This window comes from Schistocerca piceifrons, chromosome 2 (genome assembly GCF_021461385.2).
Source record: "Schistocerca piceifrons isolate TAMUIC-IGC-003096 chromosome 2, iqSchPice1.1, whole genome shotgun sequence".
NCBI lineage: Eukaryota > Metazoa > Arthropoda > Insecta > Orthoptera > Acrididae > Schistocerca > Schistocerca piceifrons.
In genome coordinates, this window is record NC_060139.1 from 782,110,750 (window position 1) to 782,254,928 (window position 144,179).

The window sequence follows — 144,179 nt, forward strand, 5'->3', positions numbered from 1 at the left end:
GTAAATGATTCATCAAGAGATGCGAAAATCTTGCATGGGAGGGTTAAAATGTCTTGGTGTTCGATGAAAATCCTAAGTTCATCGTTCTTGTTACGTGTGGTTGATGCATAAGGTTTACGCTAGAAGAATTCCTGGTGTATAATGCACTCATCACATTCCATTGGGTTAGTTTTATCGACAGACGTCATTGTGCAGCTTAATACCTACTGATTTAAGAAACTCGTAGTTTATATGTGTTATCCCATGCTGTTCTATTGTGAAGTACTGCAGTGTGCATTGTGCACTTCGGTTTTATATCTTACGCCCATCCACTCTTCGTTGACAATACGGGGACACTGCAATCCCTGACTGGTTGAAGCTCGCCACCGACGCTTCTGTTCCAGCAAGTTAAAGATCGTCGCGTTTGCCTCTAACAGCTCCTGGCTGGTTGAAGGACGCCGCCGCTTCTGCGTCTCTGCGTGTTCAAGGTTACTGCTGGTTCTGCTTTAGATGTAGCTGTACAATGATTTCCTCGTCACAACAATCCAGAATACGTAGCTACAGCTAGCCCAACGGCTGAACTGTTACTGGGAGGTAAACAGCGTCGATAGGAGTCTCAACGATCTTATGCCCCGTTCCTACTAAGGGAAGAATTTATAAATTGTATGAATCAATCTGTTGTTGAGATAAGAGTTTGTTACAGTGTTACACTCAACACGGATTTTACTGACAGGAGATATATTCACTGACTGGTTGGATTTGTAGAATTTATTGGAATCCTTCAAAACCTGTCCTTTTGTGAAGCCCAGTAGCTGTGTTACTGAACCTTTCTGATTAAAGTCAATTGTTGCACTCATTGTCATTGTTTCAGATTTAAATGTATTGATGTTTGCACATAGCGCACCTTTCCCATACAGTTCTAAAGCTTCGTTTAAATCATCAATATCTTATGCACCAGGCTCTATTTCACAATTTCTTTTTCCCCATTTACTTTCAGATGAAGTTTATTGTTACCCTCTATGAGATTTGGAATGCTGTTGTAAGTCTCCAGTCCAATCAGCGCTATAATCCATTCCCCATTGCTTAAATAAATCGGTAGATTCTTAATGCATCTCCTTATAAATTTGCTTCTTCATAAGTGGGTATTAAAGTCTTGGTAGCGATGAATATTGTAGAACACACATCATCTGCCGGTGAAGTATCGTTGGAACTCTTCTGGCGGCTGCAAGCCTCCAAATGATTCGAGATAGTAGACATTATTTGTATTTTTCTTAACATACACCACCCAGAGGATTCCTGGTCACCCATCAATACCTAAATTCGCAATTCCACACTCTTCACATTTCCACATATCTTCGGTAATGTATACTGCACACTATGGAATCTTGGAATGCTGAAATTTTTCTAACATATTTGAGCAGATCTGTATTTGTAAGGGGTCTGTCTGGTAGGCTACATAATGTTTTTTTTTAATTTTATTTATGAAGAGGCCCAGCCCTTTCTTGTATGGCTTCAGGTATAGTATTTTTCCAATGTCTGTTGCTTCCATCATGCAATTATGTCTTCTTGCTTCCTCTACCTGCTTCTGGGAGTTCTGTGCATTCTTGACTGTTTTGGCAATAGCTGCAGTACCACCATCCTGTGAGCCCGTGGCTGAGACAATTGTGAGGTCTGGAATCAGCAAGGGGAGAATTCCACCTGATGTCTTGGGTATCAGCAGAACCCTGGGTGCGTTAACTTGTCCTTTACGCTTCAAAGCACTTTTAATTGCATATACCGCTGTCACCATGCAGTTTTTTTTAAACAGCCCTTCTTCTTCTTCATCATTGTCTTCTTCTTCATCTTTTTCTTCTTCTTCACTGCACGACGTCCAGCTTCCATAACTTGCTTGTGATTCACACTCAGACCCAACTTAATTTTACCATGGATGGTTTTATCAACTATAAAAGCTGCAATGCACTATCCTATACCAATATCCTTCCTTGCACGTATTGCCTTGGCTTTATCAGCTATAATTCGATATGCAGCACAACATCCTGGGAGACCTTTATGTTTTGCATATCCAGTGTCACGTTCCAAACACACCTCTTCAAACAGGTTAATCCCCTACAACCACAAGCCAAACGTTTTTGAAGCTTTGTTCTAGGTCTGCACTAATGTGCTATTTGACAGGAAGTTTGTCGAGAATACCATTACCTCCTATAATGTGTCTTCTATCACACATATTATACTACTGTGCTTGTTGTGCTCTATGCATACCATTATGCAGAAAATCGTCAGCGTCAATCCAGCTGTTTTGTATTGCAGGAAAACCAAGCCATTTAACTAGTGCTCTATTCCCTAGATCCACCACACCAGTGTGATGCAACATGTCTCCATAGGGCATCCCATACATGCCCCACTGGATTTAAATCAGGAGAGTGAGCATGCCATGTCATGCATACAATATCTTCTGTTTCCAAGAAAACATCAACCACCTATGCTCTATGAGATCGAGCATTGCCGTCCATCAGTACAAAGTCTGGTCCACGGCACCGCGCAACGATGGTACATGAGGTGCCAGGGTCTCCTCACGATACCTGACAGCAATTGAACCTTGCCAATTCATCCATACAATTTCAAAAGAGAATTTTAAGTGGTCAATATAATTCTTGCCCACACCATTAGGGATCCTCCCTGATATCGGTCTCTTTCCACAAGGTTTGGGTGCCAAAATCGTATTCCACGTTTCTTCTAGATAAGATTCCGCCGAGAATCACTCTCCAGACTGAATCGGGTCTCATCTGTGAAAAGAACATTGGCCCACTATTCGACTGCCCAGGTGGCATGTTGATGACTCCACTCTAGACGTTCCCTTCCGTGAAGACGAGTCAGAGGTACACATACAGCAGATCTCTGAGAATAAAGACGACTCCGTTGAAGCCTTCTATACATCGTTTGCCTTGTACAACACGTCCAGTGGATGCAGCGAGGTTAGATGCCTGCTGCCATGCAATACTAAAGCAGTACCTTCGTGCACTTACAGTCAAATAACTGTCCTCTCTTTCTGATGTCACACCTGTTCGGACTGGTACCCGGCAAACACTACTCCGTTTGATAGGTGCCCTGACGTCACCGTTGGCGTGTTTGTCTATTGACTGGGATGCTATCTTGGCACGATTTGTGCGGACATCTGTTGGCAGTTTGTATGATTATATCGTGAGTTAGACACAAAACGGGAAAATAGCTGTTTGTTGCTATAATTTTGGACACCAGTGTATATTATTTACATTTCAGCAATGATACGTAGACCGAATTACATCAACAAGAAAAACCCAGCAATGATACACAGACTGCATTGCATCAACAATAAAAACCATTATTCAGTTTTTACAGTATTTCCCGAGTAACTTTCTTGTTTGCACTAATTCTGCATGTATTTCTCTCAAACTGGCAGGTGTTCCTTTAACTTCTTCTCTGGGCACCATATTGATACACTGTTCTAAATCGTCTGAACGCACACAGTGATAGTTTTCACAATATCATTATACAAAGCTTGGATGTACAGCAGCCTACAGTTCAGTCTTTCCAACACAATGGATAGTACCATTTGGAGTCCGAATAATTTTGTAATGGTGGAGTGCTGCAGATAAATTGATCGACCTCCAGATCTCAGCGTGAGTGTCACGCCATCATACAATGATGTTGTAGTTAGTGCCAGGTCAGCACAGTAAATGTTCGGAGATGGAGAATACTCAGGTGTCATTTTTTATTGACTGATTTAGGCCTCTGTACAACACAGTTCATCCCATTCCAACTCCATAAACCACACTTTAAAATTTCTCAATGCATTTTCTTTCTCTAACATAACATGCCAGTCACTGTCCACTGTTACTTCTACATCAATATTGCAGTAACACTGGAATGTTGTGGGATGGAGCGTTTGTCAGACACCAGTAATGACGCGCACCGTGTGGTGTTGGGCCCCCAGTACAGCTTTTCTGGGAGTTCGGGATTAGCTGGGTGTCTTAATCACACAAATCAACGAGCAGGATGGATAATAGCAGCACGTTGTCCTGCTCCAATACGCTGATCAGGTGTGCTACAGGATACCACAAAGCTGCTGCCATTGCTGGCCAGAACACGACAGAGGTCGCTGCAAGTCCCGACAAGACTAGGATAGCTGTGCTGGCCCAGACATGTTGGATGTTGCTGCCAGTCTGGACATGCCATAGGCTGCTCCTGAACAAAGAAGAAGAAACAACTAGCATCCACAGACAATGACATCGAGTAGAACAAAGAAAGGGATCTTGACAAAGAAGAGGACAATCCACTGTGTGCAGTAATAGTAGCAAAGACATGTAATGAGCATTTATTTGTACCCTTCTTCTTCGTTGCAGAGGCAGATGAGGACCTCAATTGCTGTTGACGCTTCATGGTTCTTCCAATGACTGAATGCAACTAAGAGTACGTCCATCATATGTCCCCCAGCGTCACAATCTCGTTACCTGATATAATGTTACCACATTCCTATTGGCTCCAGCCAATATTCAAATGGGGGAGGGGCTGAACGATGTGTTCCTATTGGTTCTGAGGGAAAATGTGGGAGAGAAAAAGAAACCATTTCAAGCGGCCTCTGTGGATTTTTGAGAACTAGCTCAGTCGAGGTCCATAAACCAAGATAAACACCTCTGGTTATCCTGTCTGTGGTAGTGGAATAGGACGAAGCTATCTCCTGCACTGGGGGTCAGCCCTGTGTACAGCCCTGCATGTGAGAGAATACGTGAGGCAGCTGGTGCGGCTGCCCTGCAGTCGGTGCAAAGAGGCTATCAGAAGATTTTTAACATTGTAATTACATGTGGTGAGTTATGTTGACGGCGATTTCGTAATGGTATTCCTTGCGCAATAGGAAAAAGGCATGATGTAAGGAACTTTTATTATTATTATTATTATTATTAAACATCAGATTGAGAAGGGAAAGCAACATATACTTGCGTGGCTCCCTTTTTCGTTTAGAAAATGCCGCGTACTATTGTGGAACAGTGAGACTTGGTGCGAGCAATGTGCGATTTGAGAAGTAAAGTTTGCTAAGACATTCCCGGATGTCACTCGCACTGAAAAAGTACCTAAGGGCCAGTTTAAAACTGAGTTTGAAGAATATTACAAGGGGGGAATATAAGTCGTATGTTAACGTCGGTCTCGAGTGTTCTGTCCAAACAATGACACGTCGGATACGGTTGGCTCTGTGAAAAAACTTGGCACTTAAGGTTGTCCAACTGCCAAAGCAAACACAAATTTAGAGTAATTGATACTATAATCACGAACTTGGATTTAACATACATATAGCATGTTAACACTTACGTCAATAACAATGACAGAGCCTGAGTGGTTTTAGAAGTTTAGATATCACGTAGAAATGTCGATTCATTAAACACTCTGCGTTTTTCACACATACTAGCCCACATGCAAAAAAATGACAGTATATCTCTGTAAGTTTTAACAAATTACAAATCTTATAATGACTCCTATGTAATGGTGCACTCATATTATACAGGAGATAAAAAGAGAGTGTTATCGTCCGGCAATGGACGATGTATGATTTTTTTAATATTCAAGTGTCTTCAGAGTCTGTCTTTAATATCGATGTTTTTACATGTAGGCTGAATTAATCTATAGTTTCTTAGGCACGTTTGTAGCGCTGGATTCATTTCTCCTTGTAAATCGTCAAAATACACCATTACAATGCGTAGTTAAATATTATACATTGGCAAATAAATGGCTCTTAGCCTCTTTCGTTATTCAAATCAGTGTTTTATGTGACGAGATGTGGCGGTGTGAAAATACAAAATCTCAAAGAGAGATCTATTTACGCATTTAATGACTTCTTTTCGATGTATTTTACAACACCTGCATCTTTCAAAACTGAAAAAAAAACAACAGAGAATTATGTGCTTTTCCCTCCAAATAAAGAGATTCAACCCCTAAAAACTGAATTTGGTAAATAAAAGTGTACCCTCTGCTACGTGACTGACATTGATTTGAATTTAGTATCTTGAAATCCTTCCTCTCCAACACAAACTGAGTCTTTTTCCCATAAATTTCCAGTTGGTTGAAAGGAAGGTGAGTAGGGGAGGGGGTTGGGGATTGCCCTGTGGGGAACGGGTTAGTTATTTTATCGATTTAATTAATTAGTCAATTAATTTGATTTGAAAAGTGTGCTTGTATTGTCAAGGGGGAGGGGGTGGGGTTGGGGATTTCCCAGAGGCGTGGGGGAGGTGGAGGGTGAGGTGTGGGGGATTTCTTAGAAGGATAGATTACCCCTAGAGAGTTATAAATCAACGTCAGGGGGTCACAATCAATTAAGAGAACAACAGGTGAAGGGGCAGGGGGTGGGTTGGGGGGATGGTCCATCATCTTGAATAAATTTGGTAACAATGCAGAGTGGGGAAGAACCCACTTTGCCCTACTATTGCTATGGGCACGCACACCTCTAGCTCGCCTTCCACTCACTCCGCAGCATCGATGTCCACGGGTCGACTGGTGCTATCAAAGGACTGTTTGTAAAATGGAATGGCACGCCGTGGTATTCAGTATGAAAGCTGATTTTGCCTGCATGCAAATGATGGTCGCTTGTGCGTATGACACAGACTTGGTGAGCGCTGTCTCGTAGGGTGCATTCATTCGACACACTGACCTCACCCCAGGCCTTGTGGTCTGGGGTGCGATAAGCTACAATTCTGGATCACCTTTGGTGTTTCTGGAGGGGTCGCTAACCAGCGCTCAGTAAATGCAGAATATTGTTAGACCTGTCCTTTGCCGTTTTTGCAACAGGAAGGTGATGTGTTGTTCCAACAGGATCATGCTCGCCCACGCACTGCCCCTGAAACTCAACTTCTTGCACAAGACGTGCGACAACTTCTCTGGCCAACAAGATCTTCAGACTTGTTTTTCAATCGAACATGTGTGGTATATGATGGGACGAGAAGTGGTCCGTGCGACTCGCCAACCAACAACTTTAACAGAACTACATGAACAGGCTGAGCAGGCATGGCATAACGTACCCCTGGACAATATTCGCCGACTGTACGATCGACTGGATGCCGAAGTCAGCGTCTACATTGTCGCTCATGGAGAATACACTACTTACTAATAGGGGTGTTTCATCATGGATCGAAACCTGGTACCTCAGAACCGCTTGTGCTATTGGACTGCAAAGGCAATCATTTCATGTAGTCCTTATGCACTGTTGCAACAATAAATCTTTAGTGAATTGGAAATCTCTAAAAGGGTGAAGTAATTTTTTTCTGGCAGTATATTTAAAAATGTATTGAACTTGTGACAGGCTTCGATAGTAGTTGTACTTAATTTGGTTTCACTTACTGATTATTGGCGTGTAATAGAGTAATAATGTAACAGACTATTAATCACATCATTGACAAATTTTCTGGATCGCAACATTTTTAAATTTCATAGAATATTTGTTCCTGGGTACATGAACATGTTGTTCCTTGGAACATTTTCCAGAATAATTTTTTTCAGTTTCAAGTAAAAACTGCAGTACAAGGAACGTGAATGCTATTATTTAAAAATGGAATAATGCACTTCTATTACAAGGCTTGAAAGAGGCGAAATTTTGAAAAGTATTTCAAGGTAAACATACAGCACTCTCCACTACATGTAAATCACCACTCCAGCTGCTGTCAGGAATATCTTCAAACATTTACGACTGGTTGTGTTCATCAAATGTCATCAGATCTGATAACTGAACGTAAACACTTCTATTTTTCAGATCAGGAATCACTTTTCTGCTCACTTTGTAAGACAGCTGACAACAACTGAGAAGTACACCAGTGACGGAGACACTGAGGACCAAACGTTTAATGCGTATCCTGTTCAAAAAATGAAGAAAAACCGTGAATATTCACAAAAACTTTCTTGCAGCGACACACGTTATAATTAGGATAATACTTAATCACATGCCTTATTTGCATGTAATCGCTTGAATAAGTAGCAGAAGGGCGCAAATTTTCTGGAGCGCAGGGGTAGCATACAGTATACGCGATCCTGAGTGGCCTTCTAAAGTCGGTTTTGTTTGGCTGCTCTTTGCTGTTCTTTGTAAGAAGCAGCTATTCGATGAAACACCTACAACTTCTCTAGGTCGCAGAACTAGGCATCTTCATATTTTGTCATACCCATAGCAGCATTCTAACACTAGAAATTTTTATATGCGCCTCGCACAACAATATGTAGGTTTCCGCGGTAACACATTCTCAAGTCTCCTCTGAACTTCGTAAGTGGCAACTCTCTTATTGTCTGAAATTTTGGAAGAGTGCCAAGCTAACTGCGAATGGAGGAGGTAAGCCCCGTTTCCAATTTCCTTCGGGCTTAGAGTGCAGCGCAACACGGTACGTTTTCAGGAGATTTCGATGTCGTTAACAAAGCCGGCAAGTGCCAGTAAAGATTTTATATTTCTCCTCGGGCTTTCAGTATCTGTAGAAAGAGCTCATAGGAATCACCATTAAGCAGATTTATCAACCGTATTTCTGGTAACTTTGAGTCAGAATTGATATGACAGTTCTCGTGGAAACGTAACTCCACATTACACACTTTTCTAGCAATATCAACAAGTGAGAGATACGTGTGCCGCTTATTTTAGCGATACCAAGAGAGCGTCATTTCATGATTTGGTGTAAGCAGTGTGTGTTTGCTACATTTTTACGATTACAGAAATGATTTGGTGTAAGCAGGATGTGTTTGCTAAGTGTTTACGATTACTTTAATTTTCGATATTGACAGCTATAAATGGATGAATTATTCTTTAGAATATCACTGTAGTTTCCGAGTGAATAGCTGTAGGATCTTTGATACAGCCGTTCACATTTGACGGATGTTACAAAGCCAGCTGATTTACGTTTGAGACCTTTCCTGAAAATATCAGCTGATAAAGAACACCTACTGTATTTCAGACCAAGGCACGGCTAGTTTTGCGCTTACGAAAGATTCGTTATTAGAGAAAACATGCTCGAAAAAATGTTGCGGCCGCTGGTCTATTTGGCGATACCAAGCAACAGTAAGCTTTGACTTTTGTAATCGGTACGTTTCCAGAAACTGAGAATTTTGTCAGACTATGAAAATACTACAATGTAAAGCTTACTTTAGACAGCAGTTATAGCATGTATGATTGTGCTCATAGGATGTCACGTGTTTTCGGTACAGAAAATACAGTCAGAGAAAAATTTTATATTTTTGTTCTGAACGAAGTATACCTTGGACACTGCCGGTTCAGCCACCGCCATCTTCTGACGGCTGCGCCGGCGCCGTTCTGCCCATGTGGGCAATTGCTGACGGTACGCCACATTTTAACGTCCTGTCCGAATTTTAATACACTACGCATTGATCTTGGTTTGCCATGTACTCTGGATGAAATTTTAGCGGATGACCCAGGAGCAGCTGCTCGCGTTCTTCGTTTTATCCACTTGACAAACCTGTCTAAGGACATTTGATTATGCTGTTTTCTTTTAATCCCTTGCCTGTTAATGTGCCTTTTATAGTGTTGTCCTTTTTAGTTGCTGTTTTAACATTGTGCCTCGCAGTGCATTCATAATTTAGTCTGGGCGCTAATGGCCACTGTAGTTGTGCGCCCTAGAACCCCAAACCAAAAAAAAAAAACTGATAAAGATCTAAATTATCCAATTATTGATAGAAAAAGTATCACTTTTGAACATATTACAAATTTATTCAATCTGTGTGTGTGACTCGATAAACGCTAGGTTGATTCTCCATTTCGGGTAACATCCTATTTTATTCCTCTTAAGTTACTATGTATCCGTCGGTAACAATACAACTTCTAAATTCTGGATCCGAAGTAAGCATTTAGAGAGTATTAACTTGACTTTTGATAAAATACCGTGTATAGAAAGCGTATGAGGTAATATCTAGTGACTTCGGATGCGCAGTTCGTCTTGCTCCTTCCTCTGCAGATCATACATTTAGATGTAGTTTCGTTGAGATGGTAGCACTGGCGTTCTTGGTTTAAATGAACAGACGTGAAAGAAAACAAAGTGATCTGAGTGTAAATGACGTGCTTTCAAGTTTCCTTCCCAGCTGACGATTCCATTTTGCGGATAATACAGGAAAAGAGTCCCTGATTTCAAAATTAAATATCTCGAAAACTTAGATCGGCAGACGAGTGCAACAAAAGGCATGTTTATTAAGGCTGTAAGAATTTTTTACAGAAGTTTGGAAGTAGCTCGAGAAGCTGTCAACAGATGGCGCTGTAAGCTATGCAGCTCGTACGACGTCAGCGTGCATATTAAAATCGTCTTCTGAAGTCTTTGCGAACACATCACAGTTTTTTCGAAATGTCCGCCACTCACAGTATGGAGGTGGCGCAAAAGAAACAATGATATTTACCATCTCCTGTAGTGTCTCAATGGAAATGGATTCAGATGCCACACAACCGCCGATTCAAGCTAGACCAGCAAGGTGGGATGGTTCCGGTAGACATTGTGTTTCAATCTGCCCCACAAAACGTAGTTACATGGAATCAGATCGGGCGAATATGGCGACTACGGTAGTAAATTTGCAATAATCCGACGCAGTGTCTCTATCCTCCAAGTATTTATCAAGAAATCGAAACACTTTTTCGGTGTGATGTCGTCTGGTCCAAACTTGCATGAACCACTCGGTACCAGGTCGATCCTCCAACTACAGCTATGTGGTGGCAAATTGTTCCAAAATTGCAACGTAACATTCACTGGTGATAGTTTCTCGCATGAAAAGAGGGGCAATAACGCCTCTGCTGTATACCAGAGTCCAAGCAGTAACTCTGGGAGAATACAGTGCTTTCGCTTCACACAAATGGCGATTTTTAGACCAAAAAATCTCCACTTTTGTTCATTCACAACTCCAGTCAGGTGGAAGTTTGCTTCATCTGTGAACCAGTAACAGCCAACATCATGTCCTTAATTATAAATCATTGTGAGAATCTGGTTTATAAAGTAAACTCTCGGTCGCACAGCTCGTAATGTAATGCGTCAAAGCAGTCACTGCTGCAATACGAATTTCCTTGGATTTTGCTAAATAATTCCAGAAACTATGGCGACATTTTTAAGAGTAACTATAGGTTGCCTGGGGCCCACATTCCCCGCTAGATCATCAGCCACTATATCCTGTGCGTTGGAATTTGGTGATGAGCTTACGAAGGGTTTTCGCATCAGGTCCTTTTGCAACATCATATCGTGTTTGAAATCTGCGCGTTGTTGCCGTAGGACTGTGGTGTAACTTGTGGCATTCCAGTACTAGAAAAACGCGTTTTTCGATAGAGCACATGATTTCAACCTCTTCCTTCGGCACGCTAACCTTCTTTCCCGTTTCAGCTGTGGAATTGATCGCTCTCCCGTACCGTCCGTTTATAAGGGGTTGCGGACACAATGTTTCGAAGAACAGGTACAGCAGGGTTCCATTTCTTATGTCTGAATGTGAAGGTTATGGACTGTGAAATGATGACATCGTAAATGTGCGAGCGTTTGTTAATGGGGAGCAGTTGTTATTATACTCACTACCGGTACGTATTGCGATTACGTCGTCATCTGTTTGCAGCTTTTCGAACTACTACAGAACTTCTGTGTAACTTCAGTACAAAATTCTTTTAGCAGTCACGATAAGTGTACCTTTTGTTGCACTCGTCTGTCAATTTTAGTTTTCGAGACATTAATTTCGAAATCAGGGACTCCTTCGCTGGACACCCTGTATTTCGATAACTGATGAGACGTCTTCTTTCAGGTACTTCTCATTTATGTGTGCTCGCTGCCTGGATTCCAGAGTACTACTGGAAGACAGTAATACGACAGGTCAATCGTCGAAATTATTTCCGGATAAAATGATAGTAACTGAGAGGGAAATGTGTTGACATTCTTCAGAAACGACTAATGAGAAGAAATGATGTTACGTACAGCAGACTTCAGCCTATTTTTGTAGGAGTTAAACTATGCTGCTGAAGGCTTTGTTCGGGAACTCTTTGATTTAGGTGATGAAAATTGGCGCCATTCCTACCTCATCACTTCGTTTGTGGTTGGTGGACGTGGACCCAGATTTAGCCCTCCCCCATCCCCAGTGACGATTTTGCAAGGAAGACATCACCTTGTTATTGAACATGGAACTGGAGCAGTGGTTACCAGTCTGGGAGTAATTAACAATTGAGGGGTAAAATGTAATTTTTTTGGGGGATAAAAACAAAAGGGCTCAATTAGGTTTCGGTCATGAACGTAAATAATTTTTGAAAGATAATTACTATTATTATTATTTCGTAAGACTGTAATACTGATGACATAAGATACCAAAAATTACATTAAAAATGCTAGTATTAACGCGTGACACAGTGTGGTGGATGTTAAAGCTTGTGAAACGAATGTATGAACAAAATACTCCTCACATAGTCCGTCCACTATACACGTACTTAGTATTTTGTACCATGCATCTGTGACGGTTAAATTGGGACATGTATACGTGTAGCTCCTGAAGAAAGGCAGCAGCCTTTTCAGCAGTTGCAATGGCAACAGTCTGGACTATTGACTGATCTGACCTTGAAACATCGACCAAACCGTCCTTGCTGTGCTGGTACTGCGAACAGGCTGAAACCAAGAGGAAACTACAGCCGTAATTTTTCACGAGGGCACGCAGTTTAAATTATGATGGGGTCCTCTTTAGTAAAAGATTCCGGAGGTAAAACTATCTTCCATTAGGATCTTCGGGCGGGGACTACTCAGAAGGACGTCATTGCTGGTGAATTAAATAAAAATTTAGTTTCTACAGGGAATCATATAACTTTCTTGGCAAATGCCTTTCCGAGATTAATGTCTGAAATACTCCTCTGTGATACAGAAAAGAGGGAGACTGAGTCAATAATTAAATCACTAAAGGCTAAAGACTCTCATGGTTATAGTGGAGTGCCTAGCAGAATATTAAAGTACTGTGCTGCATTTGTTAGCCCTGTATTGAGCCATATTTATAATTTTTTCCTTTAGGAATGGTCAGTTTCCTGAACATTTAAAATACTCAGTAGTAAAGTCGCTTTATAAAAAGGGAGAAAGGGATAATGTAGATAATTTTAGACCTGTTTCTATGCCATCAATGTCTGCTAAAGTTATTGAAAAGGCTGTGTATGTACGGATAATTGATCATTTTATATCACACGATTTGCTGTCAAATGTACAGTTCGGCTTTAGAAGTCTTTTAACAACTGAAAATGCTCTTTTATCTGTGAGGTACTGGATGGGTTAAACAAAAGGTTTCGAACGCTAGGCAAATTTTTTGACGTAACTAAGGCATTTGATTGTGTTGCTCTCAAAATATAGCTCCAAACGTTGCACCATTATGAAATACGGAGAGTAGCTCACAATTGGTTCACCTCTTACTTTAGCAACAGACAGCAAAAGATCATTATACACAATGTCGAGAGCCGGCCGGAGTGGCCGTGAGGTTCTAGGCGCTACAGTCTGGAGCCGAGCGACCGCTACGGTTGCAGGTTCGAATCCTGCTTCGGTCATGGATGTGTGTGATGTCCTTAGGTTAGTTAGGTTTAATTAGTTCTAAGTTCTAGGCGACTGATGATCTCAGAAGTTAAGTCGCATAGTGCTCAGAGCCATTTGAACCACAATGTCGAGAATGGCTGTGATGTGGGGTCTGAGTGGGGTACGGTCGAGTGGAAGGTGCCCCAGGGATTAGTGTTGGGACCACTCCTGTTCCTTATTTATATAAATGATATGCCCTCTAGTATTATGGGTAACTCTAAAATATTTGTTTGCTGATGACACCAGCTCGGTAATAAAGGATGGTGTATGCAACATTGGCTTGGTTTCAAATAGTGCAGTTCATGGCCTAAGTTCATGACTTGTAGAAAATAAACTAACGCTAAATCACAGTAAGACTCAGTTTTTACAGTTTCTAACACACAATTCAGCAAAACTTGACGTTTTAATTTCACAGAATGAGCATATGATCAGTGAAACTGAACAGTTCAAATTTCTAGGTGTTCAGATAGATGCTATGCTATAATGGAAAGCCCACGTTCAGGATCTTGTTCAAAGACTTAATGCTGCCATTGTTATTATTCGAACGGTATCTGATGTGAGTGATCGTTCGACACAAAAATTAGTCTACTTTGCTTATTTTTATTCGCTTATGTCGTATAGTATTATATTTTGGGGTAACTCTTCCGATTCTAAAAGAATATTTTTGGCTCAGAAACGGGCGGTTCGGGCAACAAGTGGTGTAAGTTCACGAACCTCTTGTCGACCGCTGTTCACGAGTCTGGGTATTTTGACATTGACCTCTCAATATATATTTTCCTTACAGTCATTTCTTGTTAACAATATTAGCTTATTTCCAAGAATAAACAGCTTTCACTCAGTTAGTACTCGGCAGAATTCAAACCTGCATTTGGATCGGACTTCCTTAACTCTTGTGCAGAAAGATGTGCATTATACTGCTGCATCCATTTTCAATAAGCTACCATTCGAATTCAAAAAGCTTAGTAGTAATTCACGCGCTTTCAAATCGAAACTGAAGAGTTTCCTTGTGGGTCACTCCTTCTATTATGTCGAGGAATTCCTTGAGTGATTAAACTGGTTCTTGTTGTATTGCTGATTGCGTTTACTTAAACTTATGGACTGACTTTTCTCGGGTTCATAAACATTTATTCTTATCTTTTATTACTTTTATGTTGTAAGTTCATGTACTAACACGTTCCATGACCTTGGAGATTTGCTCCTCAAGTTGGTCCGACGGAATTTGACGTGTAAATAAATAAATCAATCAGGAGAAACAAAACTGGAGTTCTACGGATCGGAGCGTGGAATGCCATATCCCTTAATCAGGCAGGTATTTTAGGAAATTTAAAACGGAAAATGAATAGGTTAAAGTTAGATATAGTGGGAATTAGTGAAGTTCAGTGGGAGGAGGAACAAGACTTCTGGTCATGTGAGTACAGGTTTATAAATAGAAAGTCAAATAACGGTAATGTAAGGGTAGGTTTAATAATGAATAAAAGAAATGGGAAAGCAGATAAGCTACTATAAACGGAATAGTGAACGCATTACTGTAGCCAAGATAGACACGAAGCTCACACCCACCACTGCAGTACAAGTTTATATGCCAACTAGCTCCTCAGATGTTGAAGAGATTGACGAGATGTATGATAAGATAACAGAAATTAGTCAGATACTTAAGAGAGACGAAAATTTAATAGTCAAGTGAAACTAAAATTCGACACTAGTAAAAGGAAGAGAAGGGAAAATAGTAAGTGAATATAGACTGGGACAAAATGAATGAAAGAGGAACTGCCTGGTAGAATTTTGCACAGAGCATAATTTAAACATTGTTAACAGTTTGTTTAAAAATAATGAAAGAAGGTTGTATACGTGAAAGAGACCTGGAGACACCGAAAGGGTTCAGATAGAGTACATAATGGCAAGAAAAATATTTCGGAACCAGATTTTAAATTGTGAGGTATTACCAGGGACAGATGTGGACTCTGACAACAATTTATTGGTTATAAACTGTAGATTAAAATTGATGAAATTGCAAAAAGGAATTTAAGGACATGGGACCTGGATAAAATGAAAGAACCAGAAGTTCTAGAGAGTTTCAGAGGAAGCATTAGGGAACTATTAGCAAGAACAAGGGAAAGGAATACAGTAGAAGAAGAATGGGTGGCTTTGAGAGATGAAATAGTGAAGGCAGCAGAGGATCAAGTAGGTAAAGAAGACCGAGGGCTCGTAGAAATCTTTGGGTAAACGAAGAGATATTGAATTTAATTGATGGAAGGAGAAAATATAAAACTGCAGTAAATGAAGCAGACGAAAGGGAATACAAACGTCTAAAAAAGAGATTGACAGGAGGTGTAAAATGGTTAAGCAGCAATAGCTAGACGACAAATGTAAGGATTTTAAAGCATATATTACTAGGGGAAAGATAGATCTCGCCCACTGGAAAATTAAAAAGACCTTTGGAGAAAAGAGAACCACCTGCATGAATATTAAGAGGTTAGATGGAAAACGAGCCCTCAGCGAACAAGGGAAAGCGGAAAGGTGGAAGTAGTATGTAGAGATTCTATTCAGGAGAGATGTACTTGAGGACAGTATTACGGAAATAGAGGGGGACGTAGATGAAGATGAGATGGGAGATATGATAAGCCCACTGCGTGAAGAATTTGACAGAGCACCGAAAGACCTAAGTGGAAACAACGCTCCGGGGGTAGACAACATTCCGTCAGAAATACTGCTAGCCTTGGGAGAGCCAACCATGAAGAAACTTTTCTATCTGGTGAGCAAGACGTATGAGACAGGCGAAATGCCCTCATACTTCAAGAAGAATATAATACTACCAATTCCAAAGAAATCAGATGGTAACAGGTGTGAAAATTACCGAACTATCAGTTTAATAAATCGCAGCTGCAAAAAACTAACACGAACTGTTTACAGAAGAATGGAAAAAGTGGTGGAAGCCGACCTCAGAGAAGATCAGTTTGGATTCCGGAGCAATGTAGGAACACGCGAGGCAGTGCTGAACCTACGACTTCCCATAGAAGATAGGTTAAGGAAAACCTACGTTTATAGCATTTATACACTTAGAGAAATGTTTGACAATGTTGATTGGAATACTCTCTTTCAAATTTTAAAGGTGGCAGGGGTAAAATACAGGGACCGAAAGGCTATTTACAATTTGTACAGAAACTAGATGGCAGTTTTAAGGGTCGAGGAGCATGAAAGGAAAGAAGTGGTCGACAAGGGAGTGAGACATGGTTGTAGCCTATCCCCAATGTTATTGAATCTGTACTGAACAAGCACTAAAGGAAACAAAAGAAAAACTTTGGAATAAGAATTAAAGTCCAGCGAGAAGAAATAAAAAAATTGAGGTTTTCCGATGACATTGTAACTCTGTCAGAGACAGCGAAGGCTTGGAAGAGCAGCTGAACGGAATCGACAGTATCTTGAAAGGAGGATATAAGATGAACATCGATAAAAGCAAAAAGAGGATATTGGACTGTAGTCGAATTAAATCAGGTGATGCTGAAGGAATTAGATTTGGTTGGTTGGTTCTGAGCACTATGGGACTTAACAACTGTGGTCATCAGTCCCCTAGAACTTAGAACTACTTAAACCTAACTAACCTAAGGACATCACACACATCCATGCCCGAGGCAGAATTCGAACCTGCGACCGTAGCAGTCGCGCGGTTCCGGACTCCGCGCCGAGAACCGCTAGACCACCGCGGCCGGCATTGGATTTGGAAATGAGACACTTAATGTAGCAGATGAGATTTTCTATTTGGGTAGCAAAATAACATTATGGTCGAAGTAGAAAGTATATAAAATTTAAACCGGCAATGGAAAGAAAAGCGTTTCGGAAGAAGAGAAATTTTTTAACATCGAGTATAGATTTAAGTGTCAGGAAGTCTTTTCTGAAAGTATTTGTATGGAGTGTAGCCATGTATGGAAGTGAAACATAGATGATAAATAGTTTAGACAAGAAGAGAATAGAAGCTTTTGACATGTGGTGCTACAGAAGAATGCTGAAGATTAGATGGGTAGATCACGTAACTAATGAGCAGGTAACGAATAGAATAGGGGAGAAAAGAAATTTGTGGCATAACCTGACTAGAGGAAGATATCGGTTGGTAGGTCACATTCTTAGACATCCAGGGATGACCAATTTAGTACCAGAGGGAAGTGTAGGGGGGGGGGGGGGTAAAAATCGAAGAGGAAGAGAAGGAGATGAATACAGTAAGCAGATTCAGAAGGATGTAAGTTGCAGTAGTTACTCAGAGATGAACAGGCTTTCACAGGATAGAGTAGCATGAAGGGTTGCATCAAACCAGTCTTCGGACTGAAGATCATAACAAAAACAACATCACACAGGGTAGATTGGGGAGAGGTTTGGAGGATCAAAACGTTAGTTAGAATTGGGAGTTTAGATTCGATACTAAATTGGTGTTCTCTGAGGAGTCTTTTCTCTGTACAGGTCAGTTGGTGTTATGCTACCAATACTAAATGTGTGAATTTTGAATTTTTTATGAGTGCACACCCCGGGCACAGGGGTAAGATGGCAGTTATATTTGAAGCATACTCCAGCGCTAGTTTTGTGAATTTATGACACAATGTAGCTAAATACGTAATTCGGAAAGCAAATTTTAATAGATTAAAAAGACTAAATATGATTGCTCACACATTACATCACAGCTTTTTGGTGCAGTTATTGCACACGCTTTCTTCTACTGTACACGTGTCATGCTATCACATTTTGCGCATGACGCGCTGAATCCTGTCTACATCTGGTAGTTCATGACAAACTGAGCACAATAATCACCGTCACTTTATGATCTGCCTAATTTGTTAATCCTAGACTGGCTTTCAGTAGATTTCTTGCTTTTAGACCTAATTCGCTGTGACCTAGCTCTTTCCTCTTCAATTCGACTGTGTGCTGTGAGAACTTTAGTTTTTTTTTCTTTCTGCGCTGAGATGATAAAGATCCAAGATAGGCACATGAGCAATATCTTCAAAGGATGATTCTCGCGTCGTGTCTTCTTGGTCTCTGCTTCAACAAGAGGATGAACACAATGCGTGGAATGTGGAGGTAAATAAATCAAGATCACATCATAATCCAGGTATGGCCATCATGAACCAGAACCACTCATCGTTGTTGTTTCCTGGAAGAAAAGTAATCTACCATCCTCCTCATAATATATGAATGTTGACGTACCCTGGTTTCTCGTTCAAAAATACAATTGAGCAATTTGGAAGTCCATCCTCCCATTCAGGCTTCTTTCTTTTATCTGTAAAAATACACGCTGGACGAATAAAGTTGCCTTCAGCCCTGCAACAAGTGATAACAGCTATGATTTTTCCTTTTCCTCCAAAAAGTTAATTGACTAAATGTAAGAGAACCTGTTTCTGCTATAACATTATCTAGCCCAGGATTTATCTGAAAGCCAGTTTAGTACATATTGTACAAGCGCCCAGGCTTATCCAGCTGTTAATATATTCAGAACTGCAATTGCTTCCCAATTCATTGTCTCAGCCCTGTCAACAGAGAGATCTTGTGGCTTTCTCGTAGCTAGATGTGGGTAACATTTCAGAAAGAACTGTAACCATTTCCAATTAGTCATTTGATTTCCTTTAGAAAATCAAACGTGAATTCTATTTCTTTCCACAAACTGGAATACCAACCTGTGCAGAGTTTCTCTCGTTCGTGGAAATTCATACATCTGCAACTTCTTTATGTAGTTGACCAATAGTGTGTCGTTCTCTTCACCAGGGCTACCTAGAAACTACAACAATAATAATAACGTGGTAGTTATTCGACACTGAGAAACGTTTGCAGAAATTTGAAATGTGCAGTTCGAGCAACACGGTTAACCTCGAATAACTTTGCCTTTGAATGCTTAATTTTTAATTTAGTAAAATATTACAGTTAAAGACTATACTCATTTTGTTCCCTAATCAAGGTGAACATTATAATTAATATAATACAGCTTACTTTATGGGTCCATAGCATGCTTCTTTCATTGGTCTTCACCAAACATCGTTTCACAGTTCGGTATGGTCGTCATATCCTTCGGAAACTAAAACAATTCATTCCACCAGTCTTTATACGCTCCACAGCCATTCGTCGGGATTCTTCAGACCACTGACTCCCCATTTGATGTCCTTAGATACGTTCGAAGCATTTTATATGAAAAAAACGTCTATGTAAGGGAGGAATAAAATTGCCCATCTTACCCCAACAAAACAGTGGCGTCTCTCCCGAGGGTCGGGGTGAGATGCCACTTTTAGTGACTAACACAGTATGTGCTCAGCATGTTTCATATTTGCGTCTTCTACTTTATTCATGCGCTCGGAAGCACGTGAAGATATTTGTGCACCATTAAGAAGCTGTCCGCCTTAGCTCTTACGTTTATTTGTTGGTTGAAAAGCGGAAAAACGATAAACACAACCACATACGCAGCTGCCTTCCAGCCACACAGTTAGCTAGCGCAGTGCATGACGGTTCAAAAATGGTTCAAATGGCTCTGAGAACTATGGGACTTAACATCTGAGGTCATCAGTCCCCTAGAACTAAGAACTACTTAAACCTAACTAACCTACTCATTACTTGACGATTGCATCAACTTAGGAGCATCTATGCAGTTCAGAGTGGTGCTTCTGCATATCTCAGCACGGTACATAAATTTCCTGACTATAAATGTAAACGATTCCGAGAGAAAAGCGATCAATGTGACGATCTGAGATTACGTCATTGCGAAGACAAATGACGAAAACGCCATGTATTCTTGGGTTTTTACTACATATTAACACTTTTCGCATTTTCGCGTGTAATGTGGGTACCAGATTTCGGTTCATGCAAAATCTCAATGTCTTAGGTCAAATTGAAGTCCCCAAAACCGGCCAATAATTGATTTTTTGATAACAAAATCATGACTCGTACCACTTATTACTTGTCGATTGCATACATATCCATGCCTGAGGCAGGATTCGAACCTGCGCCCGTAGCGGTCGCGCGGTTCCAGACTGAAGCGCCTAGAAACGCTCGGCCTCACTGGCCGGCCTGCATGACGGTGTCGCATAACGTCACCACCTGTCGGAAATGTTAGGCATCTCGCCCCGCTAGGCATCTCCCTCTAAGCCACTCTGCACTTAAATATCTATGGAAATGTCTTCTCGAAGTTGTAGGTAATGCCCGCAATAGACCATAAATTGCTTCTGATTCACTTCACAACAGTAAACATACTAATTAGCAGCACAACACAACAGTAAGTATGCAATAGTTACTACACTGCTGTAGGGCCAACATTTTCAGTAACTATGCAGTGGTTACTACATTGCTGTAGGGCCAACGCTTTATTATTATTGCTTCTTTCCTTTCTCAGACTTTATGTCTGGTTAAAAATGGAAAGTGACGCGGACCTTGATCGAGCATGATTTCCTTTTAACCATACGGTATATGTTACATAGCATTTAGGAACTTTCGGGTAATTGAACATGTATCAATAATTACAGATTTCTGTAGTTGTATATATATATGTTTGGATTTAGCTGTATTGCGTTGATGTACTGGTGGATATTGTGTGGTATGACTCCTGTAGTTGATAGTATAATTGGTATAATGTCAACTTTATCCTGATGCCACAGGTCCTTGACTTCTTCAGCCAGTTGGATGTATTTTTCAATTTTTTCTCCTGTTTTATTTTGTATATTTGTTGTATTGGGTATGGATATTTCGATTAGTTGTGTTAATTTCTTCTTTTTATTGGTGAGTATGATGTCAGGTTTGTTATGTGATGTTGTTTTATCTGTTATAATGGTTCTGTTCCAGTGTAATTTGTATTCATCATTCTCCAGTACATTTTGTGGTGCATACTTGTATGTGGGAACCTGTTGTTGTATTTGTTAATGTTGTATGGCAAGTTGTTGATGTATTATTTTTGCTACATTGTCATGTCTTCTGGTGTATTCCATATTTGCTAGTATTGTACATCCGCTTCTGATGTGATCTACTGTTTCTATTTGTTGTTTGTAAAGTCTGCATTTACCTGATGTGGTATTGGGATCATTAATAATATACTTGCTGTAATATCTGGTGTTTATTGTTTGATCCTGTACTGCAATCATGAATCCTTCCATCTCACTGTATATATTGCCTTTTCTTAGCCATGTGTTGGATGCGTCTTGATCGATGTGTGGCTGTGTTACATGATACGGGTGCTTGCCATGTAGTGCTTTTTATTTCCATTTTATTTTCTTCATATCTGATCTAAAGGGTTAGAAGTGGTTATGAAATTGCAATGGTGTAGCCGATGTATTTATATGAGTGATTGCTTTGTGTATTTTGCTAGTTTATGCTCGTTCTATAAGGAATTTTCTTAAATTGTCTACCTGTCCATAATGTAGGTTTTTTATGTCGATAAATCCCCTTCCTCCTTCCTTTCTGCTTAATGTGAATCTTTCTGTTGCTGAATGTATATGATGTATTCTATATTTGTGGCATTGTGATCGTGTAAGTGTATTGAGTGCTTCTAGGTCTGTGTTACACCATTTCACTACTCCAATTGAGTAGGTCAATATTGGTATAGCGTAAGTATTTATAACTTTTGTCTTGTTTCTTGCTGTCAATTCTGTTTTTAATATTTTTGTTAGTCTTTGTCTATATTTTTCTATTAGTTCTTCTTTAATATTTGTATTATCTATTCCTATTTTTTGTCTGTATCCTAGATATTTATAGGCATCTGTTTTTTCCATCGCTTCTATGCAGTCGCTGTGGTTATCCAATATGTAACATTCTTGTTTAATGTGTTTTCCCTTGACTATGCTGTTCCAAAAGCCATATTTATATCATTTCTGAATATTTCTGGTATCTTTAGTAATTGGTTGAGTTGTTGATTTGTTGCTACCGGTAGTTTTAGATCATCCATGTATAGCAAATGTGTGATTTTGTGTTGGTATGTTCCAGTAATATTATATCCATAATTTGTATTATTTAGCATGTTGGATAGTGGGTTCAGAGCAAGGCAGAACCAGAAAGGACTTAATGAGTCTCCTTGGTATATTCCACACTTAATCTGTATTGGCTGTGATGTGATATTATTTGAATTTGTTTGGATATTAAGTGTGGTATTCCAATTTTTCATTGCTGTGTTTAGGAAATGTATCAATTTAGGATCTACTCTGTATATTTCCAATATTTGTATTAACCATGAGTGGGGTACACTATCAAAAGCTTTTTGGTAATCAATGTATGCGTAGTGTAGCGACCTTTGTTTAGTTTTAGCTTGGTATGTCACCTCTGCATCTATTATCAGTTGCAGTTTACATCCTCGTGCTCGTTTGCAACGATCTTTTTGTTCTTCATTTATAATTTTGTTCTGTATTGTATGTGTCATTGATTTCTGTGTATTGACTGAAGTTAATATTTTGTATATTGTTGGTAGGCATGTTATGGGGTGATATTTTGCTGGGTTTGCTGTGTCTGCTTGATCTTTAGGTTTCAGATAAGTTATTCCTTGTGTAAGTGTATCAGGGACTGTGTATGGGTCTGCAATGTAACTGTTAAATAATTTAGTTAGATGTGAATGTGTTGAGGTGAACTTCTTTAGCCAGAAATTTGCTATTTTCTCTTTTCCAGGGGCTTTCCAACTGCACATAGAATTAATTGCTTGGGTGACTTCATGTTGCAAAATTATCGCTTCAGGCATTTGTGGTATCATCTTGTATGTGTCTGTTTCTGCTTGTATCCACCATGCATGTCTGTTATGTTGTACTGGGTTTGACCATATGTTGCTCCAGAAGTGTCTGTTATGTTTGGTGGATCGTCTATTATAATGTGTGTGTTATCTATTGTCTGGTAAAATTTTTTTTGGTTTGTGTTGAATATTTGGTTTTGTTTCCTTCTATTTTCACTTTCTTTGTATCTTCTAAGTCGTTTGGCCAATGCTTGTAATTACTGCTTCTTTTCATCTAATTGTTCTATCGCTTCTTGTTGCGAGATTTTACCTAACCTTTTTCGTTTTTTGTCTTATATTTCACTTCTTATAAATTGTGTTAGCTGTCCGATGTCTTTTCTCAGTTTTTCTATTCTGATCTGTAGCCTGTGTTGCCATGCTGGTTTTGTGGGTTTCTTCCATGTGCTGGTTGGTTCTGATCTCTGCCTAGTGTGTACATTTAGTGTAGTGAGTGCTCCTATACAAACCAGTAGTTGTAACTCTTCCATAGTTGTATTTTCATTTATTTTGTTGTGTATGATTGTGTTGATAGTTGTTATTGTTGTTTTGACTTGTGGGTTATTTGGTGGTCTATGCAAGAATGGTCTAATGTCTGTATTTGTGTCCTTGCATTCCATATATGTCAGCAGAAATTTTTCTTGTATATCTAACATGTGTGTCACTTCATGTTCTATTTGTGCTTGTTCTGGTGGCTGTCTTAAGATTTCGTTTTCCTCTGATTGTTTAATTGATGCGTGTTGTTCTTTGTTTGTTTGCTCTGGGATGTTTGAATCCATTGCTGTATTTTCTTCATCTTCTGATTGCACATTATTTTGTTCCAGTATTTGTTGTACTTGTTGTTTGATGTTTTCTAATTCTGACTGGGGCATCCTGTTATTTTTTATTATTACACGGATCTGATCAGCTAGTCGTTGTTCTGTTAAAAATTTTAATTCTGGATATCTGGTAATAAATGTTGTGTATACTTTTGATCTGTATCCAGTTGTGTTGGTTCCTAAGTTTGTTGCTTGGTAATAACAGAACATGAGGTGTCAGTTAACTTCATCTGACCGTCTCATCCTCTGTCTTTGTTTTCCTTCTAAAGTGGTCGCAGGAAGCATTTGGATTTAAATCATTTTCTGTGTGGCTAGTAGTGTCATTACCATTGTGGACGGGCATAGGGTTCAAGCGTCGTCCCCAACCATGACAGCACTTGTCCGAGGCATCATTAGTTCTGTCCTGAACCAACTAATCACACTAAAAGGTGGGTTAGCCCTATTAGTGGTTTGTTCTTTTCGTCGCCTTTTACGACTGGCAGAACATACAGGAGGCCTATTCTTTTCCCAGGCCTCCACGGGGTCTGTTATTTGCTATTATTATTATTATTACTTAATCGTGTCAGAAGTACCAGGGCACAGTCTGTGATGATTTAAAAATATACATATTTGTATACATGAGTAAGTCAAAGACATTTAAACGTAATAAAATGAATACATAGGGAAAAATGAGTAAGAAACCAATATTTATATAATACACATGCCAGTAAGAAATCAATTTTTACATAATAAGCACAGCCCTAAGAAATCAATTTCTACATAATAAACACATTTACTCTAGTTGTGTCCAGTATTTGGCAACATTGACTACGTTGCTATAAGCCAAGGCCAGTTCCAGTCCTGTACCAGAATATTGGCAGAGACGACACTTCAGGAGATGGCTTGCAGTTGTTCATCTCCACACTCACAGAATGTGTCTCTGCCTTGTGCGATGCCCCATTTCTTCAAGTGGTCCTTCGTTCTTGCAACGCTGGAGCGCAGTCTGTTCAAGGATTTCCATGTGCACCATCCTTCTTGGTGACCAGGTGGCAGAGTTTCTTCAATTACGTCTCGCTCTGGAAGTACAGGATGTCTTTTTTTTCCACAGTTCACCCCTGGCTATATGTTGATCTCTGTCAGTTGGAACAGAAGAATGTAGAAAGTTCTTTCTTGAGTTCAGTCGAGGTGATGGTGGCTGATGTTCATGCAAGAGGTGGGCCAGATTATTGCAGACCTTTTGCCTCTAGTTACTAGCAGCTGTCTCGTGTCTAATATAGGGTAGGGCTATGCCTGCAAGTGTATACAGCTTCTGTATTGGCGTTGGCTTCAGATAGCTTGTGATCAGCCTGCAGGTTTCATTCAGGGCGGTGTCCACTTTTTTTGCATGTGCAGAATTGTACCACACTGGAGCGGCATATTTGCAAGCGGAGTAGCATAATGCCAGGGCAGTTGTTCTTACTGTCTAGGGGTGGGCACCCCATCCAGAACCAGTCACCTAGCGCAGTAGGCAATTTCGCGATGAAACCTTGGCTTTAAGGTTGGTGCAGTGTGCCTTGAAGGTCAGGGAGCGTCAGGGTAACGTCAAGGTAAACGGGAGCACTGCAGTGTTCCAACTCCTTTCCATTCCAGTTCACATGCAGGTGTCGAGAAGCTTCTCTGTTCTTCAGATGAAAAGCACATGTTTTAGTTTCTGACGGGTTTGGCTTGAGATGATTTTCCTCATAATATTCTGAGAGAATCTTCAGAGCAGCAGTGAGATTTTCTTCTACTGTCTCAAAATTCTTACCCTGAGTTGCCAATGCCAGATCGTCTGCATATAGGTTCAAATGGCTCTAAGCACTATGGGACTTAACATCTGAGATCACCAGTCCCCTAGACTTAGAACTACTTAAACCTAACTAACCTAAGGACGTCACACACATCCATGCCAGAGTCAGGTTTCGAACCTGTGACCGCAGCAGCAGCGCGGTTCCGGACTGAAGCGCCTATAACCGCTCGGCCACAGCGGCTGGCCTGCATATAGGAAGCTTCTTGTGTGGAGAGGGAGTGGTTGGTCATTGGTGTAGATACTAAACAGCTTTGGTGCTAAGACGCTGCGTTGCGGAAGCCCAGTCTTTTATATTCTCCATCTGCTCCGCCTGCCTTGAAATTCTACGAAGAAACGCCAATTCTGCAACAGGGTGGAAACGATTTGCGCAAGCCTGAAGTCCATGGTAAGGTCGTAAATCTTCCTTAGGATGATTTGATGTTGTACAGTGTCATAGGCTGAAGAGAGATCGACAAAGGCCACTCCAGTGATATTTTCGAGCTAATATCTCAGAAACGTTTGGGAACCACGGAACTGGAGTGTATCATGAACATTTTAGTGTGCTGAGCCATGACCAGTATTTACTGCAGCAATAGTGTAATCCAGCGCCGGCAGTTTCCATCGCGATGGCTTCAACAGCTGTAAACTTTGGGGACAGAATATAATATGATGATTTGGACGAGGAGGAATTACCATGTCACACCATTTGCAAACTTCTGAGTACATTTGTTGACATTCCGCTACAAGCTAAATTTATCTTCATTGCGCAATGAATCCCCATAGCTTCCAAATCTTTCCTACATTTCCTACATTGAAATCAAGTAACAGAACACTGTTCGCTATTGGTGTAAGTTGCTACCTTCTGTTCCAGTGTCAGTGTTTATGGAAATATGCAATACTACTAGTTGGTGAACATCCGGTAATTTTAAAAACAAGTTTATCAATTTGCAGGCTTCATGTTCATAGTGCATCTGTGTGTCGACGCAACTTTATTTTGTTGCCCATCTAAATGGCAAAGAATTTTGCTAATAGATATTCATTCAGTTTATAATCATCGATGTCTGCTATTCATCAGTAGATTATTTTTGTTGGTTTGCCATTGCTTAAAACGAGGCTTTGAGAATTTAAGAATTGAAATGCTTGCTGTGAACGGGTTGTAGGTCTGTTTAGGTATAATCTAAGTTGTGACTCCCTAAACTTGAGCTTGGGCCCTTGATTAGCGTATTCGTATCGTTGCAAGGTCGCCTGCGTAGCAGCAGTTCCTCGTCTGCCAAACGACTAAAAAGTCGTAACCACCACACCCAAGAGGGGCCACGTTTATCAATAGCGCAAGGAAACCAGACTAGTGCCCCAGTGTGGATCACCCCTGAGTTGGCTAATTTGGTATAAAATTAATTTAATTCCTTCAAACCCACAACAAAATAAATGAAATCGTAGGGAATAAGAATGTGTCTCGTTGAAAAATTAATAACAAGGACTGACAGTATCACAAAGAGATTTATTAACTAATATCAAGGTCAAGAGAGAAAAAACATATAAACAGAAACTTCAACGTGTAACAATTAACGCGAACTCAGGATGGTTGGCAATAGACTTGGTGAACATAACTGGAATTTACGTGTAAGTGAGACTGGCTACTGTGAGTGGAAGGATGCCAATCTAGGCAAGCACACACTGCTGTATCGTTCCACTGATTAATCTCTCGCATCAAAATATAATTAAGAGTCCAATGGACACTGGGAATGACTACTCCAAGTACAAGGCTGCTACGAAAAAAGATGGCCGTGAAAACGATTGATAGGCTTCTGAATTTGCCAAATCTACGCAACTTTACCGATATAGCCGGTGAAAGACGAGATGTTGTTGTCTGTGTGCGGGCACTGCCGAAGCTTCGTACTGCGGGATATGACCCCATGTCCGCCGGTGATTGTCTCATGTCTGTGAAAATATAAAGTGTCACACAGGTGTTAGGACGTCTTTACAACTAACAGCTCTCTCTATGGAAACGGAAGAGCTCTATCGAATGTACTCCGTGGCGGTCGAGAAGCAAGTCCCTGCCTCTCCCATTGCTCAAAACCTTCCAAAAAACAGCCATTCCCCCAACGTTCTTGAATAAACCTACGAGGGGCGTTTGAAAAGTCCGTGCAAAGTTCGAGAGATGACTCCACCAGCGCGTATCGATGTCATGTTTAGTTATTAGCATCTTTGGAAAGAACGCACACCAAGTTTCAGTCATATTGGTCTATTTCTTTGTGTTTGGCATTCGTGTGAATCAAGGACGTCGAGTGATCGTCAAAAAATGGACGAAAAAGAATTTCGTGTGGTGATTAAACATTACTTTATGAAAGGCAAAACGCCTCAGGAGACTAAAGATAAGCTTGATAAACATTACGGTGACTTTGCACCTTCTATTAGAACAGTTTATAAGTTGTTTCAAAACTTTCGGAGTGGCCATATGAGCACAAGTGATGCTGAGCGTTCTGGACGCCCTGTGGAGGTTACGACTACAGAAATCATTGATAAAATCCATGATATTGTGATGGATGACAGAAGAGTTAAGGTGCGTGAGATTGCTAGTGCTGTGGGCATCTCGAATGAATGGGTACATAACACTTTGAACACTGCCCTCTTTACACCCTGCACTTGGCTTTGAGCTGGCATATTTAATGGATGTTTGAAATTAGATTGCAAAGAACAGAAAAATGATATGAATATGGTTCTTGCATAATTTAAAAGGACAAAGTAAGAGCTTTACATAAATGTGAGTTTATTTTACAATATAAAATACAAATGAGTGTTATAATTAAAAAAAGAATACACAAAAATATCGTGGATAAAAAAGTTTTACATGATCTCTCTCTTGAGTAATGCCATTATTACTGTATCTAAATTTAAAACAAAATATCACTGGACTGTCTAACTGCAGGTACCTGTAAACTAGAGTATTTTAATAGTTCAGATGTAGTTAGCCTTTGTGTGAAAATCCTAGAAACACTGTGGGACGCAAAGGCCAACGCTACAGTCCTTGCACCACCGTTTACTTTCCTTCCTGATGCGCTTACCCGTCTCTTTCTTCCCCCTGTCTGAACATACTTTGCAATTCCTAGTAGTATTCACCTTATTTGCAGTGGGTGGGACCTCCTCTGGAAAGTGCCTTGCAAATGTCCTCTCAATTTGTGAGGACGAAGCGGCTTGTTGCTGAAAAATATTTCCGCCCTTCTCAGCCAATTTCTTCCCCTCTGTGAATATAGTCTACTAGGGATACATTCTTCCTAGTGTTCTCTTTATATCAAATAAAACTGTTGACAGTTGACACGATAAACAAGTGGAAAAATCAGCTTTTACCACCACTTCAAAGTTTTTCGGGCAAACGGTTAATAGCTGGAGAACTGATCCGCTCTGTCGACCCTTGCTTTATACTTATTGTAATCAATGATAAAGGCTGGCTTTACAATTTCTGCTATTCCACCTTTGGCCCTCAGTTGAATACTAGTGCTGGTAGACTTATGCTTTATGGAAAGACAAAAAACATCTCCTTTTGACTGCAAGAGATGGTGTTTCCTTTGAAAAACTATCTTTTTCTTTTAATTTTAGTGTTCAGAATATTCGTCGCAAACCTGTCCTGTTTTTCATTACAGTTCCCACTCCAATAGCTTTATTTTCCCACAACATGTCCAAAAGAGATGGACTAGTGTAGTACCTATCCATATAAATCCAATGTCCTTCGCCAAAGTACTGTGAACAGTACCTTTTACAATGCCCTGGATACTATTGTCAACACTGCCTGCAGAACCTGTATATACATCACAGTTTAGCATATAACCAGTTGATGAATCGCAGAGAACAACCAATTTTATCCCATATTTATTGAATTTGCTTTTCATGTATACTCTGAAGCCTATTCTACCACGAAAGGGACACATTGCCTCACCTGTTGCCAGATTCATGCCTGGATGAAAACTGCTTTTGCTTTTATTCGCAAAGAAATCGAAAAACGGCCTCACTTTGTGAAGTGGGTCATGCTTTTCTTTGCCTCTGCTAATGAACGTAGCATTGTCATTCAAATGTAACATCGACAATGTAGGGCAAAATCGATCGTGACTCAACAATTTACTCGCAAATCCTGTCTGCGGAAATGGGTCTGTTGACCAATAATCACTGATTTTCGGCAATTTGACCACGCACATACGCAAAATAATACTGAGAGACCAGTAAATCTCTTGCAATTTTACTGCAGACCACTTATGTCCAACAGAGTTTATTTTCGGGCTACCTTTGCGTTTCATTGTCGTGATAACGTTAACAGCGTACAGATTCGTTTCACTTTTGATGAGCCGACTACTTCCTGGAAATCTGGCAGTGCTGGCTGATCGTCTGGTTCCGACCAATCTTGCTCTTTGTGCGCAGTCAGTGACACACAACCAGGTACCACAGATGGTGATTGATCGTCTGTACCATTGTCTGCATAGAAAAAAAAAAAAATGCCAAGATTGGTACTAAAAGCAAGTGAAGTAATGAACATTACTCACAATACAAAACGCGGTAACGAACTCTTCACTTTATGAACAATTGAGACATATACATACCTGAATCGTCACTTGTACTTTCGTCTGGAGAGTACGAATCCTCTGTCAGAATCGTCAATTTAAGATCCTGCATCTTCATAAAGAATATGTAAGATCTCTGCCTCTGTCAACTCGCTGCGCGATATTTTCACGATCGTAAACACCTGTAAATGAACTGCAGGTAACTTCGTCTTTCCAGTGCTCCCAGCCGCTCCCAGGATGAGATAGCCGATAAGTGCTTGCCTCTTGCGGAAGAAGAATAAAATACCTCCACATTAGTTGACGAAACTGCTTTGGAGACGCACTAAACGCGCTTACGGAGCCAAATAAAGGCTCGCCCGTACGGTATACGGGCACCGTCGCCAATGTTAGGGCGGCCGCGCCCGTATTACGTATGGGCACCGTGCTGTAAGTGATAATATTTTGCATAAACAAAAAAATGTTCAAATGTATGTGAAATCTTATGGGGCTTAACTGCTAAGGTCATCAGTCCCTAAGCTTACACACAATTTTACCTAAATTATCCTAAGGACAAACACACATACCCATGCCCGAGGGAGGACTCGAACCTCCGCCGGGACCAGCCGTACAGTCCATGACTGGAGCGCCTCAGACCGCTCGGCTAATCCCGCGTGGCATTGCATAAACATTTGGACATGAGAAAGCTATCCGCAAGATGGATTCCGCGATTGCTCACGCTTGATCAAAAACGGAATCGTGTGAAGTGTTGCAAGGATGGTTTGCAGCTGTTCAGGAATAATCCGCAAGACTTTAAGCATCGTTCCGTCACTGTGGATGACTCATGGATATATTACAATACACCTGAGACCAAACAACAATCTAAACAATGGGTTACCGAGGGCCAGAAAGGTTATGGTGACTGTCTTTTGGGATTAGCAAGGGATAAACGTCATCGACTATCTGGAAAAGGGTAAAACTATTACAGGTGCATATTATTCATCGTTATTGGACCGTTTGAAAACCGAGCTGCAAGAAAAACGCCGGCCATTGGACCGCAAAAAGGTCCTTTTCCAACACGAGAATGCACCAGCACACACCTCAGCAGTTGTGGTCGCAAAATTAATGGAAAAAGGATTTCAACTCGTTTCACATGCCCCCTATTCTCCAGCCTTGGCTCCCTTGGACTACTGGTGGGACAAAGATTTTATTCAAACGAGGAGGTGATTGCAGCAACTAATAGCTATTTTTCAGACCTGGACAATTCCTATTATTCTGAAGAGATCAACAAATTAGAACAGCGTTGGACGAAGAGTATAAGTCTAAAAGGATACTATGTCGAAAAACAAAAAAGGCTTACCCCAAACACGTAAGTAGTTTTTATTTTTGAACGGACTTTTCAAACGCCCCTCGTATCATGAACCAGCAGTGGTTACTGCGCAAGGAGACCCAATCTTCCTCAACCTATCACTGCAGTGCAGTACACGTTCTGTCCTCCGAAAAAACAGCACACTGTACCTGGAGGTCCTGCAGCCAAAGCCCCGGCGCATTTCAGAAGATGACAGAAGCCTCCTATAGAAAACAAGCTCCATCTAGTCCATAAAACGATTTAGTGGGCGCCGTTTCGGCGAGGAGCGGCGCCATCTAAGAAACGTGACATCTGGAGAAACTCGTCATCCCATCTCACGAGGTACGCCTGTTCTTGTAATAAACACATTAGCCGGGCGCCTGCCTGACGCCACTGTACCTGGACCCGCGCAAGGGATAAGCAGACCAGGCTCCCAAATCACATCCACTCGCTAATAAAGCGGTTAAGCCGGCGCCAGGATGCCCGGCGCTGTCAGTTTCTAAAGAAGTGTCATTTCGCATTCAGACACAGTGTTCCCACCCTCTTGTTTGGCCGCTAGCGGAACAAGGCCGACCACCAGAATGGCAGCCCATAAACCACTGCCCTCCAGGGCCCACGGCCAGTTCGGTGACTACAAAGGAACCCGCGAACTCGCTTGCTGCTGGGGGAAAGTTCTAAAGCTCCCCCTAAATCCATGGTCACCTCCAGCGTCCAAAAATCTGTCTCTATAGCCGAGTTTAAATCTACTATTGCTACTCAAATAATAAAGGTACTGTGAAATCAATCAGTGGTTTACCCTAACGCTAATAGTCCATCAGATTAATATCAATCAGGGAAAATTTAGATGCACCAAAGCCGAATAAAACTATATGATAATCACCGAAACAAAATGAAAGGGGAAGTGCACCTCCAGCGTCCAAAAATCTGTCTCTATAGCCGAGTTTAAATCTACTATTACTACTCAAATCATAAAGGTACTGTGAAATCAATCAGTGGTTTACCCTAACGCTAATAGTCCATCAGATTAATATCAATCAGGGAAAATTTAGATGCACCAAAGCCGAATAAAACTATATGATAATCACCGAAACAAAATGAAAGGGGAAGTGCCTGCTGGGTATTACCATGGCAGTGGCCTGCCCCGGAAGGCACCGCCGTCTTTCATCGTCAGCAAACTTTGTACAAAGTGTTTAAAAGATTTATCGGATTTCAGAAGACTATATCTTCTACATGAATGAAGACATAAACTTGGGGGACAATTTTAACTTAGCTATCCATCAAAATAATTACATTGACGCCAATTGTAAGTTGACATCAGTGGTTGTCTCTATTGGTCTGCCTGCTCACTCGCTTTTTCATTGCCCAATGGACGTCAAGTCAATATAACAATAACATTGCAACAAATGGCGTTTGCATTCTCCATTTCAGCAGGTGCAATTTAGTTACAACTGTGCGGTGATATTTTAGTCGAGAGTACTGCACTGCACGTCCTACAGTCCAAATCATTCGATGATGGCGCCAGATATTTCAAGACACTTGTTGTTTATGTACGAGGAAGTCCACAGGTCAGCCCCATGTGCTCGTACAAGATGTAGAGAACACTGAACAGAGTCTTGCATGTAGTTCGCAGAAGTCAACTCCTTGTTGCAGCCGAGAACCATCCATTCCTCACTTGTGTGCATAATTTGTTACATGCTCCATAGCTCATGAACGATTCTTTTATTGAAATGATGTTGAACGAGTCACTTTACAGGATATGTATAAATGTTTAACGTTAACATTTATGAACACATTATTAGTAGTGGAGCAAAATTTCTACAAGCCCATTTTGTTAGTGTGGGTTGCCTACATCAGGGGCAGGTATGCAGGGGCAGGTATGCAGGAGCAAACCTGTTGTTCTCCTTTGATTGACAGATTCTTAATCTTTTGTTCTGCTAAAAGGATCCTTTCTTTTGATTGACAGGCACTTACCCTGTTGTTCCCCCACCCCCTCCCACTCTCCTCCCCCCTCAGGAAAAGCTCTCCCTCACTGCTACAGATACACTTTCAGGTCTGAGTTACTGGAATAGCCCCTGTCACTACTATAAGTTTGTTGATTACTTAATTAACCTCTCCCCTTCTGGTAAACCCCCTCCCCTCCCACCCTCTCCTTCTCCCCCAGAAAATGGCGAGAAAAAGACTCCATTGATCGGTCATTTGGAGGGAAATCGATTCTTGCATATGGAACATTATTATAGGGGATTCAACGCTTTTCAGGTCTGAGTTATTGGAATACACCCTGTCACTACTATCAGTTGATTGACTACTTAATTAAATTGATCAATTAAATAGCCACTACCCACCCAGTAAACCCCTCCCTCCCCCTCTCCTCCCCAGAAAATGGCGGAAAAAAGATTCAGTTGATCGGGCATTTGGAAGGAAATCGATTGCTGTGTATGGAGTATTGTTTTAGGCGATTCAAGGCAGTGTATGGAATATATGGAAAGGGTATATTGTTTATTTATAAAAAAATCTGTTTGTGGCTTTTGGATTTCTCTTGCTCATCATTCTCTGCTGTTTGGAAACATGTAGGTCTTGTAAGAAGTAATTACATGGGGCAAACATGTTGCATAAATTAATGTTCAGCACTGTACTCTGGGTGTCTTAACCTAATGTTCGGCCCTTTGTCAGCATGTAACCTATTGTCCTGTTAACTGGTCTTCCGTGTCATCCATATTTCCTTAAACTATTTCACCACCTTTGATACCAAATTAAGTAATTAGTTATATCCTCCCACCATTTTCTGGTACACTTTTAGAATTTCACTGCTTTTGAACGTCATTTCTAGCGCATTCTTCTCTCACCCACCCCCTTAAACTATTGTAATGCGTTTTACATAAGAATTATTCTGATTAGCTTAATGTTCTGCACTTAACCTGCTGTTCTGCTCCATGTCACCCACTCAACACAGCCTCCCCTTAACTATTATACCGCTAACACCACGTTGTTATAAAAAATTTATGCAAATTTTATACAAATTAATTAAATCGATATTCTTCACATGTATGGGGTAGTTCTTTAATTTGTAGCATCCTATTGGGTCTTAGAGTATTGTTTGTCTGTATGCGCAGCCCCATACCAGTTAGGTCTGATTCAAGTGATTGAGAAGATCCAAAGAAGAATTACAAGATTCGTGACTGGTACATTTAGCCATTGCGAGAGTGTTACAAATGTCATTGAAAGAGTGGAATTGGGACACACTTGCAGATAGACGATATGCTAGATGGAAGGGGCTGCTCACTAAATTCCAAAATCCTATCTTCACCAAAGATGTGGAGCAAATATTATTACCACCAACTTTCATACCGCACAATGATACCATACAAAAATAAGGGAAATTAGAGCTTGTACTGAGGTGTTCAGACAGTCGTTTTCCCGTCACGTGATCTGCGAGTGAAAGAGAGGGGGGGGGGGGGGGGAAATATGACTTTGGCACGAGTAGTGCCCTCTACCACACACCGCTTAGTGGTGGTGGGTGGTGGTTAGTGTTTAACGTCCCGTCGACAACGAGGTCATTAGAGACGGAGCGCAAGCTCGGGTTAGGGAAGGATTGGGAAGGAAATCGGCCGTGCCCTTTCAAAGGAACCATCTCGGCACCAGCTTAGTGGCTAGCGGAGTATATATGTAGATGTAGATGTAGATGGAATGTAGTTTTAAACAAAAGATCGCTAGTAAAATACACATCCTGCACCCAACACCCGACACGAGCGCCAGACTTGGGGCATCGGCAGTCCCCGCGAAGCTACAACGCAACCGTTTGGGTCCCACAAGGATGAGGCATCTCTTTCATAATTGACACCTGAGAAATAACTGTCGAAATATGTATTCACCTATGTACCATTGCTGGCGCGATGATGCATAAGGTCCAGCATGGAGAGAGAGATGTTGGAATACTTCCAAGAATACCACAGGGTACATCGTTCCTTGCGATCCTCCTGGAACTTGCAAGTTTGTCTAGCATGCACGTGTACCCAGTGCAGCTAATGCTTCACAGCAAAATGTTCTTCCTGATGTCAATATACGTCTCAGAAACGTTAAACGTTCACACCGCTAAAAAGCCTGCGCAGTCATGCGAAAACACCTTTAATCATAAAAGTGTTCTTGTTGTTTGGAAAGAGATCACTGCCTAAGCACAGTCTGGGGGAAATCAGAACAATTATGCAAACAGAATTCGAAGCACTGTCATACAGAAGAGAAAAATGTCCTAATGACATAGTGCTAGATGAGTGACAGAATCCCTGCCAGAAATGGATGGTCTGCTTCAACTTATCTTTGAACACTTGCTTTCTAAGAACTTTCCATACATACCTTAGCTCCATTCTTGTTCAAATCAGTTTGTAGACATTCCTACATCCCGGCAACGATTGTAAATAGAGCATTATGATCGTATTTTGTACAGATCACCATATTGCACGGACAATTAATCCCTGCAAATTGCCCCTACATATCGTCAAATTCAGAAAGACTCTTACTCCCACTGAGGACAGGAGATCGAAAATTAGAGCGCAAAACCGATCTCCAACCATGTCGATGTAGTAAACATACAATTCGTATCCTGTGCCATACAAAATCATTCGTACATATACTGCAAAGACAGACAGCACCGTATATACTCCTCGCAGCACTGGATATTTCCCTGCGAAGTTCAGTGGTCAACCACTCCCTACGTTTGACCAGAGCACCCTCAGCAGACCAAGGTCACTCTCAGAACTCTACTACAAATTCAGACTCGCTCCCCCTAGGCACAAACACGTTACTGTTTCTGGTCTGGACCTGTTCGCTTGCTTGCTTTTCTACATCCATCTGCAGACTCTGGGATTGCAAGAACACATGTATTTTCGCATTGTTTGCCATGATATTATACCATTTTCGCGGTACTTCTCGATATCAATCACACAGCAGTAACGTACTGATCACTCACACAACATAATTCGGAAGATATTGACTTGAAATTAATTCTCTGCAAACCCAAAACTTTAGCGCTTATCCCGTCTACGAAGACCTTTATGTGAAAAAACTCGACTGACATTTCCACTCACAAATACTTTCAACTGCTAGTTGCACACACCACAACTTCTCAACTAAATAAAGGCGGGAATTGTGCAGAAGCAGTCAACCAAACAATTTACATGGGACGGAGTAACAGTCCAGTGCAACTCTCGTCCCTATTCAATCTTCTCATATTTCCATGCGATCACGAAAGCTGCTCTACACATGCTAAGTATTAGTTCGCTATTCTGGTATCTAGAGGACGACAAAGTTAACTCAGTTACATTCTTGCATTCCAACAGGCCCTTGCATTTGGACGGATCCTGCTGTTAACAGGAAACGTAAATCATTCCCGCACAGGTCACCGGCGCTGCAGGCCAAGCACACATAGACAGAATGATCCTATGAAATCGTTCACATATATATTTTATCCATGTACTTACAACTAAATGTTACCATTTCGGTCTCACCTGAATGACACTCAACAATGAGTGAAGTATCATAAATACACCATGATCACAGTTTTGGCCCTGGCAATAGAAATATTGGTACCCATTCTTATGACTTGCCATAATCTTCTCTTGCTATCGCATTACTCCACGTCAAATCCATACCTTCTTTATGACTGGATATAGTCATTTCCTTTGCACATATTGGAACACAAACACATACTTTATAAGCCTGATGCTCAAATGCAAACCTATCATGCACTCCCTACTACTGAGTGTAATACTTGGTCAATAACTAATCGCTGGCGTTACGAATTAATACTGAAAGAAAATCAACCATGGGTGGACATGTCTCATAATTTTTTCTGGCGAGTGCTACCACCATATCTTACAAAGAGAGGTTTAATCGTCTTACAGACTGCCAGATGTTAAAAAATCCGATCCCAACAACTACTTTATGTTACTTTCAGAACCATTCTTGGTTCTACAGGTGCATACAAGTATCCATGTTAAAAGCTGTACCTGCTCTACAGATCGAGGTATGACATTACCTCTGAATGAGGTGGCTTTTTGTCCAGACAGATACCGTGATGGCGATTGCTGTATAGTATCAGACTGACAATGCGCTTACACGTCGCCGATGGTGCAACGCCATAATAAAATTACCCAGTTTAGAAACTGATTCAGCTAAGGAACGTGGTATGAAACCAATATTTACGAATCCCTCACGCCACCGCAGATAGATATTTCTACAGTATTTGTAACAAATTCTGTCTCGATACCATGCCAGAGGTTTGGTGATATGTCCACTGGGTTATAGGCCATAGTTGATTGAGAAAGAGCACAAGCAGTAGATGGTGTGCTGATTGAGGTCGTAAGAAATGTAGACTAACTTTTCATATCTCTAATGCAACTATTTTTGCTGCTTTCCTCATTAATTATGCAAAAGACGAGAATGGAGACTATCTATCGATGCTTGGTAGAATAAGGTGTTTTTGCAAAGCAGCGGGTAGCTGGGTGACTGGAATAGTAGTAGAAATTAGGTAGTTGAAAGTGTAGCGACCCCCTATTCATACCTATGTGAAATGCGGGGAAATTGAGGAGGTACCTGCGTGTTTTCTGCTTGGCACATAACAATTTGTACATGGGGGTAAGTATGCGACAGCAAGAGGAATCTGGGAAGCCGTCGACATGAAAGCAATCTAAAGCAGGGAAACAGTCATTTTTTCTTCCGTTGAGGCATGTGAAATTCGAAAAGTGTACCAGAAAATGGTGGGAGGACATAACTAATTACTTAATTTCGTATCAAAGGCGGTGGAATAGTTTAAGGAAATGGGGGTGACATGGAAAACCAGTTAACAGGACAATAGGTTAGGTGCCAACAAAGGGCCAAACATTAAGACACCCAGAGTACAGCGCTGAACATTAGGTTATGCAACATGTTTGCCCCATGTAATTACTTCTTACAAGACCTACATGTTTCCAAACAGCAGAGAATGATGAGCAAGAGAAATCCAGCCTCCACAAACTGATTTCCCCTAAAACAATATTCCATATCTGCCCCTGATGTAGGCAACCCACACTAACAAAATGGGCTCGTATGAACTTTGCTCCACTACTATTATTTTACAGCTCTGTTCATGCAACTACACTTAAAAACTGGTTTCTCGTTTCACAGGTACCAATTTTTAAACAGAAATTCGTTAATGGAATAGGAATTGTTGAGGAGAAATGATTTTAGTTTAGATTTAAAACTTTCTTCAATTTCTGTGAGACATTTTGTGTCTTGGGAAAATGAAAAAAAAATTTTGTTGCTGCATATTGAACTCCATTCTGAGCCACTGACACGTTTAACAATGGGTAATAAAGGCCATTTTTTCCTCTTGTTTTGTAGGTGTGGCCATCACTATTCTTCTCGAACTGTGATGGGCTGTTAACTCCTTGAAGAGGCACCTAAACGACGAAGTGGGTGAACATCACATACTATTTTTATTGATCGCTTTTGTGCAATCAATACAATCATTCTGAGTGATGAGATACCGCAGAAAATTATTCCATAAGACATTATAAGCAGAATATGTCAGCAGTTGTACAAAGAGCAAAAGATGAACTTAACTGCTCGAGAAGCTCAGTAATATGCATCTTCCACTTCAAATTTTCGTCAGTATGTACACCAAAAAATCTGGAGCATTCTACCCTATTTACTGGTTCCTCTCCATGTGCTACATCCGCTGGTAGTGTGACTCTATTTGTTGTACAGAAATGAAAATTAAGAGAGAGTCAATTTTCAGGGAATCACTTAATAATTCTTTGAAAAATGTCATTAACGGTCTCTTCTGCTGCTTTCTCCCTAATTCGATGTATTAAAACGCTAGCATCATTTGCGAAAAGTACCAATTCTGCTTCTTGAATGTTAAGTGGAATGTCATTCACATATGTTAGGAATAGGAGTAGGCCCAAATTGAACCCTGTGGGACCCTCTTTGTGATTTCTACCCTGTCAGTAAAACTTTTTACCTCTCGATCATCGTTTTAATTATGCAGCACAACTTTTTGCGTTCTGTTTGTTAAGTATAATTCAGATTAGTTGTATGTAAAACCAACAATTTCACAAAAACTTAACTTTTTCTAAGAGTGTAACATGATCTACATAATCAAACACCTTGGAAATATCAGAGGAAATAGCAACTGGCGATATTTTATTGTATAAAGTTTGCAATATCTGGTTCATGAATATGCAAATAGTATTCTCAGTTGAGCAACTCTTTTGGAATCTGAACTATGATACGACGAATGTTTTCTGCTTGAATGTGAGCCTGCTTTTGAGTACGTTAGTGTTTCAAATATTTTGGAAAAAGATGTCAGTAAGGAAACTGGGCGATAATTATTTAATTCTTTCTTATAAGGTGGTTTACAAATTGCATATTGTAATGTCTGAAAAAATTACCTATGTCACTGATGCATTACATATATCTCTAAGGACTTCACTTATTAAGTTAGAGCAACTTTCAGAATTCTCTTATGAATACGTGTTTTGTGGCTACATTTGTGTTTGAAACCACACAGATTCAATTGGTATAGCCCTTTCAAGATAATGATAAAATCACATAGAGTTCGATGAGTTCATTCTGGGCTTGGAGATGAATGATTACAAGTTCCTTTGACGTTTAGTGGTCAGTGGTGGGGCTACGTTCTGAAGTGCAGTGCCACAGTCGAGCACGAGACCCTGTCTCCTCAGATCTCAGATTCATGAGATTTGCGTACTTTCTTTTTTTTTTTTCCCCCAGGAAAGATAGTTACAAGAATTATGTACCTTGATGGAGTTCTGGTTTTTGCACAATTGATATAACACGCATAAAATAACAGTTTCAAGAGGACAGAGCGTCATTGCACTGCCAGTTGCGTGTAACTTTTTCTCAACAATGAGCTACGTCAACTATGTATCGTTCGTAAGGGTCGTACGGCTCTTACATTGCACCATTGGTCTCCTAGGTCGCCTGATCTCACAATGTGTGATTTTTTTGTTGGTATGGGTTTGTGAAAGAATACGTCTGTGTGCTTCCTCTTAAAACAAGACTGGGTGAACGACGGCGCCACATAGAAACAGTAGTAAATGCGGTATTGTAAAACAGAGCCAGTAGAAGAAATGGTTGAACCGAAATAAAACTTCCAGAAAAGTTCTGTGGTACCGTATCGGGAGACAAACGGGAATTACATTAAAAGATTGGTTTGTCTAGTCTGTTAGTGAATCAATGTAACACAGAAATTATGAATTTCAAAGTTGGCGACACTGTCAGTTGATTTTTCGTTCCCTATATGACAGATATCGAATGTGGTGCTGAAACTGATTGCTTTGATTTTTATTTGTAAATACCAATCTAAATTGTGTCTTTTAAGGTAGGTACATGATAATGACGTTTTCAATCCTATTTCATAAACCAAAGGTTTAGCTTTAAAATGTACTTTAATCTGACTTGTGTTTCAGCTCACTTAAAACATAGAGCTATGTTCTCGTAATTTGTGACGTGAATAGGAACGGTAATCGTCAGTGTTTCCTCACAAAAAGACTAAGAATTTATGGAAGTGAAGAACCACTTGCCACTGTTTTCAACCCAAGATAGTAAGCTGTGACTAAAGTACATAGAAAAAGTAAGCAGTCATTTAGATAGTGTGCATGTGAAATTTGTCGTTTAGAATGGCTAGGGTAAGTTGATGTTTTCTAGAAAAACAAGGCCGATTAAACACGTTCATTTTAAGAGACAAGAGTCATCACTTAGTAAAGGAGATGTAGTTCAAAAGATCTTAGTTACTTCTGGGAGTAGACATATAGAATCCAAGGCATTATGTTTGAACCTGATGTCAGTGCATGAACGATTTGAGCAAATCAGCTAACCAGTTGTAGATATAAAAGAAAACTAACAAGCTCGTGTCAGGCAACACGATATACCGGTATGTCACCGTCAGCTGGGCTAAGCGCAAAAGCCTTCACATTAAATGCACATGGAATTAAAAGGCAACAAAACAGCTCGTACGTGGCTGTTGCCCTGCAGCAACTGCTGGCTGGCACCAGCCACATAAGGGACGTTTCACTGCGTTTTAATTCAATATATACTTAATTTCAAGACTTAATCTTAGCCCAGCTACAATAAGTATGTTTTTAATTGGTTTTATTCGGTTTTACTGATGGTCACATATTCCATGTTATTTGACATGAGCTTCTTTGCTCTAAAATTTGTCATCGTCATATGTTACTTTACCTGTCCATGTATTTCTAAAGCAGACAATGATCAAGGTTTGTCAATAAACCTTCTCACCTGCAACTGGTTGGCTGATTTTCTTAGATCATTTATTAACCTTCGCCACTGCAGCTATGTTTAAAATTTTGACGTCAGTGACTTAATATATTAACAAACAAACTAGATTCATTGGTTTAATGTTACACTAAAGTAATAAGAAATGTAGCAATTTTAATTTGGTAAACGGAATAAAAAATCTACGTTTCCTGCAATATTTTTGATTTTTGTACTCAATAAAACTTTTTTGAACCAGGTATATTTTGTTACTAATTCTCCTAGATCAACGGTTCGAAAATTGGGAGTGGAGGGAGTAATTACGTCTGACTGGTAAAATGTAATTTTTTGAGTGCAAACAAAAGAGTTCAGTTGTGTTTTGGTAATGAAACTAAATTATTTTGCTGGATGTGTCTGCCTATGAGGGCTCAGGATGGTCAAGCAGAGAGGCAGGGTGAGGACCCATGTCATGCCCAAGGTGTCAATGAGACAGCTTTAAATTAACATCCATTTTTTGCTTAGAGTTTTACCGTGATTCAGTCTCCTCCTAGTGCAGCCTGATAGCAACTGTGCTGCATAGGCGTAACACGAATGTGGTGAGTGATGTGTCAGTGCCCATTATGGAACCTGTGGTCTTAGCACCCAGTGTTGTCTGTGCTCACTTCTGTGGCCTTGTGCAGGGTGGAGCTTAGCCTGACTGCAGACGTCTGCCAAAGCCTCAACACTCTCATTGAGTGTAATTGCTCTTACACTTGCCCACAGAAATCTGCGTACCCCTGATGACGATTGTCGTGTTTGTGAAAAGGTGGAATTCCCAATAGTGACACAGAGGACAGTTTGAGCGACAGTCCCAGCATATTTCCAGTAAGGCGATACACCTATCGCCAAGGAGTAGCGATATTAAGTGCTCTGCTCCCAAGTCAAACAGTCTGCAGTTGGACAGATTAGTTCTTCATCCGTGGGAGATTTTCCCAGCCTTCATCTTCAGTTAGCCATTGCTGTGATCAGCAGGAATGGCAGCTCACGGAGTTGAAGTCCCATCCCCCCTCCCTCCCCCTCCTCCACATTCGAAAGGCTGCTGACTCGTAGCAGTAGGCTCCAAACTGACAGCGGCTGGCAGCACTTCGTTGTATGTCACCAGCTCATCCTGCAACTAATGGAACTGGCCTTCCATCAGTATCAGTGATGCAGATGGGATGATCAGACTCTGAGCACTGAGTGGGAAGAAGGAGAGGGATATATAGTGGTTGAAGATGTGATTTCCCCATATGAGACACCAAATTCACTCTAATTTTTCGAACCTGTCAGTGTTCTTTGCTAGACTGATGTTTAATTTCATGGTTTCAGAGAGTCCTTTTACGAAAGGTTTACAGCCTGAAAGGCGTTCTTACGTAATATTTATGTGTAGTTACTTCATACTGCCCCGTTAACAGAATATCGTTACACCTCCTTTGCAATGATGTCATGGAGATGAATCAGGTGGCTCTGATGCTCTCACTCGCTTAATCTGTGGCACTGTGCTGCCTGCTTGTTTGTGTTTGGCGCCTCTGAGTGTTTAACCACATTACACAACCACTGCATACTTGCCAGGCGCGGACTGGGCATTGTTCCGGACAACTCAAAAAATTTATTCTTCACTCTAATACTGTTTTGCTGTTCACATATTTAAAAAAAAAACCTTACTATTGTCACTATTTCGTAAATCTCATATATTGATTACATACATTACCAATAACTAGCTACGGTCGCAGGTTCGAATCCTGCCTCGGGCATGGATGTGTGTGATGTCCTTAGGTTTAAGTAGTTCTAAGTTCTATGGGACTAATGACCACAGATGTTGAGTCCCATAGTGCTCGGAGCCATTTGAACCAATAACTAAATATATTTATAATTCTAGTATTAACACCTAGTACAATGTGGCGGAGTTTACAGATAGCGTAATGAATGTACAAACATCATCTTTCTCACATAGTTCAGCCACTACACACATACTTTGTACAATGCACCTCGTAAAATTGAAACGTATACATCACATATGCTTAAATATCTCGTGAAAATGTATTTTCTGAGTTGTAGGTAATTCCAGCAACAGGCCATAAATTGGTTCATTACTCACTTTGCAACAATAAAGGAACAAATGAGAGCAAAACAGAACAGTAAGTATTTAATGGCTACTAAACTGCTGTAGGGGCTAAGCTATGTTATTATTATTATTATTATCATTTTTAGTAGTAACAGTAGTAGTAGTGGTAGTAGTAGTAGTGGTAGCAGCAGTGATAGTGGTCAGGCCCAAAGTGTAGGCAATCTAAAGTCTTCCAACTTCTGCCAATTCAGATTAAACGGGTGTGCAAGGTGTGGGTGAAGCAAGTGTCGTTAGGGAGAGATGTGGTACAGAGGAGGCATGATCTGTAACAATCCTCAATGTGGATACTTTTTTTCCTGGGAAGCGTTTGTAGGTAGCACTAGCGATGCGCTGAGAATCCTTCAACATTTTACAAAAAAATATGTTGTTAGAAATAAGCAGTATCAATTGACCCACTGACCAATTAGTTCGTGGTTTAATAAAAATACCTACAAAATCTAAATATCATTTAGCTTTTGTCATTTGAGAAATGAAAGTGTTCAAAGAAACTTCTTTTTCGTTCTGTGGTTTAATTAGGCACTAATATTGATATTAGAGTATGTTCGGGGGACGGGGGTTCGAGCTAATATCTGATTGCTCTCGGAAGTGTTGGGAACCAGAGATCCAAAACAGATTTTGACACGTCCTTATTCACCCCAAAGACCAATGAATGGACAAAATAACAAGATTAACGCTGCTGTGTCTGTATTTTTTTATCTTATTAAAGCATGAGCTAGGTCCCAAATCTAATTATAAGTTTAAAGTTAAGCGCAAGACCTATAATCCCATGTTATTTTGACTCTCATGTTTCTTTTTAAAATTGTCAATTTTTTCTTTTCAAGTAGCAGACTGTTCTATTCACCCCATTTTACGGTAACTCCAGACGAGCTTGTAGAAGTAAGAGACGACTTTGACTATTGTCTGAATCTCTGCTGTCCGTTCGGGAGACGACTTATTTAACTTCCGTGAAAATACTAAATGATACGCAAAAGTAAAGCGACTCCTACTCCCCAGTGGACGATTGAGCTTCTCTACTCCTCTGCTTTTCGGACTTGTGATTTGATGACAAAGCATATCTAAAGCAAAAAATTAATCTTAAGTAACGCGACACGTATTGCAAGTAAACTGGCGGACCTCTGACAGGGAGGAAGTCTTACCCTTCAGCCTGACACGGCAATTGTACTTTCCCTTCCGTAGCGATGTTGGACTGCAGCTTTCCTTCCTTTCCTTACTCCAAAAGACACTCGACACAGCTGCACGCTGCCATTTAATGAACAAAATACGAGTTTATCGAGTATTGGACAAGATTAGTGAATGGATTTTCGACTTAAGAGGAGGTAGAGCTCAAACCTTTATTCTGAACGGGGCGAAATGTAATGGTAATTTAGAGAGTTCGGTAGGGGTGCTATAGCATATATAGGTGTAGCATATATATAGTTTACGATATACGTAAATGATCTTGTGGGTAGGTTTGGAAGCTCCATGAGGCTGTTCTTTTTAGGAAAAATGCAATATCAGAAGACTATAGAGAAATACAAGAAGAGCTGTATAGGATCTATCATTGGTGCATGGGCTGACAGTTGATCCTGAACGTAAATAATTGTAACTTATTGCGCACATATAGGCGAAAAGGTTCCTCACTGTTCGATTACGTTATTGATTATTGAGAAGCGTAGACTAAATGTAGTTTAAATTCAAAGAAATACTGTCGACGGCAAATGAGATGTGTATCAAATAAACTAATACCAGATGGTCTGACCCCCCTAAGGTACACAAAACAGGTCAAAATTCTATTGCAGACGCAACGAAAAACATGCCAAATTTCAAAGAACGCAAAAAAACCCAAGATAGGCAAAGGTTTACAATTAGTACCCTCACTGCGCGATAACAATGGCGATGTTACGCATAATAGAGATATTAAAACAGAGTTTTAAACACAGTTTTTCGAAATTCCTTCACCAAAAAAGGTGAAATAAATATTCTTGAATTCGAATCAAGAACAACTGCCAGCACGAGTAACTTAGAAGCAGATATCCTCTGTGCAGCAAAGCAGTTTGTACCCAGTAAAGTCAGGGCCTCCGGTCCAGACTATATACCAGTCAGGTTCCTTTCAGAGAATGCTGATACAATAGCTCCATACTTGGCAATCATACACGAGTGCCGGCTCGTCGAAAGATCCGTACCCAAAGACTGGAAAGATGTTCAAGTCACACCAATACCGAAGAAAGGAAGTAGGAGTAATCCGCTGAATTGCAGACCATTATCGCTAACGTCGATATGGATTTTTGAACATATACTGTGTACGAATACTACAGGTTACCCCGAAAAGAACGATTTACTGGTAAAAAGCCGACACGGATTCAGAAAATATCTTTCTTGTGAAACACAAGTAGCTCTTTATTGTCACGAAGTAATGAGTGCTATCGACAGGGCATGTCAAATTGATTCTACATCTTAGATTTCCAGAAGGCTTTTGATACCGTGCCTCACAAGCGACTTCTAATCAAATTGCGTGCCTATGGAGTGTAGTCTCAGTTGTAAGGCTGGATTCGTGATTTCCCGTCAGAAATATCACAGATCGTACTAACTGACCGAAAGTCATCGAGTAAAACAGAAGTAGTATCTGGAGTTCCGTGAGAATGTGTTAAACGCCGCCGGCCGTTGTGGCCGAGCGTTTCTAGGCACTTCAGTCCGGAGCCGCGCTGCTGCTACGGTCGCAGGTTCGAATCCTGCCTCGGGTATGGATGTGTGTGATGTTTTTAGGTTAGTTAGGTTTAAGTAGTTCTAAGCCTATGGGACTGATGACCTCAGATGTTAAGTCCCACAGTGCTCAGAGCCATTTGGACCATTTTTTGTTATACGCCCTCTGCTGTTCCCGATCTATATAAACGGTTTAGGAGACAATCTGAGCAGCCCTCTTAGACTGTCTGCAGATGATGTCATTTACCGCCTTATAAACTCATCAGATGATAAAAAGAAATTGCAAAACGATTTATACAAAATATCTGTATGGTGCGAAAAGCGGCAGTTGACGCTAAATAATGAAAAGTGTGAAGTAATCCACATGAGTGCTAAAAGGAATCCGTTACATTTCGGTTACTGGATCAAACACACAAATCTAAGGGCTGTAAATTCAACTAAATACTTGGAGATTACAGTTACGAGTAACTTGAACTAGAAACATCACGCAGATAATGTTGTGAGGGAAGTAAACCACAGACTGCGATTTACTGGCGGAACACTTAGAAAATTCAACAACAGGTCTACTAAGAGACTGTTCACATTACGCTTGTCCAACCTTTTCTGGAGTACTGCTGTACGGTGTGATATCCGCATAAGATAGAAGTGACGGAGGACATCGAAAAAGTGCAAAGAAGGGCAGCTCGTTTACTCTTATCGTGAAATAGGGGGGAGGAGGGTGCCGCGGACAGGATATGTGAATCGGGGTGGCAATCATTAAGGTTGGCTGGTGATTTTTTTGGGGGGGGGGGAGGGGAGGGGAGGTGGACCAAACAGCGAGGTTATCGGTCCCAGTGGATTAGGAAGTCGGCTGTTCACTTTCAGAGGAACCATTCCGACATTTGCCTGAAGGATTTAGGGAAATTCCTGAAAAGCTAAATCAGGAAGACAGTACATGGGTTAGAATGCGAGTCCAATAGGCTAATAACTGCGCCACCTTGCTCGGTAATCGTTAAGGCAAAGGCGATTTTCGTTGCGGCAGGATCTTCTCATGAAATTTCAGTCATGTACTTTGCCCTCAGAATGTTAAAATGTTTCGTTGGTGCCCACCTACATAGGGAGGAATGATTATCACAATAAACTAAGCGAAATTAGAGCTCGCATGGAAAGATTTAAGTGTTCGTTTTTTCCGCACGCTGTTGGAGTGTGGAGCGGTAGAGAAATAGCTTGAAGGTGGTCCGATGAAACTTTTCTCTGGCCCCTAATTGTGAATTGCAGAGTAATCTTGTAGATGCAAGTGTAGACGAAGATGAACCGTAAAATACGTACGAGTAAGTCTGGAGAAGCCCGAAGTGCCCCAAGATTGTATGTGCAAGCAGCTAAAAGATATACCCTTGTAAAATGAGATGGTTCATTCCAAAATAAAAATTTTATAGTCCTATGCAAGGCTATTAGGAAACACTATCTTCATTATATAGAAGATATAGTCTCTGAAATACGGTGATTCTTTTCCTGTTGTTTTCAGTCGGCCCTTCAGAGTCACTGAAAGGTCCTTTATGTAGGCCAAGAACTATAGCAGATACAATATCAACCACTGTGGGACTTTCGTTACTCCATTCTGAGTTCGTCTCCGCAGTTAAGTCAATATACACTGCGGTGACAAAAGTGAATGGGGTAGGATACGCACACACACAGATGGCGACAGTATCGCGTACACGACGTATAAAAGGGCAGTGCATTGACGGAGCCGTCATTTGCACTCAGGTGATTTGTGTGAAAAGGTTTCCGGCTGTATTATGGACGCTCGACAGGAACTAAGACTTTGAACGCAGAATAGTATTTGGAGCTAGACACATGGGACATTCTCTTTCGGAAATAATTAGGGAATTCGATATTCCGAGAACCACAGTGTCAAGAGCGCGCCAAGTGTATCAAATTTCAGGCGTTATTTCGCCGGCCGCTGTGACCGAGCGGTTCTAGGCGCTTCAGCCCGGAACCGCGCTTCTGCCACAGTCGCAAGTTCGAATCCTGCCTCGAGCATGGATGTGTGTGATGTCCTTAGGTTAGTTAGGTTTAAGTTGTTCTAAGTCTAGTGGACTGTTGCCCTCAGATGTTAAGTCCCACAACGCTTAGAGCCATTTGAACCATTGAGGCGTTACTTCTCACCACGAACAATGCAGTAGCTGATGGCCTTCACTTAACGACCGAGATAACAGGCGTTTGCGTAGAGTTGTCAGTGCCAACAGACAAGACTGCTTGAAATAACCACAGAAATCAATATGGGACGTCCGCAGAACGTATCCGTTAGAAAAGCGCGGCGAAATTTTGCCTGCAACGCCTCTCCTGGGTTCGTGACCACATCAATTGGGCCCTAAGTGGCTGCAAACTCTCCGCATCGTCAGATTAGTCCGATTTCAGTCGGTAAGAGCTGATGGTAGGGTTCGAGTGTGGCGCAACCCCACGAAGCCATGGATCCAAGATCTCAACAAGGTAATGTGCGAGCCGGTGGTGGCTCCATAATAGTGTGGGCTGTGTGGGACTGGTTCCTCTGATCCAACTGGACCGACCTCTGAGTGGAAATGGTTATGTTCTGCTACTTGGAGCCGATTTGCAGCCATTCATGGATTTCACGTTCCCAAACAAGATGGAATTTTTATGGATGACAAGGCGCTGTGCCACCAGAGCACAGTTGTTCGCGATTCGTTTGAAGAAAATTGTGAACATTTCGAGAGAACGATTAGGCCGCCGAGATCACTCTACATGAATCCCATCGAACATTTATAGGACGTAATGGAGAGGTCAGTTCGTGCACAAAATCCTGCACCGGAAACGCTTTCGCAATTACGTACAGCTATAGGGGCAGCATGGCTCAATATTTCTGCATGAGACTTCCAGCGAGTTGTTGGGTCCATAGCACGTCGAGTTGTTGCACTAGGCCGGGCAAAAGGAGGTGCGGCACGGTATTAGGAGGTATCCCATGACTTTTGTCACCTCAGTGTGGGGCTGAGAGAAAAGTTGACGCGGCTGCTGAGGTTTTTACCGAAGTTTGGGCGTGAACATCAGCAGGAACTCGAGCCAGAGGAGCGCGGACGGCTGCTGAGGACGGGGCCGCACTTGTTGAACGCCAGGCGGGCGCTCGCGCTGTCCGATCTGTACCGGCGGCAGCTGCTGTGCGACGCCGTCGTCCGACTCGCTGACGGCGGATTCTTCTTGGTGCATCGCGTCGTCCTCTCTACCTGCAGCATGTACTTCAGGTGCGTACCTACAACAGTGCACACTTTAAGAAAAAGGGACTGAATATACACTACTGGCCATTAAAATTGCTACATCACGAAGATGACGTGCTACAGACGCGAAATTTAACCGACAGGAAGAAGATGCTGTGATATGCAAATGATTAGATTTTCAGAGCATTCACACAAGGTTGGCACCGGTGGCGACACCTACAACGTGCTGACATGACGAAAGTTTCCAACCGATTTCTCATACACAAACAGCAGTTGACCGGCGTTGTCTGATGAAAACGTTGTTGTGATGTTTCGTGTAAGGAGGAGAAATGCGCACCATCACGTTTCGGACTTTGATAAAGGTCGGATTGTAGCCTATCGCGATTGCGGTTCATCGTATCGTGACATTGCTGCTCGCGTTGGTCGAGTTCCAATGACTGTTAGCAGAATATGGAATCGGTGGGTTCAGGAGGGTAATACGGAACGCCGTGCTGGATCCCAATGGCCTCGTATCACTAGCAGTCGAGATGACAGGCACCTTATCTGCATGGCTGTAACCGATCGTGCAGCCACGTCTCGATCCCTGAGTCAAAAGATGGGGACGTTTGCAAGACATAACCATCTGCACGAACAGTTCGACGACGTTTGCAGCAGCATGGACTATCAGCTCGGAGACCATGGCTGCGGTTACCCTTGACGCTGCACCACAGACAGGAGCGCCTTCGATGGTGTACTCAACGATCAACCTGGGTGCACGAATGGCGAAACGTCATTTTTTCGGATGACTCCAGGTTATGTTTACAGCATCATGATGGTCACGTCCGTGTTTGGCGACATCGTGGTGAACGCACATTGGAAGCGTGTATTCGTCATCGGCATACTGGCATATCACCCGGCGTGATGGTATGGGTTGCCATTGGTTACACGTCTTGGTCACCTCTTGTTCGCATTGACGGCACTTTGAACAGTGGACGTTGCATTTCAGATGTGTTACGACCCGTGGCTCTACCCTTCATTCGATCCCTGTGAATACCTACATTTCAGCAGGATAATGCACGACAGCATGCTGCAGGTCCTGTACGGACCTTTGTGGATACAGAAAATGTTCGACTGCTGCTCTGGCCAGCACATTCTCCAGATCTCTCACCAATTAAAAATGTCTGGTCAATGGTGGCCGAGCAACTAGGTCGTCACAATACGCCAGCCACTACTCTTGACGAACTGTGGTATCGTGTTGAAGCTGCATGGGCAGCTGTACCTGTACACGCCATCCAAGCTCTGTTTGACTCAATGCCCAGGCGTATCAAGGCCGTTATTACGGCCAGAGGTGGTTGTTCTGGGTACTGATTTCTCAGGATCTACGCACCCAAATTGCGTGAAAATGTAATCACATGTCAGTTCTAGTATAATATATTTGTCCAATGAATACCCGTTTATCATCTGCATTTCTGCTTGGTGTAGCAATTTTAATGGCCAGTGGTGTACGTACCTTGTAAAGAAATGGAGCAAATAACTAAAAAGTCAACCAGTCAGTTTGGTGCCATGTGTTTCGGTTGCGATGAAAATTGGTGTTAGGTGTGGATGCCAGAGAGGAAAGCAGCCGGCCTGGCTTGGCGAAGATTTGGAGAAAAACAATAGACCTTGGATGTGTCGGAATGTGACACGGTGGCTTTTGACGACAGGGTGGCACCAGGCTATAAAGTTTGTAGGCCACCTGCAGTACAGAGGCAGTGGTCTACCCAACCTTGCACGTCTAAAAATTACTGGAGACCATCGAAAAACGTTGCAATGAATCACAACGCTGCATTTAAGTTATATATATCCTGTTTCCTATTTCAAGACATATCAGCAAAGATGGTCAGTCTCACACCACCTCATCTTGGAAGATTAAATACTTTTTTTCGAGCAACAGATACTATAAAATGATACTACAAGCTAAACTACTGTGATGGGAGGCACTGTCATCTGGCTGGATTGTACAAACACTCGTTGAGTGAACCAGTCTGGGTCCTAATTAGCAATGGATGCACAAGACTTCTTCAGAAACATACTTGACTTATACACTATACAATCACCCATTACAGTAAATTTAGCAATATTTCCACTTCCTTGAACTTACATCCATAACATATCGGTAGGACATAGTTTACACGCGCATCTTTAATGAATACACAGTGGCTTATCGACAGCAACAGATGGATTAGAGGAGACAGAATACGACCACATCCTGTGGCTGAGAGGTTGTAGGCGCTTCAGTCTGGAACTGCGCGAACGCTACGGTCGCAGGTTCGAATCCTGCCTCGGGCATGGATGTGTGTGATGTCCTTAGGTTAGTTAGGTTTGAGTAGTTCTATGTTCTAGAGGACTGATGACCACAGCAGTTAAGTCCCATAGTGCTCAGAGCCATTTGAGCCAACTAAATTCAAACATTCAGTGACTCCATACAAAGATGTAGAAACGCACTGGGTATATGGATTTCACAATACCATGTGGGTTTTCCCATGAGCGTCGATAGTTATTAAGTGTTTTACCGACTGCACCCAGTGTAAACGCAGCGTTACTAGTAGCCTAGTATTAACGGAAATACATCGTCATTAGTGTTTAACAAGTGACACCATTCAAGTCGCACAGCACTGTAACTGTTGCGAATTTGTTTCAGAGCTGTAGGTCAAATGGGTACAAGCTTTCTGGAATGTGCAGTATTTAGAGCGTCTATGGGTTTTATGGAAAAGTTACTTGTCTTTTGTCAAATGCAGTCGCAATTGCTCATATTCACACAGTTGCAGCACACTGCCCACTGCGAATTAAAAAGTCGCGGACAGATGCTTAAATTCACGTCTGGCCATCAAGCTTAAGATTTTATTCAAGGGAAGCCCTCTTCTTCTTCAACGGCATAGTTGAATGGCAGCGAAAATATTGAGATGACACACGTTCGGAGTGAAAAGGATAGACAGCCAACGTAGGAAGCATGCACCTCTACTGTAAAAGGAACATGAATTGGGCTCTTTTGGAAATTATTTCTGTCTCCTGTGGAAGATTGGCCTTCCCTCTGGAAATCCACATGTTCCGAAATTAATAAATCAAGCCAAAAGTCTTTGAAATACAGAAATGAGTGTCCTTTGATTTTAGTATTTGGTAGCAGCAATTCCAATTAAGACAAGTGGTGACAGGTGTAGGTATTACTGAATCCCACGTTTTATAAGTCATGTGTTCAAAACATTGACCAAATTTGTTTACAGAAGTACGGAAAGACCGGTAGACACCAGCCTCAGGAGGGGTTCCAGAGAAATGTAAGAACTCACTGAACAATACTGAATTGCCACTTACCTCAAAAGACAGACTGAAGAAAAACAAACATATATTTAAAGCTTTTGCAAATTTAGAGAATATTTTTGGCGATATTACTGGAATACACTTTTTGAAATTCTGGAGCTAGAGGGACAAAATGCAGGGAAGGACGTGTTATCTACAACGTGTACAGCAACCAGATTGCAGTTGTAGGAGTCGAAGGACGTGAAAGAGAAGCAGTAGTTGCGAAGGAGGTGACATGTTTTTAATTTGGAAAGTGGGCTATAGTTCAGCGATCAGAAATAAGAACTTTGTGGTTTCCCGATGACATAATTCTGTTAGAGGTGGTGAAGATCCTAACAGAGCAGTTCAATGAAATAGATAGCCTCTTGAAAAGAGGTTATAAGATAAACATCAAGAAAAGTAAAAAAAAGAAGGGGGTAATTGAATACAGTAGAATTAAGTCGCAATCCGGAGAGAAATGGGTTAGGAAATGTGACACTTAAAATAGCCAATTTCGCTGTTTTAGCAGAAAGATAACTAATGATGGCCGAAAAGAATAGAAAACTTAGACTGGCAATAGCAAGAAAAGCCTTTCTAAACAGAATTTTTTTTAACATTGCATATAAATTTAAGTGCGAGGAAGTATTTTGCGATGGAATTTGCCTGGAGTGTAACCATGTACGGAAACTAAACGTGTATGATAAGCAGTTCAGACGAGAAAAAACAGAAGCTTTTGAATTATGGTTCTACAGAAAAATGATGAGGATTAGATGGGTAGATTGAATAACTAACGAGGAGGTCCAGTATCTTATTCGAGAGAACAACTTCACTAAAAGCAGTGATCAGTTAATAGGGTACATCCTGAAGCATCAAGGAATTAACTTTATCGTTTGTTTTGGTTTAGCCACGTTCCAACATATACAGTCAAGACACTTCTGCTCATCTTTGTTCTAAATAGCCGGCCGAGGTGGCCGAGCGGTTCTAGGCGCTACAGTCTGGAACCGCGCGACCGCTACGGTCGCAGGCTCGAATCCTGCCTCGGACATGGATGTGTGTGATGTCCTTAGGTTAGTTAGGTTTAAGTAGTTCTAAGTTCTAAGGGACTAATGATCTCAGAAGTTAAGTCTCATAGTTCTCAGAGCCATTTCTTTGTTCTAAATAACGACAGTAGAGCTCCAAGCGGACAGGAAGCTGCCCTTTTGGATACGATAGAAAATGATTGCGAATAGTGTTGTTTATATTAATGTATAACATAATTTTTACAAATTAGAGCATGTGAAGTGTAATAAATAGCGGCAATAACAAAAGAAAGCACACCACATTAATCTTCATTAGGTTCACCAAGGACGCTGAGAGGACACTGCAGGACAGTTTATTTTACGATTCTCTTCTAACATGCAATTTGTTAAAGAATGTCGTCTTTTTAAATAACAAAAAAAGTCTAGTAAACAGTAGAACAGCTGACCTTTTACAGAAAGACATCGTGTATCTACACAATAATGTGAAATTTTCTTCGCTATACTTCCACCCAAATCAGTGAATGTGAATCGTAGGGCACCTGTATGGAATAAGATACCTACACTCATGTAAAAAAAAAAAAAAAAAAAAAAAAAAAAAAAAAAAAAAAAAAAAAAAAAAAAACAGAACACCTTGAAAGACTAGAGACAGGACGTTCATATTTACAGGACATGTATGTTGTGCAGAAATGAGTAGCATTTGAACCATGTCGGTCCACGGGTTCAAGGTCGTCATCGATATCACTGGGCGACACAACCTACGGGTACAATGTGCCTGCGGATCTGGTTGTCGCCATAAACCAAAGCTAATCGATCAGTGTGACTAGAGCAGACGTGCAGGATGCCTCGCAGATGTATGCGCGAACCGTACCGTCAAATCAGAGAGTTTGAAAGTGTGAGAGAATGTGGTGCATCCATCCGGGAAATTGCTGCTCGTGTGTGACGAAGTGTTTTGGCAGTGCAACGGGTGTGTGCAGAATGGTTCACGGAACGCTGTAGAACACGACGAGATGGGTCAGGTCGCACCACCCAGACCACTCCCCGAGAGATCGACACCTCATCCGAATTGCACTGCAGGACAGATCTGCGTCCGCCTCGGCTCTGACGCAACACTAGAACTGCGTAACACATCGTACACTATCAGGAGTGACAGTCCGTCGCCGTTTATTATGCCTCGTCTTATGCACGCTTCGTCCACTTCTCCGCTTACCATTGATGAATGTGCAGAAATATGCTAGACAGCAATGGTGTATGGAACGACGTCCCTGGGGACAGTAATGGCACCAGATAGTGTTTTCGAACGAATCCAGGGTCTTTTTGTTTGAAAATGATGGCCGCAATTTGGTTCGCCGCAGACAGGAGGAGTGCCATCGCAGTGACGGCATTCGCACAAGACATAAAGCCCCAACTCAAGGCCTTATTGTGTGGGGTACTGTTGGGTACAACCACAAATCACAACTGATGCGTCTCCAGGCCACTGTGACCAGTGTGACCTACGTGAATGACATCCTGCGACCCCTGGCCATACCCTTTCTGCACAACATCCAGATGCCATTTTTCAGCAAGACAATGCACAACTGCACTTTGGTGCATGTGCCTTCTTGGGCCGCGTGGAGTGGCTGCGCGGTTAGAAGTGCCTTGTCAGGGGTTCCGCGACGCCTCCCGCCGGAGGTTCGAGTCCTCCCTCGGGCATAGGTGTGTGTGTTGTTCTTAGCGTAATTTAGTTTAAGTAGTGTGTAAGTGTAGGGACCGATGACCTCGGCAGTTTGGTCTCTTAGGAATTCACATACATTTCAATAAAATTTGCCTTCTTGGTGTCACAGGACGTCAGCCTTTTGCCATGACCCACCAGATCACCAGACTTGTCACCAATCAAAAAAGTGTGGAATATGGTGGAACGATGGGAGCAGCACTGGGACCCAATGCCCACCACCACAAATGAACTCTGGAATCAGGTGAAAGCAACATGGACAGCATGGATGGCTATACAACAGGACTCAATTCGCCGCCTCATAAGCGTCGATGCACTGACGCATGGAACAAGTTACCACGGCCCACGGCGGATTCTGTGGCTACTAGGCAACAGGACACATGCTGAACCGGCGCAACTGAAATGCTAATCATTTCCGCATAACGTACTAATGTGTATGTCTGCGAATATGAAAGTCCTAACTCTCCTCGTACAAGGTCTTCTTGTTTTTTCTCAACACGAGTAGACATTTTTAACGTACCAAATAAGCAACCACAACCGTAACTGGCGCGAAAATACACAGCTGTGATATAAAATGTCAAGAGCAATTCAACTGTATGCCAATTCAGAAGCAACCAATTCCACATTTTGTTGCTACATCTGTTATATGGCAAGAATCTTCAACAGATTCGCTTCTGAAGCAAAATAATTACATTTACAAAAACACTTGTGGATTAGAAGGTCGAGTGAAGTGTAAGAATGTGCAAATCATTTAACTCCATAGAAAATAGTTACCTGTCAATGAAAATGCCTATCATACACATATCGACAGCCGAGGTGGCCGAGCGGTTCTAGGCGCTTCAGTCTGGAACCGCGCGACCGCTACGGTCGCAGGTTCGAATCCTGCATCGGGCATGGATGTGTGTGATGTCCTTAGGTTAGTTAGGTTTAAATAGTCCTAAGTTCTAGGGGACTGATGACCTCGGATGTTAAGTCTCATAGTGCTCAGAGCCATTTGAACCATTTGAGCGACCACACCAATTCGGATATCATTTAAAGTCTTGTAAGTGATGACTTCCCTGGGTGAGAAGCTTCCCAGTGCGGTAATTTCATGAGCATTATTCATATCTGCATGAACAACAGCTAGGGTAACTCAATTTTGACCACGACAAACAATTGAAGTTCACGCAAAATCAAACTTAACTCCACTTAAAATTACAGGACCAAAGGACCACGAGGAAAGAAACTTCTCATTCTGAGGTGTCGTCACTTATACGATATTAATGTTATCCAGGACTGTATGATCATATTCTACCTCCGCTAGTGCAACTGTTGCTGCCGATAATGAAATATGTATTCGTTCAAGACTGTAAATTGAGGTGTATGGCTTAAAGAACGTGGAGATATTGGTAAACGTACTGAAATGGGTGAGTGTACTGTACGTACATACAGATCACATTAAACAAGCAAGAGTTCGTAATGACAAAACATCGCTAGGGCTCTAGCTGACTGTCCTTTTCTTAGTTGTGTATTGCGTGATGAAATAAACATATTAATTTGTGACATAATATACACACAATTTAAAGATGAAACTTTCATATAATTTATGCCACCGCATATTACGAGGTCCAAGGTGCCTGCCTTGATACGGCACACTAATCTTGCCAAAAGGTGAGAAGTGTATTTGTGAGAAGTAAATGTTAGAAGTATATCTAATATATATATTATCTTTGGATCTATGTGATCTCGCCTAAGTTATAATTATGCGCTGATGCTGAAGAACAGTTGCAGATGTGCCACAACACATCAACACGTCGTGTAGATGGCATTCGGTTGAAATCGGAAATCGGTCACGTGATGTGCCTCGTTCGCTGTATGGTATGATCTTTGTCTTGACTCCAGAATGAGATTTTCACTCTGCAGTGGAATGTGCGCTGATATGAAACTTCCTGGCAGATTAAAACTGTGTGCCGGACCGAGACTCGAGCTCCGAACCTTTGCCTTGAGTTCAAATCTCGGTCCGGCACACAGTTTTAACCTGCCAGGAAGTTTCATATCAGCGCACACTGCGCTGCAGAGTTGAAAATCTCATTCTGGATACATCTCCCAGGCTGTGGTTAAGCCATGACTCCGCAATTTCCTTTCTTTCAGGAGTGCTAGTGCAAGGTTCGTAGGAGAGCTTCTGTAAAGTTTGGAAGGTAGAAGACGAGATACTGGCAGAATTAAAGCTATGAGGACGGGGCGTGACTCGTACTTGGGTAGCTCAGACGGTAGAGCACTTGCCGCGAAAAGCAAAGGTCCTGAGTTCGAGTCTCGGTCCGGCACAACACTTTTAATCAGCCAGGAAGTTTTTTGTCTTGACTGCCAAATTTACGTAAGCTTACTTAAGGATTCGATTGCAGCTAAATATTTGTGAGAGGCAAGACTATAAATATGACTGCTGCTCATTTCATTCGCAACAGTTTAACCCGTAATCTCAAATTCCTGTCCACCCACACCCTCGAAAATCGCGACATGTTCGGATAAACAGTCAAATATTTGTCACAAGAAAGAATATATATGTCATTTCTGATTGTTTCACTCGCAGCAATTTCATCTTTCGCTTTTTTAATCAGATTGAAGTAATGAAATGGAAGAAATTCATTACTCTTATGTTGCAGAACATAATACTGTCGCAGTAATGAGAGTCCCAGAATGTGTTACAAACACTAAGGTGAAAAAAATTAGCATGTACCAGAACGCATTGCTACTTCCTTCAACTCTCTAACTGTACGTCTCTAAGCGCATGAACACAGCGATCGCATACGACCTTGAGCAATAATAATGTTCATCTTAAATGCTCCTAGGACTTTTACATCCAGTGCGTCATTATCTGACATTTAACTATAACAAATCGTACCTAGTATGATGTGTTTTGTGATTAATCTTCATTGCGCCATTGCCTTGAAAAGGTGTACTACCATAATGCGCAAGTTATAATGTGGAAACAATGAAATACGATGAATCCAGTATGGTATCTTAAAAGCAGCGAGCGACGGACGTGATGTTGTGACAGATTTCCGATTTCAGCCGAGCCCCAGCCACCGATTTCCGATTTCAGCCAAACACCAGCCGCATGCCGCAACATTTTCAGATTTCGGTCACTCATACAACACACTGCCTAAGGAGTTTAAATTAGGAGGTGGTGTGGATAGGTATTATTTATTATATATATTTATGATACATATAGAGTACATTAAAGAAACAAGAGTCTATAAGGATGAAATATCTCTAGGACTTTGGTTTGAGTACAGTGGTGCTCAACATTATTTAGAAGTGGTATATCAATTACGTTGCTCCCTTGGCGTTGATTATCTCTGTCCCGGAGCAGTTCGTGGCCAAGCCATTTTAGTTTAAATTAGTGTGAGTTTTAAAAGATACTTCCTAAAAATAAATCAATAATATTTTGTAAGTAGGGCCTGACTATTGGATTAAAAGCTTATCTTGCCTTAACTTTCTTTATTTCGGATTAGGAGCCTGGTGGTGACATTGGCGTTTCTGTTAGTTCTTGCTGATTTCGCACATGCCCTTTGCAGAGTGTTGGATGTATCCGTTGTGCTACTGGGCGTCAGAGGCGAAAGAATAGGATGAGGGTCAGTTGTGCTTAAGCACAACAAAGCAGATCTCGGTCCGCTGGATTTCGCATGCTGAGGAACCTGCACACTCTAGCACAATATGCAACAGCATTTCAGACACTAATACCTCAGGCGACGTATAACAGTTAAATCAAGAGAAAACGGCAACAATAAACAGCAAAACAAAAACAAAAAAGACAAGAGTTGGTTGAAAGTTGTATGCTGTACACAGAGTGAATCACTTAAAAAGATACACCTTGAAATTTTAAAAAAATTTTTGGCTGTTATTCAGCAACCGTACGCTGTTTAATTTCAGAAACGTATGTACAGCCACATCGGTTGCACAAAATTTTTTCAGTTGACCACTGTTTCGACTGCGCTAGGACAAAAAGTAACATGGAATCACATCATAATTTAAAATGTCGTAGTTTATTCCTATGACATTTCTGTTTGACGAGAGCACCTTTGCTCAGACGTTTTAAACTATGGTGTGATTACATGTATTCCATGTAACTTTTTATTTTGATGAAGATTGCCCTAGTGCAGTCGAAACCGTGGGCAATTGACAGAATTTTGTGCAACCGAAGTGGCTGTACATGCGTTTCTGTAATTAAAGACACATCTCTTTCGCTTTGTGACCGGTTCAAGATATCGAAAAGAGGTTTTCGATGAGTGATAGTGGACAGACGCGTACTTAATTCTGGGTAGTAATCTTAACTCTTGTACGAGTTACTGAAAACAATATTTTCTCTTAATGGAACAATGTACTTTTTTAACGGCATTCCAAAGTTTTTGAAAACATGAGTGCAATGGCATAACGCTTGTTGGTGCTGGCGTTGAAACTCTTCATAAAAATACCTGAGAAATGAGCCACAATTGAATTAGGCAAGGCAGGCGGAATTGCCTATCGTGGTGTAAACGCCAGCGAGTGGGGTTCTCATTCCAGACTCCGCCGTTGTATCGAGTCTTACTACTCTGCAGTTCTTTCCGTTTCAGCTGTTCAGTTGAACACGCGTTTTGTGGCACCCCCGTTTCATTTTTGATTATTAAAGTTCGGAATAATCTAAAAACCTAACCTTTGACCTATGTGAGCGCGGCCTAATGGTTAAGGGGCATCGGTTTTGGCAGTTAATTTTGGCCGCTTAACAAATTATACTCAGGAAGTATGGGTTCTACTACAATCAAGGTCGTTTAAAGTTTGCACTGTGCAAAGTAAGATGCCGTCGTAAAACACAATGGGAGTCAGTCACTATCCTCGTCTTACACATTTACTAAGGTGTAGTCTCAACACAGGTGCAGTATATCGAAGTATCGCCACATGTTATTACAGCAATGCTCACACGTGGTCCACACTGCAGTCCATTACCCAGAGCGAACACGTATAATCGGCATTCCGTAATTTTATATTCACATTTTGGTAGAAACAAGTGTTTTTGTCACTAAGTTGTATAATTATAATGATTTACTGAGAGTCAGCCCATGTGATAGGGACACACTGAGCCGCTAGTACGTCTGCTCCTAACCTCCCACTGCACTAGACTTGGCCACTGTTTCTATGTTTCGATACAGTGCATCGATACGTGGAACTGTTTCAGTGTTTCGGAACGGCTGTGGTTCACTGTTTCGAAACAGTGGTGTTTCATTCCGCCCCTGTCTCGGATATCCGGACCAGATTCGATATCGAGACAGACACAGAAACTGTATCGTTGTTTCAAAATAAGGCTGTTTCAGTCCACCTGTGCTTGGAACGGACTGATTGTATCGAAACAGTTATGTTTCATTCCGCTCTGTGTCTGACGAGATTCGGGCTCGGCACAGGTACTGAAACACAACACACCACTTCGTGAAACACTTTCAAGAGTGTCGAAATCGTTTTGACAAGCAATAGCATGAAGCTTAAGATATCCGAAAATAAAGCTTCGTTTCTAGATGACTGTCCTATTCCGAAATGGCGTAACATTTGCTTTATAAACATTAACCAAACAATAAAACAACGCATACTATTCACATTCAAAATAATAAATATGTGAAAATCATTCAGTTAAATTACACTTTTTTTAATAACATACGTTTCTCTGTTCAAGTACAGTAATTATATTAAGAAACGCAAGTAGGCCTAGAACATTTTGAATAAAAAAAAGGCGTAGAGTGACAGTTATTATACATATACATAAATTTAATGTGGGTATAATTGCAAGCAATCTGTTTGACATATCACTGATAGTGTAATGGTGAACGGGAAGGGCTGGGAAGTATGGTGAATTTATAGTAACGGTTCGAAACACTTTGAAAGACAAAAATTTTTCTGTTGTATTTTGTTATTTATTCGAATTATTTGGCATTATTTGTGAGTCTGTAGTCACTGTGCCTATTATCCACAATGATTCCCTTTGTGTGCATGGGAATTAGCAGGATGGGTATATTCCCATACTAGCGGAATGTGGGAATCCCAGTACCATATCCGTTGTTTCTGCAGTTCGCTCCCACCTCCAGTTCCGTTCGTGGTGGTTCTTCTGTCTTCAGCTATGGCTGTCCTCAGCCAAGTATGATATGGCTGTCCTCAGCCAAGTATGAAAGTCACACGACACGAAAGCAGCGCATTTGCTGCATGAAATACGAAACTGCCAAGACGCCTAAGTGATAGTTTCATACTTTCTGCAATATGATTAGCGCTCTCGCACCTCATTTGTGTTTATATGGACATACCTATACAGTAGACATTCAAGATGATAAAATGTCTAGGTTTATTAGATTACAAAACACAAACTGTTTCACTGTTTCGAAACAGCGTATCGAAACATTACATTGTACTGTTTCATTTGTTTCGAAACAGTTACGTGTTTCAGTTTGCCCATCTCTACACTGCACCATCACAACGACACACACACACACTGAACCACAACAATCTCGCTGACTCGGCGCCCACGGCGCTCGACAATCGATCTTTTACCTAATCGCAACCTTTGTGAACAGATGATGATGATCTCTGAGTAAAACACCGAAAAATATTTTGGTCAGGAATAAATCAGGGGCAACAAACCCACTTATAAAAGAAGGAACATTAGAAAATGAAAATACTGTCTCCCATGGAAAACCAACAAACAGTTGGCATGTAAGTGTCATTTGCAGACGCACCGCTCATCCAAGATTTTACCTTATTCGTTGCTGTAGGCATTTCGAATACATCTAATTTTTAAATGATTTTATCATGCTTTCAGCTGTTAGAATTGTATGTTTTGACTGCAATTTCGGCATTAAGCCGTTTTGAAGCATACGATTTTGACGTACAGTTTTTGAAATTACAATTAAATCAATACCATTAGCTGCTGACGCGTTGATATACACCAACGGGGACAGTTGAAAATGTGTGCCCCGACCGGAACTCAACTTATAGTCCACACACTACACTCGTAGTGCCCTTGCCTTAACGATATTAAGATGGCATATTCATATCGTTAAGGCTAACCGGCCGATGACCTTCTTCAGTGTGGATGCACACGAATTGCCTGAACTCTTACGGGAGACGGTGTATTGTCTGCCGCGAGTAATGGGTATAATGGCAGGGGCACTACGAATGTAGTGTGTGGCTCTGTGCCTTCGGTGGTTCAGCTGGAGAGAGCGTCTGCCATGTAAGCAGGACATCCCGGGTTCGAGTCCTGGTCGGGGCACACATTTTCAACTGTCCCCGTTGGTGTATAGCAACGCCTGTCAGCAGCTAATGGTATTGATTTAATTGTAATTTCATTCTAGAGAGCTGCACGGTGACCAATGGCATCTGTTCTTTCGGACATAGACATATACGTTTATGTTAAGTTTGAAATTGGCTTGATGCTATGTTCAAATTAAAATCACAAAATAAAAATCTAACAGCTGAAAGCAAGATGATGTCGTTCAAAAGTTTTACAGAAGCTGTGGACCCGTCTCTAATTTTTAGTCTCATAGCAACAACATTGCACGGTAACGGGGAGGGGGGGGGGGAGGGTGCGGGGCGTGGGGAGGTTTCTCCCGACCGCAGTCCACAATTTATATAGTGCTTGGTCCTTCAAGCCACGAGGTTTACATGACTGCCTTTTTTGGTTAGATATTACATTTATTTATTTATTCAAATAAAAATGTTTCAGAGTTATGGGATACATCATTCGTTTGCGCGTACACACACACACACACACACACACACACACACACACACATATTCTTGTTGGCAAAGAAAATTCAATAATAATATCAGGCTGTTGTTCTTACAGTTCCATAGAAGTGCTAAAGTGCACCTGCCAACTACTGTCTCGATATTTTTTAAGTAAGAAAATGAAAACACAGAGTAATCGAACGGAATACAGCACCAATTATTCCACGATGACTACTACAGAACGCTAGTATTTCTTAATACAATCACCAGGGAGCAGCCGAATGAGGCTAGTCCGTGGTGGAAGAAGACTAGTGGCCTCACAAAGTACAATCAAGTTCAACTTTTTTAAGTAATCAAAGTGTCTTGTTTTAAAAAGTCATCTTATTATCTTTATATAGATGTACACTGCACTTTCACTTAAGGCTGAAGGACCTGTTATGGGAAAAAATATTTAGGAGAGGGGAACTTTGGGTTTTCTGTTGGCTTGTAGGGCGCGATATAAGCACAAGGGCTGCCCAAGGCTGTAATTGTAGAGATGAGGTTAGATGTTGGGGGGGGGGGGGGCAAAGGGAGTACTTGAGAGAGACAAATTTCTCAGTGTACTGTTACGCACACATTGGACATGTGTTTCATGCGCGGACATTCGATTACAGTGCAATAGCTTCAATAGTACGTGCTTAATTATGAATCGGTTCGGGTTTTCGACACTGGACAGAAGCAAAGACCACTAATCGAGCGTCAAAGGTAGGCATCTACATCTACATCGACATCTACATCCATACGCCGAAAGCCACCTGATGGTGTGTGGCGGAGGATACTTTGTATAGAAGTTTGGCCTGATGACGTCATCTGGTCCCTCTTGCAGTTTTTCTTTGGGTGTGTAATTTTCGCTTCATACATGAGAGGGGCACTGGGTTTTTCACGGCAGTCAGCAGTTTACCTCCCGAAGACCTTATTGTGAGAGCTTCTTCTTTTTTTTGTCATTGTAATTTAAATTCCCCACGGCAAACTGGAGAAATCACAGTGTTAATTTTGAGTTTAAAACAATAGGAAGGTAATAATTTTGTTGTTTAGACAATACAATTCTAAGATTTGAAAATTGTTGGTGATGCTGTGAGATAACTGTCGGTGGTGATGACTGTGAGCGCACATGTTCACGACGGAGATGAAAAGACGATTGCTATAATGGAGCAATGAAAAATCTGTAAGAGGCAATTTTCTTTTTACTGAGGTCGACGGGAGGGTCGGAGGTAGAAGGAAATTATGGATACACAAAGGTGAAGCTAGGGCGGGACGTGGCTACTACCTAGGGCTTCTAAGAAGGGTATATGTCGGGATGGACTTCATGGTTGGGGAGCGGAGGATGATTGAAAATCCGGAGAGGAGAGGCGGGGTAAGACAAGGAAGAGCATATGAGTGATATGGTGTAATGGTACAGCAAGGTATCTGGATTGGTAATTAGAGGGTAGAGTATTGGAAGATGGAAGTTTCCTCTTCGGTTAATGTACGGCGTTCAAAGGTGATCCAAAAAGAGAAGATGATATGGCAACTGGAGGAGTTGGAGTAAAATACGTGTTTGGAACGGTAAACGGGTTTTGAATGCGAGGTAACGTGAATGTCCCTCTAGGATTTCAAGGGGTTCCTAGAACTTGCAACGGATGAAGCCGATAGATATTTTTCCTTACTGCTTTTTCATCCCCCTCATCCCATATCGGCGGAGTGTGGTCTGTTAGCGGTACAAACCTGTCGCTCTTCAGCCAAAAGGTTTAAAATATACGTATAGTGAAAGAATATAAAGGACGAGACATTTTCATATGTTTTTAAAATTATCAAAAAATGAATTTCATTTATGCTCCTAATATAAAATTTAACTGCTGATTTTATTCGTTTTCTTAAATGAAAAACTGAAAGATAAAACAAAAATAATAAAAAGATTTTTAAAAGGCGTCGCAGATAGATTACGATCGTAAAATGAAGCATTGCACTTTTTGTTAAAGTTAAAGGATCTATTATGGGGAAAAATATTTAGGAGGGGGGGGGGGGGGTATTCTGTTGGGTTATAGTGTGCGGATATAACCAGAGGGATCCGTCTGGTTGTAACTATAGAAGGGGATAGACGTTGTGGTGTATACTGGGTAACAGAACGTGCGGGCAAGGCTGTAATATGATAAGGAAATGGATAGCGGATTTAAAGGGGGAAGGAGAACTCCTGGTGTGAGATGGGACAGGTAGAGAAGAGCTACAGTTAACAGGATGGCTAAATACCCGGTGGGGGGGGGGGGGGCGGTGGAGGTGGGGGGTATTTTGGGAGAGGACAACGAGTGTTTGTAGCTGTTGGGTTAGTTGAATGTGTTAGTGTGAGAGTGGCAGCGTACCAGGATTGGCCATTAGAGCGGAAAAAATAAACTTATAGCAGTCGAACTTGCGGCTAGTTTGCGATATGCTGAGGTATTCATTGTGAGAGGGGAGAGGTGGAAATTTCATGAGATGTCAAAGGATCCTGTGTTTTGTTCAGCCGTTTGGAGGTATAGAACGTTTGTGGAGTGGATATCCGTGCAATATTGGCATAGGAGAGACTAGATGTGACAGTTGGGAAAGCTCAAGATTAATAAGTGTGGCGATTGTATTCAAGCTGATGATGATCATGTGTGTGTATGCCTGCCTAGCGCTTCCAACTGTACGCCCCGCTGCCGCAGGACACTGTTCACCACAAAGCTACACACGGTCTGCAAGACGGACGTCCTGATCCCTGGTGTGACGACGGAGGAGATGAGGCTCATCTTGGACTACGCATACCTGCGCCCTCTGCCCCTGAACGAGGCGAACGTCTACCGCATGCTGGTCGTCGCCGACTACCTGTGCGTGACCGGCCTGCACGACCTCTGCACCGACTTGCTCATCAGCATGCTTTCTCCCAGTAACTGCATCCACATCATGCTCTTCGCTAGGTAATTTCAGCAGTAAGTCCTCTTGTTATAAGCACAACAGACAAAAGAAAAGCCATCGCAGTATTCAGGGCAAATCAACTAAAACTTGCACCGCAAATATTGCGGGAATGGAAAGTGCTATTGATGTGCTTGCTGCGTTCACAGACTGGATTTGTAATCAGGGGCTAGTATTGTTAAACAGTCAACAGGTGGTAATAATGCTTAGAAACTGTATTTTTGTACAAACATGCGCTTTTTTAAATGGAACAATGCCTTTTTACACTAACAAACCAAAAATATGGTACATTACAATGTCAGCGGTATTTGCTGCAGGAGCCTAGTGCGAGTGGTTTACGGGATATCGTATTTTGAAAAGTTCCCGACCGACACAGTACCTGTGGTAGCACACACTAAGAAACAACCAAAGTGTATACACTAGTTATGTGGATTCTGACTAGTAACGAGACAATTGGTCGTTACTGGTTGTGTTCAAAATGACCACCAGCAGCGGCAGTACACACTTCCAGTCTGGTATCGAACGACTGGTGCACACGTGCTGCCATTTCAGCGGAGACGTCCGAGTAGGCTGCAGTAATACGTCGCTGCATATCATCGGGTGTAGTTGGTATGTCCTTGTAGACAGCGTCTTTCAGATTTCCCCACAGAACAAAGACTACAGGCTTAAAATTAGTGGGACGAGCAAGCCAAGATACAGGTCCTTTGAGTCCAGTCCACCGATTTGGAAACAAATTGTGTAGACATGCCGTAGTACTTCATGCACTATGAGGTGGACAGCCATTATGTTGGTACCACAGGTTTCTACTAGTATGCAGAGGAACCCGTTTTAGCATCCGTGGGCGATAGTCTGTTAGCAGGCTGCAATACTTGTGCGCGTTCACATGCTCCATCTATGAAAATCGGGCCTCCTAGCTGACTTTCACTACCCCACACCACACGTTTACACTCCTTGGACGCTGACATTCCACCTGACGAAGCCAGCGGCAATTCACAACAGACCAATAGTGCATGTTTCGGCGGTTTACCTGGCCATGATTGGAAAATGTGGCTTCATCATGAAACGAGATACATGATACGTCTTTAGTGTCCTGTCTTAATCACAGAGGGTAACACGATTCTCATAATCGTTTCCAGGCAGACCTTGATGGAGATAAATGTCAAATGAATAGAACCTAGGTCAATGGGGAGTGCATAGGACACTTACGTGAGCCGACCGTTGTGACAGAGCGTTTCTAGGCGCTTCAGTCCGGAACCGCGCTGCTGCTGCGGTCGCGGGTTCGAATCCTGCCTCGGGCATAGATGTGTGTGATGTCCTTAGGTTAGTTAGGTTGTTGTTGTTGTGGTCTTCAGTCCTGAGATTGGTTTGATGCAGCTCTCCATGCTACTCTATCCTGTGCAAGCTTCTTCATCTCCCAGTACCTACTGCAACCTACATCCTTCTGAATCTGCTTAGTGTATTCGTCTGTTGGTCCCCCTCTACGATTATTACCCTCCACACTGCCCTCCAATACTAAACTGGTGATCCCTTGATGCCTCAGAACATGTCCTACCAACCGATCGCTTCTTCTAGTCAAGTTGTGCCACAAACTTCTCTTCTCCCCAATCCTATTCAACACTTCCTCATTAGTTATGTAATCCACCCATCTAATCTTCAACATTCTTCTGTAGCACCACATTTCGAAAGCTTCTATTCTCTTCTTGTCCAAAATATTTATCGTCCATGTTTCACTTCCATACATGGCTACACTCCATACAAATACTTTCAGAAACGACTTCCTGACACTTAAATCTATACTCGATGTTAACAAATTTCTCTTCTTCAGAAACGCTTTCCTTGCCATTGCCAGTCTACATTTCTTATCCTCTCTACTTCGACCATCATCTGTTATTTTGCTCCCCAAATAGCAAAACTCCTTTACTACTTCATGTGTCTTATTTCCTAATCTAATTCCCTCAGAATCACCTGACTTAATTCGACTACATTCCATTATCCTCGTTTTGCTTTTGTTGATGTTCATCTTATATCCTCCTTTCAAGACACTATCCATTCCGTTCAACTGCTCTTCCAAGTCCTTTGCTGTTTCCGACAGAATTACAATGTCATCGGCGAACCTCAACGTTTTTATTTCTTCTCCATGGATTTTAATACCTACTCCAAATTTTTCTTTTGTTTCAGTTACTGCTTGCTCAATATACAAATTGAATAACATCGGGGATAGGCTACAAACCTCACTCCCTTCCGAACCACTGCTTCCCTTTCATACCCCTCGACTCTTATAACTGCCATCTGGTTTTTGTACAAATTGTAAATAGCTTTTCGCTCCCTGTATTTTCCCCCTGCCACCTTCAGAATTTGAAAGAGAGTATTCCAGTCAACATTGTCAAAAGCTTTCTCTAAGTCTACAAATGCTAGTAACGTAGGTTTGCCTTTCCTTGATCTAGCTTCTAAGATAAGTCGTAGAGTCAGTATTGCCTCACGTGTTCCGATATTTCTACGGAATCTAAACTGATCTTCCCCGAGGTCGGCTTCTACTAGTTTTTCCATTCGTCTGTAAAGAATTCGCGGTAGTATTTTGCAGCCGTGACTTATTAAACTGATAGTTCGGTAATTTTCACATCTGTCAACACCTGCTTTGTTAGGGATTTGAATTATTATATTCTTCTTGAAGTCTGAGGGTATTTCGCCTGTCTCATAAATCTTGCTCAGCAGATGGTAGAGTTTGGTCAGGACTGGCTCTCCTAAGGTTGTCAGTAGTTCTAATGGAATGTTGTCTACTCCCGGGGCTTTGTTTCGACTCAGGTCTTTCAGTGCTCTGTCGAACTCTTCACGCTGTATCATATCTCCCATTTCATCTTCATCTACATCCTCTTCCATTTCCATAATATTGTCCTCAAGTACATCGCTCTTGTATAGACCCTCTATATACTCCTTCCACCTTTCTGCTTTCCCTTCTTCGCTTAGAACTGGGTTTCCATCTGAGCTCTTGATATTCATACAAGTGGTTCCCTTTTCTCCAAAGGTCTCTTTAATTTTCCTGTAGGTAGTATCTATCTGACCCCTAGTGAGATAAGCCTCTACATCCTTACTTTTGTCCTCTAGCCATCCCTGCTTAGCCATTTTGCACTTCCTGTCGATCTCATTTTTGAGACGTTTGTATTCCTTTTTGCCTGCTTCATTTACTGCATTTTTATATTTTCTCCTTTCATCAATTAAATTCAATATTTCTTCTGTTACCCAAGGATTTCTACTAGCCCTCGTCATTTTTCCTACTTGATCCTCTTCTGCCTTCACTACTTCATCCCTCAAAGCTACCCATTCTTCTTCTACTGTATTTCTTTCCCCCAATCTTGTCAATTGTTCCCTTATGCTCTCCCTGAAACACTCTACAACCTCTGGTTCTTCAGTTTATCCAGGTCCCATCTCCTCAACTTCCCACCTTTTTGCAGTTTCTTCAGTTTTAATCTAGTTTTCAGTTTTAATCTAGTTCTAATTCAGTTTTAGTTAGGTTAAGTAGTTTAAGTCTAGAGGATTGATGACCTTAGATGTTAAGTCCCATAGTGCTTAGAGCCATTTGAGCCATTCGAACACTTGCGTGACTAAAACTTCCACGTGCGATTGCGCGGAAGCTAACGGACGGATCAACTGCAACAGTAGCAAGAACATTAAATTTCATCCTCTTCTGTCGTCACTTGTTTCCTTCTGTTACGTTGTCTAGGCGTTACACTACCGCTTTCACGTAACTCGTTGAAGAGGTTGGTAAATAATTTCCGACATGGTTGACGCATATTGGGATATCTTGGCGCCTGTACCGTACAAGAACGAACTGCTTTCTTCCTATACTCTCCATACACCATGAGCATCTTGGCTTTTGCTACGTTGGTAAATCTCGTCGTCCACACATAACCTACTGCTTGGACCGTCACACACTGCCTAGCAAGTTGCAATGCACTCAAGGAACACACAAGCACACTATAAGCAAACATAACAACATCGCACATAGCAACTACGCAGGTTCAATAAACAAGCGTCAGTGCGCAAACTTTTCAAAATACGGTATCTCGTAAACGGCTCGCACTAGAATACTGCAACAGACACCACTGACGTTCCAGTTTACCCTACTTTTAGTTTGTTAATGTCAGTAGGCATTGCTCCGTTTTAAAAAAAATTGTATGTTTGCACAAGAAATACACTTTCTAAGTATCATTACAATCTGTTTATCGGCTAACAGTATGCGCCCCTGACTACCAGTCCAGTCTGTGTAAACTGCTCGTCAATAGCACTTTCCATTTCTACAATATTTACGGTGCAAGTTTCAGGTGATTCACCCTGAATATCGCAGATGTACTAGTGCTTCAACGCAATTTCATAGGTGTTATAGCATATAAGTTACGCAGGATACAGGGTCATGCGACCACCTGGTACCAATTCTCCACCATCTACAGTGCTCCAAATCGACCAGTGTGCTCCTTTAAGAGTGTGACTAATTTAAGACTTTGTCATGAGAAGCTGCTCTGATAAATGAATGTGTGATAAGTACTCGGTGCTTGCGGTGGTTTTATCGGCAGTGCTCTGAATCATCATCCAGCTTGGCTACAGTTCTCAGCCATTTCTCCTAGACTCATTTAGGCCTACGACGAACTGGTGCTCTGTTTCCTCATAGGAACGCAATAAGGATATTACAAGTACGTGAAATATGTGCTATCGTATAGATTAAAACTTTTGGGTAATTGCTATGTATTGTCTTCTGTAATAGCCTAGCCAAATGAGAAACATAACCATGGTACGGTGTAGGCGATCACATTATCTGCTTGTAAAGCTGTGAGGCTTGGAATACTCCCCACTTGGCTTCTCGATGTGGTGCGTGCTAGCCAGCCATGGCGGCAAGTCCGACAGCGAATGGAGGGATGATCGGCAATGAGCGACATCGTGCAGAGGATAACGTAAATTTTGTGTATGTTGCCCTTTTTAGTTCTTCGTTATCTCCTTTTCGGTACCCTCTGGGATATGTTTTCCTCCTTTGTGCCATTAGTTAGAAGTCACATGTTATTGTGCGGCTTCTGGAAGCTACTACAACTCCCTAGCAGTTACTTTCTCCCAGTTTCTTGATATTTCCCTTCCGTGCTGACAGTTTGTTAAATTCCACCCTGGCATATGAGAGAATCACGATAGGTGGTTTCCATAAGTTTCCAGGTCACATATACATCTGTGTATAGAACAATGGGCTGCTTCCAGAATTGGGCTTTAATTACACCCCATAGCATTTAATGTTCTGTGATGTAGACACACTAAAACCAATTTTGAAATAGACGAGAAATGAAGATGGTGTCCCGACTGTCCTGGGCTCAATAATGTCGCACGTTTCAGCAGAAATCAGAGAAGGAACATTTGCCGTCTATGAGTGCATGGCTACCATGCCGAAGGGTTTATGAAGAGAGATTTATTTGCATGTCAAACCAGTAGCTACTGACCTACACCGGCGCTAATTAAAGTTGGAACACCATGAATACGGCATGCAACAAACGTTAAGTTGGCATGAAGTATGCCACTTGTTTGGATATGCAAATGGTAAGCATATCACCGCAACAGCAAAAAGTAGGTGGTAATAATGCCACCTGTAGGGTTCGGATAAAAATATGGAGACATCCATGCTTGAGCATAATGCTAACCAAGCCTGCAGTGTGCGCTTTTGTATTTGACGACGAACGGCACCAGTACAATGCCTTCAATACGTTACAAGCGTGACTCGTAGTCAGAACAGCGTTCTGTTTAGAAGTGAGTACATCATGTCGGAGCTAAATGAACTGGAACGTGGGCAAATTGTTGGTGCTCGTGTGGTGGGAACTTCCGTAACCAAGCTAGCAGAAGTGTTCGCTGTTTCAATATGCACCGTATCGAAGGTTTGTACCGCATATAGCGGAAAAAATCATCCCGTAAGTCACAACGCGGACGAAAGTGTGAGTTGAGTGATCGTGATGGATGGCCATGAAGAGGATTGTGACGCAAAAGAAGAGGACAACAGCTCCAAAATCCACTGAAGAACTGACTGTCGCACTCGTGAACCCTGTCAGCATCAAAACAACACGAAGGGACTTCCAGGAACAGGGAATTGCGGGGCGACGTCAGATTCCTAAACCATTCATCCGTGAGACAAATGCCCGTAACAGGAAAACGTGGTGCCGAAGCCATTAAACCTGAACTATGGAGTAATGGAGGAAAGGCCTTTGGTCCTATGAATCTTGTTTCACACTGTTCCCAACTTCTGTCCGTGTTTGCTTTCCCAGGAAAACATGTCACGGATTCGGTGGTGAATTGGGCAGCCATATTGTGGTATGCCATGAGACTCATGATTATTCTCCAACCTCGCATTACTGCCAAGGATTATGAGACCATTTTAGATGATTAAGTCCATCCTATGGTACAATTTTTGTTCCCCAGTGATGATGCTGTGTTCCTTGTTCATACAGTTCGCATCGTCCATGACTGGTTTTGTGAGCTCGAGGTGAATTGTCGCATCGCCCCTGATCACCACAATCGCAGTATCTCAGCATAGTTGAGCGTTTGTGGTCTACTTCGGAGAGAATGGAGCGTGATCGCTACCCACATCCATCATCGTTACCTGAATTTACCACTGTTGCGTCGGAAGAATGGTGTAAGATTCCGTTGAAAACCATACGCAACCTGTATTTATCCATTCCGAGACTATTGAAAGCTGTTTAGAATGCCAGCGGGTTTCCAGCACCGTATCAGGCATGGTGATATGTTGTGATTTAGTGTTCCCATATTTTTGTCCACCCCTTGTACATTCTGTCTGGTGCACAACGCATAGTGCCACTCGCCGCTCCAGCTGACTGGCGACTGGTGACATCCGCAGACAGCCGCCGTGCACTCGGCTGGAGAGGGCAGCGCGGCGGTACGCGCTGCGGCACTTCCCGCGCGTCGAGATGGAGACGGACGCGCTTCTCTGCCTGCCCGCCGCCGAACTGGGCGCCCTGCTCAACACGGACTGGCTCAACGCGCGCAGCGAGCAACTCGTCTGGTGCTGCGTGCTGCGCTGGACCGCCGTCAACCCAGCGGCGCGCATGCGCTACCTGCCTCTGCTCATGCGCTGTGTGCGCCTCGGCCTCCTCGACGTCCACTTCTTTCAGCGCAACGTGAGTCACCCTTCTCCTGCATCTACACCAGGGATGTCGAACCTTTTTTTTCACCTGGGACACACTGGGAAAAAAAGTATATTTTTGGGCCGCACATAATACACGGTTATTCTAAATGATGGACCTACACTACTGGCCACTAAAATTACTACACGAAGAAGAAATGCAGATGAAAAACGGGTATTCATTGTACAAATATATTATACTAGAACCGACATGTGATTACATTTTCAACAAATTTTGGTGCATAGATCATGAGAAATCAGTGCCCTGAACAACCACCTCTGGCAGTAATAACGGCCTTGATACGCCTGGGCATTGAGTCAAACAGAGCTTGGATGGCGTGTACAGGTACAGCTGCCCATGCAGCTTCAACACGTTACCACAGTTCATCAAGAGCAGTGACTGGCGTATTGTGACGATCCAGTTGCTCGTCCACCTTTGACCAGACGTTTTCAATTGGTGAGAGTTCTGGAGAATGTGCTGGCCAGGGCAGCAGTCGAACATTTTCTGTATCCAGAAAGGCCTGTACAGGACCTGCAACATGCGGTCGTGCATGCGGTCGTGCATTATCCTGCTGAAATGTAGGGTTTCGCAGGGATCGCATGAAGGGTAGAGCCACGGGTCGTAACACATCTGAAATGTAACGTCCACTGTTCAAAGTGCCGTCCATGCGAACAAGAGGTGACTTAGACGTGTAACCAATGGCACCCCATACGATCACGCCGGGTGATACGCCAGTATGGCGATGACGAATACACGCTTCCAATGTGCGTTCACCGCTATGTAGCCAAACACGGATGCGACCATCATGATGCTGTAAACAGAACCTGGATTCACCCGAAAACATGACGTTCTGCCATTCGTGCACCCAGGTTCGTCGTTGAGTACACCATCGCAGGCGCACCTGTCAGTGATGCAGCGTCAAGGGTAACCGCAGCCATGGTCTCCGAGCTGACAGTCCATGCTGATGCAAACGTCGTCGAACTCTTCGTGCAGATGGTTGTTGTCTTGCAGACGTCCCCATCTATTGACTCAGACGTGGCTGAACGATCCGTTTCAGCCATGCAGATAAGATGCCTGTCATCTCGACTGCTAGTGATACGAGGCCATCGGGATCCAGCACGGCATTCCGTATTACCCTCCTGAACCCACCGATTTCATATTCTGCTAACAGTCATTGGATCTCGACCAACGTGAGCAGCAATGTCGCGATACGATAAACCGCAATCGCGATAGGCTACAATCCGACCTTTATCAAGGTCGGAAACGTGATGGTACGCATTTCTCCTCCTTACACGAGGCATCACAACAACGTTTCAACAGGCAACGCCGGTCAACTGCTGTTTGTGCATGAGAAATCGGTTGGAAACTTTCCTCATGTCAGGCCATTGTAGGTGTCGCCACCGACGCCAACCTTGTGGGAATGCTCTGAAAAGCTAATGATTAGCATATCACAGCATCTTCTTCCCGTTGATTAAATTTCGTGTCTGTAGCACGTCGTGTTCGTGCTGTAGCAATTTTAATGGCCAGTAGTGTATTTTCAAATCTTCATATTTATTCAAGTACAAATCCAAAATGAACAAGCTTTATAACAATGAAAAGAGGAAGTTTCGAAGTTTTTTGAATAATGTTTGACATCAATTTAATAAATTTAGTAATTTGTAATTAATTAGTTTTTACTAATTATTTAATAATTAGAAATACGATAAATGTTATAAATATTCAGTGTGGCCACCACTGGCTGCACGGGAAACATTGACGCGGTAGCGAAACTCGTCCCACACACGCAAAAGTGTATCTGCTGTTATAGTGTGCACGGCAGGAGTGATCGGGTTCTGCAGATCGTTCCGAGTGGTTGGTAGAGGTGGGACATAAACAGCTTCCTTCACGTAACCCCGTAAGAATTAGTCGCAAGGTGTGAGATCAGGAGATCTCGGTGGGCAGAAATGCAGGGCCAGGTCCTCAACTCCCCTGCGACCGATCCAGCACTGTAGGATGGAGTCATTCAAAATTTCTTGTTCAACACGGTGCCAATGGGACAGAGCTCCATCCTGTTGGAAAATGAAGTCATGGATATTTTCCATAACTTGAGGGAACAGACATTGTTCCAACATGTCCAACATGTCCAGGAATGGTCCATAAACCTTTGTACAGGATAGAGCACAGAATACGTGGATCTTCGGTGAGTCTCTTTCGTGTTGCAATGGTGAATGTGAATTTTCCAAACCCCATATGCGATCATTGTGTCTGTTGACTTTTTCACTAAGGTGGAGCGTCGCTTCATCGCTAAAAGTACCTCTGTAGAAATGCGTCATCCTCCATCTGTGCTAGCACATAATCACAAAATACGAGACGCTTCTCTTTGTCATTGGGGTTGAGGGCCTGCACAAGTTGTAATTGCTAGGGCTTGTACAGCAAACGCCGTCTCAGAACTTTCCATACAGTTGGCTGGGGTATTCCAAGTTCTCGACCAGCTCTGTTGGTAGACTTACTGGGACTGTGCACAAAAGTTTCTTGAAACCGTCGGACATCATTCTCTGACACACGCGGTCGGCCTGTGCTGTTTCCTTTGCACACACTCCCAGTCTGTTTAAATTGCTTAAATCAACGGCTAATGCTTTTGCGAGTTGGTGGTTGAATACCGAAGTTGGTGCGCAATGCCCGCTGCGCTGCAATTTGCGACTCACTTTTCGCGAACTCAAGAACGCAGAAAACCTAATGCTCCACAGTCGCCATCTCACTCACAACTGTGACAGTGAAACGGAATTACTGCCCTATTGCCGCGCGAGCTCTACCGGCCGCTTCTGAAACCATCGCCGCCCGCCCGACGCTGCCCGCCAAGAACTTGGAAACTTCCTGTTTTCATTGGTATAAAGCTTGTTCATTTTGGATTTGTACTTGGATACCTACGAATTTTTGAAAATGGGTCCATCATTTAGAATAACCCTGTGTACATGGACGGTCGATGGTATACAGGATGTTTCACAATTGGAGTAACACATTTCTGGAGGTTGTAGAGGGTACATAGTACATCAAGTTTCACGTGGGAATCCATGTCCGGAAGCGTCTTCCACCGACGCTACAGAGAGCAGGCACCTGCGCCTGTAAATGTGTGTATATACAGGATGCCTTCCTGATGATGTTACGAACCTTCTCTCACGATGCAGAAGGATAAATTATCAGTCTGAGGCAAGGGGAAACGAACGAATCGAAATTTGTAAGTGAAAACCATTCTGATACCTCTGACAGTGGAATACATGTACTGGTACTGTTGTTGTTAAGATTGTACGGTAGACAACTTTTAGATGCGGTAGTATATAAAAACAAGGGGAAAAATGTCCAGTAGATATGGGCTCTAAAACGCATACCTGAGGATCTATGAGCACTTGTTCATCTTAGTTGCTGTGAAACACATCCTCTCTACTGAACAAGCAGTCATAGCTCTTGAGGTATGCATTTTACACCTCATGTTTACTGAACAGTTTTTCTTGTTGAGGTCCATACTACCGCCACTAGAAGTTCCCAACACTACAATCTTAGCAACAACAGTACCAGTACATGTATTCCACTGTCAGAGGTATCAGAAATGTTTTCCTTTATAACTTTCGGCTCGTTTGTTTCAGGTACAGTAACCTAACTTCAAATTGACACATGTATCCTTCTCCATCATCAAAGATAGTTTGTAACGTCATCACGGAATCACTCTGTACATACATACTTCGACGCTCAGTAGCGTCGTTGAATTATGTTTCCGGATATGGGTTCCTTTAAAACTTGACCTACAAGCCACGCATGATTAGCCGAGCGGTCTAAGGCGCTATAGTCATGGACTGTGCGGCTGGTCCCGGCGGAGGATCCAGTCCTGCCTCGGGTATGGATGTGTGTGTTTGTCCTTAGGATAATTTAGGTTAAGTAGTGTGTAAGCTTAGGGACTGATGACCTTAGCAGCTAAGTCCCATAAGATTTCACACACATTTGAACTTGAGCTACAAAATCGCACCTTCAAAGTCGAGAAGTGTGTAACATGAAGTGTGGAACACTTAATTTATGATTCTTTGTTCTAAAAAAGCAAAATGGACTTAATTTGAGATTTTATGTATGAAGTATAATTACTTTGCATAAACGGGTTGTAAGGGCCTTTTTTACCGATCATGTGACAGGTGCTCACTTCTTGGGCCGCACATTACGCTTGCTTTGGGCTGCATGAGGCCTTCAGGCCACGGTTTGGACATCCTTGATCTACACCGTAGACTAGATTGCTCATTGGCGCTAGTGTAGCGTTCCCACATTGAAGCCGCCATTTGCAAGGGAGCGCTGTGTTTGCACTTACTGTTAGTAAATTACATAAAACATCTGATAAAACATGCATACACAATGATTTAACACATGCAAATCACGTACACGAGGACACTGTATCACTATTCAAAACCTGTGTGATAATGAAACGGCAAGCTCATATTATAACGGAGACTACAGTTACTCAAGTCGAAGATAACTGAAGAAAAAATACGATAAAACTGTGCAAAGGAAGATAGTTAAAATTATTCCATACAAAAAATAAACTACAGGCTGAAAAACAAGCGCAAAAGACAGACGTAGACGATGTGTCAGGAAATATTAAACAAGAATCGCGAGTGAAAAACTTAGCGAATGACAAATTAATCTCCCAATCAGCTACTTCGTAAGTTTGAAGTAACTATCTTTAATCGGTTACATCCCGCATTTTCGCTCCTACTTGTCAGAAACGGGCCCTAAATTTTTGGATAGATATCTGTAACTTTCCGTCTTCTGATGTAGATTTAATATGGAAAACTAGGAAACTACATTCATTTAAGGTAGGCTTGATTACTCAGCAGAAATGGTGAAGTAAACATCCTTTTATTTTATTCTTCAGTTGCCTTTTGTTATCTGTCATACCCTTCATATCATTCGGCCGGTATTCATACTCGTCCCTTCAGTTCAGGAACAATTGCCTCACTTTGTACCACTTGGGACTTGATCTACTTCTGTACTCAGCAAACCATTCGGAAAGTTCATGGTATAGGGTACTTCGCGTAGGTCCATTCATTGGGTATGCAGTTTATGAACAATTGATACACGACATCTTACAAACAATAGGTACAGGTGAATAGGTAGATTGCGTCTTCACAGATTTCCGTAAGGTGGCCGACACTGTGCCACATCGTCGACTACTGAGCAAAATACAATCTTTCAAAATATGCGATTGGTTCAAGGAATGTTTGAGAGGGTCGACCATGGTGTGCAAAACTGCACGCGTGCCGGATATGCTGCACGTGTGCAGTCCGAGGCTCAGCCTGTTTCGGTACCACTCGGCTAGTCTCGCCTTTGCTCGATCCCTCACGATACAGTGCCACACTTCATTTAGCAGTGCGATGCGACGTTTTTCCTGCCGCCTTTTGGTGCGGCAATTTTCCATCGGCACGACTTTCTTCAGTTCAGCAGAAACGTGGTATCAGAGCTGTTTATCCTTCGCTATTTGTTAGTGGTATAAAGGCAGTACACAGAGCCAGTAGCTGTTTGCACAAAAAGAGGCAGTCTAGCGATTTATCGTCACAAACCTCTAAAAATTAACTGGTATCGCAGAAAAGAACGATGAGCATTCTCAACATCTATTATGCAGTCGCTAATCGACAGTACTGCGAATGTGCTATGGAACAGCATTACAACACCATGCAAAGGAAATTAGAGATTTAATTGACTATTAAAGAGCAAACAATTACAACGACCTACAGATGATCTGTATGAGATTCGTTATTCTGAACATCAAGAAACACTTTGTGCTAGATTTGGAAGCATGGAGCGCTTGATGAAACCGGTGATACGAATAGCAATTTTTTTGAAGTTGCATGCATTATTGTACGATCACTTGCAAACAGGTTTTGATGGAACTGCATAAAGAGTACGGAGACGTTGTATATAACTGTAAAGTACATTGGTTAAGTTAAGAAACATGCCTGGAACGATTTTTCAAATTATGACACGCAACTGTTGAAGTTCTTAAAGAAAGAGGAAGGTAGGAACGAAAATTAGAACATCTGAGACGGATTGTAGATTTTGCATTTTAAGTGGACTTTACTGCACACTGTCCACAGTATGACATTGCAAGGTGAGGAACGACTTATTTCTGATTTGACAGAGATGGTTCAAACGGCTCTGAGCACTATGGGACTTAACTTCTGAGGTCATCAGTCCCCTAGAACTTAGAACTACTTAAACCTAACTAACCTAAGGACATCACACACATTCATGCCCGAGGCAGGAGTCGAACCTGCGACCGTAGCGGTCACGCGGTTCCAAACTGAAGCGCCCAGAACCGCACGGCCACACCGGCTGGCTGACAGGGATGCATTTAAAAGAAAATCGCGTAGTAGAAGGGACAAATCCTGATGAATATAGTGCATTTGCCTAAGCTCAATGGCATTAAGGAAAACGGGTCTTTTGAAGAATTCATTGTGTCGTTGAAAGAATTACAAGATTAGTTTTCTAATCGTTTTGAGCACACCGCCGACTTGACTTCCGTTTTTGAGCTGTTTTAGAGACTGTTTGCCATTTTAGTTGAGAGCACTCCTGTGTACGTGCAGACGGAACTGATCGATTTTCAATGTAATTCCTGTTTAAAAGACAAATTCTTTTATATTAAGATTGTCCAGGAGTTCTATGCTTTCTACGTCTGGAAGAGTTTCCACATTGCCATAATGAGGCTGCAAACGTAATACAATCTTGCGATCAACGTATCTTTCGATCATAAAAATGAATAAGTCTCAATCACGTGGCCTCCTAAGTCTCGAAAATCTGCGTCTGTCCATCTGTTGACACTTTAAAGCACATATTAATTTTCATTATGTCTTCAGTATGCAAAAATAATTAAATAATACCTAAAATTGTGACGTTTTCCAGTTTACCTCTCTCTTTCCCATCTTCCCGCTTAGACAACTTGGGTGATAGTGAGGGATGTGTGCACTTGGGCAGAGCTCCGCACGTGTGTATAAGAGCTTCACATGTGTGCAAAATTCTTGGCCGCCCAAGTGCTAATAGAACCCAGTACTCGTGCATTGTTCTGGACAGCGAATATTCCATAGAAAAGAAAGTAACTTGTAGGGTGACAAGGAAGTGGCAGAAAAGTATCGTCAGTGTCGCTCGTATGGAACTGCAGAAAACAACATTTCCACTTCATGTAATGAATGACGGCTCTCCAAAAATGTGGATAAATCTAAGATAATGCCTGTAGCAAAGAGAAAGGATGGTATAGTAACGTTTACAATATTAGTGTTGAACATACTGAGCACATTACATAGTGTAGGTACTTAGGGGTAGTGCTAGACCTGTTGGAAGGGCTCTGGGAAAGTGTGGTGAATCTGTAAAGGAAATCGCATACAAGACGCATGTGCGACCAATTCTTGAATATTGTTCCAGTATTAGGAGTCCTTATCAATTTGGCATTACGACAGACCTACAGCGAATTCTGAGATGCGCTGCTAGAATTGTAACGGCTTGGAGTAGTCGCTACGAAAGAGTAACAGAAAAGTTCGGAGAACTTTTAAATGGAAATCCTTGGAAGAAAGACAACCAAGTTTACACGAAACTCTTTAGGGTAAACGCTGAGAAGCGGTATTCGAAGGTAGCTGTGCGAGAATTATGCTGCCATAAACGTATATTTCGTTCAGGAATCATAAGAAAAAGATAAAACAGATTAGGGCACGTACAGAGGCATTTAGACAATCGCTTTTCCCTCGCTCACTACGCAAATGGAATAGGAAAGAAAGTGAAAATATTGGTATGATGTGCCCTTTGCCATGCATTGAACAGTGATTTGAGTATTACTTACGTACATGCAGTTGTAGTACAATGCGTTCGGAAGGTCCCTGTGCACTAGATTGCGGTCTGCAGATGTAGATTCAGTGGAAGTTCGAAGCAAAGTTGGAAAGTCGGCAGAGCATAAGTTGGCAGAATTGCTTTTTTTTTTTTATAGATTCGTGATTGTTTTCCAATTTGTTCCACTGTTGCGTAACAGTCAACTATTTGGTTCATTTGATGGAACCTATTGAATGTAATGTTTAGCGTTTGGATGTTCAATTTGTTTTTAAAATTATGACGCTATCAACTGAGGAAGGTATCTTTTTTGTTGAACGTATATTTCGGTAATATAAAGATTTAGTGCAGGAGGCATTTGCTGAAAGATTCCCGAGTACAGCTGTGCGTGATCATAATGCGGTTCGTCGACTTAGAAATTTCGAGAGACAGGTTCAGTGTCAGATGCCGAACTAACTGGCAGACCACCTAAACTAAAGGAATAGAAGTTGGATATTTCTGACTCTATGCAGAAGAGCTCAGTGAAATCATTGCGCAAGTTGGCACAAGAAAAAGCTATCGGGCTTGCAACAACGCGTAAAGACGTTAGAGACTCATTAAACAGTTCCCGTGTAAAGTGACAACAGTGCAAAAACTGAAAGACGCGGACCATGAAAAGCGAATCCGTTACTGCACATTGATTACATCTTTTATTGAGAGGAATCCATTAATATTCTAGATGTTACCCTCTATGGTTCCAGTTAGCATACAAAACACACGATTATGGTCAACGGAGAATCCTCGTGCCGTGCTTAAAAGGCCGTTGCATGATCAGAAAATTATAGTCTGGGTAGTGATATCTAGACGGCGCCTTATTGGAACTTTATTTTTTGAGGAAACCGTGAGCAGTAAATATTGATGATCCTCGGCCGCTCGGGATTAGCCGAGCAGTCTCAGGCGCTTCAGTCATGGACTGTGCGGCTGGTCCCGGCGGAGGTTCGAGTCCTCCCTCGGGCATGGGTGTATGTGTTTGTCCTTAGTATAATTTCGGTTGAGCAGTGTGTAAGCTTAGGGACTGATGACCTTAGCAGTTAAGTCCCATAAGATTTCACACACATTTGAACATTTTTGAATGATCCTCGATTTCATTGGCCAGCTAAAGAAAAACGAAATCAGCTGTTTGTCGTTTCAACAATTATGCCGCTACTGTGCACAGAGCTAACAATACATTGCGTCTTCTGGAAGAATTTTTTGGGGAACGTGTCCTTGCAAGAAACTTATGGCCCCCATCGCCCTCCGGTTCTTACTACACCTGATTTTTGTGTGTGTGTGGGGAGCAGCAAAATCGGTAGTGTGTCGCAGTCGCCCTCGCAAGCTTTATGATTTAAGAACTGAAATAACTGCGTACGTGAGAAGCATATCATAATCAGATCTTCAGAAAGTGTTTTATTGTAAAATTCGGTAGGTTAAGTCTAATAAAGACATCCGTGGACGTCGTTTCCAATATAAGTTGTAACTGCACAACAACTTTCCGAACACCCTGTAGAATGACAGTCTAAATGGCTTTGAGTGTGCTATTATTAGTCCAGTCTTGTCTTCTCAGTTCCTGCAGGAATAACACGTAGGAAGTTGGGGTATTTTCCTAGACTCCACAGTTACTACGGTCGTTGAAGACTTTGTAAGCAGGCCTTCACTGGATAGTTTGTGTCTGTCTTCAAGCGTCGCCGAGGTCAGTTTTTTCTACATTTCTGTGACACTTTCCTATGTTCAAAATGGTTCAAATGGCTCTGAGCACTATGGGACTTAACTACTGAGGTCATCAGTCCCCTAGAACTTAGAACTACGTAAACCTAACTAACCTAAGGACATCACACACATCCATGCCCGAGGCAGGATTCGAACCTGCGACCGTAGCGGTCACGCGGTTCCAAACTGACGCGCTTAGAACCGCACGGCCACACCGGCCGGCGCTTTCCTATGTATCAAAGAAACTAGTGACCATTCATGCTGCCCTTCTTTGTACCCGTTCAATATCTCCTGTTAGTCCTAGCCGATACGGGTCCCACAATGGTGAGCAAAGTTCTAGAATGAATCACAAGAGTGTTTTGCAAGCAGTCTCCTTTGTGGAGTGGTTACATTTTCCTAGTAGGCTACGAATGAACAAAAGTCTGCCACCAGTAACCCGGGTGATTAATCAATTTCATGTTTCTACAAACTGTCAAATTCAGCTGATTTTGTATGTTTACCAATCCAGTGATATTATAGTCACAGGATACAATGTTTTTTCGTCTTGTAAAGTGCATAGTTTTAAGATTCTGAAAGTTTATATTAAGTTGCCAATCTCTGCACTGATCTTAAATCTTTTCAAGATCTGAATGAATATTTATGAAGTGTTTCTCAGAAAGCACATTGTTGTTAGATAAATACATCATCTGCAAAAAGTCTGGTTACTGTTAATTATGTCTGTCAGGCCATGAACATACAATATGAACCCAAATGTCCTAATATACTTTCCTGGGGCTGCCGTAAGTTACTTCCATATCTGCTGACGACTCTCCATTCCAGATAACGTGCTGTGACCTCCCTCACAAGAAATCGGCAATCCAGGCACAAATTTCATTTGGTACGCCGTAAGATCTTGTTTTGATGCTAAACGTTGGTTTGGTATTGAACCAAATGTTTTTCTACAGTCAAGAAATAACGAATTTACTTCATTGTGTTGATCCTCGGCTTTCAGGACGTTATGTGAGAACAGCACGAACTGGTTGGCTTGAACGATATCATTCTATCCGAAATATCTTATTACTTTTGAGCTCAGAGCATCTTCTAAGATTCTACAATTGATGCTTGTCAAAGATATTGGATGGTAGTTTTGTGGATTATCTACATACATATTCGGAAAGCCGCCATACGGTGCAGGGCGGAGGGTTTCTTGTACCCCACTGTAAGTCATCCGCTTTCGTGTTCCGCTCGCAAACGGAGCTAAGGAGAAATGACTGTCTATATGTTTTTGTACGATTTCTAATTTATCTTGTCCCCGTGGTCCTTACGCAAGATGTGTGTTGATGGCAGTAGTATTGTTCTGCAGTCTATCACAAATGCCTGTTCTCTAAACTTTCTCAATAGTGTTTCGCGAAAAGAAAGTATTCTTCCTCAGGAATTCCCGTTTTTGTTCGCGGAGCATTTTCGTAACACTCGCATGTTGATCGAATCTACCGGTAACGAATCTAGCAGCACGTGTCTGAATTCCTTCGACTTCTTTCTTTAAGCCGACACTGCGGGGATTCCACTCGGAACAGTTCTACAGAATCGGTCGCACGAGTATTTTGTAGATGGTCTCCTTTACAGATGAATTAGACTTTCCTAGAATTCAACCAATAAACCGAAGTCGACGTTTTTCCTTCCCTACAACTGATCTTATTAACTCGTCAGTTTCATGTTGTCTCGCAACGTTACGCCTAGATGCTTAAGCGAGATGACTGTCTCAAGCACCACACGACTAACATTGTAATTTTTAAATTCATTTTATTCGTTTCAGGCGAAGCTCATTTCGCCAGATACAAGTTTTTCATATAGTGATACAGAGTGACTATCTCACTTCATTACAAAACATAAAATATAATTGTACGAGATAATTAGCCTACAAAGTACATTAGTCTGACTGCACAACACATATTAAATCAAAATGAAGGGGAAAAAATATAAAAGAGGACACCAAGTGAAGCAGGCAAAAGGAAATATAGACGTCTAAAAACGAGACTGGCAGAAAGTGCAATATAGTAAAGCAGGAATGGGTGGAGGAAGAAACGGAAAGTTTTAAAAGCATACATGACTGTGGGAAAGATAAATGTAGTCGATGGGAAAATTATGACAACCTTTGGAGAAAAGTATGAATATCATGAGCTAAGATGGCAAGCCAATGCTAGGCAAAGAGGGGACGGCTAAAATATCGAACGAATATATGGAATGGCTATACAAAGGAAGCTTTTCTTGAAGGTGTACCAACGCCCATACGTGAAAGTTAGGAGAGCGGGAGTGATAACTTTACTCTGATGATTGCAAAGCAAAGTGGAGGCTTCATGTGACACGTTTATTAATTTTGAGGACTTCATCCAAACTCAGCTTTTGTCTTTTTCTAAGCAAGCGGAGAACGTCGGGCTGTATTTGGCAGCTGCGATCTCGACTGACTCAGCAAGTGCAGACTTCTGTTACGCTCACACTCGGTCTAACTGCTGTATTGACCAACCTAAAGATTATCACAGTCTACGCTTATCTTGTTTGCAGTGTCGGATTCCGTATATTGTGGACAACTGCCCTCTGGCGAGGTCGTCGTTCACTGTTATCAATTTTGTTCTAATCTTCATCTCCCGTTGACGATCTTCGCGATATTGCAATGTGATGTGGTACATAAAATGATATCGCAAAACACAACACACCAAAAATTGTACATAGATCCAGTTATCGTTCTCTTCAACTTATTTTTCAGCTTTTCGACAGTTGTCCCATAACATAGAGCATTTTGATATGTGAAGCGTGACGGATATTTGTATTACAGAACCATATTCGACGCTATAATGCGTTTCCCATGAACTAATATTTGAGGTAATAGGTACTTTTGGTTTCTATATTTGTGAGGATGAATTGCCATGAATGAATCTGCTTATGTGAGAGAATGTTATTCCTCTTCACTTTAGCCAAATTTTTTCAGCATCTTTTATGCTGCTTTGTGCAAAATAGCTGGCGTCAGTCATGGCTGTTTTTGTTCATAACACCAAGGGCTACATTTTTTCGCCTTGCCTTAGTGTTTTGCATCTTATGTCTATCTGAACGATCGCCTTCGTAACTCAGTGGTCATCGCGGTTGACTGCTATGCGGGAGACTTACTTCTTCTTCTTCTTCTATATTTCGTGGATTAAGCTAGGAGCGTGTTTTGTCTTCACAACTTATTTTTCCATCTCCTTCTTGGTTTTCCTACGTCTGTTCTTCTAGTTGGTTATAATTTATTAATAGGCTACATTATCCTGAACTTAACCTTACTCTTGCACAAAGATGAAGAAAATGAATTAAATGTACTGGCAGACAATGGAAGTTTTAAAATTTTTTAAATAATTTTCTATCTGGTAACGCCTACTCCCTAGATGAACTTCCGAGTAGATAGTGTGTACGTATTAGGGTTACGATTATTATCAAATTTTGTTGTAGACTGGGATTTTAAAAAAATTTCAATTATGTAAATTTGATCTGCTTGTAACCATGTTTCGAGAGAGGAAATGTGTCTTACTTGTAAACCTGCTTACATGTCCTGCACGATCCACGGAACATGCAAGAAACTAAGTGTGTTTGACATTACTATACGCGTTGCAAAGTTATGCTTACTGTCACCACTTTTCCAGTCCTATCATCACAAATAAGGGTATCTTATTCGCACGGAAATCGTTTGTTTCCTTGTACTAACTTAAACGTACACCAAGTCGGGTTGAAATAGCTTCAGGTGTTTCTGATCTACGCTGGAACACACATAGGCACAGACATTTCTGGTCACTAACATTGCAACGCTATGATGCGGCATTTAATGAAAGTGTAAGTGGAATGAAGGGTACTATATGCTTGGGTATGAAAATGATTAACATTTCAGCGCAGTCGCACAATGCAGGGAGGAGTATTAACCTTGTGGTGCAAGATCTCTTTTTGTCCGTGTTTGCTTCCTGACATATAATTAAGGAAACGAGATTCTGCCTTGAGCAAACACAAGCAACAATTAGTGTTTGTTCAAGGCGGTATCGCATTTCCGTAATTATAGGTAGCTGATTCCTCATTCAGAAATCGCATTTGAATGTTGTTTGTTTGTGAGGAGATCGTGTTATGCCCCGAGTAAGAAGGAGAAACATGTACCAGCAAGTGTCGGCATTCGACGTTATAGCGGCGTATAGAGACGTCGGATTTTCGTTCCGTGATGTTGCTGCTCAGGGAGATCGCGATGCCACGACTTTCATGCCAACAGGAATCGACTGGTTTATGAGGTCTATACTCAACGCTATGAATGCTCTCAATGTCTCCACGTGATGAACACTCTGAAAGACAGACATATTGTTCGCTCACCCGTGCGACGTAGATTACAGCGAAGAGCCAAAGAAACTTGCACATCTGCCTAATATCCTGTAGGGCCCCCGCGAGCAAGCAGAAGTGCCACAACGCGACGTGGCATGGACTCGACTAATGTCTGAAGTAGTGCTGGAGGGTATTTGACACCATGAATCCTGCAGGGCTGTCCATAAATCCGTGAGAGCACGAGGGGGTGGAGATCTCTTCTGAACGGAACGTTGCAAAGGCATCCCAGATACGCTCAATAATGTTCATGTCTAGGGAGTCTGGTGGTCAACGGAAGCGTTTAAACTCAGAAGAGTGTTTCTGGAGCCACTCTGTAGCAAGTCCTGTTCGGATTGCCCAAGTCTCTCGGAATGTACAATGGACATGAATGGATGCAGGTGATCAGACAGGATGCATAAGTACGTGTGACCTGTCAGAGTCATATTTAGATATATCAGGGCTCCCATATCACTCCAACTGCACACGCCCGACACCATTACAGAGCCTCCACCAGCTTGAAAATTTCCCTGCTGACTTGCGGGGTTTATGGATTCTCGAGGTTGTCTCCATACCTGTACACGTCTAGCCGCTCGATGCAATTTGAAACGAGCCTCGTCCGACCAGGCAACATGTTTCCAGTCACCAACAGTCCAATGACAATGTTGACGGGCCCAGGCGAGGCGTAAAGCTCTGTGACGTGCAGTCATCAAGGGTACACGAGTGGGCCTTCGGCTCCGAAAGCCCATATCGATAATGTTCTCTTGAACGGTTCGCACGCTGACAATTGTTGATCGCCCAGTATTGAAATATGCAGCAGTTTGCGGAAGGGTTGTACCTCTGTCACGTTTTACGATTCTCTTCAGTCGTCCTCGGTCCCGTTCATGCAGAATCTTTTTCCGGCGCCAGCGATGTCGGAGATTTGATGTTTTACCAGACTCCTGATAGTCACGGTACACTCGTGAAATGGTCGTTCGTTCATCGCTACCTCTGAGATGCAGTGTCCCATCGCTCGTGCGCCGATTATAACCCCATGTTGAAACTCACTTAAATCTTGATAACCTATCTACCAATTGTGGCAGATACCTGTTGTCTTGTACAGGCGGTGCCGACCGCAGCGCCGTATTCTGCCAGCTTACATCTCTCTGTATTTGAATAAGCATGCTCACACCAGTTTCTTTGGCGCTTCAATGAAGTACAGCTCCGTCACGTACACTGAGTTATGAAACGGGCTTATCTGCTGTAAGACAAGCACCGTACTAATAGTGCGACGACGTTTGGAGCTCCGTGGACTATCAGCACGGCGACTATTGTTGCATTTTCGTTGTCGTGCCAACGGAGTGAGCTGCGTCGACGGCGGTGCGCCCAGCGACTGCAGCGGGCACAAAAATGTCGCCACGTCCTCTTTTCAGACGGATCGCGGTTCTCCGTACAGTATCACAATTGACGTATCCGTGAGTGGAGGCTCCGAGGAGAACAAACGTTGTCTGGTTGCATTCGTTGTTGTCTTAAGGGCATGTGACTGGCGTGTGGTATGGATTGCCGTTGGGTAGACAACACCGTCCCCTTTGTTTTGCATAGTCTGTAATTTGTACAGGGACCGCTACATTTCCGGCCTGTTAAAGACCAGTGACTGTAGCCATCTAACGAGGCCTCCGTGGTGTTATTTTTGTACAAGGTAACACTAGACCGAATTTGTGGGTGCTGTCTTGACCATCCTCAGTAAAGTAGGTGTGTGACTGTTGCACTGACCAGCAAGTTTTCCAGATCCCTCAGTCATTAAAAATACCTGTCTTAGGTTACCTCGAGAGTAGCACGCCACCACTCGTAGGCGGTTACGATTGTTCAATGACATAGAGAAAAGCAGCACAGGAAGATGTGCCCATATACGTCATCCAATTTTAATATGACTCAGTCCGCCCCCGGTAGCTGGAGTGGTCATGGTGACAAAATGTCAATCCTAAGGGCCCAGGTTCGATGCCCAGCTGGGTCGGAGATTTTCTCCGCTCAGGGGCTGGGTGTTGTGTTGTCCTAATCATCATCATTTCATCCTCATTGACGCGCAGGTCGCCGAAGTGGGGTCAACTCGAAAGACGTGCACCCGGCGTTCTACCCGACGGGAGGCTCTAGCCACACGACATTTACTTTTATCTAATTTGACTCAGAGCCCACCCGCATTAGGGCTGTTCTTGCTGTTAGAAGTTTCAACTCTGTGTGCTAAATTCTGCACCATCTGCAACCCAACCCCTCCCCCCCCCCCCTAAAATGGCCATCAGGCAGCATTAGTGTTGTTCGTGTTTAGGAGTGTTACGAGGCACGGTAGGTTATATAAGGGGCGCGAACAGCGTCAGATGTTGAGCGATCACGGTGAAGAACACAGAGATGTCGCATACTAGTCTGAGATAGCGTTATTATCATCTGACAGCGTCTGAGACAGGCCTCATTGTGAGTTCCATTTGTCCGGCTGGTCGAATCGTTCAGTGTTCAGGTTTGTCGGGAATTCGGATGTGGCAGTGGCCCGTATGGGAACGCGAGGACAGCCATACCCATTAACACTGTTCCAGCCTACCATGTCTGACCATCACAAAGGAGGATCACCATATTGGGCACCAAGCACATCGTAACCACTTCAAATCTATACCTGCCGTCTCACAACAAACAGACTCCCTGCAACGTTCTGTGTGCTCCAACACCATTGGTCAGATCCTAACAGCAGCTGGGCAGGGGAATTTCTGTCTCATATGTGGACTGCTGAAGAATGGCATCGCAGTGTGTTCAGTGATGAACCACGGTTCAGCATGACCTAAGATGGTTATCGTCAGCATGTATGTCGGCGACCTGGGGAGAGGTCCCAATTATTACAATGATCTGGGGAGGCGCAATGGGTTTACTCCCGTCATAATGGTGTGGGAAGCCGTCGGGTTTGATTTCAGGTCACAGCTAGTAGTGATTCAGAGAACTATGATGGCACAACAGTCTGTCACGGACATCCTGCGTTCTCCAGTGTTACCTCTAATCTGACAGTATCATGGTACCATTTTCCAACATGACAATGCTTGTTCACACATGGCACGTGTTTCTATGAACTGTGCCGGCCGGAGTGGCTGAGCCGTTCTAGGCGCTAGAGCCTGGAACCGAGCGACCGTTACGTTCGCAGGTTCGAATCCTGCTTCGAGCATGGATGTGTGTGATGTCCTTAGGTTAGTTAGGTTTAAGTAGTTCTAAGTTCTAGGGGACTGCTGACCAAAGAAGTTAAGTCCCATATTGCTCAGAGCCATTTGAACCATTTTGAACTCTTCAAATACAGACCACATGAACTGTGGATACACGTCATGTGTCTTCAATGAACCATTTTGATCTATGAAGTGTCCACGTGACACTGAGGTAGTCCCATTCCCAGTAAGATCCCCAGACCTGTCCACATGAGAACATGTGTGGATCCAGCTCTGACGTCAACTCTGCCACAGTTCTAGTATCTGGAATATCAAGGATCAGTCACAACAGTTTCTGTCCAGCTTGCCTCTGCACAGGGTGCAACGGCTTTATGACTCCCTGTCAAACTGATTCAGCACATGTTTCCAGGCTAGAAGGAGTGGAACGCCATATTGGTAAGTGGGCTCCAACCGCCAAATTCATTGCAAATGTGACACGATTGCCGGCCGGTGTGGCCGTGCGGTTCTAGGCACTTCAGTCTGGAACCACGTGACTGCTACGGTCTCAAGTTAGAATCCCGCCTCGGGCATGGTTGTGTGTGATGTCCTTAGGTTAGTTAGGTTTAAGTAGTTCTAAGTTCTAGGGGACTGATGACCTCAGATGTTAAGTCCCATAGTGCTCAGAGCCATTTGAACCATTTTTTTGTGACACGATTCTGTAATCACTGAAATAACACTATATACCCTTTCAGTCTACGAATTTTCATACCGTTTCCTCCTCCTGTTCCGGGTGCTTCACCTTTTTCGTCAAGCAGTGTAGATCAAGGATGTCCCACTATACTACAGCTACGCTCTACAGCAAGCTCTGTCAGACAGACAGCGGCGTTTGGTGGGTGCAGGTGAAGAGCCACCCGTACGTGGAGGGCAACCGGGAGTGCCGGCCGGTGGTGCTGGAGGCGCTGATGCTGCTCTACCGGCGCGAGAACCCCGGCGGGCCGGCCGCGCTCGCCGCGCCGCACCCTCTGTCGCGGCCGCGCGTCCCCTACGAGGTGGTGCTCGCCATCGGCGGCTGGACCGGCGACGGCAGCACAGCCTGCTTCGAGATGTACAACACGCGCACCGACCAGTGGACCGAGGTGCGTGCGCACTCCTCCCACCCAAATGAGAGCGGTCAGTGTTTCTCCCTTTGGAGAGCCCAAACACACAGACAGCGGCAACTGATGAAATCTACATACCTGAACAGTTTGTCCGCCAGGAAAGGTGACTGATCTGAAATAAAATAAAACAGGTTGTTTATTTTTAGTCTATATAACGTGTCATTGAAAACAGGCTCCTTATGAGTCAATAGTCAACTGAAAGCGTTGGAAATACACAGAGGTGACAACAGTCACGGGATATCTCAGAATATCGAATCGGACGTCCTTTTTTCCGGAGTAGTGCAGCAACTCGAAGTGGAACGTTTTCGGCAAGTCATTGGAAGCCCCTGCACAAATATTTAGCCACGCTGCCTCTGTAGCCAGTAATAATTGCGGAAGTGTTGTCAGTGCAGGATTTGTGCACGAACTCACCTCTCTATTGTGTCCTATAAATGCTCGATGGGATTTATGTGGGGCGATCAGGGTGACCAAATCATTCACTATAATCGCACTTTTTTTTTTCGAACCAGTCACGAACAATTGCGGCCTGTCATATGGCGCACTATCACCCATAAAAGTTCCATCATTATTTGGGAACATGAAGTCCATGAATGGCTCCAAATGGTTTTCAAGTAGCCGAACATAGCCATGTATAGTCAATGATCAGTTCAGTTGAACTAGAGGGCCCAGTCTATTCCATGTAAGCACAGCCGACACCAGCAAGGAGCCACCACCAGCTGACACAGAGCGTTGTTGACAACTTGGGTCCATGGCTTCGTGGAGTATGCGCCAACTCGAACCTTACGATCAGCTCCTATCGACTGAAATCGGGACTCATCTGACCGCGCCATGGTTTTCCAGTCGTCTAGAGGCCAACCGATTAGTCATGATACCTGGAGAGGCCTGCAGGCGATATCGTGCTGTTAGCAAAGGCACTCGCGTCGGTCGTCTGCTGCCACAGCCCACGAACGGCATACAAAGCGTCTGTTGGACTTCTATTCAATTTAATACAATATTCAATGTTTGGACGTGGCTACATTAGTTTTTTCACGACACAAGTTCAAAATATACCGTTAAAGTTTATTTTTTTTACGAGCGTTTGCGGCCAGCGTTGTTAAATTTAAAGTTTAAGGTACTCGAAATACCACACTAGTTAATTCTTGCACCCATTCAAAAACGGCACTAGCAGTTACGCAAATATAAAATCAGTCATATTTCCTGTGGGGCGGAATGATTAGAAGACCCTCGTCTACATCTACACCTGCACCTATACTCCCCCCCCCCCCTTCCCCTGTTCCAGTCACTGTTGCTGTGCGAAACAACGATTGTTGGCAGACTTCGGGCGTGGACTCCAACCTCTGTAACTTTCTCTTCGTTACCTGCGCACGCTCTTCAGCCTATCACAGCTCAGTAGTTACTACTCTTTCTAGACAGTCTATATACAAGGAGAGTGATGACTGGTGGTATCTACATATCATTGTACGCCACATAGCTCAAGAAATATGACGTCATAAACAATGAGATTCGTGAAAGGGGGTGCAAAGTACCCGGCCTATACTCATCAAGTGTTTAATAATGACAGCACTTCACTACTTCCAACATGCTTTAAACGTAATTTCAAACCTTTTCCAGATTCTCTCTCGCTTACGTGCTTAACGCCAAATATTTACCACATTAACTCATTTGTAAAGTAAACATATGTTTGAAGCTGCTTTATACACACGATTTCGACTCGTTAAGGAATTGGGGGTGAGGACTTACGATGTTAACCTAACAGCCACAAGTGCGCCTGATTGTGACATACAGTTATGAACAGGAGAGGGCATTAACGCTAAAAACTGGTTACTGAAGGAATAAAAATGTCTGTGGAACATCGAGAACATTGTTTTCAATGTTGTTCTCGAAGCGCGTAAGGTATACTTGATTGCGAACGATAGTCAAATGTGCGCAAATTCTGCTGGGCGTTTGCTTTCCTCGGCTATGCTTCCGTACGTTTGTGTTTGCAGCGCTTGGCATGCTAAATACCGAGCAGCCGCTCCCACAGCTGTTTGTCATCTTCAGGTGTGGGAAGAAGACCCAGCGGGCCCGCGCGCGTACCACGACATCGTCGTCATGGGCTCCGACGTGTACGTCATCGGCGGTTTTAACGGCCGCACCGTCTTCCGGTCGTGCCGCTGCTTCAACGCCGCCGCCCAAGAGTGGCGAGAGGTCGCGCCCATGAACTTTCGCAGGTGCGTGCCGCACACTCCCAAAAACGAGTACGACAATGAATGACCACATTAAGGACGCTCACCGAATCGCGTGTCGCCGTCGTGGCAGGAATGACTCGTCGGTCGCAGACACCGCTAGCTTACAGCAGAGACTAGATGCTCAGGCCTCTCCAGACATCTTTCAGTCACCTCCAGTGAGGTTAAGATCGAGAGACCACGGGACTTTCACGTGAGTGGAGCTTTCGCCGGAAAATTCCGAACGGCTTGGCAACCTTGTCATTGTCTCGCTGCAAGTACAGGTAGCCTTAGGAGCTTATAAACGAACAAACAGTTTACAGAGTGTGAGAGCGTACCCTCGTGTCCTCTGTTTCTGGTAAGGGAATATTGTTGCTGCGTCAGATATCTCATCAATTCATAAAAGATTCGAGAGTAGACTAACAAACAATGAAGAGGAAACTTAAGATGATGGTCATACTACTTCAAGTGTTCTATATAGTCCCCCCCTCCCCCTCCACTTGAGTATAACATACAAACATGTGAAACTGTCAGAAAAGTTCTTCTTCGGTATGTTGTTCAAGTCTCGCGTCACACTGACTTGAATGTCGCTTATGTGCTCAAGGCGTTAATCCTTCCCGTGAATTTCTGCACTTTGTCGTTCTGCCGCAGTTTCGTATTGAGAACACCACGTCTCGTGATGACCTTTTCCATAAGATAATTGTCCGCATTTTGCATTTCAGTCACCCGTGGTTGTTTTTGTTTGAGAGTTCCTTGAGTTAGAGATGTTGCTCCACTGCGATTTGTGGCAACAATGTTGACACACCACAACAGGACGTCCACTACTTAAGGCTGGTAGCTCACAACTGACTGGTCGAATGCACATCTATTGTTTACAATTGTTAGTTCGAGAACCACCGCAGTTTCTGTGCCGAGGCCGGTTATATGCCAGGAATAAAATCAGTCTTGGAACTTTTTTGGCAGACGGTGTATTCACACCTACAATGATGTTGATCGAGTGAATTCCAATGTGCTGCGTTCTCTACTTTGATGCCCAAAAGGACCAACGAAAATGGCATCAGGAAACTTCTTCTGCTGTTCAACTAAGTTATACAAAAGTCACTTACAGTTTTAAAAGTCACATTCTCTTACAAATATATTGTCCTCTTTCTTTTACAGCTTTCGAGTTAATTTCTTGAGATGTCTTCACTAGGCGTGTAAAATTTTCTTTTCATTGACTAAAATTCACATCCTTACAAAGCCAGGCTCTACTCAAAGCATTTTGCAAAAGTTTCCGGTCAAATAATGTTCCTGAGCTCATAAATGATTGTTTGCTTGTTGAGAGGCAGACTTGTTCTATGATATATCTGCAAAGAAATAAAGGTCAAGGGCCATAAGTCCAAAGAAATTCAAGACTAGCTGAAAACATGAGACTAAGACATCAAACTGGCTCCAAAAATTCTGTGCACTATAGTTGCTGTGAGTCTTCCGTGAAAGCCTTTGTCGTATGATCTGTAAACTATGCTAATGTTTGGTGTTCGGTGTGAGTAATTATAATAACTGGCTGTGCTTTCATGGAGTCCAAGAAATAGAGGTAAAACTGTTACTTTAAAAAATTTTTAGGGTAGTGACTAAACCATAGTCGAGCACTTTTCGTTTTTATACCATAGAAATATTCATATTATACACTAGGAATAAATTCCCACAGGCTATGAACGACTGTCATCGTTTGAACTGAAGCGTAGGACTGTCCTTTCCATTTATGTAAATTTTCTGTCCTTTGTATTACGTAATTTATCCAAATTATCCTTCCAAGTATCTTGTTATGTGGTTTCTTAAGCATTCCAACATATTTGTGAATGGAAATTTGATATTAGGCGTCATCCCGGGCGCAGTTACCTATACTTCATTCTTGAAGAGTTAGTTAGTTCAAAAATGGTTCAAATGGCTCTGAGCACTATGGGACTTAACATCTATGGTCATCAGTCCCCTAGAACTTAGAACTACTTAAACCTATCTAACCTAAGGACAGCACACAACACCCAGTCATCACGAGGCAGAGAAAATCCCTCACCCCGCCGGGAATCGAACCCGGGAACCCGGGCGCGGGAAGCGAGAACGCTACCGCACGACCACGAGTTGCAGACTAATTACACGATTTCTATCGGAATGAAGTGCAACGAGTCATCTTAGCGACTACGTATACGCTATTTGCTTGTGTGTATGACCCCCATGTTGGCCAATTAGGGCAATTAGAAGTGACGATAAAGAGACATCGATTAAACTGGATGACAATATTCCTATTAGGTTTTGATTCTGCTATCTCATATTACCAACTACTTCTTGAAAATGACGAACAGAACTTGCATGAACTCGTTTTCAACACTTTTCAACACTTTTAAAACGCCTTCCGCGGTCTGCAACTCTACGGTAACGAACCGCCACGCTCGCATTTTACGTGCATGCGTAGGACTGTAAGTCACTGGAATACTGACAGAAGTGACTATGTGTCTTCCAGCAAGTAATACAAACCTTTTGCGGTTTTGTTATCTCCCCGTACTCTGCCTCGCCCTCCGTGACTCAAAGCGTGGACTGCGTCCAATAGACAAGGCTGTCGCTTATGAATCACCAGTGAGCATGTGCTAACCGTGTACTGCGCTACGACTGTTTATACTGCGCACCTCACACTGAAAGTAACCCTTCGCGCATGTAAATTGCATGTGTATTTCTCATAGCAGAACAGTCTCACCATTTGCTTTCTGAATGTTCTATGCTTGTTAAAGCACTGGACTCATACTTGGAAGGATCAGTGTTCATATCTCCTCCAACAACAATTTATTGTTTTTCAGTGATTTTCCTAAATAGACTAAGGGGAGTTCCTCTGAAAATGTCACACTCGAGTAATTTCCCCATTCTTGTCGTATCCGATCTTATTCTCTGTCTATAATGACCTAGTCGTCGACGGGGAATCTTTCTTTGAATTTCCCACTAACAGCATAATAATGGAAACACTTGAATAGTAGTAGTTTTAGTAGTAACAGCAATCATAGTTTTATTCATCTTTTAAAAGAATGTTGGACATGTCGCTGTATTACAGTTTAAGAATGAAAAAGAACACAACTAATGTATACAGGTGTTTATATACAAGTCTAGTTTGACAACGACGGGACTGGTAATCGGCTGTGGCCTTGTAGTAGGAACCATCCTGGCATTTACCTGAACCAGTTAAGAAAATCACGGAAAATCTAGATCAGGAGCCATCGTCCTCCCGAATGCAAGGTCAGTCTGTTTGAAACAGTGTAACCTCATTCGTTTTGTGCCTCGTGTACAATACCGTTTTGATTACAGATTGTTGGAAATGAGTTATTAATATTGTAAAACGCTAGTGCTATACTGTTCATTCATTTCTGAATACCGCAAACATTATACACACTTTATTTCATAGACTACCACTACACATACCACCAGCTGGCATCAGGACCTTGGTGACGATATTTAGTTTCCATTTCTGTAACGCAACTTCCCATTTCCTTACCTGTGCAAATGCGGCAAAGCTACTGAAGTGTGGTTGTTACCTGCACATACGACGACAATCTTTTTCGTTGCTCCTCGCGACACTATAGCACATAATCACTTCAGGGAGCTCAGGCAATTTGAACTTCATGCTGGATCCAGAACCTCATATGTAAGTAACAGCTATGGTAGGGTACACTAAAGACTCAAAGCAGATTAGCAAATAATTTCTACCTGGTTATGGTGCTTAAGCGCCTAACTCACGCGCCGTAACTCATAAACTACAGGGTAAGAATGTTATGTATCGTGGCCAAAAATTGTCCTCCGTGTACACTATGTGATCAAAAGTATCCGGACACCCCCAAAACCATACGTTTTTCATATTATGTGCATTGTGCTGCCGCATACTGCCAGGTACTCCATAGCAGCGACCTCAGTAGTCATTAGACATCTTGAGAGAGCAGAATGGAGCACTCCGCGGAACTCACGGACTTCGAACGGGGTCAGCTGATTGGGCGTCACTTGTGTCATACGTCTGTACGCGAGATTTCGACACTCCTAGACATCTCTAGATCCACTGTTTCCGATGTAACAGTGAAGTGGAAATGTGAAGGGACATATATAGCACAAGAGCGTAGAGGCCGACCTCGTCTGTTGACTGACAAGAGACCGCCGACAGTTGAAGAGAGTCGTAATGTGTGATAGGCAGACATCTGTCCAGATCATCACACAGGTATTCCAAACTGCATCAGGACCCACTACAAGTACTATGACAGTTAGGCAGGAGGTGAGAAAACTTGGATTTCATGGTCGAGCAGCTGCTCATAAGCCACACATCAAGCCGGTAAATGCCAAACGACGCCTCGCTTGGTGTAAGGAGTGTAAACATTGGACGATTGAACAGTGGAAAAACGTTGTGTGGACTGATGAATCACGGTACACAATGTGGCGATCCGATGGCAGGATGTGGGTATGGCGAATGCCCGGTGAACGTCATTTGCCAGCGTGTCTAGTGCCAACAGTAAAATTCCGAGGCGGTTGTGTTATAGTGTGGTCGTGTTTTTCATGGAGGTGGCTTGCACTCCTTGTTGGCTTGCGTAGCACTATCACAGCACAGGCCCACATTGATGTTTTAAGCACCTTCTTGCTTCCCACTGTCGAAGAGCAATTCGGGGATGGCAATTGCATCTTTCATCACGATCGAGCACCTGTTCATAATGCACGGCTTGTGGCGGAGTGATTACAAGACAATAACATCCCTGTAATGGACTGGCCAGCACAGAGTCCTGACGTGAATCCTAAAGAACGCCTATGGGATGTTTTGGAACGCTGACTTCGTGCCAGGCCTCTCCGACCGACATCGATAACCCTCCTCAGTGCAGCACTCAGTGAAGAATGGGCTGCCATTCCCCAAGAAACCTTCCAGCACCTGATTCAACGTTTGCATGCAGAGTGGAAGCTGTCATTAAGGCTAAGGGTGGGCTAACACCATAATGAATCCCAGCATTACCGATGGAGGACGCCACGAACTTGTAAGTCATTTTCAGCCAGATGTCCAAATACTTTTGATCACATAATGTATGTCCTACACATCCACCAAGTTCATTGGTCAAATCTTTGAACACTCCTGACTGGAAGTTATCTGAATAAAGAAAAAAGACGAAGAAGATTATGTGAATGTGCACCTGTTTGCTTTACTTCTGGTCTGTATATTTCTGAATGTATACTCTCTTTATGAATGTAAGCTGTTGTATACCAACAAACTCCATTCATAGAAAAAAAATGTGCATACTCTGAGGTGACAAAAGTCATGAGATACCTCCTAATATCGTGCCAGACCGGCCTAGTGCGGCTGCTTGACCTAGCATTGACTCAGCAAGTCGCTGAAAGTCCCTGCAGAAATATTGAGCATTGCTGCCTCTACAGCCGTCCACAATTGCGCAAATTTTGCGACGCAGGATTTTGTGCGCGAACTTCCCTCCCGATCATGTCTCACAAATGATCGATGGAATTCATTTCGGTCTATCTGGATGGCCAAATCATTCGTTCGAATCGTATAGAATGTTCTTCAAACAAATCGCTAACAGTTGTAGCACGGTGACAATTCCGTCGTTGTTTGGGAACAGGAAGTCCATGAATAGCTGCAGATGATCTCCAAGTAGCCGAACATAACCATTTCCAGTCGATCCCTACCACCAGCTCTTACCAACTGAAATCGGGACTCATTTCACCAGGCCATTGGTTTTCAGACTTCTAGGGTCCAACACATATGGTCACGAGCCAAGGAGAGGCGCTGCAGGCAATCTCGTGCTCTTAGCAAAGAGACTTGCCGCGGTCGTCTTACGCAATATCCCATTAACGCCAAATTTAACCGCACTGTCCTAACAGATTCGTTCGTCGTACGTCTCACCTTGATTTCCGCGGTCGCTTCACGCAATGTTACTTTTCTGTTAGCAATGACAACTCTACACAAACGCCGCTGTTCTCGGTCATTAAGTAAAGGCCGTCGGCCTTGCGCTGTGGTATTCTCGGCACACTCTTGACGCTGTGGATATCGGAATATTTAATTCCCTAACTACTTCCGAAATGGAATGTCCATACCTCTAGCTCCAACTGCCATTTCACATTAAGGGTCTGTTAATTCCCATTGTGTGACCATAATCACTTCGGATACCTTTTCATATGAATTACCTCAGTACGAATGACAGCGCCGCCAATGCACTGCCTTTTTATACCTTGTGTACATGGTACTACCGTAATCTGTATATTTGAAAATAGATACAGTGAAAGCTCAGTGTAAGCTAACCTCACGTTTACAGTTACGAGCCAAATCTGTTTGCGAGAATGAGAATCAAATCTGACAGCGAGAATGTAAATGAAATAAGCCGTGTCTGAACTTCAAATGGTTCAAATGGCTCTGAGCACCATGGGACTTAACATCTATGGTCATCAGTCCCCTAGAACTTAGAACTACTTAAACCTAAATAACCTAAGGACATCACACAACACCCAGTCATCACGAGGCAGAGAAAATCCCTGACCCCGTCGGGAATCGAACCCGGGAACCCGGGCGTGGGAAGCGAGAACGCTACCGCACGACCACGAGCTGCGGACGTGTCTGAACTAATCTTGAACTTTTATGAGAGTAATTAAACTCATCACTGTTAATTAACCCTGTCAAACTGAAAGCTTGTATCTCCTGTATTTGGCTTACCTATGTCGCAATGGCAGATTCTCAGCTGCTACTAATACAGAGAGTCGTGGTAGTGCAACGCGGTTTCTTAAATACGTGTAATGCAAAAACTTGGTTCTATAAAGCTTATCTCTCATAAAAAAGAATGTTCGTGACTTAATTGGAGCTGGATAATGACGTAGGATAGTCTGAGATACTCTCTAGACAAAAATTCTTCTCAAGAAATTATATTTAAAAAATTCATCTCAAAAAATTTCTTTACGCTATTCCATTTACAACATTTTACCGTTGGAGTCTTAGCAAGAAATAAAAAAAAGAAATATATCACTAAAAATTACAATTATGTAAGATCAACACTGTAGAAATACAAAAATGTAACTCAACATGAAAATTTATTCTAACACAAAAGTACTTTTTGTCTTTTCAAATCAATTAACATTGACTGTGACAAAACTTTACGCCAACGGCCTTGCCGCAGTGGTAACACCGGTTCCCGTCAGATCACCGAAGTTAAACGCTGTCATTTTGGGCTAGCACTTGGATGGGTGACCATCCGGTCTGCCGAGCGCTGTTGGCAAGTGGGATGCACTCAGCCCTTGTGTGGCAAACTGAGGAGCTACTTCATAAGAAGTAGCGGCTCCGGTCTCGTAAACTGACATACGGCCGAGAGAGCGGTGTGCTGACCACATGTCCCTCCATATCCGCATCCAGTGACGCCTGTGGGCTGAGGATGACAAGGCGGCCGGTCGGTACCGTTGGGCCTTCCAAGGCCTGCTAAGAGGGACTCTACTTTAGAGACAAACCTTTGTAAAAATAGCAAGGAATTCCTGTTTTGGATGTCTGTGTTGAGCCAAGAATGCCTAACTAAACGCTGCCGGAATACACTAAAATATGTTCGTCCGTTATCGATTATCCTAATCTTCTCAAAATAGTAGCCATCTTAGAAAATCTATCTCATTCAATGCAAAATGGTAACGTTCCTTTTGCAATAATAATAATATCTTTCATCAGATCAATAAAGTAATTCCCAAGAGCACCATGTTCCGCACCCTTCCTATACAAGCTCACTGCCGCGACATCCGGTCACAACTCCCTGTCTCCTCTCCTCGCAATCAATATGTAACACCCGCGCATCTCCGCAGAGCAAAGATGACCTAACTAGTTTCCGTGCAGCGCAACGTCTCTGACGAGGGTGCCCGTGCATAACTAAACTATACAAATTTGACATGTGCGTCCTAAGACAACCAAAAACAAGAAAATTACTTAAAAATTACATAACACGCCTTTCAGTATATTCTGGCTCGTGTCGCAGTCCCCGACAGCTCGTTCTCCTCATGGGCTAGACATCAAGGGGTAAGTGAATGAGAATGATCTGTCAGCGTCAAGGGAGAATCTAGGTTCTAATTCCAGACCTGTATACGTGCGTAAGATTATAAGAAAATTTGGTGTCACGTTCTGTGTGACGCTATGTGAACGCAGTGTTTGGCTGTCCCTCATGCAGGTGCTACGTAAGCGCGGCTGCCCTAGGTGAACTCATCTACGCCATAGGCGGCTACGACGGTGAGGAACGTCTGAGGACCGTCGAGTGCTTCGACCATTACACCAACCAGTGGTCGCTGGTCTGCCCCATGAACGCGCCGCGTTCCGACGCCACCGCTGTGGCTTTAGACGGTAAGTCCGCTCCGAGTGCAGTAAGTGTCCATGCCTATACTCTGTCCTCCTCATTTCTTATCACATCACAGGATTCTCGTTCTCGCGGGTCGTAAACCAAGCTCTGTAGAGTACATTAGCTTATGATTATAATGATACTTTTATGCGACAATCGAGCGTCCCGCATATCGCCTTGTTGATTCATCTAAATTACAATTCCATCGCCCTACACAGCACTCTGGGATCCGCACCAGTCGAGGTCAAGGCATCAATTTCTGTTGCTTAGGACTGAAACGTAAAAGTAATGGCCATTTATCATAAAAAAATTATTAATGTACGTATAACCGTGGAATTAGTGCAATCATAGCATGAACTGTCCTCTGCATCAGCGTGGTTCCACTGTAGTTCACACTTACGTGCCTGGCAGAGGGTTCATCGAAACACTTTCACACATTTTCCCTACCGTTCCACTCTCTAACAGCGCACAGGAAAAACACTGAAATATTTTCGATCGAGCTCTGATTTCTCGTATTTTATTACAATGTTTATTTCTTCCTTTGTAGGTGGGAGCCAACAAATTATTTTCGCATTCGGAAGAGACAGCCGCTGATTGCAGTTTCATTAAAAGATCTCGCTGCAACGAATAACGCCTTTGTTTCAATGATTGCCACCTCAAATCGCCTATCATATCCGTGACACTCTCTCCCCTGTTTTGTGATAATACAAAACGAGCTATCTTTCTTTCAACTTTTTCCATGTCCTCCGTTAGTCCAGTCTGATAAGAAATCCCATACTGCACAGCAGTACTCGAGCAGAGGACGGACAAATGTAGTGCAGGCAGTCTCTTTAGTAGATTAGCTGCATCTTCTAACTCTTCTGCCAATGAAACGCAATCTTTGGTTCGCATTGGCTGGCTCTGAGCACTATGGGACTCAACTGCTGTGGTCATAAGTCCCCTAGAACTTAGAACTACTTAAACCTAACTAACCAAAGGACATCACACACATCCATGCCCGAGGCAGGATTCGAACCTGCGACCGTAGCGGTCGTGCGGCTCCAGACTGTAGCACCTTTAACCGCTTGGTTCGCATTCTCCGCAACATCACCAATGTGATCGTTCCAATTTAGGTTGTTCGTCGTCGTTATCCCTTGTTATTTTGTGGAATAGATTGTCTTCAGTTTTGTGTGATTTATCGTGTAACCGTATTTTAACGGATTCCCTCAGGATGCATGTGCATGACTACTAACTTTTCATTAGGGGCAATTGCAACGTTTTGCGCGGTACAGATATTTTCTCTAAATCATTTTGCAACTGTGGAATTACAATTTCCTTGAGATCTATGAGTCTAAACTTCATCTTTGATAATGTTATACTGAAGAAACGAATTAAAATTTGTGCCACCACTAGGAGTTTATCCTCGGTCGCCTGCTAAAGAGGCAGATGTGCTAACTATCACACCACCTTAGCAGTATGGCTACCACATCTGCACAGCTACCATACTCCAACGTCGTCCCTAACCTACAAAACTGGGGTGCTATCCAGTGCCGGAGAGCCTCGTCAATAGTGACGATTTAAGAAGGAAAAATGAACTGAAGGTTTTAATTGAAGTTTGTGTTACGGAGGGCATTGGAGTAGGGTAGTCCGTGCAGTTCTGATAGGCATACCGCTACAGTAGTGTAATGGGTAACACATCTGCAAAGAAAACACGAGACCTTGGTACAACTCCTAGTTGTCACACGAATTTTAATTCATTTCTTCAGCTTTTATCATTACTGAAGATAAAACTTTGCAATTAGTTTCGAACTTCTCATGCCTTTACTGGACGGTAAATGGCAGCATCATTTGCAAACTACCTCAGATGGCTGTACCCCCTACAACTGTCCAACACAGTGAAACGTTCACTTAGAAAAATTTAAAAATGACAGTGCTGATAAACCTCTTACGTTATTTGATTTTCAAACAGCTGAGAAAAACTGAACGCATTCAGACATTTCTCTCTTTACTTATTCAGATCATCACTAAACTGACACACAATATTTTTTTAGCGCAACGCAATCTGACTTTCGATAATCTCTACAAAAGAAGGCCCTGACTAACAATAAGCTATACCTTTCATGAATCACTTACCTCACAAAAATCTTCGTTACTCGAACTACTGCAATGTAGTGAGCGCCAATACTGCCAGCTAAATAAAAGATTCTAACTACTGATGGCACTAACTACTGATAGGCATAGTTAGCAAATGAAAGATTTTGGTAGAGAACAAACAATGTATTTGCCTTAATAATGTTCAAAAGTCATCACATATATATATCTATCAATTCATGACATCCATCTTTACAAATTTCCTTTTCTGGCGGACACACGTCCAGATCGTGCTCACATAGTAATCTCTCAAAACTCTGGCATCTCTCTTTCCACATCCACCACTGCTGGCGGCTCACGTCCAACTGCACGACACTACGCGCTGTTCACATCCAACTGCCCAATTAAATTAGTTATAATTAAATTATTATAATTAAATTAATTATAATTTAATTGGGCAGTTGGATGTGAACAGCGCGTAGCGTTGTCCAGTTGGAGGTGATTCGCCAGCAGTGGTGGATGTGGAAAGAGTGATGCCAGAGTTTTGAGAGTACATCCAACTGCCCAAAACTACAATAGCAAATATTCCAACAATGCAAACCAGCCACAGACTGCACACAGCAGAGTCAGTGATTTTCATACAGAGCGCTACGTGGCGTTACCAACATAGAAACCTAAACAGCCTACTTACAATAGTAACCATGCATTTGTGCACATATGCGCCGCCGTTGAACCCATACTTCAAAACCAGTTTGGAAAAATTCAGGGCTTTTGCTTCTCGACGTTTTTTAACCTCAATCGTGAAGAAAGTGTATGGGTACGCTGCAATGGACAGCAGTAATGTGCAGTGTTGAGTGAAGAAGTTTGGTATTATAGACTTGGGAATGCAGACGCAAACTACCCCGTGAAAACTTACATATAATGTTTCAAGAATCAGCTTTAAGCGACGAATCTAGGAATGTACTACACTCCTGTACGTATCGCTCCCATAGGAATCCTGGAGACAAGATTAGACTTATTACAGCTTACTAAGAGATTTTTGAAGTCATTCGTCACGCGCTCCATACGAGAATGGAACAGGAAGTTGGCCTTATCATTTGTACAATAGCGAATACCCTCTGCCATCGATTTCGCAGTGGTTTGCAAATTTTGTAAGTATATGCGACTCCAGACGTAGAGCATGACTAACGGAATGTTGATGGCGCAGGGCGACTGTACGTGGCGGGTGGTTTCGACGGGCAGAACTACCTGCAGTCTGTGGAGGTGTACAGCCCCGTGGCCGACCAATGGACCCTCATACGACCCATGCGCTTCCCTCGCAGCGGCGTCGCCGGCGTCGCCTACTACGGCTGTCTCTACGTCGTAGGTGGGTGAGCACGTGGCGTAACACTCTGTTTTCGCCCGTCGTATTTTGTTACTGCTGTAGTAGACGCTCAGTGCTGTTGTTGTACTCGGCACTCGGACGACTTGTTTGATGCATCTCTCCAAGCCTGCCTACCTCTGCAAGTCTCTTCACCTCTGCATAACTACTGCGACCTACATCAACTTCAGCCTGCTCACTTTTTCTCCGATTCGATTCATTACCTCTTGAGTACTGGAATTGTTTAACTTTGACTACAATCTCTATCGAATTAGTATCAATGAAACGAAATGGATGGATCAGTGAGGACTGATTCAGTGAGACTGCAGTGAGATGAAATAATTTCAGTAGAAACCGCGGCAGAAATGCTCAACCTGTAACGTATTAAATACGGGATGTTCAAAAAGTCTCTCCGCAGTGTCGTATGAAACGCCGCGAGTGCCGTAGTGAATATGCCGAAATGAAACTCAGTGAAATACAAGTAATTAATTTATTGAATATTCATTTTTACTTACAAATTTTCACATTAAATGTTGAAAGTGTCCCCTCTGTTGTTGAAAACACGATTCAGTTCGTCTAATCATGTTTCCAAACACAGGCTGCAACATTTCTTCCGTGACAGAAGCAGTGAAAGTGAACATTGCAGTTTTCAATATATCGATGGATTTTGGACGGGTTTTATAGACAATTGCTTTCACTGCATCCCAGAAGAAAAAGTCTGGTGGTGTTAGGTCAGGCGATCGTGGAGGCCAAAGTTCCTGTGAAATTATGCGATCTTCAAAAACATCAGCAAGCAGTGACATTGAAACGCGAGCTGTATGCGCGGTTGCATTATCTTGTTGAAAATAACTGTTCAGTATTTCACTTAGCCCAAGTTCTCCTATGAATGGGTACAGAATGTCACTGCAGTATCGTCGTGCATTTACTGTTTGGTTGAAAAATATGGGACCCATACTCCAACGTCTAGAAATTGCAATCCAAACTCCTATTTTCACAGAATTAAGTGGTTCCTCATGAATACACAATGGATTTGCAGACTCTACTTACTAGAATTTTGCAAGTTCACGTAGCCGGATAAGTGAAACCACCCATCAGTGAAAAACGTTTCATTAAGAACGTCCCTTCCATTTTGTTGAACGAAATTCTTGAACCATTGACAAAATGCAATATTTTGCCATGATCGGTATTTTTCAGTTCTTTCACGACTGTCACTTTGTATGGGAAAAGTTCTAAGTTTTTCCTTACATCTGTGTGGGCCGTTCCGACACTAACATCGATTTCCTGCGCGAGTTTTCTTACTGACCTGTTCGGACTCATGGACATTTTATCGGAAATATCAAGTAGTTTATCCTCAGACAAAACGCTAGGACGACCACTTCTCGGTGCATCTGTCACTGAACCCGTACATCGAAATTTGTTAATAAAATCTCGCACAGTATCGTGATGTGGGAGTGTTGTCTCCAGGAAAACTGAATTAAATGTTTGACGCACTGAAACTGTGTATTTACCGCCAGATTTGAACACTTGTTCGACTAAAAACACACGTTCTTCAATGGTTAGCATTTTAACAGTGACAAAAACGAAACAAACGAACAAAGGAACTAAACTTACACGTCAACACGTAACGACACACACCAACGATTCTACTGACGCTGGCTGAGATAAACGGAACAGTGGAATGTTGGGAGAGGCCACTTGAAAGGAAGTAACCCAGGTAGGGGAACAATCATACGGCACTGCGGAGGGACTTTTTGAACGCCCCGTATATGCTAGCTTTACACTATCTGACGGAAAGTATCTGGTGAACTGTTTGGTGGACATTAATATGAGCTGCATCCGATTGCAACCCACTCTTCTTCAAGAACCGAAATAAGGAAAGGTATTGGTGTTAGACACTGGAGTCTGGAGCGAAGTCTAACTCGTCTCAGAGGCGTTCAACAGCGTTCAGATTGTCATTCTGGGCAGTCCAGCGCAACTGAGGAATTTTATTGTTCACAAACCATTGACTCACAATTGCCACATAATGGCTGTATTCTCATGCTGATGCAAACAGTCATCATCTCCGAATTTTTCCGCTACTGCACGCAGTACACAATGCCGTAAGCGTGTTAATATCCTTTCAAATTTGGCGTTTTTTTAAAGAGAAATAACGGGATCCAATCCTAACCACGAAAAACACCCCCATACCGTAACACCATCTCTTCTGTACTTAACTTCTGGCACTACACGTGATGCCAGGTAACCTTCTTCAGTCATTCGTCGAACCCGGACCTTGTAGTCGGTTTGCCACCGTGTATAGAGTGATTTATCACTCCAAATTACTCGTTCCGTGTCAGCCACTGTCCAGCGGAGTCGTTCGTTACGTCATCTCAAGCATCGCTTCGCATCGATTACAGAAATAAGTGGTTTGTGACGAGCTGCTCGACCGTTTCAGGAATGGACACATTTCACGTGCCGCAGAATTGCTCCATACTCGTCGTAAGTTATCTGGAGCCCTGAAGAAAGACATTCGCGGCCGTCTGTTTGTTTCATGGACAGAGCTGCACCGCCTGGGTGTAGCCGTAGGTAGCAGAAGACATTTTTACATGAAGGCATTGACCCTCTTGTCTGATGGTGGGATAAACTTACTTTTGAAATAACAAACAGTATACTTACTTTTTTCCATCTGTGTCGTTCTCATTTGACTGCCCCAATATACACTACGTTATAAAGCAATGAATTTTGCCATATGTGATCTTTTCTGTACAGCAGAAGGAAGTGAAACGTGCGTCATAGCTAAGGTCTTCCTCCAGGTGGAAACAACGGCTATTCGAGACTGCGGAGCGTCGAGAGATACGACCCTGCTACCGGCCAGTGGGCGCTAATCCCAGAGATGTACACGCCGCGCAGTAACCACGCCATCGCAGTCATCGACGACATGATATTCGCCGTCGGCGGCTACGACGGAACTTCAACCGTCTCCTACGTCGAGTGCTACAGTCCTTCCGCCAACGAGTGGTGAGTACACTGTGCGGACTTAAGCCGCAGTTGCCGAGCGAGTATTCTCAAGAAAATTAAGGAAGATTTGTTACTTGTTTAACGTGCACTGAAACCCCACGTTAGGTGGAGTAAAGACAAACACAACCAAAAATTAAAATGCTGAAAGGAGAAATCACCCTAAAACCATGAACACCGACTTTAGTCTTGATGACGGCCTCAGTACGGCGAAGAAAAATAGTACACAAGTTTCTTTAGGCATGCCGTATCCAGATGAAGCCAGGTATTGATGATTAGAACCCGCAGGTCTTGATGGCTACATTCCTTCCGCTGTTCCTAATACACTGAAGCGCCAAAGAAGCTGGTATAGGCATGCGTATTCAAATACAGAGACATGTAAACAGGCAGAATACGTCGCTGCGGTCGGCAACGTCTATATAAGACAAGATGTGTCTGGCACAGTTGTTAGATCGGTTACTGCTGCTACAGTGGCAGATTACCAAGATTTAAATGAGTTTGAATGTCGTGTTATAGTCGGCACACGAGCGATGGGACACAGCATCTCCGACGTAGCGATGAATTGGGGACTTTCCCGTGCCACCATTTCACGAGAGTAACATGATTATCAAGAATCCGGTAAAGAGACCGATGACCTTTTTTGTAGTCTGGTCCCTTCAAGCCCACAAACAAACCAACCAATCCGGTAAAACATCACATCTCCGACATCGCTGGCGCCGGAAAAAGATCCTGCAAGGACGGGACCAACGACGACTGAAGAAAATCGTTCAGCGTGACAGAAGTGCAACGCTTCCGCAAATTGCTGCACATTTCAATGCTGGGCCATCAACAAGTATCAGCGTGCGAACCATTCAACGAAACATCATCGATATGGGCTTTCGGAGCCATGATTAGTGCACGGCCCTGCATGTCAGCAGGGGACTGTTCAAGCTGGTGCAGGCTCTATAATCGTGTCCGACGTGTGCAGTTGCAGTGACATGGGACCCATGACACATATAGATACGACTCTGACAGGTGACACGTACGTAAGCATCCTGTCTGATCACCTTCATCCATTCATTCCATTGTGCGTTCCGAAGAACTTAGGGCAATACTAGCAGGACAATGCGACACACCACACGTCGAGAATTGCTTCAGAGTGGCTCCAGGAACACTCTTCTCAGTTTAAACACTTCCGCTGGCCACCAAACTCCCCAGACATGAACATTATTGAGCATATCTGGGATGCCTTGCAATGTGCTGTTTAGAAGAGATTTCCGCCCCCTCGTACTCTTACGGATTTATGGACAGCCCTGCAGGATTCATGGTGTCACTTCCCTCCAGCTGTACTTCAGACGCAAGTCGAGTCCATGCCACGTGGTGTTGCAGCACTTCTGGGTGCTCGCGGAGGCCCTACACGATATTAGGCAAGTGTGCCAGTTTCTCTGGCTGTTCAGTGTATGACAGGCGGTTAATAAGTAATGCGAAACGTTTCTTCCTGAAAGAGGGTTGGTTTTATTCAGGATTCCAGTACACAGTGTTATTCCCCACTCTTTTGGCTTCAAAGGTCTAGTTTTCAACATAACTTCCGTTCAGTGCAACGTTCTTACGCCATTTTACAGGAAATGCCTGTATGCTCGCATGATATCACTCTACTCGTCGACATCGGAGCCAACGCCTTGCTGCATCAATAAGCTCACCATCACCCACATACTGTTGCTTCCCGTGGAATGCACCCTTCATTGGGCCAACGTCTCCCTAGACATTCTGCAAGCGCCTGTGAATATATGCGATGCTCTGGTTTTCTGCCAAAAGAAACTCAATGACAGCTGTGTGCTTGGAACGCACCTCCGTTACAGACGCCACTTTGAAGGCTATGTATAGCGCCACCATCAATCGGAACTTCATGAAACTCTAGGGGCTGAAGTGGAAATATTCCACGATGTCCCACAACAAATTGTACATTTTTTCAACCGAAACTGGCCGAGAAACGGATTTGTCACATTACGTGTTGAACGCACTTTCAATGCAATTAAGATCAGTTGATGTAGCGCTACAGGTAAAAGGCGATCGGGCACCTGAGTGTTGATCAACACAGTAACATATGCGTCCACAGCAGACTTACAATGATTACGTAGGAGATAGGCCATTACTTGATCATCGAGAATCGTGTTCATGGAAAACTGCTGAATGAGCGGGCCCAAGTCAAGTTACGAAAAACACACCATAAACGTCACAGAACTACCTCCAGCGTGAATTAAATCCTCCACAAACTTTGGGTAAACGTCTTATTCAGCGATCGATGCAGTCGACCCTCGCTTGATTCGAAAAAGAGACAATAATCGTGACCCGTCGGACTACACTTCAAGCGTCGAGTCACCTGTTGTCCAGTTCCTGTATTGTTAGTTTCATTGAAGATTTGCGGCTTTGAGCGATGTGACCATGTAGGCAGCGACCTTTAGAAAGTTACCCGACTCCAACTTGCTCAGAAACTAGTGGACGGAACCTGACAGCAGAAATTTGAAACCGACAGTAATTGACAAGGCTGACACTCACCTCCAGGCCTTATTGGTTACTACATTTTTACGATCACTTGTTTTACTTAGTTTTACGTGGATCCGAGCGGTTCACTAAATTCCTTGTAGTGACATTGGCAGTCTGAAACACCAACAAATCGGGGAATGTCATTCACAAAGCGGTCACGGCACGTCGAACACGATAGTTGTTCTCTGCTATTCTGTCGCGTTTCCACGTCGACTTAAATTGCATAGCAGACTGACACATACACACCACTTGACTGCCATGATTTGCACCAGCGCTGGATAGCTGTTGTATACCAAAAGGCGCGAAAGGGTCATTGTAACAACCCGTAGGTGCTTCTTGTGGCGCAGCTGGGTAGACAGAGTGAGGGCTCAATAGACGGTATTTCTTCTCCTTCTTCTTCTTTTTGTTATTCGGCTGAGCCACTATGAACTACGGCTATTTCAACAGCTTCTCTTCTCTTTTCTTCCACTTTTTTCTCATCGTTCTTCGATGTTTCTCTTCTTTCTTCTATCCAAGTGCCTCCAGTCTTGTTATTGGGTTTTCCATGGAAACCTTGAGAGTCTCACAATTTCTTTCTGAGTGGCACTTGTTCCTAAAATCTTGTGGTGCAATTCGGAGTTAGCCAAATTCCTTCCAACTTATTTGTAGTATGTGTTGTCCACTGTTAATTTATCTAAGTAAGGGAATAGTCTTTTTGTCAGTTTGTTGTCATTCAACCTTTGGATGAGGCCATAGAAAACTATTATTCTTTTCCTAATTACGTCTGTAATTTTTTAAATATATGGATAAAGTTCACTATTGTGACATATTCTGTGTTGTAATTGCTCTTTAACTGGCCCCAAAATTTGATTTTTATTGTTTCCAGTTCCTGCACCGTTGCCTTTTTGTTTAGAGTCAAACATTCCGCTGCATAAAGTACTTCTGGGCGAAGTATTACAGAACAGTGTCTCAATTTAGCATAGAAGGATGTTGATTTATTAGTATACAGGGTTTTCAGAAACAGTCCGAAAACTTTGTGAGGGTGTTGTGCTGAGAAATAATTGTTAAGAAGAAATTTCGATATGTTGCTCCCCTTCTGAGTTAATTAGCATTGAAGTTACGCAATCAGGCCGCTTCGCGCGCAATTTGAAGCGGCCTGCCAGATACATTTAGTGTCAGTTGTTCTCATACCATAGACGACAGCGCACGAGACTGCTCAGCCTTTGGTTGGGGTTCGGGCCTTACTACCGTCCCATGTCCAGTTTTTGTGTCGCTTTCTTGTTCGGTTTTAGGAACTCAATCGAAGAACACGTTTGCCAACACCGTCTCTGGCAGGCCGCCGGGACTGTTTCTGACCACCTTGTATACCTCTTCTGTGAGGTACCATGCTATTTCCGTCTTATTAATTCTCACGTTAATGGCTTATTTCTCCTAAATGACATATTCGATCACTTCTCCTACACTTATTGTTTCCAAAGTTACTTTAATGATGGAATATAGAGTCTCCACTAGTTACCGAATTTCACTTCTCTCTTATTGAGTGTGTATTATGAGGTATTAAATGGCGCTGATGCGTTGATGCAAATGTCAAACTGATCAGAAATAAATAAATCACCAAGCGCCGATAGGAAGGCTTCTCTACCTTAGTTACTATTCTGGTGATTACCTTTCTTTAGTGCTTTCTGTATTTGATAAGCTGTTTGTCAGAGAGCTGTGTTGTGAGAGTGAGCTGCTCGCGCAGGTACGGCGCGGCCAACCTGAACGTCCGCCGGTCTGCGCTGGCGGCGTGTGTGGTCTCCGCCCCCGAGCTGCCGCCCCCGCGGGACAGCTGGTGGCAGCTCTCCATGGCCAGCTGCGGCCCCTGCTTTCGGCGCGAGGTGAGACCGTGGCTCCAAAACCGCAAGGGGCTGCGATAAAATGATAAACATTCATAGTTACTTAGCTTAAAAAATGAAGCAATGGAGGCTAAAAATTAATTCAGAGACATCGCCATGAGCGTGCAAACTTGCACCTGAGGTTGACATGTGATGCGACAGCTACTGAAAGATGACGCACAGTTAATGAGGATACATACGTATAAACATACTTTTCCCTGAATTTTGCGAGTCGATGCCTAGTTTCATAAATAAGTTACTAATTATCGCCAAGATGGCAATTTCAGTTGGAACCAAGCCTTTGTATGAACTTGAACGCCTTAATGCTCAGGGATACATTTGCAAGATGAAGTTGGCCGTTAGATGATGTCAGTGTCTGTCACTTTCCAGTGTTGTACTTCTAGACCTTCTGCAAAAGACACAGTTAAGTTGGCTACAGCAAATACCAGTTTAGTCTTCTGGATTTTGTTGTTTGCAGTAGATGTTTTAATTAGCAATGAAGGCGAGCAATGGATCTCATGTTTTGGACTACCTTGTACACTTCAAAAAGCCCTTCCACGATAAGTAGTCAGACTCAATGACATATGGGCCTACATTTTAGGGCCCATTTTATGGCAGTATGCGTGAGTGCTGAAGTCTTCGAACTTTATGGCAGGTTACCTGTTTTGGCAAGGAAACAATGTAAGTATCCAGTTGCTCGCTATTTGTGAAACTCGATTAATATACACTGAAGAGACAAAGAAACTGGCAGACCTGCGTAATATTATGTACGGCCCACACGAGCACGCAGAAGTGCCCCAACACGGCGTGGCATGGACTCGACTAATGTCTGAAGTAGTGCTGGAGTGAATTGACGCTATGAATCGTGCAGGGCTACCCATAAATCCGTAAGAGTTCGAGGGGATGGGGATATCTTCTGAACAGCACGTTGTCCGCCCCCGGTAGCTGAGTGGTCAGCGCGACAGAATGTCAGTCCTAAGGGCCCGGGTTCGATTCCCGGCTGGGTCGGAAATTTTCTCCGCTCAGGGACTGGGTGTTGTGTTGTCCTAATCGTCCGCAGCTCGTGGTCGTGCGGTAGCGTTCTCGCTTCCCACGCCCGGGTTCGATTCCCGGCGGGGTCAGGGATTTTCTCTGCCTCGTGATGACTGGGTGTTGTGTGATGTCCTTAGGTTAGTTAGGTTTAAGTAGTTCTAAGTTCTAGGGGACTGATGACCATAGATGTTAAGTCCCATAGTGCTCAGAGCCATTTTGTGGTCCTAATCATCATCGTTTCATCCCCATCGACGCGCAAGTCGCCGAAGTGGCGTCAAATCGAAAGACTTGCACCCGGCGAAGGGTCTACCCGACGGGAGGACCTCGACGCATGACATTGATTGATTGAACAGCACGTTGGAAGGCATCCCATATACGCTCAATAATGTTCATGTTTGCAGAGTTTGCTGACCAGAGGAAATGTTTAAACTAAAAAGAGTGTTCCTGGAGCCACCCTGTAGCAATTCTGGACGTGTGGGGTTTCGCATTGTTCCTGCTGGAATTGCCCAAGTCCATCGGAATGCTCAATGGACATGAATGGATGCAGGTGATCAGACAGGATGCTTACGTACGTGTAACCTGCTAGAGTCGTAACTATACGTATCAGGGGTCCAATATCACTCCAACTGCACTCACCCCACACCATTATAGAGCCTCCACCAACTTGAAAAGTCCCCTGCTGACATGCAGTGTCCATGGATTTGTGAGGTTGTCTGCATACCCGAACACGTCCATCCGTTCGATACCTTTTGAAAGGAGACTCGTCCGACCAGGATACATGTTTCTAGTCATCAATAGTCCATTGTCGGTGCTGACGGGAGCAGGCAAGGCGTCAAGTTTTGTGTCGTGCAGTCATCAAGGATACACGAGTGAGCCTTCGGCTCCGAAAGCCCATCTCGATGCTGTTTCGTTGATTAGTTCGCATGCTGACACTTGTTGATGGCCCAGCATTGAAATCTGCAGCAATTTGCAGAAGGGTTGCACTTCTGTCACGCTGAACGATTCTCTTCAGTCGTCGTTGGTCCCGTTCTTGCAGGATATTTGCCGGCAGCAGCGATGTCGGAGATTTGATGTTTTGGCAGATTCCTGATATTCACGGTACACTTGTGAATAGTCGTATAGGAAAATCTCCACTTCATCGATACATTGGAGGTGCTGTGTCCAATCGCTCGTGCTCCTACTATAACACCACTTTCAAACTCACTTGACTCTTGATAACCTGCTTTGTAGCAGCAGTAACCGATGTAACAACTGCGTCAGACACTTGTTGTCTTGTATACACGTTGTACACCGCAGCGCCGTGTTCTGGCTGTTTACATATCTCTGTATTTGAATACGGGTGCCTGTTCCAGTTTCTCTGGCGCTTCAGTCTATGTTATTTTGATAGATCGTCCAGTGTATGTTATTATGATATATCGGATGACACAGAACGACGAACTTACCAGTGATGCTGTTCAAGTAACGTGAAATGATCTGGTCCCGTATGTTTAACAGAACCTCCCTCATACCTGCTTTCATTTTCTTGTATACACTATGTGATTAAAAGCATCCAGAAACCTATCAGTGGACTTTAACATGGGGATCGTTGTGACCAGACGAAATTACAATCGTCCAGCCACAACTGAGTTCTTTGACTGCTCGATAAGATGGCACATTAAACCTGAACACATGCAATATTAGTTCACCTTATTACGTAAATGAATGACACATTTATTTAACTTCGAGACAGTTGATGCATAGATTAACAAACGGTTCTCTTGCATTAGAACTTTCACATTTAAAGGAATAAGTCCATCAAAAACTTTAACTACCATGTTGGTGACGTTGACCCCTTCAGATGAGGTCACGAACTGGGGGAGAGCTCTAGCTAGCTCATCACTATAGTGAACTCAGCGTGAGGGCACTGCTATGCTGAGAAGGGAGATGTGGTCTTCAGGAGCTCCTCCCATACATCGTTGCAGACTGCAGTGATCCCTCGACGATGTCTGTGGTATCGATTCGCGTTGCCACACCGATTCGCGCTGGTGTGCAACGCGATCTCTGTACGATATCACAGGGCATGTCCACCCTTTGCCTTTAAGAGAATTGAAGTCTGCCAGGAACATTTTCAGTAAGGTGTCCAAATGTCTGTGGGGAAATGGCAGCCGAAACCCAGCAGGTGGTGATGTCAGTCGCTGGGATCTGAAGCGAAGTAGACTTTCTAACTCACCCCAAGGTTGTTGCATTGTGTTTAGGTCGGAACTCTCACCAAGCCAGTCCATTTAAGGGACGTTATTGTCCACGAACCATTCCCTCACAGATACCGCTTTATGATAGAATGTATTGTCACGCTGATACGGAAATCATCCGAACTATTCCTATACTTTTTTCAGTATACAGTGCTGTAGAATGTGTTCACATCCTTCCACATTCTTAAGCGCAAAAAGGGTCCACACCCTAACCACAGAGAACACCCCCACATCGCTATCTACCTCTTCCGTACCTTACTGTTGGCACGTAACGTTCTCCAGCCACTGGCAAGCTGAAACAACTCCCATCTGATTGCTGCAGAGTACAGCGTGATTCATCATATCAAATACTCGTTTCCCATCATCCAATGTCCAGTGACGGCACTCCTAACACGACGTAAAGCGTTGCTTAGCAGTGAATACAGAAATATGTGTCTTATGAGAGATGTTCCACTACTTTTTAACTACTATGCACATTCATTGTACTAGCTGGACTGCTGGACCACTTTTGAACTCTCGAGTGATTCCTTCCGCGGATTGCATCCATTTTTTCCATCAACCGCTCTCTGCAATGCTGACGGCCCCTGTGTGTCAGTACATGAAGTATGTATGGTCTCGGTTTATCTATGGTTGTTCCATTTCGTTTCCACTTCACAGTCACATATGTTCAGACGGGTTTTGCAATATGAGATGGAGCACTGTCGTGCTGCGAAATCACCTTTCCAGGTCTATCACCGTATTGTGGCCGTTTGTCCTTCAGTGCTCGGCTCAGACGCATCAATTTTTTTCAGTATCGATCTCCTGTGATCGTTACCGTCGATTTCAGTAACTTCTCTGTTCCACCGCCAAGCCGGTCTTCGTCGAAAGCACCGTTCTTGAAGCACTGAAAACATCCGCTGCACGTTCTTTCACTAACAGGTGCCTCACCATAGGTGTTATCCAGCATTTTACGAGCCTCAGCAGCAAATTTCTTCACGTTAAAGAAGAAACTGAAAACTTCCGGCAAATGACAAGAATAGCGCTCGTACATTGACATATTCAATCGAGAATTACTTTATGAAGCAATCAAAAACCGAAAAATATTTTGATGGCCTTATGTTTGCAATACCTCATCTTATTGTGCGAAACTTAACAACCTACCACCCGCACTATCACTTGCCGCTACTGCCATATATAGCAAAGCGGCGGAAGCAAACAGTTGTAGACCTATTAGATAAAGATAACTTTTGATGGTGACTAAGCCCCTTTCAAGCACGCTGGTTCCCTCACATCAGTGTGGTTATAATCCTAGAATTTGTGTAAGCGTATTCGAGTAAACGCATATATCAACCTGTGTTCGAAAAATGTAACATTTACACGATGGCTTGAACGTTGATCAGCGGTATATTGACAAATATAAACACTATATTATATTGCTTTCGCTTCCTCTGCCTTCCCCACTCCTTCTCGCGTCCGCCCTGCCCCCCCCCCCTCCCTTTTATGTGTCCTCTCCCTCCATTGGCTCGCCTCCTCTGTTGCCTTTTCCTCGCCTCCCCCCTTTTCCCCCCTTCACCTGTCCGGGTCCTCCTCCACCCCCCCCCCCCCCCCCCATCTGCCTTAGGCTGTGGTGTGTCGTCTTCATGTCTACTCTATAGTGCAGTGTTCAAGTGAGAGTTCAGTGTTGAGCGCCCCTTTTTTCAGTGCTAGGTGTGATTTTTTTATCTCTTGCGAACAGAAACCAGACTATTGCCGTGTTTTTTAATTGTCTGTCTACTACTGTGCCTGTCTGCTTACTGTGTGCCTTACTTATCATCACCATTATTATCAGCTGCTGCCAGCCCGCCGCCCGCCCCTCTGGGCGGGGGGGAATGGAAATTCAATAAAGGAGAAAAAAACTATATGAATGTGTGGTGTCCGTTATTTCGGACATGGCGCTAGGTGGGAATGTGGGTCAGTCTAGGGGCGTCCCGAGATACTTCATGCAATGGCTATAAACATCGTGTGTAGGTGGCTGAGTGGTTATGGCAAGTGCCTACTAAGGAGGAGATCCCGGGTTCGAATCTCAGACCGGCACATTTTCGGGCTGATTCCGCATAAAGTCCCGATGCAGCTGACTTCAGTAGTTCCTTTCCTTTCTCCTCCTTCCACCTACAATTTACGTAACATAAACATAATAGGCGACAAAGATATGTGGCTAAAGATATATTTTTCTGTTAATATAGGCTCGCCTAGGTATGCGAATTATATTGTTCGTTCGATTGCTCTTTCTTCAATTCTCTGCGCGCTGCCGTTTAGGTCCTGACTCCGATGGCTTGTTCTGCGCAGGACGAAGACCGGGCACTGATGCGGGACGTGGTCGGCGACTCACGGAACTGCCAGCACGCAGCCTAGACGAAGACCTCAAAGAAGAACTCAAAGAAGAGATCACCGTACTAAATACGTTCCAACAGTCCGGTTCCAGACACTGTTTTGTATTAAACGGATGTTTCCTTTTGTGTCGCTACTGGAAAGTGGAACGTCACGCACAAGAAGTAAAAAGAGAAATTTAGCTGATATAAAAATGTCAAAACTTTTTCAGAAACAAGTAAAATATAAATTCCTTCAAGTTAAATTAATTGTTTCTTTTTTTACTCTTTGTTCTACAACATCGTCATCATCTTATTCTCCTTTCTTCCTTTTTACCGTATATGTATTGCGTCGGCATTGTCATATTTGTTTTGACATTGTTAATGATAGTGCCATCCTGATGTCAAAAAAATGGTTCAAATGGCTCTGAGCACTATGGGACTCAACTGCTGAGGTCATTAGTCCCCTAGAACTTAGAACTAGTTAAACCTAACTAACCTAAGGACATCACAAACATCCATGCCCGAGGCAGGATTCGAACCTGCGACCGTAGCGGTCTTGCGGTTCCAGACTGCAGCGCCTTTAACCGCACGGCCACTTCGGCCGGCCATCCTGATGTCATCACTCTCTCCGGGTTGAACTTCGTGTACCCCCTCCGTCTGCGTGTAGAGTTGTATTGTCCTTACTGTTATTAGTATGAAGTTGTTAGCGGTGTGTCTGTAAAAAAACAAGACCTGCAAGCTGGTGGCCGAACTTCCCCGGTTGGGGCCTCCCGGCCATCAGCGTCACACGATCATTTCATTTTATTTCATCTCGAATAATTATGTTGTAAGTAGTGTATACGTTTGTATGTCCTATCCACACACTCATACAGCCATAATAAAAGTCTGCTTGATCTATATTAATACTTTACATTTTTAAGTCGTCAGTACTCCTATTAAATTATGTTTTGTATATTCCTTGAAAAAGATATTATTATGTATATTAAATATTACTATTTCAGTGAAACTGTCTGTATGCGTCGTAATATTACTACATTTCATGAAACAGTAAAAACAATCTGGCAATGCTATGCTAATTCTTCCCGCATACGATCGATATCTTACATACACATTAAAACACAATCAAATGCACTTTGATAATTATATGTGAGAATAAATATGGTCTCAGCTATCTCTTTGCATTTCAACGTGCAAGTTCAAATATAATGTTCACTCTTTGTGATGAAACTCGTTGTCCTTTAGACGTTGTACAGGCCAGCGCCTAATTCCACCCAACACCTTAAGATGACTGGCAAATTCGTCAATAACACTGCTTAGTCCAGGTCTCCAGCTTTGCTAGAAGGAACATTGATAAACAATATGCGCTGATAGTAATGCACTTGTAACGCAATAATGTAAATATTAAATGTGCCGCGTAGTGGCGGCAGACTGCAGTGCGCCAGCGATGCTGTTTTCGCTCTGCTGCAGACAACGTTACAGTTCTGAAAACTAGGATAATTTGACGCAGGTTTAACACTTGTATAATTAAAACTAAGTTATTTATTTGACATCACTTCAGTAAATTACATTACGTTACGTTACAGATCTGGATAAGCACTATAAGCAATAACGTTTCGAAAGACGACCATAGAGAAAGAGAGAGAGAGAGAGAGAGAGATTGAGAGAGAGCATTTACATATGTAAATCAGTTGAAGGCCGAAGATGACCACTTATCAGTACAATGATAGTCCGCCTCCGTAGTGTAGCGGTAACGTTAGCGCAGGGGGCCCGGGTTCGATTCCCGGCAGGGGACTGGGTGTTGTGTGTCCATCATCATTGACTCGCAAGTCGCCGATGTGGCGTCACCTAAAAAGGACTTGCGCTACAGCGGCCGAACTCCCCCGAAAGGGGCCTCCCGGCCAACAATGCCATAGGATCATTTCATGTCATTTCAGTACAGTGAGGCAACGGCCTTGCCGCAGTGGTTACACCGGTTCCCGTGAGATCACCGAAGTTAAGCGCTATCGGGCGTGGTTGGCACTTGGATGGGTGACCATTCAGGCGGCTATGTACTGTTGCAATTTTTCGGGGTGGACTCAGCCTCGTGATGCCAACTAAGGAGCTACTCGACCGCATAGTAGCGGCTTCGGTCAAGAAAACCATCATAACGACCTGGAGAGCTGTGTGCTGTCCCCACGCCCCTCCTATCCGCTTCCTCTGAGGGTAAAACGGCGGTCGGATGTTCCCGGTAGGCCACTCGTGGCCTGAAGACGGAGTGCTTTTTTCAGTACAATGATATCGTTTATTTTTTATATACGTTATATTGTCTTTGTTTGTTAAGTTATCGATTTTCGTAATTGTCCTCATAAAACACAGTATTTAAGCGTTTCATAGTCACACGACATTTTTGATTGTTTTTTTATCCCACTTCATTTGCAAAAAAATATTATTATTACGTCGGCCGCTGTGGCCGAGCGGTTGTAGGCACTTCAGTCCGGGGGCCACGCGGCTGCTACCGTCGCAGGTTCAAACCCTGCTTCGGGCATGGATGTGTGTGATGTCCTTAGATTAGTGAGGTTTAAGTACTTCTAAGTCTAGGGGACAGATGACCTCAGATGTTAAGTCCCATAGTGCTTAGAGCCATTTGAACCATTTTATTATTATTATTATTATTATTATTACATATCGGTAACGGGACGCTATAATTTCTCCACAAAATAAATTTCAGAATGTCGTCGTTAATTCCTATCGTGCGTGTAAGAACAAAAAATGGTTCAAATGGCTCTGAGCACTATGGGACTTAACATCTGAGGTCATCAGTCCCCTAGAACTTAGAACTACTTAAACCTAACTAACCTAAGGACATCACACACATCCATGCCCGAGGCATGATTCGAATCTGCGACCGTAGCGGTCTCGCGGTTCCAGACTGAAGCGCCTAGAACCGCTCGGCCACACGGGCCGGCCGTGTAAGAACATAAAATATGTATCAGCAAAATAAATAACCTTCAGGAGGTTAATATAAATTGTTTAGATTTCATCACTCGCTACACACCAGTAATTACACATTCACTTTCAAGGTTTCATCACCAAGTAAATCAGTCTGAATAAGTAATCTGATTCTCGCAGTTTCAACTGTACAAAACAACAATCATTTACTGTTTGTAGATTTGTAGCTTACTTCTTCTCCCTGAAATTTCTATGATTCCTGTAATGTTCTGCTATTTCTTTTCTTTTATGAAAATTATTCATACAGCATGCAATGCCGAAGTGCTATGTATGCATTTGACTAAGGCGGAGTTGAGTGAACGGAAAACCTTTAGAAACTTTCGAACTGAACATTTAACTTCAGACTACGTAACTATTTGCAGGCTCTTTCGCCTAACCAAAGCATACACACTCCTGTTTCTGCCGTACCTAATACAAGCAGATGAAGCAGATGAAATAATTAACTGCAACAACCTTTTTTAATTGAATATAATTTCAGTCTTCATTTAATGATCCATAAACACCAGACACTTGACTTCAAGCAGACTGTCTTAGAAATACCATCTAATGAGCAACTAATGGCGCCCAACAATGTGCTTACATCTCCCGAAATTCAGTACATGTCTTTCTACTACAAGGTTTCACACCATCGCGATTAAAATTTAATAACTCAGTCACATATTACATTTAATTCAGAAGAATAATTATCATGACAGGGAATTCATTACACTGATGAGCGTTTGTCTCGTCATATTATCTCTGACCGTTGGAGGCACATTGCACTTTCATCAGTCCGTCACGCTCTTCACCGCCCCTTCTCAACTCCGGCCCGTCACTTGGGCGCCTAATTTCTTACATTTCAACGTAAGAACGTACAACTCATAAACATTTCTGAAGTTTGTCTTTTTTTTTCTTTATTGAATTTCGATTTCCCTCGAAGGTGGCGGGCTGGCAGCAGCTTAGTACGCTGCTCTACAGCCTACAGACTTTTTTAAAAACGTAAGAAGAAAAGAAACAATAAAGGCAGGCGATAAAACGGTAACTTAAATTGTAAAACGCCGGAAAATTGTGGGAAGTTAAAACATAAAGAAAAGGGGTTGACAATGCTAATAAAATACACAGGAATCAGACAAGAAACATAGTAGACACACAATTAAAAAAAACATGGCGACAGTCTGATTTCTGTTCGCAAGAGATAAAAAAATCAGACCCAGCGACAGTATGATGGCTGTTCGCAACACTTCCCAAAAGACACACAACGCCGAACACTCACTGTAAAACACTGCACGAAAATGTCGGACAGATGAGGGGGAAAATAAGGAGGAAGGAGAGGAAAAAACGAAAGAGGGGGAACCAAAGGAGGGAGAGGAAAAGGCAGAGGAGGGAAATGCAAAAGGACGCAGGGGAGAGAAGGGGGGCAGAGAGAGGGTAGGTGGGGAAAAAAGAGGATGGAAGGGGGGGGGGAGAGGGAGCCCAAGAAAAGGATGGAGGATAAAATTTGTCAAATAATCGTACATGATATAGTACAAAGTAAAATGATGCTCAAGAGAGAGAAAATTTTCTAATGATCTGTGTAGCATCTTTCTGAGGCAGAACCTGGCTACCATCTGGTATTTACCTAGTATCTAGCTGGATGTGAGTAACCATCTAAAAACTACATCCAGCAAGCCGGCTTGTCGATACTGCACGAGGCGAAGTTGTAGTGCTACAACGATGAAAATTAATATTACGACGATGTCAAACCTTATTTTCATCATTTAAAGAAGTATTCATGATATTAAAAATGTAATTATAATTTTATTATTTTCATTTTTGTGCTCAGTGTATCAAAGACTTTCTAGTGCACGGAATAAATTAACATTGTTTGTACTACGAAACTATATATGATTGTTAGGGGTTAAGCATGTAATAATTCGATGTAAGACATTTTGTTGAGTCTGAATTTTGTTCTCGTACTGGTCGGTAGAGAAGGAAAAGTTCCTTAATCGATGTGAAGGTATAAAGGCTGTAAAAAGGAGAGAGAGAGAGAGAAGGTAAATACAAGTTATTCAAAACAAATATCTCTAAAGTGTAACGTCTTGTGATTTCCTATAACTAAAAATTGCGAGGTCTAATCTGAGCCTGTCCTGAATAACAGCGAAGAACATTTATGTTATCATATATTTTCTTCGTTTGATCACGGTTGTGATTCGCATGTTTCTTTTTGTTACGCGACGTGTTATGAATATTTTCATTATACGCGCAAAAGTGCACACAGCTTTAATCGAACCTGCGTCTTTCGGAAACGATAACTTTTAATCAGTACAATTACGCGAATACCATCTGATTCGCAACCGTGATCGCAAAAGTGTTTCCTGGACCAAATAATTCTTATAAAATGTGTATTCTCCAAAGCGAGCAGCATTGCACTATCGCTGACTCGCAACAATCGAAAGAGTAAAAACAGTGCTTAAATAAAATTGCCACCTTTTAATAATTATTATTATCCCATTAAATAAATAAATAGCAATTCAGTGGCTATCCAATCAATAAACAGAGAGGGCAATTCAAAGTCTACCAGTGGCAGGCTCGCCTCCTCGATCCCCAGAAGTAGCGTGTAATACGCTTGGCTATCCAGATGGGTTCTGCAACATCTTTGACTAAAACAGTTTCAGCTTCTGCTTTGGAGTATGGTGGTGTGACATCAGTGGAGATGCCAGCTGACGTCCTCATCTGTCAATGGTCTTATAGCTACACACTTCCACATCTACTTGTATTTCCTGAAACGCAGTGGGACCCTGTTGCAGGATCAGGTCTGGGAAAGTACACCAGCAATCACTACTCTTATACCATTGGTCAGGTGCGTCATTGCATCGGTAGATCTTAAATAAGGTGCCTGGATTAAACAGAACGTAATTTATTAATATCAAGAGTTCAACCCATCCCTTTAGCTTGATAATGAATCACTAATTCATACACAATAAATGGTAGAAGAAATAGTGTATACCTATGGCTACTTTGACTAATAGCTCAAGCTTCTGCCGCAAGTTAGCGTTGCACTCGCTGGTGGTGGCATGAAATTATGCCCGCACACCCACCGTCGTCGCGACAGCACAGATATCGCCTCACCGTGTGATAAGGTCCAAACTATTTCCGGTCCCAATAGTCTAATAATTCGCATACAGCGAATAAAGTCCTAATTTAACATAAAAGTTTCGGTTTGTTAAATCTCTTCACAATCTTATGTGCACCATCGTAACATTTCATTTGTCGTACAATCACTACTCATTTGGTTATCAATGTTCGTACACCCAATCACCTCTAATCGACTCCGTCTCTGAATTTATCCCAAAATAATCTATTCTCCACCACTCCAATGTCTAGTCCAGTTCTAAGAATGCAATTTAATTAGGCTTCTAATCCCAAAATTCCGACTCCCACGGAAGAACTGCGAACACACTCGCCACCGCTGAAAACAAAAACTCAAGAGACCTGACAGTGCTGCGCATTGGTTTATATATTACATTCAAAACAAAACACAGCTCTGTTATGTCTTCCTTGGATTCCCTTTGTAATACTTTGCGTTACTTTATTTCGAATATCTACTCTCTGTAAAATTTTAACTAACTATTACTTCGAAATATTACTACCGTTTTTTGGCTCTTAGATCATTTCGTATTAGAGAATTTAATCTAATACTCGTTTCTGTATAACCACTCTCTAAAGAACGGTTACAAAATTCAAAAATCCAAGATATTGGCGAGAAACTCCCCTATCATCAATCACATGACAAGCCATGTTATCTGTGATGTCACAAACCAAGATGGTAGGAAGCCACACCACTCTCCTCCAGTCGCAATGCATTATTTTACCAGAAAACAACAGTCGAAGTGCAGTAATTTACTGGCCATTAAAACGAAGCGGGTCAAGCAGTATGTAGCCACTATGATGAAAAATAGTTGGCTGATACGATTGTTTTGGGCTATGTTCAAAAGCTTTTATTTCAAAAATTACGTAAAGGGTATAACATGCAGTGTTTCCACAAAAAATACACCAGCGACAGACAGACAGACACACACACACACACACACACACACACACACACACACACACACAGAATCTTTATGTCATGAATTTACAAGTTAAGCAGCACTTTGGAACATCCGAAGTTCGATCCTTGTACCATACTTGGCGCAAGGCACAATGAAGGCATTCGAAGGGATAATTGGGAATCTACCAGGGAATTTGTTGATTTAAAAAAAAATCCAGTGGGTGGTGGAAACGTTTCAACCAGTGAAGTCACCAGGCCTAGATGAAATCTCTCCAACTCTACTGCTCCAATCAGGAAACAGTTTAATTAGATTCCTATATAGGCTATTTAGGATTAGCCTAGCAGCAGGAATCATTCCTAGTGGTTGGAGGACAGGAGGGTTGTTTTCGTTCCGAAGCCAGGGAGAACTGGTCATACCAAAGCCAAGCATTTGAGACTGATCAGTCTGTGCCTCTTCTTCCTATGACGTTAGAAAAACTGGTTTACTTGCAGGTTAGGAAAAAGCGGTTAGCTGAGGTGCCTCTACATATAAACCAAAATGTATATCATCCAGGCAAATAATGTGAAAGAGCTCTTCACCAACTGGTTGATAAGGTGGAGAAAGCACTACACTTTCAGGATATTGCTCTCTGTATATTCCTGGATATCAAGGGGGCATTTAGCAATACCACCTTCGAGTCAATGGTTAAAGCTGCAGAAGAGCATGACACTGAAATCACCATATGTAAGTGGATGAAGACCATGTTAAGGAGGAGAAAGCTAGAAGCCAATATGATGAATGAAAAATAGTGATCAACACCACCAGAGAGTATCCGCAAGGAGGGGCTTAGTCACCACTGCTGTGGAAAATAGTGGTGAATAAATGCTTCGAAGAGCTAAAAACCAGAGGGTGCATTTGCTAGTGATATGTAGATGACTTAGTCATAGCAGTACTTGGCATATTTGCTAGTACTGTTAGAACAGTATCACAATGTGCACTGTACACTGAAAGCAGGATCTGAGGTTAAGCCCTAGGAAAACTAATGTAGTACCATTTACAAGGAAGAACATCTAGGACCTACACTGGAATCGTAAGCTTCTCAATGACCCTCTATCTGCATAGGGGGTAGTGAGGCGTGTATAGGTAGACCTAGATGCGAAACTGTCATGGGCCCACGAATAAGGAATAGGTGATCCAAGGCGAAAAAGGTTCTCTTATGAGCTCTTGAAGAGCCTGTGGAAAAACCTGGCCGTCTAAACCCAAAGAATGTGTGCTGGATTACACCACTGTAATAAGACAAATGATAATTTATGGGTCTACAGTATGATGGAACAAAGTAGAATAGAAGATGGTTGCTAAGGAGCTTTGCAATTTTGCAGAGATGTCCTGCTTAGCCGTAACAGTCGGAATTAGTAGCACACCTATTGCTGGGATGGAGAACACGTTGGTCATGCGCCCATTATACCGTTGGGTCAAAATGTAGGTAGCGGCAGGTGTATTCAGGCTAGAAACTGGAAATAACTGGATACCTTTAGGATTCCAGAATCTCACAGCAAAATGGAGAATGTGGTAAATATAGAAATGGCGGAGAAAATGCTGGCTAAAAGTACAATAATTTCCACCTGCTTCAGTAAACGTTTCAACATAACAGCTGGAAGTAGGCAGCAGTGGAAGTATGAACAACGACTCCGTGCAGGAGACATAGTCTCGTTTACCGGTGGGTCGAAAACAAATGAAGGTGCTGGGACTGAGGAATACGGAGTACAGCCTAGACTAGAGAGCGCAATCTTTCTAGGAGACATGGCCACGTTATTCCAGCTGGAAATATCCGCTACCATGGTGTGTGCGGAGAATACATTGTGTGGGCACTACAAAGATCGCAGAATCTGCATTTAATCAGACAGCCAAGCAGCTCTGAAATCTCTACCAGTCACGGCAGCGAGGTCAAAGAGCGTTGCAGAATTCAAAGAATCCCTAGGGAGACTACGTTAAAGCAACGGGGTAAACTTGCTGTGGGTCCCTGGTCACTCAGGAATCAGTGGCAATGAACTATCAGATAGGCCAACCAGGGCAGGTGCGATGACTATTAGACCGTTACATGTCCTAAGCAACACAAGGTGATCTAAACTACGAAACTGTATCAGGAGGCAGCATGTAGAATATTGTACTATGATTCGAAAACAAAAATATGGCAACCTAATTATGCCAAAACCATGTTTCAAGAGAAGTTTTGTCATACAGGCTAAACTCATGGTGGAGCTAATAACAGACCATGGAATCTCTAAGAAACACAGACACACGATGGGTATATTGAAAGAAGTCCCTCGGTGTAGTCTGTGTCATGAGTGTAATGAGACCAGACCACACCTAATCTTCCATTGCGAAGCATAGGAGATCAAAAGAGACAGAATATTCGGATCATCAAGTCCTGATGCAATTTTCTGATAAAGAACTAGTGAAGGGCTCCTACTACTCTTTAACGGTACTTATTGGCATCACTAGAATCACAGGGCGTGAAACCGCACAATAGTCCCTGTTTTAGTGCAAGCAACAATGGACTGAGGCTGCTGTTGTTTTTATCTCTCTTTTCAAATCAATCAAGGCACAATGACTCTCAGATTTAATATTTTTCGTATCTAAATTGTTCTCTGACAGTGGAGTATCACCCTTTTTCTGTCACTTCTTCTCTTCTAGCGCAAATGTCTATGCGCAACTCCGCAAGTGAACTATATGGACCAAAGCTCATTACGACTGCGATAGAGAAAGAGATTATCTCTGATTCGTGATATAAAAACTCTGTGGATAGGATGTGGAACAGTACGTACTACGGACTTGCTTAACTTCTGATTTAGTAATTGCGGAGAGTATGATCGCAGCACAACTGTAATTAGAGGCTTTGTTGGACGCTGCCATTTTGAACACTGAATGTAATTTGAATAATTATGATAACATTGCATCTCATACAAGAGGATGATGTATCTTGAAATGTATCTTCGAAGATCACTGATGGAAAAACATAATTTCTTGAATGGAAAAGGAACGTTTAATTCTTTGGTTACTTTAACTTCTCCCTTGCTTGTGGCTCGGAACATTATTTGGTGTGTCGTACCTCGTAGGGAATTTTCTATCCTGGGAAATCAGTAAAGCCTGCACCACGGTTGTTTATGTTCTATTTTAGAGATTAATGGGCAGAGAAGTTAAACTGGCGGTCCTTTAATATTTATGTGTATCTGTTTCATGCCAACGAGTACAACTCCTACGACATTGGGTGCAGGCTACGCAGGTCCGTGACATGCGAGTTTCAGACCAGAAACTCGACGGAAGACAACATATAAAGGAGGACCTCTAACCAATTATGTTCCTACATCTTTTATGACGACAACGTTGTTCTTGTAGTGAGTGAAAGTGGCAAAGACTCTGTTGCTCTTCTATGTAAAGAATGGTTTTCCATTTTCGCTGTCATTCTCTAGACAAACTTCTGTAGCGGTACCGTAGTTGGTGAAGTGCTACGAGATTTTTATTGTGTGTGAAACAGCGACTCAATTTTTTATGTGTGTTAATCAGAAAAATAGAGTTTATGGAACTGTTGGCAACATTTCATCGATTTAACTCTCTCGCAGTTTAAAACACAAGCGGAACAAGACAGCGAATTGGAGTCAGCTAACATAACGAACGCTATAGACGATCCCACAGCTGCGGCGCAGGCTCTCGCTAGATCGTCAGGGTCCGTGATTGATCCCTTCAACGTAATTACGCAAAAGTTTAGTTTGCTCTTTGTTAATACAAACCCAAAAAGATATGAAAATTCAATCAGATGGGACAAACGCATCAAGCATGGCACAAGCCCCGTCAACCATGCGACAAGCGCAGTCTGAAATCCAAACGTAGGTTGACTTAATTCCGCAAATCGTGCAAAATCAAAACGAAATACAAGAGACGCTAGCCGATCTTATCAAAAAGCACGAGGCCATGTCGAATGAGTTACAAGAATTGCGACAGGCTCAAGACAAATTTCGGATAGAGATGGAAAAAGTAGGTGATACTGCCAATGAAATTAAGAATCGACAGAATCAGGTATTAGAAACGGTTGCTAGCCTCAGGAAAACAGTACGAAATATTCCCTCAGGACAGCAAGATAATATCAAAGAAAATTTTGAAGTACATAAGCGTTACCTTTCGGAGGAGATCGATAACAGGGCAAAGGCGAAGGAACAGCAGCTGAATCAGGCGATACCAGGTGGTGTAAAATCTACTGTCTCACCCTTATCCCCGGATGAATTCCCAGAAGAGAGTTCCTTTAAGAAAGGATTAGAAGAAGTTCAGACTCAGCTATGCTCCGATTTTGTGAAATTGAATGCGGAAATCGTGAAATCTATTAAAATGGCCAAAGGAAAGCTAGAAGAGTTTCGAGGGGCGGTGAACAGTGATAGCAAGGTGTATCAAGCTCCACGACAAGAAACTTCGGGGCGACACATTCAGTTAAGCATATCCAAATCAAATCGTATTATAGTCTCCCAGTCAAAAAGAAGCCGCTGCGGGCCAGTACATGTATTCTATACCTAATATCGAAGAGGAAATACTCAAGCATCGGTGATTTCAGATATTTAATTCCGATAAGAGGACGGTAAATTCCGTAATGTTCGTGCGAAGCTTCAGAGGAGCGTTGCCAAGAAACTGGACTGATGCACAGAAGATAAGCTATGTATCAGGTTATATTCAAGGAGAAGGTGCACTCTGGAAAACCGACCATGCGCATCTTGTCGGAATTACGATGAACTCGAACAGGCGTTCTTAGCAAAGTACTGCTCGCGTGGAATTCAACAAAGGTTCCGCGAAGTATTTTACCCTGAACAATTCTCATCCAAGCAAGGAACGTTAAAAGAGAACTTCGAAAAATATCGTAATAAATGTCGCAACACGATATATTGAGAATATTAAAAGCTAGATTACCGGTCAGTGTAAGAAATCAGCTAGTTAATGTGTCAGACGAAAATTAGGAGGAATTTTCATCTGTGTTAGATTCAATCGACCTGATTCAAGAAGAACGTCAGGAACGAATAACGGGTATAATAATGCGAACACTGGTGTCTATCGCTCACCAAGTGGCCTTGGAAATGGTAATAATGCTGGAAATGGTAGTAATGCAGAAGGGACCAACCAAATGAATGAAGTAAATCCAAGCAATGTACCAAATGGTAATCCAAACAATAGTTGCAAGAACAATAGTAGGAATGGTAGTGGTTTCCGACAGACAAGAAACAAATTTAATGGAGACCATCGGAGGTACAGTCCAGTCGAATCTAATAACCAGCAACCGTCAACTAGTCAGTTTTGGAACAATACAACTGACTCTGCCGCAGTCTGTGCCAGGAGATTGGCACATGCAGACAATAACAATTATGGAAGTAACAGACGACGCAAGTAGTGGCAGTGGCGCTAGTCCAACAAACTAATCTTGACCGCCTCGAGCCCCAGAAACGCGATCAGGGATTTGAATAGGGGCTACGACCAGCAATTGCAGATGCTACAGTATAGCGATGGAAAGAATTAACGGAGTAGTTGTGTGAGGATATTTAACAGTGGGGCAAGAACGTTTATCCTTTTGTGCCAGCGTCAGAAATCCTTGCTACAATCGAAGAAATTCCAGTCACTGTAACTAACATTAGACACAGGAGCTTCGGCTAATATAATAACGAGCGCTTCGTTCCAAAAGTTATCGCCAAAATCAAGACTACCAATTTTGCCATTGGAGAACTGCAGAATTATAGGAGCCTTAAGCACAAGGTCGACAAGCGTCAGGAAGCAGACACAACTGAAATTGGGAAATGCAGCAATTGCATGCGCATTCCTGGTTGTTGAAAAATTGATCGGGTGTTGTATCCCGGGCATTACTAGCATACAAGAGAAGGACGGAAGCATAGACTTCTCAGCGGGGAAAGCGAAATTTTGGATCGACGGTGCATTAGTAGAGGTTGACTTAATATGGAAAGAAGGAGCACATGAGCGGTACTGCCGTATCGCCCGCATAAGCTTGATCATCACAATAATAAAAGCCGAAAATTGGTTTCCCTGAATACAATGAAAGTATCTACATTTTCAGATCAAGTACTCGAGGAACTAAAGGAACCTAAGCACCTTACTGATGAACAGAAGCATCAATTGTCAAGCCTCCGATTATCTCACTCGGGTGTTTTTGAAGAAAAACCCGGAATTATCAAAGGATATGCGTGTCATCTTGATGTTAAGCCACGCAGGATATACTGTCATAGCTTCTATCCGGTTCCCTGGCGTCTTAAGGAATTTCAGGAAATTATGAAGAACTTGCTTCGCGCCTCAACCGAATTCAAGCCTACTGAATTGATGTTTACAAGAAAGGAAAGAAATGAATGGGTATATAATATTCCGGAGGCAGAAGATACTGACATACCTTGGGAAGAAAAAATTAAGCAAGCTCTGCTTAATCTCACCGAGAAGAACAGTATCATAAAAAAGGATTATGACAGCAAACTCAAACGGATGCAGACATTCAGGATCGGCGAATAGGTATTGCTGCTAGCACAACCGTCATCATCATTTTTTTCCAAAAAGAATAGGAAGTTGCAACTATTATAAACTAGACCGTTCGTAATTGCGAAGATTCCAAATCCTTGTGCGTATTTACTGGAGTATCCTAAAATTTTAAGAATCAGAGGACTGTATCCCCGTCAGAATATTAAGAAATATCATGCAAAGTGATTAACCGCTTGTAAAGGGCTAAGATAACTGAATTCATAGTGATTAGGAATTACATAATGAGGAATGATGGACTATGGTTAAATTTACAGTAATTGCATTTAGGGTTTGACTATCGTGCTCTCATAGTGAAATTGGAGTTACTAATAAGAGAATTTGTACAACATAGTGAGTGCTTTAGAAAAAGTAATGATGTCGTTTATTTACGGGTAGTAAGTAAGTAAGTAATTTTTTTTTTGATGACCAAGTTAATACTTTAATTTTTGTGTGGCTGTGTGATCTTCAACATTAATTATTTAAGTTTTGATTTAGGATGTGTTTATGTGTTTTGTCCACTCAGGCTCATGCACTGGAAGTTAGTCTTTTGTGGAGAGGAAATGTACCTGAACTGATTGAATTTAGCCAAAGGAGGTATTCTGATTGATAATGTTGGTGATATTTTGGGGACTTGCAGGAATCATCGATAGCGAACAGTTAAATTTTGCTACATTCTTCCCAATTAGTGTAGTTGCAAGTTGGTTGGTATATAATGTGTAGATTGGGATTGGTTTGATGGTTCCGGACCCTAATGAATTTTACTTTCAGGAAGACGAAATCCCTTCTATGTTTGTGTGATTTATTTCATTTCAAATTGTCATGAATGTAGAGGATTGATTCAGACGTGATCTGAAAAGGAATTAAAAAGACATAGGAGTTTAAGAGAAAAATTTATGATGAAAGCATAGCTTCATGGGAAGCATTTACCAGGTGGAATTTTCAGTTTGGTTATACAAATATTTGTTTCATCTAACTATGAATGATGATAATGTGATATTGATGGCCAGAGAGGAGGATTCCTAAAATGAAGGATGAGCTTTCTTGAATATCGGCTCACACGAAAAATTCGTGTATGTTGAGTTATGTGGTATCACTTAGAAAAAGTATTGGTTGATCTGCCGGCTTCATATAGTCCACGAACACCGAAATGTCATGAAATGATCATGAGCAGTGGTTTACTTTGGAAAGACTTATTTAAAATAGATAAAATCGATTGCTATTGCAGTGGATACCTCAGTGAAACATACTTCTTCCGAATCTACTGAATTCATGAAGGATCCGATGGAGAAGTGTGCTACCAACCCATTCTTTTGTAGTGTCTAAAATAAAGTTATCTGATTCAATGTTTGAAATTATTTCATGTTCTGTTGGTCCTGTCTGATTCCGTGAGGTTCGAGATCATCCCACTTTCCTGCATCCTTGTTCCTAGTTCCCACAAGATTCGTCCTACATCAACCTCCAACAGTTATAGTCAGCCTCCAACATCCAACCATCCATCTGACAACCAACTGCACCCAGCTCCATCAACCTTCATCGAATCCGTCTGTTCAAGTGAACAGATTGTTATTTTGCATTTGTTCACTGAACTGTTTTAACACACCAACTGTACTTTATACCCTGTTAGTAATATGAACATTCAAACACTTTACCAAATGAAATTAGTTAACGTTTTAAAATATCCAATGTGATTTGTGCATGCAATTTGAGTTTTCTCCTTTCTGTGTGTAATTTTCAAAATTTTGCTATACATCTTATCTATATATTGCGAATGATCAAGGTTCCAGGTCTATATTCCGGGGTTTTCCATGGTTTCCCTCTGGAATACAGCTTCCTAATGGGTAGACATGAATTTATTGTGATCTTCCATGGTTTTGTGGTAGACTGAGATATACACCTCACCAATTGTGAAAGTCAGCAACCTTGTCCCAAACGAAGTAGCCTTTTGTAAACCTGTGCTAACCTAAAAAGAATGTAGGGAAATTTTGTAAAAAATGGTCAAGATACCAAATTTTCCTCTGTTTGCAAATGAACATGGTTAATAGTAATTCATTTTCAGTAAATTAATAATATTGGACAGTCCCTTTTTAATTGGCAGCAACCAAATTTAATTAGCATTTAAAGTTCCTTGCGACGACGAGGTACATTTGCAATATCGCCCTTTTTCTGTCACTTTTTCTCCGCTAGAGCAAATGTTTATGTGTAACTGTGCAAGTGATCTATAAGGATCAAAGACTCATTACGACTGCAATAGACAAAGAGATTATCTCTGACTCATTATATAAAAACTCTGTGGATAGTATTTGGAACATTACTTACTATGGACCACAGTCTAATATAACAGTCGCGACACTTCGCCTCGATTTTGTTGCCTACAGCGCCAGCAGCGCCCCAAGCGGCTGGTAGGTTACACTGTGAGTTCGGCGCGATCGTGAAGGAGAATAGTGGTTGTTTATTTTGATTTTTACAATGGCTTTTACTGGCGGGAGCGTTTGTAGCGCAATAAATTGCACCAACAACAGAAAGAAGACACCAAAGCTGTCTTTTTTTAGGTTTCCTAAGGATCCTGAGAGGTATAACCATCATGTTACTAAACTGTATCGTCAGGATTCACTTGCAAACTATATGTGTATAAATGATGAATGTTTCGTTTTAGGAGCAGAAAATGGCTTGTTAATAGCAGGCGAGAAGACCTCATGAAGAAAGACCCAGTGTACCTGTATAGTAATATTAGGTTTTGTTCGCTACATTTCGAACAAAACCAGTTCATGAACGCAGACAACAACAAACTCGTGTGGAATGCAGTACCCACCCTGTTTGACATTCCAAATAAGCCACCTCAGCTGACGATGAAGAGGAAACTGCCACAAAGATTCGACAGTCAATCTAAAGCAGTAAAACAGTCCTATGACACAGAAGCAGCTGGTTCAGCTCACCATGTATCAGTGCCAGATTCGTGTGAATCGTCAACACAGACCTGCTTTGACGATGAAGTGGTTAGATTAAGTGCAGCTGTTCGTGTCTTGCAAAAGCGTGTGAAGTGTCAGAATGTGCAAATCTCTAGACTTCGAGCGAAACTGCTGTTAATCAAGTTATTTGTTAAAGTGAGACTCGTTTACAGGCTGAAATATTGGAATCAAGACGTAGTTTCTAACAACAAGAAAGCAAATAAGAAACTGAAGAAGTTGGCTCATTTGGGCTGCTGATTTCTTTGGTATGTATGTCGTTCACTTCTGTTGTTAGTCACTTAATTTCCCTTGCTTCTTTCGTGTGATGACATTATTTTGTCAGCACCTTCTTCACTGACAGATTGTTTGAAAATTATACAAATATTTGGTTTTTCGTGAAATGTAGTGTAATCAGCTCATTATAGTGTTTTCAGCATATTCTTCCCACTATTTGGCAGTTGCTTGTCCCACTTAGAATAATAAAAAGATGAAGGTCGTACTTGTGGCAACAGGCGAAAATGACAAACAAACGCAGTATGCCTACAGAACGATAAACGAGCTGTCGATCGTTTTTGCAAGTAGAGGTACATGTCTGTGCTTCTGACATGTGAATCTGTGTGTTTATATTCTTTTGATATGAACGTGGTAAGCTGCAATTCTGTCCAATGTCACAAGTGTTTCTTCACGAATGTGTTGTAGCTTGCCACTCTATTCATGATTTTTGTTCGTGCTGGCGCTTATTTTAGAATCATTTTTAGAAACATATATGCCTTCTGATACCACACAAGCCCTTGGAGGCAAGAAAATAACTCAAATAATGCGGAAATTACGTAGGAAATGGATGTAAACAAACATTATGCTTACGACGCGTCTGACGTTCACCTTACCTACCGCTTGGAGCGCTAGTGTCGCTCCATCTGTCAAACGGCAACAACTTTTACAGCAGTGAGTGTCGCGACTGTTATATTAGACTGTGCTATGGACTTACTTAACTTCTGATTTAGCAATTGCGAAGAGTGTGATCGCAGAAGAACCTTTATTAGAGGCGGCATAATTGAAAGCTGCCATTTTGAATACTGAGTGTAATTTGATTAATTATGATAACATTTCGTCTCATACAAGAGGATAACTTATCCTGAAATGTAGCTATGAAGATCATTTATGGAAAAATATAATTTCATGATTAGAAAAGGTATGATTAGTTCTTTGGTTATTTTTTATCTGTGGCTCAGAACATTATTTGGTGTATCGTAACTCGTAGAGAACTTTGTATTCTGGGAAATCAATAAAGCCTACACCATGGTCGTTTATGCTCTATTTTGAGAGATTAATTTGTGGACTTTTATCGTAAATTAACGCAGAACTTGGACACTGATTCCCTTGCTGCAGATTGAGTATGTCATAGCATCCAAGACAGCTTCTCAATAGCGTACGATTGTGCCTCTGGCTAATTTAAGAGTTTTCAGAGTCGACGATCGCCGGAATTCTGCAGATCCACACAAATTTTATTCCAGGTGTTGACTTCGACATAGAGAGGCAGATAGAGTATGCTTATGAATTATACCTGTCTAATCATTTTGTTTCATGAACTTGAGAATTCAAATAGGAATAAAACTTACACCTTAGAGTGTGGGAGATGTTTGTGTTGAAATACTGAGGAAGCGACTTCTCTCGCCCAAAAGCTTCCATTCAGATAACTAGATATTATTCAGTCATAAAAATTTAAGTTCAGTCTAATGTTGTTTTTATCTCCCTTTCCAAATCAAATCAATCAAGGCACAATGGACTCTCAGATTAAATATTTTACATATCTAAATTGTTCTGTGATGCTTCTTAATTATCACACTAAATGTCTACAAAAATACACCAGCAACACAAAACTGCAATGTTTCTGTCAAGTGACATAATGTTATTCACGCAAACATTCTGACATACCTGTGAAATTGGTGCCCCAAACATGATTGTGAACTAGCAAAATAAGTGTGCCCATGCTATTTTCGTGCCTAAATAATTACAAAACAAAAATAGCTAAAAAGCAACAAACTAAACAAACAGCTGACATTTCACGTTTAAGGCTAACGTAATATAGCGTCTCCAGTGAAATAATAAGAAAAGACTTAAAAAACAGTATTTTTAAAGAAGAGACATTTAAAATTTGAGTAATAAGTGGACACTAGCCACTCAGGCGAACGTACATTTTCCTCCGTATTATAATAATTTCTCTGTGTAAGTTTCGAGGGTAAAGAAGTATAACAAAATGATCTCAAGAGACGACAAGATACGCTCTCTTGTTTTGGTTGCGTGTAGACGGACATCCTGCGAGTGCTGACCAATGTAAGCATATTTGTACTAATTAAGCAGATAATATATTGATTTCATATTATTGTTCACTTTTAATTTGTAAGAGGTGATCCCGATTTCATGTCCGCCTTCCTTGAATTAACCTGCATTCGAGTAATTTACAGTGCAACAATCGCAGCGGTCGATGCAGCCAACGACGCCATTACGTGGCGATATTAACTTATAAAAATTAGCGGAAGCCAAAAACTCGCCCGCTATTAACATAATATACATTTTTCTCCACAGCCGCCCGACGTTGCAGAAAATACGTAGCTTTAAGATTCTTATTTTCAGTGCCACAGCCGAGGGGTAGAGACAGGACTCTGACTACAATGCAATGGTTAACGGAGGTAAGAAGAAATTCTCTCGCGCGTGTGTGGGCCGCAATTGTAATTAATAACTTAATTTTGGGTATGTTGAAATGCACTTCTTGTTGTAAAGCGTCCATGTTAGCTTGTAGGCCTTCTGGAGCTTGGTGATACTTTGATCATTGGCAATTCGGTTTAATCCTGAGGTATTTAAAATGGCAGACTTGTGCAATTTTACCATGTTTTGTGATTAAAGGGGATTTATTTTCTGGCTGTCTTTCCATATATTTGGTTTTTTCATAAGATGTCTGTAGTCCGTTTTTTTGTAAAATTTCAGGTAGTTTTTCCACTGCGTGAATCGTTTCTGTTCTGTTATTGGTGATAATTTGCAATATCTTCAGCGAAAGCAAGGCACTTGATTTTAATTCGGTTCTGTTTTCGATACCAATTTGGATTCCCTTTGTATAAGATTACCATTCCATGATGATCTTTTCTAGAACAACAGTGAAAAGCATTGGGGATAGTCCCCCTGTCGGACTCCAGTTTTGACATTGAAGGGTTATGATATTTCGCCCATGAATTTCTCTTTGGATGTTGTTCCTGTAAGTGTCTGTTCTGTGATTTTTCATTCTTCCATGATTATAAGCAGGGTTCCACGCTCCACTGAATCGTATGCTTTCCTGAAGTCTTTGAATGTAATTACTGTGTTGCTACATTCCCTCATTTGTAATATCTTCTTTAAGCACCAGATCTGTTCCGCACATGATCGTCCTTTTTTGAATCCGGCCTGGTATTCACCAATTAGTGGAACTGCTTGGGATTCTAACCTGTTTAAAAGTGCTTTCGAAAGGATTTTGTAAGCGACTGGGAGCAGGGAAATTCCTCTGTAATTGTTGATGTCTGTCTTGTCGCCCTTTATGTGTAGCGGGTGAATTAGAGCTCGTTTCCAGTCCTCTGGTATTTGCTCCGTCATCCATATGTCTGATATTATATGATGTAGTTTCTGCATGAGTATGAGATCGTTTAGTTTCCAGAATTCAGCAATGATCCCATCTTCTCCTGGTGCTTTGTTATTTTTCAACTGCTTGACTATCTCCATAATTTCTTCGAGATCCGGGGCATGTGAGTCTGGGTGTGTGAATACTGGGGAAGAGAAGACAAGTTTTTCTTGAGGTGGTTCGCAGTTGAGGACGGAACTAAGATTAGGCTAAGATTTTGCAGTTATTTTTCGTATTAGTTTCCAAAGAACCATCTGTTTTTTTTTTAAGCCAGGTACTTGGTATCCCTGTAAGTTTTCTCTGAAAGTATTATAGAAATTTCTTGTATTATTTTTGATGAAATATTGCTGTATTCCGCAGAGTCTGTTGTTGTCATATTTCCGTTTTTCTTTTCTAGTTATTTTTGAGGTCTATTTTTGGGTTTTAAGAAAGTTCTCCCAGTTTCCTTCAGTTTTGTGACTGCTAAATTTTATCCACACAGTTATTCGGTTGTCGACTGCATGATCGCAGGTTGCGTTCAACCAGCGATGTTTCCTGGTGCGAGGGGGTTGTCCTAATTTGATGGCATCCTGAATATTCTCTGTTAGTTTCTTCCAGTCTGTTGATTTATCCTCATTGATTTGCATGATGATTTCTTCTTTGTTGAGTTTCAGATATTCCGGATCTGGTTTGGTACTTTTGGGTGGCCTTTTTAGCATTCTGTTGGGTTAGGAATTTGTTTTTATTTGGAGAAGATGACGATCTGATTCAAAGACACCTTTGCGGGTTCTGACGTTTATAATTTCTTTTATGTTTTCCTTGGAAATTGCGGCATGATCTATTTGGTATTCACCCTGTCTAAGACTGCATGATATCTATGTGGCTAATTTATGTGCAGGTTTTTGAAATTGAGTACTCATGATTTTAAGTCCGAAGCTTCTGCAGAAGTCGATTAGTTTTTCACCATTCTTGTTGGTACATTTGTGTTTGGTATGGGGGCCAGTGATATCTCCAAATTTTTTTTCCTTGCCTAACTGCGAGTTAAAATCGCCTAATAAGATTTTCACATGGTGCTTTGATATTTTATTTGTTATCTCTTCTAGCGCTTCCCAGAAATAGTCCACTGTTTCAAGATCGATTTTATTGTGGTGATTTGTGGGGGCGTGCACATTGATAAAAGTGTAGGCTTTATAAGCTGCTTTTTACTGAAAGCAGGGAGACTCTTTCATTGGGAGACGTGAATTCAATAACTGAGTCGAGTTCGGAAGTGTGTACGGCGAATCCAGTTCTGAAAAGTGGTAGTTTATCTCTTACTTTTATGGCAGGTTTGCCTTTGTAGATTCTATAATTTCCTATGTTAAAGAGTCCTTAATCCATGAAGTGCAGTGCAGTGATTTTCACAGGTCAAATTTGCCCATTGCAGTGGTGAGTTGCATTAATTTGCCTTTTTTAGTGAGGGTGTTCACATTAATTGTGCCAATAAAATTTTAGCGTTTCGTTTTGAGAGTGTGAATAGTCTTTGAAATCTCCGATTCTTCTCCGCATGGTGTCCCTGATCTCCCAGAATCCGATGATCTGGTGACTCTAGCCTGTCGACTGGTGCCTGGGGTAGTGACTCTGTGGTCGTCTTTTCCATCATGCGTTCAAGTTGAATTTTGGTTTTTGCTGTGGTCTCTGTTGAGACCACAGGTGTACGACTCGATTTTTGACTTCGAGAAGGTTTTAGTGCAGCTGCCTCAACTAGAGGAACAGATGCTGACCACTGGCCGCCAGATGCTGAACAGACACCATTGCGTTTGTATTTGTTGGGTTCTGGTCCGCTCTGGGTATTTCATTTCCTCAGTACCATCTATATCTAGGAAGCGTTCCCCTATCTGCCATCCGGGGAGGCACCCGATGGGGGTACCAACAACCCCCGCCGCCATATACGCACAATGTTTATGTCAAATATTATAATATCTCCACCTCTAAAATACACAAAAAGTGTTGGCATTAAATGGCACTTACATTTATCTTCACTCAGTGAAATATGACATGCGTGGAGAGTGAGACAGGGCGTATGCTCTGACGTTAACAAGTCTAATCAGGATGCTGACTAAGCAAGTTGAGACTTGTTCTGGTATGTTGTGACTTGTTCCAACATCAGAGGTGATTAATCAGCAAGTTGAGGCTTATCCATATCAGCAAGTCAAGAATTCTTCCAAGAAACAAAGTGCTTAGATACGTGGCGCCATGTATATAGTTCACTATCCTAGTCACAGTGTCACAGCCAAAGCTTCTTTACTATGACAGTGTCATGATGTCACATGTGGGTCATTGAACTTTACTACATGGCATCACAATGGAAGATGGTGGAATCCATAATGTGACTAAGAGCTTTGCTCGTTGGAAAGTCTTATCTTGCTGGAACTGATAAGTTTCAACTTGCTGACTAATGTCTCTGCTTGTTGGAAAAAGTGGCCACTTGTCAATATAAGTCTCAATTTGCTTAGTCTTGTATCCAAGGTTCTCGGGTGTTCAGCCGGATCCGATCGTCGAAGTTCCACGATATTTCGGCGAATAACTGTTCCGCCATCATCAGGTGGTGTTGATGGAATGATCTGTCTGCGCTGTGTCCGTGGTTTTTATGTCCGCGGGGTCCCGAGTCGTACCCCGGGGCGGACGGCCGGCGGCGCGGCGGGAGGGGGGAGGGGGGAGGGGAGCTGGAACTTCGACGATGGGGTCCGGCTGGACACCCGAGAACCTTGAATTCAGCACATTCGCCGGGAAAGCCTCAGATCATATATTGCTTAGTCTTCACCATGACTGATTGTGTCTTGCATATGTCTGCACATCTACATTGATCCAATCTCCAAGCATCTCATGTTTCACTGAGTCGAGATAAATGTACGTGGGGGCTAATGGCAATCAACATGTCTACTGACTGACACTGCTCCACCCAGTAATATCGTGTGGTAATGACTGTCACCATATCAACTGAACATCATTACCCCCGACTGCTTTGTGTTAATGGTACCACATTTCTTCAATAGTCTGTAGGAATGAAATCTGTTCCATTACTTTCTTTGAATGAAATTCTGATTTGTTTAATTTTGTTCCATTTCATTCTATTTCATTATGATCTATTCCATTCTGCTCCTTTTTTTCTTGAATGAAGTGGGCAATTTATTACAGTGTTACACTGACAGCTACTAGTAGTTAAAACTATCATAAGAATGGAGGATAATTTGTTATAGTCATGGGACAAGTTATTACAGTTTTGCTGTAATACGAAGAGCAAATAATACAATTCTTATGAAACGTGGACAGTATATTACAGTTTCGCTGTAATACAGAGGAAAACTTGTTACAGTTTCATTGCAACATGGAGGGCAACTTTTAACAGTTTCACTGTAACATGCAGGTCTACTTGTTACACATGTACTGTAACTTGTGGGCAACTTATTTCGCTTTTGATGTAACACTCGGGCTACACATTACTGTTTTACTGTAACATGGTAACTCGTTACAGTTTGGCTGTAACATAGATGGCAATTTATTATAATTTTGCTGTTAACATGGCTGTCAATTTGTTACAGTTTTGTTGTAATATGGAGGGCAACTTGTTCAGTCTTGTAGCGTGACGAACTGTCCCATCAGCTGACAACCCTAGAAACTGACACCTCCTGTAGGTTGCAAGAGTTGGGTTCTACACCATGACGATGCTCCGGCTCATCGTGCCTTCTCCATCGTCGAATTTTTGACCAAATTCAAAATTCCTGTGGTTCCACAACCGCCATATTCCCCTGATTTGGCCCCTGCAGACTTCACCTGTTTCCTAAAATGAAAAATTTTCACTGAAAGGGAAGCGATTTGATTCGTTTGAAGACATCCAGGCAAATACGGAGAGCATCCTTAACACACTTCAGGAAAAAAATTCCCAGGAATGTTTCCAAAAGTGGAAACGCCGTTGCTGTCGGTGTGTTCAGTCAGAAGGGAACTATTTTGAAGGAGATGCATCACAGTAGCATGTAAGTACCACCATTGTGCAATTACAAGCCCATTCTTAAAACTTTCCAATCACGCATCATACATCGGTTTACACCAAGAGTAATCATAAGCCAAAACTCACGTCTGTAATATAATGCAGAAAAAAATAATTGGGACTGTAAGTGATGGTCAAGCAGGGGTAAGTGACTCAGTTACAACACAGACCCATCTTCCAATGCTGTGTACTCTGCAATCTACCCCTTATAAAAATAAAGAGAGGGAAGAACTGAATTGCTAATGCTTGTATTTAATTCTTCCAAAAGCTCATTGTTCAAAAGCAGGATACATCACAGTGACAATTGCACGCGTATAGTAAGGAAAGATTTATTATGAGGAGTTCAATGTTGATTAAGTTCAAAACTCCTACATGGTCAAAATAAAACTCTGCATTACCTTTTTTTGTTTTGATTACTTCAGGAGTAGAGATGTTGAGGTGCAGAAAAGATTGGTGACATAGGACCATGATAATATGATGTACAATGCAATGAAGTAACGTCTGATACACGAAGATAAACAGTAGTCGGTCCTTGCCACAACAAATTTAGACTGGGAGGTTCGACTTATGCAAGATACAAAAGTGCGAGTGATGGTGCGTGGATGGCAGGCTATCAAAATGTCATCAACTTCTGAAAGTAATTAAAAAACTGAAAAGCTACACATTCTGAACCGATCAGTAGTAAACGGATTTCTACTGGACTACTGTTAAATAAAAGTATAAATGGATTTAAGTATTATCATGATTATTCATAAAATTATTAATGACAAGGAAATACATCCTTATGTGAAGGTGGATGGAAGAAGAAAAGATCATAAAGAGGAGGCTGTACAACCATCAATTATTTTTTAAGTTGAAGAACGAAATTAACCCAACGATTTTAAGTGGGGACAGAGATACAAGGTGTAATTGGAGCTTTGACTTCTCATGCAGATTTTTTTAAAATTTTACTAATACCTTTTGGGCACCTCCCATACAGCCAGCCCCAGACCACAACAGTTACGCATTACATCCATTTAAACTGAATGAAAGTAAATAATCTAATTAAATAAACATATTTACTATATTACTTGTACAATA

At 42.3% G+C, this 144,179-nt stretch overlaps 1 protein-coding gene and 1 pseudogene across 1 annotated transcript; both read left to right on the plus strand.

The window, feature by feature from the left end:
• The first annotated feature begins 30,792 nt into the window (after positions 1 to 30,792).
• LOC124775845 (kelch-like protein 10) lies at positions 30,793 to 119,059 on the plus strand. The gene is made up of 9 exons (XM_047250680.1): positions 30,793 to 30,806; positions 49,768 to 50,025; positions 66,432 to 66,683; positions 73,553 to 73,832; positions 94,078 to 94,247; positions 102,428 to 102,597; positions 105,870 to 106,028; positions 108,815 to 109,019; positions 118,957 to 119,059. Exons 1-9 carry the CDS (start codon positions 30,793 to 30,795, stop codon positions 118,973 to 118,975), a joined length of 1,527 nt encoding a protein of 508 aa, XP_047106636.1. The 3' UTR covers positions 118,976 to 119,059.
• Positions 119,060 to 120,921: 1,862 nt separating this feature from the next.
• Positions 120,922 to 121,039, plus strand: LOC124778255 (annotated as a pseudogene).
• Positions 121,040 to 144,179: the final 23,140 nt, after the last annotated feature.

What these genes read in the sequence shown, in the direction of transcription:
- LOC124775845 (XM_047250680.1), top strand. An exon ending in GCGCCCATGAACTTTCGCAG is followed by an intron (nt 94,248 to 102,427) that starts GTGCGTGCCGCA and finishes TCCCTCATGCAG; the next exon opens with GTGCTACGTAAGCGCGGCTG. An exon ending in CACCGCTGTGGCTTTAGACG is followed by an intron (nt 102,598 to 105,869) that starts GTAAGTCCGCTC and finishes TTGATGGCGCAG; the next exon opens with GGCGACTGTACGTGGCGGGT.